Genomic DNA, 127,945 nt, shown 5'->3' on the forward strand with positions numbered 1-127,945 from the left:
TTGTGAAACAGGTTTTATAAATTTATGTTTGAATTGATGTCTTTCTTCAACTGTTTACTACAGTCTATATTCTAGTAATCTAGCTAGGATACGCTTTAATTTTATTTCGCTAAAAATTGCGTTTGCCGAGCAAGATAAAATATTTCAAAATTTTGTATACACGTTAAAATTAAAATAAATACGATTTATGTTAAATTATGTATTCCAGACGCTTTTTAAGTAAAGATTTACAAAATAACTCGATTACCGCTCGCAAACACCAAATAACCTGTTTTATAATAATATGCAAATTTACCCGGCATATCCTTACCTAAAACTTTTTTATCCAAAGAACATTTGCTAACTAAAGGGGAGTAGGGGTTACAAAGGCTGTCCGTTGGTCCATTTCCGTCTTGAATATAATTGAGGACGCCACGTGGTGGTATGTTTAACTTTTGAAATAAAATGGTATAATTCCTTGCTACACTTGATCGACAGATGTGTTTTTAGTTGTGCCAATGCGCGGGGAATTGAGACAGAGGTTAATTTGACTGTGCTTTATCGAATAAAAAGCTAAAGTAAATTAATAATATAAATGAAATTCTACTGCGTGACTGAGAAAATGATTCTGGCTCATTATTTTTTTTTCATGAAATGGGCCCTTTTTTCATTCATTTATGTGTAGTCATTATGTGTAGTTGTCATCAATACAAACAGGTATATACCTATACCTGTTTGTATTCTATGTATGTACTTGTTATGGATAATACTTGTTCTTATTGAAACATACTGACAATCAGCTACGCTACGTGCATCTAATTAAAAATGTGCTCATTAAAAAAATAAGATATGTATGTACCTACTGTGGTTAGGTACCTATCTTATTATTGTAGGCATTAACTTGTTATTATTGACATTTAGGTACTATCTGAGTATTCAGTTTCTATAGTCATTTTCTAGCCACTCTGAAACGTTACATATTCTTATACGTACCTATTATGTAATTAATACACAAATAATAAATCTAATCTGACGCTGTTAAACAGCCAATGATATGTGGTTTTCATATTTGCAATAAAACATATTTATCTAAACATATTAGGTACTTATTTAGAATCTTTTAAACTTTTCCGAGACATTGGTCGTGAACTAATATATGTAGCTTGTTATATATTTTTAGATAAAGTTATTAGTCACTAATGACGAGAGGTGTAAGTGTGTAATAATGTATGGGAATCTATTAGTGAGAGAAATTAGTTTCCTCTTATTTGGCTCACTTATATTTATGAATTTTTTGAATTGAATTTACCTACAGACTATAAAAAATCATATTGACCTATTTCCAGTATTTAGTAGACAAATCGTTTGAAATTGTAAGAACGAAATACAAAAATCCGTTGAAAGGGCTAATACAGTATACATTTAATAATTTTTCAGTAAATACTGAAATAATTATGAACTGTTATTAGTTAACATACCTAATTATCTATTAAATATTATAAATACCATACCTACTGGAATAAAAATATTGTTTTTTCCATTTAAATTCAATTACATCGTTCTAAATACAACAACTAAACCGCAAATTATATTTCTCCTTCATAACATTAAACCCAACTTACCACTGCACCAAAATTAACACGCAAATGCTACCGTGATTGCCAAGACTTCATTAGTTTGGTCCATTCACCGGTAGGCGGTATGTAATATTTCTAATTATTAACGACTGCTCCACATTCGTATGGAGTACAAAAAACCTTAAGGCGTGCAGGTAAGTAGATAAAACAACAGCAGCCGTCAAATTTCCTCTTGACATTAATCACACTAGTATGTTCGTCATTTCTGCGGGTAACCAGGAATTGTGTGTTAGAAAGGACTTTTTAGTGGTTGTCATCGAATACTGGTTTATTATATTAGTTACGATTGTCTATAACTGTGAAATGAACTGCAAAAAAACTGATTGTGATTTTATTATAGAAAGCTTTAATATATATATATCAGTGATATTTTGTGAGAAAGAGAAGTGAGAGGCTTTTTCCATCGTGTGCACTGAATGTAAAATACTTAAATTTACTACATACCACCACCTTACTTCAGCCTATGTTCTGCAACTTCTGCAATAGATACTTGCTTCAGAAAAACTAGGTAATTAAGGAAGCACAAAACGCGGAAACTGCAATGGGCAGGCATCAGCATTATCGAGATAAACTTTGATAATAAGAGTAGGTCCAGAACGGGACCAACCGTAAATACAGGCAAAAGTTCTTTGGAAAATAAAGATGTAAATAATATTATAAATGATAAGTTTGATAAGTACCCATTCTTTATTATATTTTCTTCAATGTGCTTAGGAAGTACATATGTACTTTTTTCAGATATAGTAGGCACTTATGGGCACCCTATTCGCGTGCCGGCGCGGTCGCGCACTTTCTACCGCTAACGGTCGGCGCGTGCGCCGAGCACCTGTCCCGCGACCCTAGCATTGCTGCTTCATTACATTTCTGAAATGTTAATGAGAGTCTATGGGGAAGAGGTATTCTAGGCCGATAAGGATCTAGATCTAATGTGATGAAGGTCAGAGCGTTATGTTGAAATAGATAACTTAGCGGGACTACGAATAGTGGGAGTACCTGTTTACAAATAAACGTACCCGTCCAAATTCTTTCATACATAGATTTTGTAAAATAGCTTACCTTTTCTACGTAGTACTTACTGAAAAAAAAAAGTTTCTAAGTTATCGCACAATTCTGTTTGTTATTAACAAGGTATTTATAACAAAATATATTCACTATTAAGTACCCTATTCTTGATTTGTCTATCTCTGTTATCAAATTAAGCACTCATGTACTGTTACCTAATGTAAGGTTATGGTTAGTATCTACCTATATTGACCACGTACATGATAACAGACTCACAAATATAAATAATTAAAACTAAAGATATCAGATTTTTTGCAATGGTAACAAATTAAAACACCTTTTACGTAACAACCTTCGAAATCAAATTACGTCATACGTTAACGGTCGGCGGGGGTGCTAGCACGCGCACAATATAAAAAGTCATAAGTCTGTTGTCTGGCGTATGCTGTTGTGATACTTTTGTCATGCGTGCGCGCAACAGGTGAAGCGGCACCTGCGTCAACGGTCGCTTCCTTTGTGCATTTGACATTACGATGGTTAGATTAGATGTGTGGGGTGCTATTGATTTGCGTCCCGACACTTGCTATAGTTTTATTTTGTTTGGTTATCTTGTAGAAGTTGGTTAGGTCTGTTTTTAATGGAATTTTCTTAATTTCTCTTGACGGAAGTACATGGATACGCACTACGATAATTACCTTTTTGTTATTTATAAATGATTTAGACCTATTTTATTACATATTTTTATTCATTCAGACTTATTTTTAAAACTTAAGGATGGCGTTTATTTTCGCGTGAAAGATAGGTATATTACTATAGCTACTTGTGTCTAAATAGGAACATAAAATACTTGAGTGACTTGCTTTTAATGTATTTACGAGTAACATGATGAAAGTTTGGTTATCAAAACTTTTTATACGTAAGTTCATATTATTAAAATGTTTCATAGATCATTGAATGATTAGCGATATACGTATTTAAGTATCAGAAAAAACATACGACCGTAAAAAATATATGCTTTTAACACTATTAGAGTCTGTTCGAAAAGAGACTCTTCTCTTTCCGCACAGACTTCTGCAAATGCATTCAGCGAAGATGTCGCCGCTGTAACTACCTATCAATTTCGTAGATAAACGATACAATGAGTGACGTTCAATCCGTCACTCATTTTATCAAAATTGACAAATATAGCCACAGCATCAACGCCGCCGCAGATATGTTGCAACAGTATTGCAGCAGCGGTATCATTGTTGCATTTTTATCACCTGTCATGCCATGCGCCACTTTCGCACTTACATATTTGGTAGAACGTGACAGGCATGGTGACAAATGATAAAGAGCCGACCATCTTAGCCCTACAGCTGCAGTTCACATCCGTATGTTAGGTATGTTTATTACTATAGAGTGTTTTCAGGTAAGTACTTCTAGATTTGAAATAATGTCAGTGGAACAATAGCGAAACATCGAGCTATATAAGCTTCAAACAGTGATATTTATGGTACTAAGAAACCTGTTTGTAAGTTATTGGATAGGCAGACTGCACAGACTACTAACGCTTATTGTTTTAAGAACAGTTCGACAGACTACTATTTATAGAAGCCCTCTCTCTCTTCTGCCTCTTCTTCCTCGCGTTATCCCGGCATTTTGCCACGGCCTGGGAGCCTGGGGTCCGCTTGACAACTAATCCCATGATTTGACGTAGGCACTAGTTTTTACGAAAGCGACTGCCATCTGACCTTCCAACCCAGAGTCCAGAGATTAGTCCGGTTTCCTCACGATGTTTTCCTTCACCGAAAAGCGACTGGCAAATATCAAATGACATTTCGTACATAAGTTCCGAAAAACTCATTGGTACGAGCCGGGGTTCGAACCCGCGACCTCCGGATTGAAAGTCGCACGCTCTTACCGCTAGGCCACCAGCGCTTATTGAAGCCCATTTGGTATTAATTCCTACATTATGCAATTGCATTATTAGCAATATTATTTCATTAATCAATAGTAATTTAGTTTTGTACCTAATATTGGCTATTAATTGGCCCTAGTAAAGAACCAAAAAATATAACGAAATGTTTAGACATTTTAGGGTAAATGAAAACATTACACGACAAACGAAATAACTTTAAGCCAAAACCATAAGGGATAGTTGTTCCAGGCAGTTTTTTTATTTGGTTGGTTAACTAGGAATGAAGAGAGGGCGAAGTTAAATAACATTCACCTATTTTAAACAAGCACCCAATTATCATTGAAATAAAGTTTGGTTAAGATGTATCGATGTAACAAAAACGTTACATTTTAAATTTGAAACCAATACCTAGGTTCTACCTACCTTTAAAATATATTTACACATTTAAGGATGACTCACGTTAGACCGGGCCGTGTCTGCGCCGGAGCTTCCGGCGCTTACCTTTTCTATGACATGACAGGTGATCACGTGATGCTTTCAATAGAAAACGATGCGCCGGAAGCTCCGGCCCGGACACGGCCCGGTCTAACGTGAGTCATCCTTTAACCGCGACTCTGTGTACGACACGAACGATTTCTAGAACAATAATCAGCACTACAAACAAATAACAATAATATCCGATCGTGAGCGCCCTATCTCTAACTTGCACTTCCTTTTACATTTAAATAAAAGAATTTTTAACTTTATACCGATTGTAATAAGGGTATTGAAGGTGCAGTTGAAAGTTAGTAATATTTTATAGAGAAATTGTTTTTGCGGCACGCGCCTATACCCTAGTTCAAAGTGATTTGTTGTTAGGGCTGCTACAATGTTAAGGGTAATTTAGTTGTGAATTTATCAGGCATGCAAGCAACATGTTTATTGAGTTTTACTTTGTTTATTCAATACATCTTGCTTATAACCTGTTTGTGTGTGTAAATGATTATCTAGCAGCAAACTCATTTTAATTAATGTGGGTACTTACGTATAAAAACTATACCTACTCATGTCGATTCCTCTTCAAAGATTCTCCCCACTCCCCACCAACCTTATTCTAGGGTAGCAATGGTAAAACAGCGTCCAATGATAATTATTTTAATGGGCAAATTATTGGGTAGTTTTTCCCTACTTGGAGCAGGTTTAGGATTTTTGTAGAATTTCAATAGGTACATAAGTAATAATTAATTTTATTATTAGTAAAAACGAAGCTTATAGTATTCTTCAAGCAGCCTTGGGGCGGTAACAGATGTCATCTCAATACTATTTTGTGAGATTTACTTGTTAAGGTTATAATAATCTTTGAAAAAAACTATATTCTTGTATTTATCAAGTTTATTTAAATAAGAGAACAAGTTCCGTTTAAATTTAAATAGTGTGTAAAATAATAATAACCAACATACTGTCGGCGTTGCACAACCCTATCAAGGTATCAGCTAGATAATATCGAACGGTGTGGTGATAAAACAATCAACCTTGTTTTTGCGGCATTAGATAAAATTGTAGCCAATATTATTTGTATCTGATATTTGCACTATTTGCAGAGAGCAAATTTCAATTGGTACGTATATCATTTCTTCATGCAAAATTATAGCGTCAGAAAGTAAGTCAAATTATGCATTAGGACTTGCTGATTTTATTAAATACTTATTAAATAAATGCAACCAAATAACCTTATTCATTGTAAAGGGATGACGGTAAGTACTTTGAATAATAAGTAAAACTTTTCAAATTCATAATGGTACAGTCAGATTTTAATAAAAACCTACTCTAACTAGTATAACTAGGCTACAATAATATAACCAAATAGTACTACACAGACAGTCATGTGAGAGTTCTCCAAAGCGTACACGCTTAGGTCGTTATCATACTTACTCATTCGTATTCCGGATGCGGCGCCAGTGGCAAAACCTTAACGAACTTAAGTCAAATTCTTCACGTAATAAATATAACAAAATTACAAAATGCTTTAACTCACCAAACTCCATAAAATAGCTATCCACAAATAAGTCACACAATTACACCTCGACTCCCGCGTCATAAACAGCCGGATTGCTCATTCCCGACTTATGTGCCTTTCGCACGCCATCCCGCGTACGCGCAGCACTCCGATAAATTAACTGTTCGCACCCCGATAGCGCTTTGTGCGAACATCGATGATTTACCGACAATTATCGATTAATTCAAGCAGCGATCGTAAGTTTAATCGATATTATTAAGGAGACGATTTGAATGCGCGAACCACGGATTATAAATCACTAGCTAACGTGGCAATTAGTGGGAGATAATGTACTTTAAGATGAGCTAGAAACAGTAATAGTTTTAAACATCGCAACTATGGGGAATGGAAAGTAATTTTTGTTTTGCCTGTAACTGTGTAAACTTATATTTATTTGTGTGTTCTCATACCATCTTAATTATCATTTCAGAGTTTCTCGGTTATTCCAAAGAAAAATCTAGCAATAGCGTAATAGTTGTAAATTAGTACATAAAAAGGAATAGGTAATACCTTTGGTAATACGTAGGTACATACAAAATCAACTGCATTACTAAACGCGGTAGCAAGCCAACCCAAGTTCAAGAAAAAGGAAGTCAAGTGTTGAGCTTCAATTCGTGTGTTCAACAGACGACTGATAAGTGATAACTGATAACCCTAAAACAATATGGGATCCTTTGACTGTCACTAGGCGCTTGAACTTCATCACGTCTGAAGGGCAGCTATCCGAACTCGAAGCATCACACTCTGTCCAATAAGTTTTTTGTCGGCCAAATGGGAGCGATACTCATCAGTTAACAAAAACCGTCGACGACCGCGCCACAAAGAGCCACCGTCCCGTCGATTATGCCCTATGACAAGGCGTTTTGCCTCGAACAACACTCCATATTGATCCAAACTACTTCTCTATTTTGTTTGAACCTTATTAGATTTTTTGTGATGCGATATTCCCTGGTGTAAATGTAGAGCAAAAGCGTGATGAAGAATGAATAAATAATGGCAAGTGAGTAGTTATGAAAAAATAAGAAATTACTTTGATTAAGTCTGGTTAGATTTTTTGAATCGATTTCCATAAGATCTGATATATAGCTGTATCTGGCCAAAATGTAAAGTTAGCAGAACAGAATATACCTAGTAAATAGCGCCTTCTATTTCTAATAAGCTAAACGTCGAGGGTATTGCAATTCGTTTTGAAAAAAAAATCTTTCTCTTTATTTGCATTTTGTTTTTTTTCTCCTGAAAATTTTACTTTTTCAAATCCGAGCACATGGAACTAAAAGCCTGAATTAAATATTTGGTATTGTTCGCAAATTCGGCTAATGATTTGGTATCACCAGTGCAAAAAACGGCTAGAAAAAAAAACAATATTAGTAATAGTTAAGAAAAATGATAAGTAAGTAAATGAGATGCAGTCGTATCTACAATTTATAACAATCTTTATTTCATAAATGTGAGAATCATAGCGACGTAAACCCGCTCACGCTTCTACTCTCACGCCAAAATCCAAGTCTGATAGTCTTGTACCATTAACCAATCAACTAAGGCCTCTCTCTATTCCCACAATCACGCAATCATAGTTTATAGTAAGATGGTGACCGAATAGTCCGTAAGCTCCCGTGGCGCGATCTATGGCCTTTTGCGCCTTGCGAGCTAAATTGTTGGTTTAATAGGTCTTTTTCAAGCACCGTTTGAAATCAGAAAGCCTGTGCTTTCTACCTAAATAATAATATGTACGTACCGTATATGGTACATTTTGTTACTGTTTTGAAGCATTAATGCATCAAACACTTTTTTTATTTAAATGCCTGCTCTACAAATCGCATAAGATAGCGAAGGATTTCTTGCCATACATTTATTTGCCTAGGTTTACATAATCTTTATTTGTTTTTGACAACGTTGTTATGACTGTTGGGCAGTAACTTAAAGGCTTTGTTAACGATATTTGTGATTGAGACAACACATTATATTTTTACTTTAAGTACTTCCGCAACTTTTTTCTTACCCTTACAGTTGGTGGACTCACTTCATGATTATAATAATTATGTATGTAAAGAAGTTGAATCTTGATTGGCCTTACCATTTATAAACTTGGACTGTTTTCACGTAATTAAAACCAAACATAATAATAATAATACAAAGTAAGTAGTACATTATCAGTTACCTATTAGAACAATCGGTGGTCCAATTTTGGCCATCTGGGTGGTCGAGTGCGGACGGTCTTTATAATTGATTTCGAGTAAAGATTTATAATGTTCGAGATGAATACCGGCCGTTACGTGCCGCTTTCTTAGAGGAGATCAAATTTGTATAGCGTGTTTGTATTTAAACTATTACTTAAAGAATGAAAACAAAACTTGTTAATAAATGCAATAATATACTCATGTTAGATACTCAAGAAAGTGATAATTTCTATATAATGAACTGTTTTATAAAAATAACTTTAAGTTAATGATGTATCATCTTTCTTGAAATTGATTTTGGCCATCTTTATAATTCAGCTACGCTGCACCGATTTGCTACACACTCCAAACTGTAATGACCTAAGAAAAAGTAAATCTTTAAGTAATATATCAACAACAAATAGACATTTCATGTAGTATTGTAAAGAATCATCCTACTCGTAACATCATATCATGTAAACATTTTTAGTACCTATAGAGATCATATAAGTTTGTGTGTGGTATTAGTACATACTGCATAATTACATGCCTATTAATATTTTTTTTCATCAACTAAAATTAAACACCATGTGAATCACTCGGAAAAAGTTAAAGACTGTTTAAGTGAATTGTATCAATCATCAATATGTGGTCTACATTAATTATGATCTAATAAGATTAATTTGTTTAACTACAACATTTTGTAAGTGAAAGTCACTACGATTATACTAATTCAATAACTTTTGATGGCAATACACAATTAGTAGGTATAAACCTCTTATTCTCGCGATCACGACTTTATTCGTCATGTAGTTGGTTAATTTGATTATAACCATTTCTAGGTTCACAATTTCATCTTTAGCGTGGGTGTTAAAAATGTATGCTTGTATAATTTTCATATTGATTCTTTCAAAACAATACCTAGTCATTTAAGAATGACTCACGTTTGACCGGGCCGTATCCGGGCCGGAGCTTCCGGCGCATCGTTTTCTATGGAAAGCATCACGTGACCACCTGTCATGTCATAGAAAAGTAAGCGTCGGAAGCTCCGGCCCGGACACGGCCCGGTCTAACGTGAGTCATCCTTTAAACCGTACTGTACTTACCTACTTTAATACATTACTGGCATAGGTATGATTTAAACGAAAAACTATTTTTTTATTGTATCAGTACGAGTTCGGTATCTGGTAAAAAATATTTGGTATTTAAACCTACATTTAAACATGTAAAATGCTTTACAGTACATTTTGTGCTCCATTATGACACCTTGTGTATAATAAGCACATTACGTAAAAACGTCGAAAATATAAAGGGCCATACTTAATGGAAACCGTTGTACCATACACGTGCGTATACGTTATTCGCAAATCGTGTCAATTTAAAACACTCCCTTCAGTCGTGTTTTAAAGTCGCCACTCGTTGCGAATTTCCAATTTTTCGCACTTGTATCAACTATTATGAATACCGTAAAACGGGGTGAGTTAGGTTTCGCGGGGAGAGGTGGGTTATGAATGGGGAGAGAAGGTTTGAGAGCGGGGTGAGAAGGGATTTTAAGGCTTCAGCTACAAAAATAATGTATTCGAATTTAAAATGGAGCTATAGTAATACGCATAATAAAATAAAATCGATCCAACAATCTTCCAAAATCACCTTTGTATGAAAACCCCTCTCACCCCAAATACGAGGCACTACGAGGTGAGGTGGGTTTTCCTCTTTATCGTCAAAGTTATGAAATAAAATAAAAACTAAAATACAAACGTCCGGAACACTTATTATATATGTTGCAGTCAAAAGTGTAAACTGGTCAAAAGAACTTTTAAGCGACAAAAACAGGCAAAACTGCTTTTGACTGAGCATGTTGGTCAAAAGTAGTTTTACCTGAAAATCAGCCTATTTCTGGCAGCAGTTTCGTTTTTAGGGCGTAGCAAAAAAAAAATAACCCTAACCTACCTATCTCTGGGAACAGTTTCGTTTTTTGGGCGTAGCAAAAAAAAAACCCTAACCTACCTATCTCTGGGAACAGTTTTGACTGATAGTAAAAGTCACAATTACTATTAACCAATGATTTTCAGGTAAAACTACTTTTGACCAACATGCTCAGTAGGGTGTTTCATTTTTCCGGATTTTCGATTTTCATCTGACTTTGCTCGAATTCTTGTTCTAACTGATAAAAAAATATTATACGTTAAAAAAAAATAAAATCGGTCGACATTTAGAGGTTGCACAACATCAACAAAGATTTTTAAAATAACCAACGACTCTACATCGGAGGGCAGAAAATGGTTTAAGCGGCTACCATCAAAGCGGAGAGTAGTGTGATACTGAACCTTCTACATATAAATAAATTTTAAAATTAGTAGTAAGCTTGGATTTTGGTTACTCGATAAATGTTCTAATTAATATTTTTCAGTTTTTCCACCTGTTTCCAAAGGAAAAGTGGTTTTATCGTGTTTTAGACGCAAAATTCAGTTTTCTCATTCGATTTTAGTATCAGTTCATTATATTTTGTCATTTTAGAACATAGTTCATTTTCACGCAAAATGTATGGGGTTCTTACTCTACCTTTTCAACTTGTGCAACCTCTAAACGTTATGCGATTCTTTTGAAAATTGAAATAGATAGTTTTTAGTGTGGGGAGACTGGTGAGCAAAGTCAGGAAAAATATTACAACTTTTTTTTCTCCATACAAAAGTGAATCACCCTAATGCTCAGTCAAAAGCAGTTTTGCCTGTTTTTGACGGTTAAAAGTTCTTTTGACCAGTTCACACTTTTGACTGCGACATATACACCATTCAGTTTTCATATGTAAAAATAAAATGTTAGCGTGGTTTGAATTTCAGTTTTGACCGTACTCACCTCATTTTACGGTACAATTTTAATGTTGATGGTACGATTTAACCAACTCGTCTGACATCTCGATGACAGTCCGAAGAAATAAATCTTGACTTACCCCCTTATTTATAAAACCTTGCGGGCCTGATTTAGTTAAATTATGTTTTATCCCTTTCTTACAAATACATAAGCCAAAATAACAGATAAGGACAAACGATTGACGATGAACGAAACGATGACAGAAGAACTCCTGAACAAGTTAGAGCGCTTACAGAATGTCTGTATAAGATTCATTTTCGGCCTACGGAAGTACGATCATGACTACCGTCAAAAACTCAATTGGCTTCCAATCCGCCGCCGTAGAGATCTTCACACTCTTTCTCTTCTCTTTAATGTTCTTTTTACACCTTCTTCTCCTTTATACCTCTCTCAAAAATTTCAATTTCTGGCTGAAGGCAGTGGCCACCGTCTGCGTTCGAGCGCGAATTTATCACTTGCCATCCCTCCTCACAAATCTCGAGGATACAACAAGTCCTTCGCAGTGCGTCCAGTGAAGCTGTGGAATGAGCTGCCTGTTTCGCTCAGGCAGGCACAATCGGTTGCGTCGTTCAAGGAGAGGTTAAAGAAACTATGGTTATCTGATGATCTGACTGATTAATTTGTCTATATTTCTATTGTATAGTTGCTTTATATCGTTCTAATTCTTTCCAATTTTTAGTGTATTTTCCCCATTCCGTTTTGTGTAATATATGTATGTTTATCCTATAAATTTTGTATGTATTTATATCCTTTATCTTTCTGGTACTTTGTTGTACATTTTGCTGCATTTGTCACCCTCTTTTCACTTTCTCCTCTCATCTACTCAAAGGTTAACTGGAAGAGATCCCTCAAAGGGATAAGTTCGCCTTTGTACTTCTTACTAATTGTATGTTATTTTTAATATGTCTCTTTGTACAATAAAGAGTTTACTACTACTACTACTACTACTACGATTATTAGCTAATTGTGGTTTGTAGCGCGTTTATGAATAAGAGGGCGCGTTTATGGGTAAGTTTATAAATAATCTCAGTATGCTCATACTTAAGGCCCCGTGGGTTCAGATTTTTCTCTCACTCTCACTGAGCATAAGCGTGAGCGAGACGGCTGTGGTTGCCTGGGAACGCGGGTATTATGTTTTTGAATTGTTATTATTAGTAAGTTATATTAAAAAAAAGTTATCTACTTATATAAGTTCAGGCCGGAAGAGGCTAAACTAAGGCCTCAGGCCTAAATCCTTCTTCTTTGTCTGTGGACTTGTAGAGGAGAACAGCCGGACATACTAAAGCATTTTAGCCCAAACTGAAGCGGATACCTACGCTTTCGCTCGGTCAATTTTATTGTATATTTGGTCATCTAATCGACCATCCGAGCGCCGATTTATCGGCTAGTCGGCCAAATACATAGTCGGTATATCACTAATATTTACCTCCTCCTACACAAAGCACGGGCTATACTTACAACAAAAGTAAGGTGACTGTAAACGCAAATTAGATTAATATTAATATGAGAAGTGAGATCTAACAATTATCTCAATAGTAAGCTTTTTGATAAATAATGAGAAGGATTGTGTCCAACAATAAAGTACAGTCAACTGTAAACATATGGGTGTAGACAACCTACTCAAAAATATGTCCCATAGTTATGGGACATATTTTTGAGATGATTTGTACATCCATTTTTTTACAGTCGACTGTACAAACGTTTATTAATAATATACAATATTTCTTCCAGCACATTATCAAGCAAACGGGTTATCCCGAACTAAAAACAAATAATCTATTTAATTCAACTTTGGAATAGACCAGTAAATCTTCCAGCAATGAAATGTTAGAATAGCTTTTATCGTTCAGGAGCATGTAGCGTCCCACAGGACGGTACACAATTAAGACTGAATACTGCAACTAAAGTTGTATTATGCAAATGTTGCGGGGTTTGCGTGTTGCGACGCCTACTCCGCCGTCTATATTTAAAACGGACGATAAATTGGAATTGGTGGACTTTTTCTCGTTGATTTCTAATGGCATTATGCATATTGTCTGATCGAGCAGTTTCTTGGACATATTTTTTTTCTTTTTGTTTCATTTTTCAGTTCAAAATTCCAATTCAAGAATTTATTCTGTAAGTAGGCCTCAAGAGCTCTTTCACACGTCAATAAAGGAATATTATTAGGCAATATTCGAACCTACTTTTTAGAAAAATAAAAAATGAATTTTGAGTTCTGGTAAGTACTGATATGAACTATCATCAGGAAGTAAGTATCTCTAGTACGGTTGTGGTAATATTTATTAGTACCTAGTAAGTATCCCTGTAATACTTGATGACTTGCCTCAGTATGACTATACTTCAGTATCGTCTATAAAGTGACCAGACGCCTGCATTTTCCTTGATTTCCTGTTATATCTTAGAATTTGTTTTTAAAATAATGTATAGGTATTCTTTGATCTTTATTCACGTAATATAAAAAAAAATGATTTCTGGCAACTAGCAATTAAAAACTAAATAATTATTAGGTACTAGTAGCGAATTTATAATTTCGTATCTCGAATTTGAATATAGCTTCGAAAGGAAAAACGGATGGAATGAAAATTAAAGTGGTGCAGGGTATTTGACTGTAGGTATTTAAAATAATTTTTCACTTCTCATTCTCAAAAAGTGCACCTTTATGTCGTGCGTAGACGACATAAAATCGCATTTTATGCTCTAGACTCTCTAGAGCATAAAAGTAAAATTTTATTCTAAGACTGAGGTAATCGGTCTCAACAGCCAAACAGTTAAAACATATTGCACAATTTTACTGAGCAATAAAATTGTGTAGATGACAAAACTTGTTATATTATTTTATTTTTGCTACAATTTATTACAAATCCGTATTTTCTGTCATTAAATTTAGTAAATCACATAAAATAAGAGTCGATTATCGTTCAAAATTGCTTCGAAATGTTTGACTTGGCAGAAAAACAAGCGTCTGAAACTCTGATCACATGTTGAAAATTTAAAAAAAAAATTAAAAAGTTAGTTGGCGGGAATTGGTTATGTAAATAAATAATAAATAAATATTAGGGGACATCTTACACAGATCAACCTAGCCCCAAACTAAGCAAAGCTTGTACTATGGGTGCTAGGCAACGATATACATACTTATATAGATAAATACATACTTATATACATAGAAAACACCCATGACTCAGGAACAAATATTAGTGTTCATCACACAAAGAAATGCCCTTACTGGGATTCGAACCCAGGACCATCGGCTTCGCAGGCAGGGTCACTATCCACTAGGCCAGACCGGTCGTCCAATGTATTATGTTTTTTCGCTTTACGACAATTTCGTGGTGTAAATTCCCGTGAAAAATATAATTTTATTTTCCTCGCAATCGAAGTGAAAAGCAGAGTGTACAACAAGGGCATAAATGTCCATGTTTACCCTCGTCTACTATTTTGCCTCGGGTAAAAATGGGTCACTTTATGCCCTTTTTGTACAATCTACTATATTTTACACCATGCATGAAATAAAGCAGAAGATGTAGCTGTCCTTGTCATATAATATAATATTCCGATTTGGTTTGGTTGGCGGTGGTTGGTTTGATTTGGGTACAACAACAAGTGCATTCCCTGCACGAAAAAAAATAGGATAGCTACCCCTTATTTCGTCACCGGTCACATATATGTGACTTGTCACTGAAGCTGTATACATAGCTATGTGACTCAGGCGTCGTTTTTCATATTTTTGTATGTGTTTATTGTTTAATACCCGATAAAAAAAGCGCTGGTGGCCTAGCGGTAAGAGCGTGCGACTTTCAATCCGGAGGTCGCGGGTTCAAACCCCAGCTCGTACCAATGAGTATTTCGGAACTTATGTACGAAATATCATTTGATATTTACCAGTTGCTTCTCGGTGAAGGAAAACATCGTGAGGAAACCGGACTAATCCCAATAAGGCCTAGTTTCCCCTCTGGGTTGGAAGGTCAGATGGCAGTCGCTTTCGTAAAAACTAGTGCCTACGTCAAATCATGGGATTAGTTGTCAAGCGGACCCCAGGCTCCCATGAGCCGTGGCAAAATGCCGGGATAACGCGAGGAAGAAGAAGAGACCTACGGTTCACGATGTACTGGTCAATGTAGAGGCCTATTGTGTTTTAACGATTAGATATGGTTTAAATATTACTTTCGAAATGCAATCAGTAGAGAGAGAGAGTGAGTGAGTGAGATGCCTGATAACACCACTCGTATCGTAAGATTTCGGTAAGTCGTATCAAAATAAGATGATAACCATATCAAATTGAACAGAGTAAATCTCCTGGTTCTGTTTTCGACAAGATGCGTACGCAAGCATGACTGTATTGTTCAGATTGCGAGCAAATCACGCAAGATTAAAAAAAACTGTTAAATCAGCGAGGAAATCGATAGTGACGAACAGCAATGCTGAAGTAATCGATATCCAATGAAACCTTTACTCAAGACACCATATCGTCAGTCAAATGTTCAATATATTGAAAAAAAAAACTAGATTATAATTTAATAATATTTTATTACTCGAATACTTATTTCACCAAAATATAAATAAAGGTTTTTCTTAAATATACTATTATATATTTACAAGGTGGACGGATTTTAAAATCACAATAAACTTACTCAATGTAAGTATATTATAAGTGCAGTCTACATAACACTATGTAGTTTTTTTTATATATATCCTAAGATGAACTATTAGGTACATACCAGTCAGTAAATATAGTTGCTAACATTATACATATAAAACCACCAAACAACTAAATAAAAAAAATCATCTGATACTTAAATCCGGTTGATTGAAATTTTGACAAACATCACTGTAATCATCCTTATTATAATATAAATAAATAACAGTCGCATAATATGTATCGTAATATGTACTATTGGCATTTTAACAGTCAATTGTAATCTGTATTATCAATAAATACTTACCTAATTATTTGAAAACTGAATTGATTATTTGATCCCACTTGTCAATTACTTAACATTTTTTATAAGTACCTTTGACTAATACATAAAAATAATAAATTATCACTTAAAACGAAATATAAAATAATATCACAATTGTAGCTATATTTATGTACAAACTTAACCTAATTGAAACACTTAACTTAATAATTGTCTGGTACACTGTACAATAAATAAGTCACTTAAAGAAAATGTGTACCTAATTCTTAAAGTCCATTTTAGGGACCTTTAGCCCAAATTCAAAAATGACTCAATAATAAAAAAAAATCCTAGAAAATTCCCTGGAAATAATTTAATTTGTTCAAATACTTCATAGGACTCAATAATAGATCCCTAAATAAATAGTAGTGCCTTTAAGTGTGTAGTTTATCCACCTGTCCGTTTGTAAGTCATAGTTTACTCGGAATTTCCACGGAATCTATATACTCGTATGTATTTTCATGAAACGATTACGATACGATTACATTTTCACAAATACGATGCTTACTACATACGATCAATGGAAATTGTTTTAATGGTAATCTGTCGCATAGTATTTGAGCTATCTTCGAATAATGATTTTTTTTTTTATATTAATCAAGGTACAGAGCTAATTCTTCATTGTGCGTGGTTTAATACTTATTTGAGCGGATTTAATTTCCTCTATAGTCTTCATGTGATAAGTCCGTGTTCACAAACTTCACATAGTTACCTTACATATTATACATTATGAGTGTATATTGTAATGTTTAGGCATATCTAGAGTGTAACTATTTTTATTAATAAAATTTCGGTAAGCGTTCAAGTTGCTTCTCTAGTGCCGCTTCTCTGGTGTTTTGCTGAAACAAAAAAGAAAGTTGTTTGGTAAACAAAGACAATATTTGAAAACAAAACATTATGGGTGTGAATTGTAATAATTTTACTGGCACAACATTCTTATTTGTAGTTTTATTTTAAGTCCAAAATTAAGAACAGGTTGCATTAGTTAGACACTGCTACTATAAATAATAAAATTATATCTAAAGTAGAGAACCCTTGAAGTGATAGTTAGAAACCTTAAGGCTGTCGGAAAGGGGTCGCTATTTAGCGATAAGACCTCTTGTTGTTTACCCTCTACTTGTGTTACTGTTTTGTTTTTATATTATTGCCTTCTCTCTATTGAGGTGTGCTGTTTGCTATAGGTGAAGAGTATTTGCATTGTATTTATTTGTTTTAGGTATTTAGGTGAAATTTCCTCAGGTGCCGTAACATAATGTTAAAATTAAATTTTTAATACATACCAGTATGCAAAAAAAGATGGTTCTTGAGATTTGTATGTTTGGAGAACCCTCTAGAGCATATGTGGCACTTGTAAGGCCAAGAGCCGCTGTGCACATACATGTGGGACTTAAGGTCTCCAGGCGTAGGGAAGGACTTGGAACAGAGGCTGCATTTGTGTGGCTTCTCCTGTGAAAGAAAGAGAGACATTTATGAGAAAAACTCAAATATAATATGTACCGCCTTTGTTTCGGAATTCATTAAATTGATACCCCGGACAGTCGGGGGAAAAGGCAAATGAAAGTTGAAAATCAAGTAGTTAGTCAGATCGAGATAAGTCTGCAACGATTTTGACAGCATACGCCATGAAAGTGTTTTTTTTTTTTCACGTCAAACTTCTATGAAATTATGACGTTTAAATAACACTTGCACTGCGTGTGCTATCAAAATCGTTGCAGACTTACCGCGGTCCAACTATATTTCTGCAGTATTATTTAACTTATTATAATTTATTCAATTTGCAGACATATCTGCTTGATTTTCAACTTTCATTTGCACTATTGTCAAACCTAAATTGCTTCCGTCTGTCCGGGTGTGTCATTAACTTCGCATACATTTGAAAAACCATAAAACAATGAATCAAATTTCTGGACTACATATCTAACAATACAATTTAGATCGTCTCTGTATAGTATTCGTTTATTCTTTACATTGTTCTGCCAAACCTACGTACCACTGCCCTAAATATCCACATTGAACAAATCAACACCGCCAAAGAAAACAATAATGACCATTATGATCGTTGTTAGTTTGAGAGATATTGATTGCATGACGCCGCAGCTCGTGCAAATGAATCTGTGGAACGTGCTTCCGACACGTGTACAAACGTTCGTTTCTTTTTACAATAGTAGGTTTTAAATGGTACCTGTCTACCAACTTTTTTGTAACTATTTAATCTGTAAGGTTTATTTTACATATTGATATGATATATACATACTGATTTTTATAAGGTACAGTCAGCATCAGCTGTAACGGATAAGATTACCTATGCATCAAAAGTATCTACATAGTACCTACTTAGTAGTAGTAAAAAGTAGTAGTGTTACAAAAATGTGTCTGTTTGTAAATAAAATAAATAAATAAAATAAATAATAAATATTATAGTACAATTTTACACAGATCAACCTAGTCCCACGGTAAGCTCAATAAGGCTTGTGTTGTGGGTACAAGACGACGATATATATAATATACACATATATATAAATACTTATATACGTGGAAAACATCCATAACTCAGGAACAACTATTTGTGATAAACACACAAATAAATGCCCTTACCAGGATTCGAACCCGAGACCTCCTGCTTCGTAATTAATCATTGTTTCAGATACTTTTAGCGTATTTTCAATCCAGTTCAATCGATGCTAACTTTACCTACGTAAATAGATCATTCGTAAATATTTTATATGGATAATAGCATTATTTTCAACATAAAGTGGCAAACATAATTACATCGTGCCTACTGTCATCGTAAATGTCTCGTCATAATCACTCTTCCTCGACATAAACGCGTGCAGGGAGCCTTATTCGTTCCGGTATGAGAGTCGGCGTAAAGGAAGCTTAATTGTTCACGTTACATTCTAAGACCATAGAGAAATATAGTAAGACAAGAGTGCTCACAAGTCTTATGTTGTTGAGATTAGAGTTTCCGGTCGGTGCTACATCTATTGTCACTTGACAGTACTACTACTGCTACTTAAAGTACTGATAATTCCGCTACTCGATGCTAGATGTCGACTATGAAAATACTAATATTTTTGGTACCAAAACTGATGTATGGAGTGAGCACTCTTGTCTTACTATATTTCTCTATGCAAAGACTAACTTAGTTCGCTTTTTAATAGTAGGAATGACTAAATTAGTACCTTTTCTGAACTAAAGGGGCCCACTGATTACCAGTCCGCCGGACAGTATCGGCCTGTCAGTTAGAACAAAATGTTGACAGTTCCGAACAACTGACAGGCCGATACCGTCCGGCGGACTGTTAATCAGTGGGCCCCTTTATGTTTAACATTTGACATAATCTCAACAACTCAACTCAATTGAGAGTGGTAAAGGGTAGCATGTTCCTTCTAACTCTCAATTTATTAATTTTCATAAGTAACAAAACAAAAATAATTTATTTTATCGACTTAATTAATTTGTCCAGTTTATCCCATCCCTACGGAGCAACTGCATGGCGGTATATTTCGACGACTTATATAAAACACACCGCTGATGACTTTAATTTAAGACAAATTGAATAAACCATATCGTCGTTCCGCTGTGGTTTTCGTGGACTCAATTATTATAGTGGCGATAAACGTGTTAATGGAGCACTTTGATGGTATACTAGTTGGACGCTCCACTTTAAAGCATTAAGGCTTGTCGCGACTTAACTTGATGTAAAAAAGGGTGTATATAACCATAGCGAACAATCTCATTTTGTATTTCATCAAGATAAAAATATGACGGTTAGTGTGTAAAATAATAATAATAAACGAAATTTCAATTTCAATTATGGCTCTTAGTGTTCCAAGAACTGTTTGTTTAATAAAGCAAAAATCTCAAAATTTAATAAAATAGGTATTCTAACAGCGGATATCAAAGTTTTTTTGTTTCCTTTCCTACAACATTAAAATATCATTAAAATGAGTTCATAATCAAACCTCCGACAAAAATCCAATTTGATATCCTAGGACCGGCCCTCCCATTCATTTTCGCTCACCGCCCACTGCCATGAATGAAATATAATAAAGGTTTTACGGCAAAATCAAGAAGCCCACTTTTAGCGTACCACCTCGATACAACTGGAAAGGTGAACTTGATTGGTCCGGACTGCTATCCGCGGTAGCTCAATCAAGGCGGCAAAAAAACGACACCCGATATTATTTCGACCTTTCCCGCTACCGAATATTGCATATACGAGTATAAATCAATAAACAAAGAGCCATTAGTTGTCAGACAATTTCCGCTGGATAAATCACAACAGGTAAAAACGAGTTTTCATGTACTACGCAGACAATGAAGGGTAATATAAAGGTAGACAAGGTAAGAAACAAAATTATTGCTAGATTCTTTCACTTATGTTTTTCGGATCTTGTGGCCATGGATTTACGTGTAATATACTAAGAAATAAATTCCCGATTTAGTAGTCATCCTAGAATTAAATTAGAATTACCTATTAGAGTTTTCGGTTCAAGAAAAAAATATAATAATTTTAACTTTTCATACAAAGAGAAGCCTAAATAAACTGATGCTACTAATCACGAGGGCTTTAGTGCACTAAATCGAAGCAATATCGTCAGAATAATCGTTTTGATCTCCACTCGACTGTTTACTTTCATAACCTCTTATTTTCACGATGTTAAATACCAAAGTTAACTTTATTTGGTATTATATAAAGTTCATTTTTTTAAATCAACCTTACAAAGTTACTATGTTGTGAATATAGCAGTGGCAATCCTGCAGCAGTGACGTATGGGCGAGCGATACGCCTCGTCCGCGTTATGGAAATCCAATGCAAATGCAGTGCTTCGGTTAATTTAACTAAATAAATTGATGCGCCAGTAACGTGCGAGTACCCTTATTCTGGTTTTGTAATCATAAAGAAGCTTAAATAAATTTCAATCGTTTTACATCTCAAAGAACAAACCTAACAAAGCGTCGTTACTAAATATTACCCAAAGAACAGCGAACCTCAGAAAAGGTACCTATGGTTTATGGAAAACTGAATAAACATATATTTAACTTGATCTTAAATAAATAGCTCGATAGAAAGCAGAACTGAATTAGACTTAGACCTATCATTCCTTCGCAAAAAATATACTGAATTATTTTCTGATATTTGAAGAAAGAATAGTATAGACTACTGTTTCTTTGATTAAACCTGCATTTGACTCAAACGAATACCTACTCGTATAAAAATAATTCATAAGTCACTATAAAAAGGTATACAAAACAAGAACAAATTGAAAATATGCAGATCAGAATAAGGCCGAGAAAGGCCTAATAGGTATTGGTATTTTACTCCTTAGTTCCACAGTCTCGTTTCACGGTATATCAGTACGAGATATGGGTTGCGTGTTTATTTGAGATAAGTGAATTTTAATTAGTTCTAAAGGATGGACTTTCATGGTTAATAACACTCTAGTCAGTGAATTGAAAGCATTAAATTTGTATTCATATTCAACATACCTACTGAAAATCTTGGCTCGCTGATTTTTTTTTTCATTAATTGCGCACAGTTTGATCCTTTAGTCATTTCTGGTAAATTTATTATATGCTTGGGAATAACGAACAGGTTTTTAAAATGATACTACTATCAAATATGAGGTATTAAAACTGAGTTAATGTATACCTACTATTAATATTCCTGGCCTAAACACGACTAGATAATAAAGAGGTTTATGTCTAGGTTACAAAGAGCGTTGGAGATTCTTCCGTATTATTATGAAATAAACCTAATTAAGATTAAGTTAGGTAAGAAAAATCACGGTGTTAATGTATTTTAATTCGCTCACTAAAAAAAAGTCTCGTAGGTGCCTTAGGTCAAATTATGTATTTACGGCTCTCTAAACGAATACTTAGTTCGATTTCTAACTCAATTAGAGTAATAAAATGATGCATACATAACTTACATTAATATATTCAAAGAATAGAAGCTGCAATTAATAACCGTGGCCCAATTATTGATTCCGGACAGTAATCAATATTGTGGGCTCAATCTGGATCCAAGACAAGGAGCATATTAATTGGTCCCTCATATAACGACGGGTCCGCTGCGACGTGATTACAACTGGTTCGAAATAAGAGACGGTGCACACTGACATTTTATAATTTTTATCATCATCATCATCATATCAGCCCCACTGCTGAGCGTAGGCCTCTCTTCTAGTAGGTACGCCACTTGTCCCGGTCATGAGCTAATCTCATCCAGAAGTAACCCGCAATTTTCCGGATGTCATCCACCCAACGAGCCAACGGACGCCAGGCGCTTCTTTCCGATAATTTTTATACCAATGATTATTTGGCGATTATGTACAAAATGTTAAAAAAAGAGTTGAGACACTTTAACAACTACATATTTTGCTTTTGCCAGTTCTTTGGTATTATTACTAAGCTAGTATTAAAAGAGGGCAGTTGTTAATTTCATAAAAAATATGATTTTAACATTAAAAAATTATATTCATTCTATTTACTTTATTTGTACGAGTTCACACGATGTTAAACTTATCTCCTAAAGCGATTTAGCATAAAATCAAGTCTAGACGCTTTTTTAAGTGCCGTTTTGGTGGAATCTAGTTTAATTAATGTTTGTCTCGGAGCTTTTGATCACCAACATTCAAATGTTAATCGATATTAAATCATTAACGCTTACTCCAAATGGTCCAAATGTTGACTGTAGTAGACATAGCATTTTTGGTTTCAGGTTTTTTGAACTGATGTCAATGAACTTTAAATGACACAAACTTTTCACTTTACTTAACATTTTATTTTAGCACATAGAAATTAATTTCTATACATACACAGAAATTAATCTTAATAATTTGTAAGCTGGTTACAAAATCATGAACTTACCCTTACCTACCTATTTCATTAAGTCACCTCTCGGGAATAATTTAATCAGTACGGTCAGCAAAAGAACGATAAAGCATGATTGATAGTGCTGCCGACGGTACAGATGCAATCGGCCGGGCTGTATATGCACGTAATTTTTGTTCGTGATTATATTTACGCATACAGTTGAGGCAAAAAGTACTGAGATATTTATAACTTCTCATTTCATGATGACTGATATGGAATAAGCAAATAAAAGAAGGTTAATTTATACATTTTTTGCTACTAGTTTTAAGCTAGCACCAAAGCAAACTTTTTTTTTAAGTAGGCACTTGTTACAGTTAATGGTATTATTTTGTGTTGTAATGAATCACCAGTCACAGTAAAATGTACTAAAAACAAAACACCTTAGGTAAGACCTTAATAAAAAAATAAAAAAATAGCTTTTACTTTATTTTAACACATTCATAACATATGTAAAAGTTATATTTTTTATGTAGTTCGTTGAGCGCCGTATTAATTTTATCGTGTTATTATTGAGTGACATATCTGAAAGGCCGGTACTTAGCAGCCGAGCAATATATTTTAATATTCGTTTGATGGAGTCGTGAGTGCGAGATAACGTCGAGGCGGTATCGTCTATTTGTTACATAGTGTGTTATTATATTCATAATCGTTTGTTTTTTGGTAGGTAAGTATTCAGTGAGCGTTGAAAGTTTCACTTTCTTTCTTTCTTTCTTTCTTTGGAATCGATTTTTTTTTGTATCCAGTTAGATACATTTTTGAATATAGTTTAAGTAATAGTTAGGTACTAACTATGGTGTAATTATAGTAATTGATTTAATTATTAATATGAATTTAAGTAATGCAAAAAGTAAAAGTCGAGGAGTAGTGAGAAACTCTCTTAGTTGGCTCACTTTTAAGAATTGTGTTAATTTTATAAACAATATGGACATATTTGGATCAAAAATTCAGATAAGTTTATGCCCAGTTTTCTAAAGAAATTCTAGAGCTAGAATTTGTTGATAAATAAAACGTAGATCATTGCGGACACGTCCCTTAAGTACAAGTATTGCTACGTGTGAAGACTCGAGCACAACACAATGGGCTCATGCCATGTCATTAGAAGTTTCATAAAATCACTGGCACAATAATTATTGACACATCTGTTTTTTGCCGTCACCATCGTCATTATGCTATACTTACTGAGGCGGAAAATAGCATTAACTGCACGCATTTCTTTGTACAGTATAAAAAAACCTTCGTTAAAATGGCTTCTCGCACGCGCTGCTTGATTAAATTATGATTGTGAGTACTCCATTGGTCATTATTTGTAAATCAAGTGTATTGTTTTTTTTTAACGGCATCCGGATCAGTTGCAGATGTCGAAGACACGCGATCTTTATTATACGCTCTGCCATATGTTGTATATGATTAAGTAACTGATTATGCACGGATATTGTGTCAGAATGGTTTAGATTTCGGTGTTATCGCCAAAATATAGATGGCGATAAGGCGATAACACTTTTCACTCTATACCTACAAAACAAAAGTGCCTTCCCTTATTCAGGCACTAGCTTTTGCCCGCGACTTCGTCTACGTGCAATCAATAACGGTAGCTAGAGTAAGTATAGCGCCTGGATAAAGTGTAAAGCAATCATTCAATTTGATAAGCTTAATTGCCTACATCAATTATCAGGCAATTTATTAACTCTCTCAATTCCACCCCCCTTTTCACTCTCTTTAGGGATGATTTCCGACATGAAAACTATCCTATGTCCTTCCCCGGGACTAAAGCTATCTCTATGCCAAATTTAAACTAAATCCGTTCAGCGGTTTAAGCGTGAAGAGGTAACAGACAGACAGATAGACAGACACACTATTAGTATGGATTAATATATATTACTTTTGCCCGCGACTTCGTCTGCGTGGAATTAGTGACAGCAGCTAAAGTAGGTATAGCGCCTGGATAGGATAATGCTAACTAATAGCAATCATTCAGTTTGCGCATTGATTACTTCAATTATTAAGTAATTCATTAACTGTTTCAATTCCTCCCCACTTTGCACTCTCTTCAGGGATGATTTCCGACATAAAAACTATCCTATGTCCTTCCCCGGGACTCAAGCTATCTCTATGCCAAATTTAAACTAAATCCGTTCAGCGGTTTAAGCGTGAAGAGGTAAAGACAGACAGACAGACAGACAGACACACTACTAGTATGGATTAATATATTAATATACTAGCTTTTGCCCGCGACTTCGTCTGCGTGGAATTAGTGACAGCAGCTAAAGTAGGTATAGCGCCTGGATAGGATAATGCTAACTAATAGCAATCATTCAGTTTGCGCATTGATTACTTCAATTATTAAGTAATTCATTAACTGTTTCAATTCCTCCCCACTTTGCACTCTCTTCAGGGATGATTTCCGACATAAAAACTTTCCTATGTCCTTCCCCGGGACTCAAGCTATCTCTATGCCAAATTTAAACTAAATCCGTTCAGCGGTTTAAGCGTGAAGAGGTAAAGACAGACAGACAGACAGACAGACACACTACTAGTATGGATTAATATATTAATATACTAGCTTTTGCCCGCGACTTCGTCTGCGTGGAATTAGTGACAGCAGCTAAAGTAGGTATAGCGCCTGGATAGGATAATGCTAACTAATAGCAATCATTCAGTTTGCGCATTGATTACTTCAATTATTAAGTAATTCATTAACTGTTTCAATTCCTCCCCACTTTGCACTCTCTTCAGGGATGATTTCCGACATAAAAACTTTCCTATGTCCTTCCCCGGGACTCAAGCTATCTCTATGCCAAATTTAAACTAAATCCGTTCAGCGGTTTAAGCGTGAAGAGGTAAAGACAGACAGACAGACAGACAGACACACTACTAGTATGGATTAATATATTAATATACTAGCTTTTGCCCGCGACTTCGTCTGCGTGGAATTAGTGACAGCAGCTAAAGTAGGTATAGCGCCTGGATAGGATAATGCTAACTAATAGCAATCATTCAGTTTGCGCATTGATTACTTCAATTATTAAGTAATTCATTAACTGTTTCAATTCCTCCCCACTTTGCACTCTCTTCAGGGATGATTTCCGACATAAAAACTATCCTATGTCCTTCCCCGGGACTCAAACTATCTCTATACCAAATTTCAACTAAATCGGTTCATTGGCTTAAGCGTGAAGAGGTAACAGACAGACAGACAGACACACTTTCGCCTTTATAATATTATTAGTATGGAAGTATGGATTAATGTATTAATATTAATATAGTATGGATTTGAGTAGTGTCTACGTAGTTTTCAACTAGGTAGTAATATAAAATTAACTTCTCGCTTCGGGGCGCTAGCAATAGATATACCAAAATTGCATTACTAATTTTCCTACTATGTGTAATGTGTTATTATCATGTGCCAAACATTTCCCAAACACGTAAGTACTATAATATTACATTCCAAATACATCAATAAATGAACCCATTTATTTAAGCAGTCAATCACAAATCCGAACAATCCACATGCTTTCATATCCGTGCTTATTTTATTTCATACGAAACTTATGAGGCGATCGTGAAAGCAGTCTTTAATCATATCAAACAATACACGATACATATATCTTTAATGTGGACCAAATGAAAGGCCCACAAAGCTATAGTGAATTGTTTATGGTTCGAGATTCGATGGAAAATGTATGAGAAAGCATATGAATTTATGGTACTAAATATACTGTAGGGCTAGATTCGCATGAATTGTTATTCAAGTTACGTTTTTTTTGAAATTCAAAGACTACGTAAAAGAGTCTATTATATAGCTCTATATATCATTTGTACGTATATAACACGAGTATAACTTATCGTTACCTCTATCAGAACTGTTAATACTTATTTATGGGTTCTCTGTTTTATTCGTAATGATTTTATTGGTCAAACAGCATTTCAAAACCACCAAATAACCGATAAACCCCAAAATAAACTAATTAAGCACAGACAAATGTCGACTTCATTTCCTCATCACGCCAATTAGTCGATGGAAATGGCCAAAATATATTGCCTTATCTGTAAAGACAGTAAATGTCAGGCAATCAGTAAACTAGTTGCACTGTACAGGTTACATTGATCCACATAGAATGGAAAGTGGGCAATAAAATACATTAATGGTGTCTACTTCCTGCTGATCGAAATTGCCAGACGCTTACAAGTTTGTCGAAACGATAGTTCAGGAATATCACCTCAGGAAATTACTCGTTTAGAACAAGGTACTTAAATATGCCAATCCAAGACAATAACTATTTATTCGTTTTAGACAATATATGGAGGGATTTTATCAAATAAAAACATTTCTAATTATATTTTTTTTTGTTATTGAAAACCAATTTATACCATACATTTCATACAAAATCTCTGTTTCCGGTTATTGCATCCTAACATTAAGATCTTTTACCAGTAAGACAATTTAAGCACATTCATGATGTCACAACGTTAGAAATTTATAATGCAGTAGGTACCCTGTAATCTCAAAACTTTGTCACCTGTCACAAAGTGATACTTCTAATTCATAAAAAAATTCCATTCAGCAGCGGCTAGCAATCTAAAAAGCCGTTGCGGCGATTCCATTTTTTAACCCCCATACAAGGCAGGTGCATGGGAACATGCCCAGGCGCCGCTGCACCGGTCCCATATACCGCCGACCCAGCCCTAAAACGGCACAAGTATACCTACAAATTGCCTTATAATACAACCCTTCTCTTCACGGCAATACACTTTTAATGAGATTATGGAGGCAATATGGCTATAAACCTGGGACTTTTATATTGTACAAAAAATAATCCTTTGAATATGACGTACGTCGTAAAGGGTCATTTTGGAAGAGACGGCCTCACTCGTAAGTATATGTTTATGCTTACGAAAATTTTATTTTAATAGGTCGACGTCAAATGAGATTGGAGATAATTTACTTATTTTTATTTAATTTTGTTGCATTTAACCCTTGATACCCCTAACGTAAAACGCCTTGTACTTAATAATTAGAGGGTATTAAGATATCATGTTAATAAAATACCTACGATTCTAATAAAGCCTTGTATTTAGTTTAATACAGCATTATTCACAGCATTTCGTTACCTCCTTGCAAGTTAAACAACTGAAGGCGGAAGCATATATTTTCCTGAACAAATCTCGTGCAATTTATCCAATGAAAAGTGCCAACCACCAAACACGTTGACAAACGCAAATCGGATTCTGATTCGAAACAACTACCAATCTCCGTAGCTCCTCGTTACTTTACTGAGCGGTCTAAGCACAGTGCGAGTAGCGGTTTAGAATCTACAGGTGTACAGAAAATATCATGGATTGTAAAATTCCTATCGACATTGCAAAACATTAACTTGTCAAATAAATATATTTGGAAGGATAATAAGTATACATATTTATAAACAAAACATTAAGGCTGGCAGCTGATCTAATAACATATATGGTGCGGTAACTATCACTACCTATACGTGCGTATGTCGAAAATTTAAAGGGCCATATGTAGTTAGTAGGTACTTACTGTAAAACGTTGTACAATACACGTGCGAAAAGGTAATTTGCAACTCGTGTCGATTTAAGTTTATCGCCACTCGTTGCGAATATCCTACTTTTCGCACTTGTATCCTAATGTAATATTTAACAACACTATTATGCCACAATAGTTTTATTCACTTTGGTACCTACCTACTTTTACTGATCATAATAATACGTTATTGTAATATACAGTACTCTTTAGCAAAAATACTCATCCACCGAGTTTCCGCCATTAGCTTGCAATTTAAGTCCTTTCCGTAACGCTTTGTGTGATCAGCAATTGTGGCTACCAAGTGCTGAGACAGACAGACAGACGGACAGTGACAACAAACAAACTAACGAGTAGAAAAGTGTCAAGTGAGTGAGGGAAGATAGACAGAGTTCTTGGACATTTGCAACTGACCCAAGATATACAGAATTCTAACACTAAAACTTAATGAACGGTCAGATAATATTGACTTAGCAAATAAGAAATATTTAAGTAATTATTAGAGTCTGGTAAATTTAATTTCTTAGCAAAAAAGGCAAGTCGCCACCTAAAAGAAAAAATGTAACTGTAAATTCAATAAGATATTAGGCAGGTAAGTACTTAAGAAAAAGTAGGTACGCGTACTAAAGAAACTATGGTTACGTACTGTAAATAAATAATTATTAATTTAAAACTACATTAGGTACCTATCCGTGAAAATTACAGAAACCAGCCATATTAAATTCATCTTTTTGAGAAAGTTCCATAGACAAAGCTTGATAGAGAAACAATGCTCATTCGCGTCAAGATATAGGGAGCCTTAACGAGCTATCACTAAGCTGTGAGTAGGGTTATCTAGCAGAACAAGCCGGCATTGACTTTGGAAATTTAGATTAAAGCATTATCCTTTTTTCTAGCTATAAGTTTTGTAGAATTGAAACTTTAAATTAAAAGAAAAACTATAATGAGGCTTGACAATAATTTTAAACCAAATCTGACTGATTCTGTCACTAATATTTTTTAAGATTTCTGCAAGTGAATAATTTGACTTAAATGACTACCAGTATAGAAGTAAACACACGTTTAATTAGAAGATTTTTACAACATTTTTGCAATAATATGGTGCTAACCCTACTTGACCAGTAATGTCTATTGTGAGCCTTGCACACATATCAGGCTATCGCACAATGATAGTGCCCTAGCGGGCAACGTAATTCGCGGACAGCTCAAAAGAACCTTAAGCGCGGAGGCCTATCAATCAGCTAGCCTATTGTATGCACCCTCTTATTGTAATGCTGAGTAGGGACAGAATGGGACGATAACATTACAATGACAAGACAAGCAAGGTAAGTAATATATTTAGGCTTCGCTTCGAATGTATACTCTATAAAGGAGTCAAAATTACCTAATAATCTGAACCCAATTAAACTCTTATCCTGTAGGATAAAAAATTAAAATATGGCTATAACTATAATGAAATATCGATTGGCATACAATATTTTTTATTAACACTACGAATTTTACAGTAAAGAGATCATTCATTAATAATATAAAATATGTACATGATTTAAAAACAAGTTTGTTCATATGAATCACCGAACGTTTGCTAACACAGGTACAGCGGCCAAATTCACGTTCCCACGACTGGCCAAGGAACCGTATCGGCCAAGACGATACCGAAGACGAGGCCAGCAGACCGTGGCTTCACACGACCGTGTGTGAACTGCTATATGAGATGCTACCGTTTTTTAATGCTGTATGGAATTATTACTCTAAATAGGTACAATAGGAATACTCTGAAAACTGCTCCCTGATTTACAAAAGGCCAAAATATGGCCCTCACGTGTGTTTTGAGATATTAATATATATATATATTTAAGTATGCTCATGAGCAAATAAAATGGGGCACATTGTATGGAAACGTCTAAAAAAACTTAACAAAGGGAGTCTAAACATAGGTCAAATAATGACCTTTTTTAACATAGAAAACATGAATTGATTTCGTAAATATACCGTTAAATAATGGAAAGAAACAGGGTTCGCAAAAGTAAATAAAGCACGGTGTTACAATAAGCAATAAACGTATCCAAATTCTAGTAAAATAAAACGAACAACTCGTAACACGTGAAACCAAACGTGTAACACGCTTGAACAACCCGATCCATGATAACTAAAGCATACAAAATCAAATTAACCTATTACGAACAATGTCGCCACGGTCTCCTGCGCAGGGGTGTTCCCACGATGACCTGACCCGGTAATTTATTGGCCCTTGAACGCCTTAACTATAACTGCCTGTGACCACAGGTGCGTCTTAAGGGTTGGCGAGGTAGGGTTTTCAAGATGTTACCAAATATTTAAAGCCTTAATTCTAGCTTAAATTTTAATGAATTGACCATTGTTTGGGATGTGGTAAAATATTTATGGTGTGGTACCTATGGTAAGTGGTTTATAAGTAGAAATTATATTTTCATATACACATAAAATAACATAAATATATAAATACAGTGAAAAACAGTTACGGTGCCTTTTAATATTAGGGATCCCAAGTAATAAAGTTCGCCTTTGTACGAATGTGATATTTATTGTGTTACACTGAATTTCACACAGGTATATGCATACACTTATGTTGGAAAAATCTCAAAAGTAAGTGAAGGGAAGTTTTACATATACACATACATATATACATGACATATAAAGCAAAATTAAGTAAACGGCTCACTAACATTCATAACATTATTACACTTACTAATGATAGTTATGCATGTCAATTTCACAATATAAAAAAAAGGTTTCAAGCCAAAGAAAAGCGTCGTGACAGCCCTGTGCTCATTGACCGTGTGCACTTGTGTGATTTTCTTAAGTCGCCTCAACATGAGGTCATAGTTAAAGTAAAAACTCAGGTGGGGCGTTATGGGAAGCGAGCACGGTAACATCACCGTATAATGTGCATCAAGCTTTGCCGGCCAGTAATATAGCACTTTAGGATAAATCATCGTTACTAATTTTACATTATTGTACAAGATTTTATAAAAATAGGAATAAACTTAAGTTGAGTAACTTTAAGAAGGGTGGGTGTCACACGTAAAAATATAGATTTATACTAGTTTTTCACTTACATACCACTCTGCGCAAACCTAAGTTTACTTACCTGCCTAGATGTAGATTATTTAAAGATCTTTGGGGTTGTTTATAGTATTACAATAGAATGTAAGCCGGATCTGAGTAATTTGAATAGAATTACCAAAGAATCCCAGTACGTAAACAATCCCAGTTTCCTCTAAATAAATTAATAATTTAATATTCAATCGACCAGCCATTATCATCAATAAACAATCGAGCAACTGATTAGTAACTACATGTTGTCGCATAAAAAAACAATTGCAGTATCTTACAGTGACATGAAAAAGGATACGCTTAGTATGTGAATTATCAGAAGAAAAAACTTTAATGGTAGTCTATTGTCTTTGCATCAAGGATAACCCGTTTTTTATATCGTTCTGTAAAGTGTGGATAATTTCCGCGATGAAGCAAGACAGTACCTACTAGGATATGATTGAAAAGGACATTATATCGGTAGATACACAGTAATTACGCGATGATGTACATTCTGTAAGTACTTTAATTACTCTTATTAGCTTTACTCCTTTTTAATTCCTTATCTTTCTAAGCACACATCTCGAAGAATGTGAAAAAACGCTTAGTTAAGGTGCATGTCTGGAGCATTGTTTTATATGCGTGTGAGACGTGGACACTGACACAACGGGACAGAGAGCGATTGGAGGCCTTTGAAATGTGGTGTTGGCGGAGGATGCTAAGGATTAGCTGGACAGAAAGGAAGACGAACGAAGAGGTCCTGAGCATGGCAGGAGAAAAGAGATGCCTGTTAGACACAATAGCTATCAGAAGGGGCAAGATGGTTGGCCACCTGATACGGCACGACAGATTCTTTTTAAACATCGTGGAAGAGGAAGGCCCAGGCTCACATTATCTCAGCCAAATAAAAGATAGAGTTTCTGTCGTGTCGTACAAGGGAGTTAAAAGGCTGGCCCAGCAAAAAGAAGAGTGGCGATAACTCCACCGACAAGAGCATAGCTCTTAAATACTGATGATGATGATCTTTCTACAATTTTTCATCTTTACAAGCGAAGCAATAAGTATTTATTTATTATGGCCTTTATTAAACTTACTCTTGTTACAAGCTGTTTAACTTCACACTTGTAGGACGTGTAACAGTAAATCAAATGAAACAAATTTACGAGTAAATACATGTTGTTTACACCAATCGATATATCAATAAGACTTATAGCGTGAAAACTTTTATAATTGTTTTCAAAACGTATCCCTCCCCGCAGCTCGCTCCCACGACGGTCTAAGACACATGACTTTTCCGCCTCGCCGCACTCGACTACGCAAGCCTTTGTGGTCTTCTTGATATGATATTCAAGTGAGAAAAATACTCGAAATGTTGTGTCACATACTTCTGACACTAAAAATCGGTTAAATCAACCAACTATAATTGAAGAACAAGAATTTGTAATAATTTTCATATAATTTTGTAGTATCATACCTTTATGTGTGTCATTCGATGATAATACAAGTTTGAACTAGCTGTGAATCTCTTCCCACAATGCTGGCACTGATGTGGCTTTTCCCCGGAATGTATTCTTCTATGAGTGTTAAGACTGCTTGAAGTGCTGAATCCTTTATTGCATACCATACATACATGTGGTTTTTCACCTGAAAATGGACAAATCTGAATGAACAAATTTGAATCTTAGTCTGGTCCTACACATCGTAGTAGGTACTTATGTATATTATAGGACAAATAGAACAGCTCTGGAGCTGAATTAAAATTTGTTAAAGTTTTATTATTGTTATAATCGACTCACAGTGCAGTCCATGCGTAATACCAATAAGAACGAAAGAGATGCCAGATGATGGGGCTCATAGTGTATTTTGCGCACACTAATCAGAGCGCGAGCGATCATATCATATCAATATCTAAACCTTAACAGATTTGAGAATTAGAATACCGCTCCCCGAGGTTAATAAAATTTAGCCTAGCGAGGAATACATACCTGTATGTGTTCTCATATGTCTTTTTAATAATGAAGGTCTATCGAATGCTTTCCCGCACACTTCACAAGGCAGTAATGCTCTTTCAGACTTCGCTGGTTTTCTTTGGACTTTCGGTGTCATGTCTAGTAGCTCACTTGATGAGCCGGCGGATGATGATGCAAGGGAATCACCAGAAACTGACTTGTGCTCATCATCGGGACCCGAGGGTGGTGATATTGGTAATAGTACTCTCGATAGAAGCGACGTTGAGAGGTCTAATGGTGAATCTGAAAGAAATAAAGTTAGATAAGGTTAGGTTTCAACCCATACAGTAAGTAAAATATTTATGTGGGTAAAACTGAAAGGAATATGAGACAGTTAAGGGTTTGTCTATTTATTATATTATATGATACAACAAACACTATTTAAGATTACTTTGGAGATAGCATAATTCAAAAGTTATTATAGATTCTACTATTTCAACATGCACCTAATATAGAGATATTTTATTTAGAAAATTGTATGATTTGAAACATTCATTTGAATACGGTATTGATTTTAAAATAAATCTGCAGATAGCAGGCGAAATGTATTGACGGGCAACTAGAGATGTTATCATTGCCATCTGTCTGTTAGCCGCTGCAACTGCTATCCGTGATCTTAAAATACATATAGAAAACAGAGTACGTGCAGCAAATGTTAAAGATATAAATGTAGATTTCAAGTAGAACGCGGCGACTAATTAATCCACAGCATCTGCGACACTGTATTAAAGCTATGAAGATTTATAGGCAATCTCACAAGATAACTTTGTACGAAGGCCGCGGATTATAAATGCAGACTTTAGGAACAAAAGTTCTGAACCAACACTTTTTCACGTCAGAGTCAAAACTGGTTTAATTTTAAGACGGGCAATAAACATAAATTGTCTAGACTTCCTTGGATACGTTACGGTTGTTCGTGAAATTGGTTAATTAAAATTTCGCTTGATTGGATCAATATTCTAATGAAAGTTTTTATATAATTATAATTAATGTTCAACAATCAATTTGATCCCATACATGTGAGAGCATTATTATTTGTATCAGCCTCTTACCGATTCCTGGCGGTTGTGATTGTGTTGAGTAAATGCTATGCGAAATATATGCGTTAAAATCTTAGTCTTCAAGTTATGATAAGTGATGGTTATTTACTTGCAGAATATTTTACCAATTGGTTTTAAATAGTTCTTATCGATTCATATCAAGGACTTTTCGAGTATGAAATCAAAGGTTTCAGGAATTCGTTGCGACCATATTACAAAAGCTTTTTTCCGCTTTTCGTTTTATTATGAATAAAAAACCTGTATTACTGAGATAGTGAGTAGGTACGTAGCCATCCTCAAACGGATACAAAGTGCAGATTTTCTGAGAGGATCTAGCTAGGATTGTATCTCAACTCAACAAGAGATGTAAAGCAGCGTCTACTAATAAGCGTGAGAATAAGCGAAGCGGTTTGTTAATCAATCCGGGTCTTGAAAATAACAAATTAAGTTTTCCATTATTGTCGTTTGTCATGTATACTGCGTATCCTCCTAAGGCGGGGCCTTACAAATAAATAAAAAACAAAATTTGCTAGTGAAATGTTTATACCTAGGTAGTCGTATTTTGTAGGAAAGAGAGTTGTTTTTGTTTTGTTTGAAACCAACAAATGTTCCAATTGAAATTTATTTAAATTATATCAGACTGAATAAGTACTCTACTATAGCTAGGACCATGCGCCAGAAGGGTATTTATTTAGCATTAGTGTCTTATTACAGTCACTTATGGATACGGATCCCAAAATAAAGTATTATTTAATTATATAAATGACAACGTTTGATCTCTTCTTATGTGTAATTATTACATACCGGGTGTGGCCTGTAATATAAGCAAAAAATTTAACTGTAGGCTGTTCTCCTCATACTGACCAACATTTGTTCAGCAACTTTTAAAAATAACTTGTGGTTTGATTTTTAATACACTTTAAAGTTTATTCTAAGACGCAATGTATTGCGAATTTTGTTATGTTGAAGACGTGACAAGCAACGTCAATCACAATGATATGGCGTGGTGATGGCATCCATTGAAGATAATATTTATTTTGTATGAAAAATAGGGACTCTAAATAGTTCATAATTTTTAGAAGTTTTTGAACAAAAGTGTCATCGTTTGAAGAGTACAATCTATGTTTTAATTATTTGCTCCTGTTACAGGCCACACCCGGCATATTATGAGTTTAAACATTGAGCTAATTGTATATTTTTCAAGTCGTTGTTGACCTGAGCTCCGCTCCGCTTCTGTTGAAGCCCGTCCTAACACCGGCACATCAAAGGACATTCCGCAGCGCCCGCGCCGGTTCGGTAGTCGACGGTCGTGATTGCTTTTTTATCGCACTTAAGCAGCCAGTGAAATGGCGATATCTGTGTGTCAACGTGATTTATGTGTTTTTACTTAATTTAGTAGGCAGCGGTTTCTTAGCTTGATTAGATTCATGCCTTTTCAGTAGATTTTCGTGGTCGTAATTCGAAGCACTTTAACCTTATTTTGGAAATAAATTTTTTAGAAACATCATACCTAAATGACAATAAAAATAGCGCGTTGCGATATGACAATTAAATAAACCTATATAGGTTTTTTATTTTTTAGAAAAAAAAACATTTATTTATATTCAAGATATATACAGTGGTTACCTACATTACGTTTTTTAAATAGAGAACTTTATGCTTTATGCTTTGGGCGCTTGCGGTATAAAATACTACAACTTATAATAAAAAGTAAAAGACAATTCAAAGTGCACCGAACAATTCCAAATCTAGGTATCTCACGAAATAAAAACCGAATCTTTATAGCTTTATACTCCTTAAGACCAGTTAAGTTACATATGAATCGATAACGCATTGCGGCGTCGTTTGCCGATCGGATCGCAAGACCATATTGATAACTCTGCAGCTGTCGGCATGAACGGATGTTCCTACATATAAAAAGCATTCAATGAGTATATATCGATTGCAATTAAATGAAAGTCATGCGTTCAAATATTTGTGGAACGTAAGTCATTATTTAACGTAAACAATTTACTGAGCATTCCAACAGGGTGTCGCTTACCCAATACTTTTGTTTTAATCGTTATGAAAATACTTAATAGAAACTGATTTCTGACCTGAGAATAAATATCTGTATTCATGCATTTTGAGATCCTTTCTTTGTTCGTCTAAACCCCTATAGAGGTTTTTACAGCAGTTTTACAAGATTTTTTAGTGTCTTTTAATATATAATATTTATTACAAAAAAAAAGAAAACATTGAACCCTGCTTTTTAAGTGCCATCTTATATGAAAAAGTTAGGCTGTATCAATCTTATTATAACATTAAGTTTAATTGCTTATGGCATTAAGTCCGCCTTTTGTACTTTGGTTTTATTTTTTTGCAATAAGAGTTAAATAAATAAATAAATAATTGTTTTTAAGACTGCCCAAATGATAGCTCATTTACTTTATTATATACCTTCTAGAATGGAATCCATCGTTTGTCTGTAAAGGTTATTCCTCATCCTCACAAAGAATAGCTCCTCAGGTCTTTCTGGTAGATAATAGACCACCAGTTCTGTGTGGGCTGATATTGGCTTCACTGCTTCGTAGACAGGTTCACCCTTAACTTTTGTGCAGACTAGGTTTACCTGAGTAAAAATGCTTTGTTAAACCAATTTTTTAACAAACAGCAGGACAGAACAAAATCGTTTAATAAAAACATGTATATATTTTTTAAAGATCTTGATATGAACAACTTTCTCATATCATATTCTGGTAATATACTGGTAATGTTATAGTGATATACATGAAACAATAAAAGTTTTACTAAAAGACACAATTTTTACTTACTTGTGGGCCATAATTCTCAGAAACTCGTAGAAATCGAACCCAATTGCAATGCCGGACTTGTACGCCTCCCGAAGTACATACTTCGTCAAATAAACCAAATCGGTGGCGGACCTGAGAACAATGAAAACGGTATTAAGTAAAACTCAGGTTTATAACCCATCCACTCCTGTAATGGCTATTATTTTACTACATATAAGTGTTTATTTGAGTTATAAAACTATAAACCTAATAGTACCTAAAACTATACATTATACTTATTTAAAACTTATTTATTTGGTTCGTTATATTTTTACAGCCTTCTTATCACAGTTTTAATATTTTTAACTTAGAGATTCGATTATATTATCAGCTACAAAGTAACCTAGTATTTCCTATGCCACGATTCTATCACACATGAATATGCACAGCTTACGAGATAAACATGAGAACTAATTTTTCGCTCATATCTATAGCACTTCAGAGCCTTTATCAGTCTACGTTCTATGAAATATACATCCTTTTCGAACTTAAGCGCTATCAGCTAGATCTTAAGCGATAATAATTCGCGTTTCTATTAAGCGTAATGGTTTTAGTATCACAGTGCATTAATGGTGAAATTGCTTCAGTGCAATATGCATAACTACATTATCATAACACGATGTAAATTGCATTCATTTGCTTAATACGAGTAGGTTAAGAATACATTTTTAAGCACAGAAGCGGATGGAAGTAGGTGTATCTTGAAAATAAAACATCGTATGTGGTTTTTTTTTAATTAGTAAAAATGTGTAATAATTTAAATTAGTTGTAGTAACTAAAGGTAAAGGCAAGTTATTGCGTAAAACATACTTTAATGTTAAAATTACGAAAACATCCAGTTTGGTGTTAGAGAACGTTACTTGTTGACGTGGTTATAAAATATAACGTGTCCATGTTTTTCGCTACAAATTTAAGATATTGCTCCATAATATAAATAAGTATATTCAGGATTTAGGCATTCGAGTCAAGTAGTATTAATGTTATTGGAAATTCTCTTGGCATGTCTACGCCATTTTGAATATTATTCTATGGCGTCAGCTACCTTTAAAGTAACCGCCGGGCTGGGGTTATACGTAATGACGTGAAAATTGCAACAAGTATGAGTAAGTTTGTATGCGCCAGCGCCCGATGTACAAATTAACTAATAGTTCTAGAATTAGTTATAAAAATTTTATTGTACCTACGTTTATAAAAAATATAAGTAAATTAAGTACTTTATAAGTACAAGTATTGGTTTCTAAAGCATTTTATGTATTACCCCGATGCACATACGTATTATATTTTTTCTTAATTTAAACTATGCTTTACAACTTAGTTACTACATATTCAGTCACTCACTTACTTAAGTAAGTACCTATATAATATATTTATCTGCCTATGTACTTATCTATTACTTCCATTAGAAATTTATTTATTCTTAATAGTACGAGCAAAACTAAATATTATAGACGTTTGTTTATTTCTATTTGACACTCGGTTTTAACAATAATAGTTTGTCATGAATATGTAGACTACATATTATATTGAAAGATTTATTTGTTAAAGAGAAAACTTCCCTGCAACGCTACGATAAAGAAAACTTTGAAAACATTTTAGTGTGCTGTAGAATCGTGGGAACCGTATTTGGTAAGCAATAAAAATATAAACGATATGATTGCCAAATCGTAAAAGATATTTAATTTAATTAATTTAGCCGTTTGCTTTAAAAGCGATTAATTATTTTATTACTTCAAAAGCAACGATAACATAACTGTACCTTACAACATATATTATTATTGTTTACTAATATGTTAACATAAAATGACAATATTAATCTTTTAAACACATATTCATTAAACATTATTCAGAATTGATACGAGAATGGTGTATTAAACATAATCAGTTATTGCTACCATGTAGTTAAATATGTTAAAAAGTTATAAAAATGTAAATCTACACTAATACTTAACACGTCAGTAGATTTGTAATATATTAGATGGCTGTTAGCATCAAATTAGAATAAAGAACTCACATAATTAAAGTCAGGACATGATTATATTATGTCTCATGATTAATATTAGAGTTTATCTTATTTTCTTTATTCATGTTAATTTTATTACTTATTATTTGCATTGCACTAACCACTTCTCTTAATAACATCAAATATGTAGGTAAAAGGAGACCATATACATCTCTAAGTAATTGTAATACGTTAGTTAGTTTGAATTGGTAGTTGCAGTAAAAATTAAAGTCAAGGAATTTATGTACCACTAGTTTCTTCCCGCGGCTTCGTCTGTATGAAAGAATGAGGATGATGTTTGATAAAAACAACATTTTTATGTTACAATTAAATTTGGTATAATTAGATTTACCAAATTTCATTTAAATCGGTTCAGCGGTTTAAGCGTGAAGAGTTTCACGCTTATGGTAACATTCCATTTCTAACCGCAGCTGCACTACCGGTACTGAACACGTCGCAGTCATTGTCAATTTCCATAGTAAAATTGACAGTAATGCAGCTGTCGTTGGAAATGGACTGTCACCTTTACACCGTTTGTTGGTAGCCGCATTCTTAATTTGGTGCTAGCTCCAATTCATAGGCAAAGGTTGCTAGTGGTTGCTAAGTAGACCCCGGCTTCGAGTAGAGTCGACGTCAAAGATATGTTTACACTTTTGCACCTTACCCCTTTGTAATAAGGCGAAAAATGTAAACATATCTTTGTCGCCGACTGTACAAGAAATTCACACAGCACAAACATTCATACAAAATTGTAAATTGTATGCATAAAAAATTAAAAATAGATTTTGGTAGGTAATTTTACTGTCAGTATTTCAATAGCTTCCTATCTATTAGGTTATTTTAAGATATCTGATTTTTTTAGTTCGTAATTTTGATTTACTAAAACAAGCAAACAACCAAAAATTCATCAAAAATGGATAAAATTTTTTTAACAAAGGCACATAATTACCTAGGGTAAAATTTAATAAATTCAATTTTCACATAAATATGTTAGTTTTAGTTTAGTAATAAACATTAGGTACATTATAAAAAATATATTTATAAGCTGGTTATTGTACTTTTGTAATAAACCTTGAAAGTGAAATGGAAATTTATTCAGAGCAAAAACCCTTTCTAAACCAGTATTGGTATTTTCGAAGACGCGCTCTCATAAATCTCGGTACCGTTAGTCGGGCGGATGCGCAGGAGTCTGGGACATGTCAGCTTTTTGTTCCAATGACTCAGACGGAGGGTTATGTCCTAATGTTAAGTAAAAAATACCGTTTTGCTAAAATGTAGGGTAGCATTATGTATTTATACAGGCAGAAATAACTAAAATAAATGACCAGCTTTTGGTGTGGTTCCTAACTACACCGTAAGTATTATGTAGTAACTAAAAAAAATGTAAGTACAGGAGTAAAAAACATAGGACTTTCTGCCGCAATTCTTGTAAGTAATTATAATAGTTTTATATTTTTACTCTTATATAGGTAGATGGTTAAATTAGGCTTAGTTTTGATTCGATATTAGTTTTAAAAACGGTACCATATCCTCTAATTACTGTACCTGATAACCATATCCATAACCATCAGGATAAATTTAATTTTGCGGTTTTGATAAAAACGAGCTTCTTGACTAAAATCGTAATTACATTTATTCCGGCACGTAACAAACGTCTTTGGTGGTCCTATACTGGTAATTTCGCTTTTCCTTATGGGGACCGATTGCTTACAGAACAACAAGCAATAATCGGTTCTTCTGAATTATTTTCTTGGATTTCTTTTGCCAATAAATTTATTAAGGGAGCTATCCTACAATTTCTATATGTATGACTTTGGGTTTCATTGTTTTTTAATGTTATCTATCAATATTTATAATGTTATTTTTTGTTCTGATTTATTCTTATCTTAAGAAGTTAAATTTTGGTTCTAAGACAATTTTATAAAAGTAATTAACGCAAAAACGCCATTTGAAAAAAGTAGCTCAGTAGTCCACTTTCGACTGAAGTACAATGCGAACAATCGATACGAATTCAACGAGCAATCGACTTTTAATCAATCTCCCAAATGGGCCTATCACAGTTAATTGACGTCAATCGTGAATCGAGACCTAAAAAACCTTCTTGTTTTGGATCGAGCGGTTATTGAGACGTACTGCCGTATAACGAGTATCTTACCAATTAAATGTTTTTGGGGCCTCTCAGAAAGAAGACCTTTGAAAGGAATTGCAGGCAAAATGAGGTAATAATTTTGTAATAGGTATTATTTTAAGAAGTCATGTCATACACACAGACAAGGTAGACTATCTTGCTTGTTTTAAAACATGAAATACCTACTTTTAAAAGCTTCGTATAATAATACAAAATAATTTAAATGAAAACACCAATAACGACAATACTCGTACTCGTTTTTATAAAAAAAAACTCTTAAATATCCCAGCAATCTACGCTCTTTTTGCGTTCAACGTCAACGGAACCAAATGGAGTTAAACGATTCCTTCTTATCTGATTTTTAACCGATATTGTAAATCAATAAGGTAAATTCATTTACCGCAACTGACAGATACTATGATTAATTGAACCAAATTGGACTATAGGTACTGATCATATTGGGCTCTAACGTGATTGGATAATAGGTAAATTTCAAAAATATTTGGGTTAAAGATTTGTGTACAATCAAAATAGTTTGATTAATAGCCGTTGTTGATAAAAATACAACTATATAAATATTTCAAAGAAAGCAACTCAAATGTATAATAATATCTTCATCATCATCTTCCTAGAGTTGTCCCGGCATTTAATTCCCAAAAATTGGTACAAAGTTTACAAGACATTAATTTAAAAAAATTGCTTAATATTTTTTAAGGTTAATTTACATTTTCGATTATTTATTCGCATATCAATTAGTATTGCATTTTCTCAAGTAAGTAGTTAGTTAAACGATGACCAGATGAATCCACTCATCTCGTATTGAGTCTACCACCATCTCTTGGTTTAGGTGCCGAAGAAAAGACCCTTTAAATAACCTCCAAGCCTGCGCGTGCGGCTGCCTGGTCACGATCTACAGAAGCGCGCCTGAGGCGTCAAATCGCTCACCGCGCACGCTCTATAGAAAGGTACTTGCACATTGACCGATTCGAAATACAGGCAGTGGTACCTACACACTTAGTAAGTAGTATAATTATTATTTTTCGATCACTCCGATACTACTGGGTCTAAAATTTTGAAAAAAATACAAAAAATAGTTCTTCACCTCTAGATAACAGGAAAACCTATAAGAAATCTACAGACGGACTTAAGAAAAAAACGCAGTTGGGCTGTTTTAGGGACACACACAATGGTTTACGTGAAACGTGGTGTGGACAGCTATTATTGCGAAGGCCGAAGGCCGGACTACGCGTAGGGCCGAAGGCCCGAAGCAACCCGCAGAGGCTTTTAAAACGCGCGGCCGAAGGCTAACTTGCGGGAGATTAGTGTTCAAACACAGAACAATTAATAGTACAAGTGTCTGAATGCGAAGGTCGAAGGCCCTGAAGGCCCGGAGCCTCCGACATGTGTATGCTTCCTCGATTTTGTTCTATCTATCTATCTTTTGCTAAGCCCACTCCATGAAATCGGATGGATACTTGCATTACATGTAATATAATTATTATTTATGAAAGGAATCGTTATAATTTATAGAACAGAATCACTATAATTTTTTATAAATCCTGCGATGAAAACTAGAAATCGAGAAAAAGGTTTTCATAATTTCATATTAAGTGTATGATGCTGTCTTAGATAAAGTATTGTACATACTTGTATGCAACGGCACCTATGTACATATCAGTAACTACGTTTTTAAATAAAAACTAGTAATTGTTTAGGTACTCTCGTAACTTTCCAGAGAACAGTATAGACAACAGTCATTAGTATCTAACCAGTTATCGACTCTACCTTAATCCCTAGGCTTACAATTCGTTCCACTCATTCTACACACTCCTTTAGACACATAAACAGATGTGAAATACTGACAGGCGAGTCAGTGACTAGCTTCCCGTCCTGGCTTCGCTCGAGTGAATAATCTTGATAACGAGTTTCATTGACAAGTACCCACCTACTACTAATCTTTTAACTAGTATTTAATGCCTTGTGGCATTACATATGTTGCATTCGATATTCATCGCTATCACAGAATGATAAAGATGAGTACGTAAGTAATTACCTAAACGTGTTAGAACTTCACGTTGTTAAATAAGATTGACAAAATTATCGTTGCATATTAAGAAAAATGTCGCATTCTTTATTATTTAACGGGAGAGCTAAATTACCCAACCGTATTTCGGTGTGACCAGCGATTATAATTGGTATAATGGCATAACTTTGTATGGTACAATTTTTGTGATTTTTTGTCGCTAGGGCATTAGATTTCTGATTGTTTAGATTCTTGCATCAAACCTACATGTTTTGGTTTGATTTTTCAACTGTTTAATTTCGTGATGCTATTATCGAAAACAAATCATTGAGACAAACAATGTGTTAATAATTCTGATTTCTCGTATACGAAAACAATAGTCTGTTTTACAGAGAAGTTCTGCTTGCTTGCGTGACTTTCAGTAGTAGGTAGGACCCCAACGAATTACCAATCAGTAAAGGCCTGTATTAAACGCTTTTCCAGTACGTGCATTCTTTAGTGATGCATTCATTTCGCCGCAAACAGAAGCCGAAACGAACGTCCGGGCCTCGGGCGACTCTTTTAAAGGATGCCACTAATTTATGCACCAAATGCAGTATTCACTGCACGCTGCTACTAAGGGATTATTTTGTAAGGAATTTTTTGAATATAATTATTAGCGTACTTTTGTTAAGTTGAAAAAGTGCCAAGGTAAAAAAAACACTCTGTAAAGGGACAGAGAGAGATTAATTTTGCATTGGGAATAGAATACTTAGGCAAAATTTTGCAGTTTTTACGATCACAAAAAGTAGTAGCAAAAAATAGATATTTTTCCCATTAAATAAGAATATTTATATCAAATTATTATACCTAAATAAAACGTACCTAAAATATTACAACTCTATTACAAAAGTACTGCAATTGCAATAAAACATTTACACAAATCTGTGTTCATTTTACGTCCAGTACTTTCGCGTCTGTCCGACCTTACTCTTACGTGAAAATGTTGATTGCACCAAGCCCGGAGGCGATTATTTGCCGCACTTCCACCAAATTGAGCACCCGTGCGCCTGCGAGTTGCGTTCATACCGACGAATAATGTCTGCAATATATGCCAACAACCAATTAGACAGTTTGGCTTGATTAGACGTGGTCGTGTTTAATGGCACCAAATTATTTTCCGATTTCAAATAATGGCACGGTTAATTAAATTATACATTCTTGAAGAACTTTATTACCGCATCAGAAATTTTAGGTCAGCATCATCAACATCATATTAATTGCACGGCTAAGTACAGTGGTATAATTAAAAGCAACATCATTTTATGTGTTAACATTTATACGTACACATGACATGTACCTATTGTATAAAATTTGTATAAATATACATATGTATTATTGTAATCTGATTGTAATATAGCTCTTGAGAAATTTCTCAGACGACAGACAAACGTTTGCCATACTGAAATTAATATGTTCATAGTATAGTACATACGTAATATACGTAGATTTGATTAAACTATTACAGCAAGCAAATAATGTTATCATCAGATATATGGAGCGGTAGGTAACCGCACCCAATACCGCACGTGCTGGCGGTCAAGTAGAAACAATTTCTAAAACGGCGCGAGTTCGTGAAGGCCGGGGGTAGGTAATAACTGGGAATTACGGAACTGGACACATTGCCTGCTATTGCAATTTTATTGTTCAAAGTGTAGGAGAAAGCGGGACATGGACGGAAAATAACTACTTGTTGTCTTCTTAGATATATGTATAAGTGTAAACTATATACTTTAAATAATTTCGTTGATAATGATAATGGCTTGCTTACTATGGTCCATCATAGACAAAGAAAATGAAGTAGGTGTATCTCAAATGTAGACTAAACAAGTTGAGGTTGCAAAATTCTATTTTGCTTCTGTTACTCTCTTATAAGTGAAAGAAATCGATCCATTATAAAATAAATTATAATTTTCCAAACGTAGTTACTTACTGATCCGAGCCTGTAGTTTTTCCCGCTAACACCATTCGTATGTACCAAGCCTATCCCTCCGGCTCGCGCGGTCACAAATGGTACAGTCATGATCTAAAATTGCATCTCATTACTCCGCCTGCATAGCCGCGGTGCACTGATTGTGTACCAATTTGACAGCTACTATAGGTCCAGACAGGTTGCAGAGTGAATGGAACACTTGTGAGCAGGTTCTGGGATCATTTTTGTTTTAAATGGCAATCGTGGCATAATTATACGAGTATTTTTGCAGTTTTCAGTCAGAGGTAATATCTTGGTAATTAAAAATAGTCTACAAACTAGGAAAATAATAATTTTGTTTACATGAAAAAATACGTTACGATTTTCATTAGTCTCAAACATGTCGTAAGTACATTTATATGAATTTGTTTTGAAGCAATATGTCCGTCACTGAACTAAGGTAGCATTTGCATGCTAAACAGACAACCAATCGGTCAAATATGTCGGAGATTGGGTATTATCCCTAATGAATGATATGTATCAACAACCATTAGCAATAATGGGGTGTTATCGTCACGCTTTGCCACCCACCCCACTCAAACCGTGCCATACCGTCACGGTCGGTATTGCACGCAAATACCGTGTAATCGATGTTCTGTTCACGGTGGGCGTACGTTACTGTGCTATTATGTGCCAAGTGATAAGTGGGCATGATCTATAGCTTGCATTTACATTAAGCAAAGAAGTTGCAAATTAAATTAAATACCTTATTACTAAAATAACGATTCTTTCGAAACTGTTCTTCCACGCCGAAATATTTAATTGAAGACTAAAAACAAAGTCTAAATAATTAGGATATTGTTTATTTAAATATAAAATTTATAAAATTTAGGGCCGAACCGTTATAGGCATGTTCAAACAACCTAACTTCTACTTCAAACTTCGGTTCAAAGTTCTACTCCTTAAAAGCTGTATGATTACTTAAAGCCTCAGTAAAGTCTAGTCTACCCAAATCCTAAACTTAGGTCCGTATTACCCAAGGAATGACGTCAGTTTTCCTGATCGTTTTTAACCAAACCATTTAAGAGCGCTCTTACAAGAAAAGTCGAAATAACGCAAAATTGATGATACTAGTCGACGAAATTCAGGACTTTGTGCTCATTATTAGAAACAATGAGTACTTGTTCCAGTAAAAGCGTCTTCTTATCTTTTTAAATATCGTTGTAAATATTAGAAAAAGGACTTATTAAATTAGTAATGATTTTTTTTCTGATGGTCGTTTCCGAAAAACCCCGTGAAGCACTGAATGGCAAGCTCTTATTTGGAAATGTTGAGAAGTTTACTCTGCTAAACCTGGCTATTTTGTATTACTAATACCCTGTACTTTAGGCATATCAAACGATATTTTTCCTACACACCTTTGAGAAAGAGAAAATCAAAGTAAAACGAACTCAATTTTCTCTCCGAAACAAGTGTCAATTCCTACGAAAATCTACTTAATATCGAAGTCATTTTCATACTCAAGCAATCTGCAACGTTTGCTTATACTGTTGGTATACATTAGTGTTTATGAAATTCTACTATAATTTTTTGGCAATTTTTTGAAAACTACTCTATATTACCGATGACGCGCGCTGCGCCAGCTCAGTGCCGCGGCAGAGCTTGTAGAGGTAGGACGTGTGTCGGTCGGCTCCGCACATTTTCAACGGCGACAACGAGATTTTTTATCATTGTGTGCGGCGGGCGCCGTGTAAAACGCTATACTGTGTGCGTGTAAACCGCAACGAGAGACTTTGATCCTAGCACTGTTTTTTATAGTATTATAATTTATAATGGTACAGTTTAATAAACTACCGGACAGGATAAAAAATATTTGAAACGACCTGACATTCTATATGTATTAATTTTGACTCAAGATAGTACTCAGGGTCTGATGATGGAGCCGGAAGGTGGTCACCGGTACCAATCAACCATGCAACTAAACCACTTCGTGTTTAGGCTCGTTTTATTCATCTCAACAAGATCTTTGACACAAGATAGTACTCATGGTCTGATGATGGAGCCGGAAGGTGGTCACCGGTACCAATCAACCATGCAACTAAACCACTTCGTGTTTGGGCTCGTTTGATTCGTCTCAACAAGATCTTTGACACAAGGTAGTACTCAGGGTCTGATGATGGAGCCGGAAGGTGGTCACCGGTACCAATCAACCATGCAACTAAACCACTTCGTGTTTGGGCTCGTTTGATTCGTCTCAACAAGATCTTTGACACAAGATAGTACTCAGGGTCTGATGATGGAGCCGGAAAGTGGTCACCGGTACCAATCAACCATGCAACTAAACCACTTCGTGCTTGGGCTCGTTCGATTCGTCGCAACAAGATCTTTGACAAAAGTTAGTACTCAGAGTCTGATGATGGAGCTGGACTGTGGCCACGGGTACCAGTCTACCATGTAACTGAACCACTTCGTGTTTGGGCTCGTTTGATTCGTCGCAACAAGATCTTTGACACAAGATACTACTCAGGGTCTGATGATGGAGCTCGAAGGTGGCGACGGGTACCAGTCTATCACGTAACTAAACAACTTCGTGTTTGGGCTCGTTTGATTCATCTCAACAAGATCTTTGACACAAGATAGTACTCAGGGTCTGATGATGGAGCCGGAAGGTGGTCACCGGTACCAATCAACCATGCAACTAAACCACTTCGTGTTTGGGCTCGTTTGATTCGTCTCAACAAGATCTTTGACACAAGATAGTACTCAAGGTCTAATGATGGAGCCGGAATGTGGTCACCGGTACCAATCAACCATGCAACTAAACCACTTCGTGTTTGGGCTCGTTTGATTCGTCTCAACAAGATCTTTGACACAAGATAGTACTCAGGGTCTGATGATGGAGCCGGAAAGTGGTCACCGGTACCAATCAACCATGCAACTAAACCACTTCGTGCTTGGGCTCGTTCGATTCGTCGCAACAAGATCTTTGACAAAAGTCAGTACTCAGAGTCTGATGATGGAGCTGGACTGTGGCCACGGGTACCAGTCTACCATGTAACTGAACCACTTCGTGTTTGGGCTCGTTTGATTCGTCGCAACAAGATCTTTGACACAAGATACTACTCAGGGTCTGATGATGGAGCTCGAAGGTGGCGACGGGTACCAGTCTATCACGTAACTGAACCACTTCGTGTTTGGGCTACGTGTTTGGGCTTCGTGTTTGGGCATCGTGTTTTGGCTTCGTGTTTGGTGTATCACCTAGTGTCAAAGATCTTGTTGAGACGAATCAAACGAGCCTAAACACGATGTGGTTTAGTTGCATGGTTGATTGGTAATGGTGACCACCTTCCAGCTCCATCATCAGACCCTGAGTACTGTCTTGTGTCAAAGATCTTGTTGAGACGAATCAAACGAGCCCAAACACGAAGTTGTTTAGTTACACGATAGACTGGTACCCGTGGCCACCTTCCAGCTCCATCATCAGACCCTGTGTATCTTCAGTGTCAAAGATCTTGTTGAGACGAATCAAACGAGCCCAAACACGAAGTGGTTTAGTTACATGATAGACTGGTACCCGTGGCCACCTTCCAGCTCCATCATCAGACCCTGTGTATCTTCAGTGTCAAAGATCTTGTTGAGACGAATCAAACGAGCCTAATCATGTTACTACATGGTTGATTGGTATCCGTGACCACCTTAATCATCATCATTATCATCAGATCCTCAACACTAGTTCGTTTTTAAACCCTCGTTGATACAAACTTTACAACCTATAGGTACCAAATGCTATGACGAAACATGTAAATAAGCGAGTACCTATAATTTATTTCGAGTAATACTTATACCTTCATAAGTACGAGTATGGGGCTATTCATAAATTACGTCGTTTCAAATGGAAGGAGGGGGGGATCTGGACATCGGATGATGGTAGTATGACGTAGGAGGAAACAGAGTCATCCGAAGTATGATTTTTGGATGATTTGAGGGGTGGGGGGGTCAAAAGTCGTCAAAAATAGATGAAAAATTAATTTATGAACACTGCACACACTTACATTTGCACTGCATTTAGTATTTTCGTACTTACCAAATAACAGTTTTAGGACTTTAAAAGTTAAGCACAGTTAGTGTTGTTATGGTTGATTTCAATATGCTTCGCGAAGGATCAAGAATGTTTAATCCATCATTGTAGTGCGAGTGTGGTAGAAGGGATCGGCATACTGAGCTCGCACGGCCTGCCGCAGCGCGTAAAATACCTAAACTCGCTCAACGCCGAAATGTAATAGCGCTCTTAATAAATAATTTTCATATAGGTATGTACCTACTACATATGTAATTGATTGCAGAAATGGTGACAATGAGCAAAATAGTTTAAAATATAATACCCACAAGCGTTTTCTAGGTTCAGAAATACTTCATTACCTATACCTATTATTTTATGTCGGCATGCTTATGCAATCAACAACTGCATGTTATCCTAAAATGACTTATTTTTTCATAATTAAACCTAAGCAAGTATAAATAGCGAACTACAAAGTACAATGACGTTGCCAGGCGGTTTCAATTGTAGTATTATTGGCGGTCCGTCAATAATACTACAATTGAAAAAAAAGAACATTATTCTCTGTTCGCCCACGTAAAATAACCGTGGAGCCATTTTCCCAACAATCTTCTACTTTCCAGCATCACCATCAACTATCATCTTAACTAATATGGTGTATTTTCCTAATCGGTTTTAAAAAATCAAGTGGGTGCCCCAGCGTTAAATGCTCTTCAAGTCCATGACATATTTTTTATCAAAACATCGTGTTTGACAACGAACAGTTGATACGACACGTTTATCATCCTATCAAAACATCAAAAGGCGTGCTATACCATTAATTGGCTCTAACCATAGGTGTTGACAGCAATGTCACGGTCTGCCTCCCACCCTGAACACGTGGTATACCGAAGCGCGAAGTGCAACACTGTGCCACCCCTCCGTCACGGTATGGTACGTAGTTACACGTACAATACCGTCTTGTTTATGTTAAGCAGGTGAATACATGCTCACACCTGTTTTCAACCTCTCGTATTATGTCTTCTTCCTTGTGGCTTTGTTAATATTGACTTGAATTTTGATACGTGTAGCGTACTCAAAAACTAAATTATAATTAGAGATTACTCAAAACTCCTTTTAAATGTATTATGACATACTAAAAACTTACTGCAAAATTATTATTTTTCCCGTGATCTGTTTTGTAGTATTGTACCCGTGTTTACGGTTAAGTACGTACTTCTTGCTCTTTCGCTCACATAAGCTTACTATAAACAACTTTCTTATTACGTAACTTTTACTTTGAATATACAATAATAATTTCACAGTTAACGCTACAGTTTGGTCTTTAATATTAGATTAAGCACAAAATATAAGTACCTATAAATACAATTATATTCGGTTTGTTGTACAAGCACGCGCCTTTCCGCTCGTGATCAGTGTTAAGAAAAAAAATCTATAAAGAAAACGGTCCTTTACGAAAAAAATCTTTAAAAAAGTGATTCCATGAAGAATGTAGGTAATGTAGGATCCACTGTTTTTTATCCGATTAATTGGAAAATTTGAAAAGAAGAAGTCCCTATACATTAATCTTATTAAATGCTGTTATATGAGTAGGTATTCGGTACAATTGTACTAAAATAAATAAAGAGGAAATTAGAAGGTATAAAGAAATGCTTAAAACACAACACAAAATAATTATTTATCACCTTATTTTATATTTTTTGGGTTTAAGAATGTATACATATTTGCTTACCGTATCTTATACATCTTGATGCCACCAGTATAGTGCGACATAACATAACCTTAAAGTATAAACATGGATCCAATTCCGACGTTTAAATTACTTCCGAAACCAGGCATTACACCCACAAAAACCGTAATCAAGCTTCTGAAATAATCAAACAAAAAGGCAAAGGCAGTATGCGTTGCTAACAATCATCCCGTCACAATTTTAATCAAGGGCCCTGCAAATTCTATCGCTTTTTTTGCCCTTACATTCTTCCACGACGTTATAATTGCGCCAAATAACAGAGGGACGTTCCACGGTTCGGGTGTATTATGGTTTCGGAGGAAAGATGGCTCGAATGTTTCAGATTCAGATTATTTTTGCCTCCCGGTTTTGCCACTTGTGCACCTGTCTGATGGAAAGTACCTATAGTTGATATTTAAACATACTTACATATTGACCTAATAGAATTAAGCTTTCATGGTAGGCAAAGTACCTACTTACTACCTCTGTAATTTCTACTATCCACAAACTACCTAACTTATTACTAAAAATGTGCTAACGTTTGCATATTAATTTCCATTTACAGCGCGCGAGCCGTACATTATCGGCATATTCGCTAGATCTGGACGAACCTAAACTTTAATTATCTTATAATTTGAAGACATTACATGTTAGTAACGGAAATGAACAAGAGCATTCAATCCTTTAACAACCTCTAGTTACACATAATATTTTTTTGTTATCATAATTACCAGATTGAACTGAGTTGAGAGAGCTTATTTTAATTCCTTTTATCAACTGCGTGAGTCGAAAGGTCATAAGAGTGAAATGTTGTTATATTGTTAGGATGTTTTAGTATCTACGTAAGGCTTTGTAATTATTTAGTAATTGGTGGGCAGGTATTGCTTCGGTAGCCGATATATCACGGGTTCTGATTAAGGTTTAGAATTGGAAATGTAAAGATGCGTTTACTGTACTGTTGTAGTGTATGGAAGCGATATAGTTAGTTTTTTAGATATAACGGAATTGTAGGAAGGGTTTGAAATATTAAAAGAATAATTTTAAAATGAGACTAAGAGGTATCTTTCGATGCCTTTCACAGTAAACTGTATACTAGGTATCTATGAAGTTTGTTACGTACAAAATTACGAATTATTTAACCTTTTTTTAGTAGGTATCAATTAGACGTAGATACAAATTAGAATAACTTTTAACAATACGTATGCATTGCGAACTTCTGTTTAGTATAGTAATAAAGGGGCCCACTGATTAACAGTCCGCCGGACCGGTATCGGCCTGTCAGCTGTTCGGAACTGTCAAAATTTTGTTCTAACTGACAGGCCGCTACCGTCCGGCAGACTATTAATCAGTGGGCCCCTTAAGTAGGGGTGTGAATAGAGCTTAGGGCTTGATTGGACGTGGTTGCCATGGCATAAAGGCGAGAACGCCGTAAGCTTCGACGTCGATATAATTTGTGCCGCTGTTTGCCTTAAATCAACTTTGGAATATACTTTTAGAAAAGCAAGTTCGGACTTGACTTCGGAAAGATTGGCCTAATATTGCCATAGGACGAGACGCGTGGAAGAAAGAGAGGGAGGCCTTTGCCCAGCAGTGGGACACAACAGGCTAACAAATAAATCAAAATAAAGTTCGGACTTGAAATACATGTGTACGTATATTTAGCGAAAATAGGTGAGTATGTGGTTTCGAAGTAATCATCGAAATTTTGCTCCTTACATCAACATTAGTTGTCAATGTATTTTAGATACACTCAGCATAATATTAATTTGTAATAGTTACTAGTCTCCTGACTATTAACTCGAAACGGTATACAACGACTTGCATTCATAGTTTTTGAAATAATCAAAATGCAAAATAATCAAAATCAAAATGCAAAAGTGCAAACTAATGGTAGCAGAGGAAATACTCGGTTATGTTCTAGATTAGGCATACTAACGTAACTTTAGACTCTCATAAACTTTCTTTTTCCGCACTGAAAAAGATACCTTTAAAAATATATTCTAACAAATAAAAATTATGTATTAACGAGCAAACATCTAATATGTAATTCGCTGTAATCACGACATGTCGCAATCGCTCTTCGAACTTTAAAACTTCCAAGAAGGGGATTTACTTAATTGGAGGTCTTGGAATAAGGCACTGCTTAACTTAAACTCAATTTCAAAGCTTTCAAACTTACATTAAAGATTTCCTAGAATGTTTTCTTTTAACTGGGTATTTTACTGTACTCGTAGGTTAAGATTTTATATTCTATTACTTAGAACGCACATGTACAAAACTGTTGAATGATTTGTTTTTAAGTACCTACTTAATGTTTAAGATTAAATTCATAATTAAAATTTCTTAGAAAAATCTAATCGATAAATTTAATGTGAAGAAACAGCACTATACTTTTGAATTGTCAACTATAACACGAATCTATTTTATCTGCGAATGAACAATATTCACCGATACAAAGGTCGTTACGTAGTGTAAAGGACGGCTAACACAGCTTTAGTCTGATTCCAGAGCCGAACAAGAAAATAAAATACTTATTTCATAGCGACATTTTGTTTCAGATAGCGGGAGGGTACTAAGACTAATACAGGATTGTCAGTATTTATCTACATATATGTCCCTATATTGGAAATTATATACATATCTACCTATTTTTCTTTTATTATTTTTTTTAGACCTGATTCATGACATTAACCGATCGATAGATTATTGGCCATCTGCTAATGTTCGACTGTATTGAAAAGGCCCATATTTATTTCCTATGTCACACATACACTTACAATTTAGTTAGATAGAAAATAAATTACCCATTTCCGTTTTCAAACTATTTTTCATTGAAACGTGACGTCCGATGTTTATGGGTTCCAACCAAAGTGATCGAAGAATTACGACGCAAGGTTTAATCATGATTAGTTTTGGTTCACTATCGTGTGTCTACTCTGGCCAGCTGTCAAGCGATTATGGAATCATTTATAATTTCATAGAGTCTTGTATTTGATGGCAAGTGGTTTGGATTTTATTGGCTTCAAATTAAAGCGTACACTAGTTACGAAGCGCCTCAACCCACAAGCACATAGCGTTTTGGGGACCTTATATACCTAAATACAAATTATTTGATTGGTTGAAGTTTTGTAAAATGACGTGAACGCTTCCTAACTCTCAAGCCGTTTGTCTAGTTGTTTGCTTTCTATCACATAAATAAAAAATTATAAGCTATAATTTATTGTTACACCAAACAAGAGCAGCAGCAGCGAGGCAGAGGCAGACCAAAAAAGAGCTGGCGGGATGACCTCGACGCTTTTCGCAGCGACTGGCGGCTTGCACCAAACCATGATGAGTGGCGGAAGAAAGGGGAGGCCTTTGTCCAGCACTGGGACACAATATAGGCTATTAAAAAAATTTATTGTTACCTATCTTAAAAATCTGGTAACTTACTGATAATAGTTTAATAATAGGTGTTACTCATTTTCTACTATATTGTGTGAGACGAAAACTTTTGTTGATTTACATCAGTTACTTATTTATCTTGTCTTAAAGTAAAATAAAATCAATCGCTTGCCGTTATTAACTTAAACCCCCAAGTCATGTTTAGCGAAGCGTCTAGTTGAGATAAGTGAGTATTAGGTCCGAACTCGTTACCAAACGAATTAGCATTCTGGATTGTACCGTTATCCGATACAGATTCTTTGTCGGGATTGTTAATACATACACTACTTTTTAATGGCAATTTGGAAAGTATTAACCGGAATCAAAAATAAAATATGAAAAATGGATACTACTTATTTTTAATATTGTGTTTATTATGTAGGTATCATTATTTATTACTGAGCTCACTCGTTTAGTTTTTTTTTTAATAATATTTACAAAAAATATATTATATTCTGATTGAAATTTGCTTAATACATAATATAATTACCATAAGTATAAAATTCCCTCACCTCATAGGAAGTGAGAAGTAAGAAATAATTATCATCAAACAATTTTGAAACGGTCGTTATTGATACTTAAAATACCAATAAAATAAAGTCGACGGCTATTTCAAAAGTGTCAATGAAAAAACGTGGTAGAGTAAACATAGCGAGATAAAGTCATAAATTTTGAAAGGCGGCACTTTTGGGCTCAGCTCTAACAAATTAACAGGCGATTAAGCTACCGATTCTGGATGGAAATGCTCTCAACGAAACATTAATGTGAACTAACAAATAAAATTAAGAGGGCGCGGACAGTCAATAATACAAGTCTATAAGTATTTTATTGAAATTTGTCGTCTTTTTAAATAAAGCAGTAAGTAATTTAATATGTATGATTAAAACAAGGTGAATTGAAGTATCAATTACCTAACCTAAACATAAATTACAACTGGACACAAAATAACTGATTTGACACGCCACAGTGTTTCAAAACGTTATAATTATTTGACTAATCCTATTTTAGAAGTAGTAAAAAGTTACGAGCTTGCAGATATTTATTTACAAAAAAATATTTTTTTATTACGTCTTTAAAGTTACCTATCTTGTATAAACAAAGAAAGTTAACAAATAAAATCGACAAAGGTACCGTATTGCTAATAAAAATCATCTAAAACACTTGTTTCTTCAACAGTACCCAATAAATAAGCCCCCTAATGCCAGCGGTCTCTCAGATCTCACCGATAGTGACATTCTGAATCCAAAAATCAACCTAACAACGATTTGTCACGGCAAATATTGTGATAAAACTAGATTTATTCGACTAAAATATGGCTATCGATTTTAAAAGCCTGTCTGTTTCAAGTAAATTGGGCGATAACTGTTATTTTATGGGAATGGTTGAAGGCAAATGTGACATTAATTAAATCTATATTGCCACAACTGGTAGATAGATGTAGGTTGCAGCTTGTAGCTTATATTAATTTTTTTAAGGAACTTTTTATCATGACCCTAAAAGTAAATTTGAAAACTGACAAATGATACATGTAACAAGAACATAAAAATATGAAGTTACTTGATCTTTATTATATAATATACATTAAAATTTATTTTTCACGCCACTGTTCGGAAATGTGGCAATAGATGGTCTAAAACCAAGCTGGCAAGTAGGCAATTAGCTGTAGCACCTGAATCACCACTACTACAATATTTCATTGTTATCATCATCTGTCATTGGTGATGGTTCGCTACAGCAATGAGTATCATTTAAAACATAAAAATCAATAAAAGGTCCTTATTGGCGCAACTTTTCCTTCAAAAATTAAATTAGGTTATTTATAGGACCAATTTCTTGTTAAAAAAAATGTCAAAACCATTTAGTTCATTTTTTTTAACAACTATCCATTCAGTTCACGCTTAAGGCGTTTTCTACTTTTGTAACTGTTTGTGTTTTTCGGTCGGTCGGTTTGAAGCAAATAACATTACTCCGAGCAAATAACAGAAAAACGCCTCTTAAAAGTGATAAAAACAGTAAAAAAGGCGGGATCTGAAAATACTTACTGAATTGGATAGTGTAAATTGTGTTTGACTAACAAATACAAGAAACACGTATCTACGCTCGCTATAAAAATGAGTTCTTCTAGTGAAGAAAATGATATTCTTACGCTGACACCTACCGAAATTCAAGAGACAGCACAGACAGTGGCTAGTAATTTGCTACCAGATAAATCGCGGGCTAGTAGTTATAGTTATGCAAATGTTTTCTTATTTCCTCGCAGTAGTCGTGAAAAGCACTATGTAATGCCTCGGCCGGAAACGCTAAAGATAGACTCGTATTATTTGAGCAAACGCACTCGTCCATCTTTTAGCGGTTTTCCGTCCTCTCCTACAATGTACTATTATTTAACTTTATTCTCTAGGAACTATTTGTGCCCGTCTGTTTGACCTTACTTGGCAGATAAGCGATTTAGCATAGTCTAACGTAGTATACCTAGCAAAGTCAAATACGTTTTACGAGTTTAAATAACAGTTTATAATATAGACTACATACGAGAAGATTATTTTTAACAAACACATTTGTATTAGTTGCACATGCCCCTTAAATTTTGAAGTTCATTTTTTATTGTGCTAAAACTATTGGTTGAGATTAATGAGCATTAATTTAACCACCTTTTATCATAAGTCAATAAAAAAATCCCTTTCGTATCACATAATTAATTACATACTAAGAGTTCATCATTAGTTATATGGTAATTGTTGTCTCTAGCCATTACTTTCAAATTTTATATATTAGCGGAACCAGTAAACACCGGAAGTTAGTATAATTAGAATGCTTAAATGTTGCTAAACTTGATATGTATAAAAAGCATGATATGTATAAAAATGTGAATGTGTTTAGAAATGCAACATTTTACTCTAACACTAGAAAATAAGTGGAAAAAAAATTTGACCGGATATCTGGAGAAATTTCACAAATACCTGCATATTTTATAACATTATAAATCAAGCGAATATTACTCATTACTTGTTTTACGTAGGTATCTATTCCTAATCAGAATAAGAAATTAACTAAAAAGTTATTATTGTGATTGGCTACTTATTGGACTGAAAGAGATTACGTACACGTATGTTAAAGTGAAAACATTGTTTAATAATCCTGAAATCGTAATACCTGATATAAGACACCTAGGTAAGACACTATAATGAAGAGCATAACTCATTGCACCTACACTGTGGCAGCGGTCTCGTTTATTGGACAAGATTCCCGCAGGACAGGTCCGGTATTTGCAAGTAATCCTTAGTTTATGAATAAGTATGACGCTGCGTGATCGAGTAGCACTGTGATCTTGCACAGTCATACAGAAGGATCATTATAAAACCAACATTGTCCAACATATTTAAAACGGACATACCAACATTGAAACGTAAAATGAAATTTGACAATCGTAACTTTATAGATTAAGGTACATAACTATTTATTCATAGGTACGCAAGCCTTAACTAATATTATTAAGAAATGTCGTGACATTAACTAATGAAATTCAACCTCCAACAACTTTATTAAAAGTAATTTGAGTAAAATAAGATAAGCTTTAAAACGTGCGCACTGTAAGCGTCCTTTCTACTACTTAGGTTCAGAGGAAATCCTAAACAAGTTCCATTCACGACACTCCACCCATAATATATGCACGTGGTTTAAAACCCTATTCAAACAGCAATTAACCTCAGAAAATAAAGCAAAATGGCTACAAACTAACTGAAGTACTGAACTTGTACTGGTGCGTACTTTATAACCGACTTCAAAAAAGAAAGAGGTTATCAATTCGACTGTTTCTTTCGTTTATATGTCACCTCAGAAATCCGACATTTCTGAACCGATTTGGGAAAAAAAGGATTTTGTTTAAAAGTACATGGTTCCAGATTGGTCTCTCGTCATAATTAACTACTTCTGACGATGGAATCCATGAAAAATTTTGAGAAATCCTCAAATCTTATGGGCATATATTTATATAGCGATTTTTGTATTTTCATCAACAAATCAAGCATTTGCATTTTCAGAACAGTGTCCTTTTATGTAATGGAACTGCTGATGAAGACCAGAACGGAACTCTTCAACTATGCGTAATTGCGTATTTCACGTTTGGCGATTTGTTTTCGTCGTTAAGTTTATTAATGGGTATATTATATTATTTATCTACACACATATCATAAACCCTCTATGATGCCTTCAAAATCCGTAAATAATGGCCCACATTACGATAAACTGTTTAGTTACAGCAAATTTCTTATCTGTGAAAATGTTGTAATAGCTTCATTACTATATCAAAATCGATTTGGTAATCCATTCAAATTTCGAACAACTCTGAAAAAAAAAACAATTTGATTTGACCCCTATTCTAATATCAGTCTAGATGACGTTTTATTCGAAATTAAATGACAATTGCATAATTACATACAATATTGACAAATCTCGCATGTTAAAGTTGGTCAAGCAGATCTTGTCAGTAGAAAAAGGCGGGAAATTTGAAAAATATAGGCGCGAAAGGATACCGTCCCATAGAAAATTTGAATTTCGCGCCTTTTTCTACTGACAAGATTTGCTTGACCATCTTATAGTTGGTACCGAACGATAGAGCATTCGACCCCGACTCTTATATTCGTTCACTGAGTTTGTCTCTGAATTAAAAAAAAAACTGCGAATGCGTGACGTGCGTGAAAAAAGTTTTCATTTGCCGCCATTTGACTTTATCTTTTAATTAGTTTAAGTAAAAAATAATTTGTATTGTTGTTTTTAAAGTAACTATAATAAAAGTTTCGTGTAAAATGTGTGATAAAGATATTTCGGAGACGTAGACGCCATTCAAACCCGCGAGTTCCGCCAGAGAACAAAGTGCCCCAATGTCGGCTATAATATGAGGTTAGTGAATATATCATAGAAAGTTTATAATATGTGTGTAGATAAAGCAGTGTATGTAACTGTACATAATTAGGCATTAAAATACTCGTGTGATCCTTTTATGAAACTCATTTCATTCGTTTCATAAACCCACACTCGTATTTTAAGGCCTTTCATTATGTAGCAGTCACATAAACTACTATTATACCCACAAATTTATATTAAAAGCCTCAAACTAAAATATTTAGAGTCACTCAAATGCATAAACTTCTCACTAAATTCATGTTTACCTACAAAATTTACAATAATAATAAAAATTTAATTAAATGCAATTAGTGTAGGTACACAATGAAATTACAACAGAAAATTAATTAAGAGCAATCGAAACAAAGATTATTTCAGCATTATACTTAATCGTAGCTTGTTGTTTTTTTAGAGTAGGTAAGAAACTAATTTTGGAAATCACTAACAAAACGCGATTTTTAAATATGCCACGCCATTAATGGAATAAGTAGCCACGATTAATAATGTAAACAAATGCGATAATTATTTATATTGAAAAAGCCAACTAAAACTATATATCTCACTAATGTTACTCTTTAGCTTACCGCGCACCGCTTTACTTCAAAGATTTTACTGCCTGGTTAGTATTCAAATGATTCGTTTGATTTATAACAAAATTTATGAGATCGACTTTTCATGTGGGAAACAGGCGATGCCAAAATCTACCGGTTACCGGTTTGTATGGGAACCTGATTGTATAAAGTAAAGGTAACGTTCGGATGGCAACTGCAGCTGCATTACTGTCGACATTAGTGCTGTGGCTTGACGCAGACACTGTATCTGTCATTTTTTTATCAAAATTATGCCGCGACTTATTATGGCGTTCAATTATTCACTCATTTTGACACATCAGCGGCATCAACGCCGCAGAAGTAATGTCGCAATACAGTTAATGCAGCTTTGCTGCAGTTGACTTCCGAATTGTTTCTTTTACAGAACATTATTATAAAAGAAAAAAAGTCTAAAATATGCTTTGATTAAATTTATTAAAGAAAGGTAAAGGGTTCGTCCTGTTCGCTTACCAGACAATGTTTAGGACTCAACTCGTCACGATACGATTTCGATTAAATTAGTGGGTCTATTGCTATGTAGGTACATTGAATTGGTAAAAAAATACTTACTTATACATATTTTTAACTTGCAAGTACAATACTCTGACGAGGTCGTGATCATATGTCAATAATCACGATGCGGTGAAATATGAGTGAATGTTTGTGGTGTGAAACGAGAAGTCTGCGGGTACGAGCTCATCTCGATGTTTTATTTTTAATTGTATTAAGTAACAAATACATGGTAAGATTGGTACGTTATGAACATTTTCTATTACAAAATAGGATATCGCGTCAAGATAGAAATCTTTAAATGAACCCTTAATTAGTACGAAATCAATACTCAAACAAATGAGCTGTCAGAGTCAGTTTGATTTATGCAATTGTAGCTGCACATTAACATAAGAAACATATCAAAATTATGAGACAAAAGGTAGACGACCGAAATAAGTAACGTACTTACTACGAACAGTAATCACTTTCCTATGTCATTTCGATGTAAATAGTTTAACCGTCGGAAGGAAACGGAGATGGCGGGTTCGATTCCAAATGTATCGATAATGTATTTGAACTTTATGATACCGTTAAAATTTGCTAAAGATACGATATGGATCGGATATGCCATTGACGTTTTGTATGAAGAAACGTCACTTTTGACACTGACATATCCGAGCCATGTGGTATCTTTAGCAAATATTTGACGTATATTAAAGTTCGAATCAGGCCGGACATACATATACTTACTTAAACTGATTAGTTTGAACCATTCAAGAGTGTAAGTAAGTAAAGATTTTTTTTTTTTGTGTTTAACAAAACCGTTTATAAAAGTGAATTGAGACATTTTTAGGGCTCCGTAACTAAAGGGTAAAAACGGGACCTTATTACTTACACTCCACTGTCCGTCTATCTGTCTGTCTGTCACCAGCAGGCTGTATCTCATGACCAGCTAGACAGTTGAAATTTTCACAGATGATGCATTTCTGGTGCCGCTATACTAAATTACAAATACTAAAAAGTACGGAACCCTCGGTGGGCGAGTCCGACTCTGATTATATGCAAGGGTCTCCCCTTGTGCCGAATAATTATTTTGAAATATATATTTAAAAATATATGTATTGTTTTAGTACAAATCCTACTACAACAAGGTATGGAACTTGCTAACTATGTAAACAAAAGTCACTAGTAAATTCATCATTCTTTGACAATTTCAATATGGCGGTTTGTTTAAATAGTTAGCAAGTTCCATAGAATGACACTTTACTAATATTATAAAGAAATCAGTAGGTAAATATATAGAATACCGCTTACTAAAATAATTTTACCAACTATTTCGTATAGACTGGCAACTAGAGCACTTCCGTTCCGATAAGTGCCGTTCACACGCAGCCCAATATCCGGCCATACGTAAAAGTAATGTAGCTATGTGTAAACTTGTTGTAATTAATTTCACTAAGTTGCTTATGCTTATTGATCGCGGTAGGAAAGTGAATGAAATCCATTGTGCGCTATTTCAATAGAATAATCACTGTTTCTTAATGAACAATTTTACTTAAATTTGATTTAATTGTCAAAATTTATAATATATAACATTAACACGGTGATAATATGTGTAACAAATAGGTTCTAGATTTGCATTTATAACAAAGAAACTTGCCTACACTTATTATGGAATAGCAATTTCTTACTTTTGATTTATCTATATCCAAAATATGTAAATTGTGATTTGTGTAAATGTATTTTTAACATTTTTGCAAAATTATAAGGTAAATAAATACTTACGTTTGGGTCTACTGGCTCTGTAAAACTCAGCCACTCTGTGTAACAATTACCCACCACACTCGAGGTCGCGATAGGTTAATGGAATTTCTTACATTTTAAAATAATAATACTAATAGCCGTTTATGTTTGCTAACTTGGTATCTAAGCAAATGAGTAATGTCCAATGTTAATCTATAAGTGACGTCCGTTACTTTATGATATTAGATCGTGGTATCTCTAATAGTATATTACGGTAAATAACAAAATCTCACGTTTGTTGAACACTTCCGATAATAAACTGAAACAAGCCGGTTTTAATTGGCATTTTATTGGTTTCGGCAACAATTTTGGATGTTTGGTGTGACATTTTTATTTAATGATCATGGGAGGAAACGTTGATTAGATATTTTGGCTTCTTCAAGATGGACCGGAACATGGAATCACTGATGTACCGAACTGGTCATTCAGGTAGACCACTTTCACGTGCCAGTAACCTATCATTAGTAATGTTTTATATTTAACTCGACTAATTTCGTCGTCTAGGTTTAAAGTGCCGTAAAATCAGATAACTATAGTCCTTAAGTACAACTATGGTCCAGATTTTAACGTTGATTCTTAACGAGCCTTTACGATTTGTTACATTTATTTTGGAGCTTAGATACACTTTTATTGCACATAAAGCATAAGGACCCTTCTCTAATGGAAAGCCACATTTTATGATCTACTTAGATACCTACCTAACACATTACTCACTTAATTAAAGCAAAATCGTTTGCTCGATAAAATATTTTTTTTTTTGCAATATCATTTAAAGTTCATTAGGATTTACAAAAATGGCTTGCTCTACATATATAAATTTTCTCATAACTTTAACGGTTGGTGACAAAGTGTAGATGATAACATCGCGATGTTCACTGCTTCCGTTGCTTAAAGGAAATATTAATAAAGTTAGATGCTTTTAATAATATATAATGGGTCTAATGGGCCAAGACGATCGGGTTTTACACGATTTGTCAACAACTCTTTCCTTTCTTAAGCAACTTTCAATAACGATTGTTGGCTGGTTGCATGTTTGTGATAGGAACATATCAACGGTATTTCGATTTTTTTACTGTTTGAAATTATTTTGTTTTATTAGGTATGCCTAATGCCTACAGCATCAATAAAATTTTCAGGTACGAAAAACCAATGAAAACCTATTTCAACTGTAAAATTTAGGACTAAATATTATCAATTAAATTGCCTTTGGAAATAATAATAGTATTTAAATACCTAAATTTCCCACCTACCTACATTAAAGTTCTCAGGCTCAATATCCATGTCTCATAACCTTAAAGCCAGCTTTATTGTTTATAGACATTAAACTTACAACCACTTGGTTTTGAGAAAGAAAATGTTGGTCAACCAAAAAAAAGCCTAAGTAAGTTTGATTAATAAACGTTTGCATACGCATACCCGCTAGGTGGCTAATGCATTTGACCTCCCATCCACGGGTGTTAGCGCTTGAACTATGCTCCTAATACTCACTCACAAATCACCCGCCAAACGTTTCCCATCATCCGTCGCGATGTGGTCACGAAAATTAATCATAACTGATGTTACCATAATGTTTGATCACCATTTCTCAGCTACACGGAAGTTAGTAATGTCAATGGTGTTTAAAAGAAGCAATGAATGATGTACATTTCTAGTGATAATTGATTGAGCGTATTATTAGTAAGGGGAGGAGTGTGATGTATAGACATGCGTCAGCCATCAAATCAGTATAACTATAAACACTAGTTTCGCAATTAACAGACTATATTTGAATAAATTTATGTCAAATTTCAATAGCAACACCATAAATCTAATTATCAAATGGATTATTATGTGAATACATCACATGATACAGCGCCAATAAAATAAATAACTTTTCAAATGATGAATCAAAATAATATGAAAGTTAATAATGGGAATTTCGTTAATGCTAATTTGGTTTTTATGACGTGTAATGTGTTTTCTCTGACAGATGACGAGATAAGATATATAATAACCATTAACTGTTAAAATAAAAACCAAGTGCATGTCGGGAGATGCATAATAAAAGGTTCCGTAACTTCATGCGATATACAAAATTTTCGCGGCACTCGCGTCCTATTAATGCAAAGATAACTTTTTTGAAAAAATCCTCATTCATTCATGGCTCACCAGTCATGTTCTAAAGAATTTTCTTGGAAAGTGTTTATTAAAATATATTATAATATGTACTTTTTTTAATGTAGGTACTTATTAAAATTTATTTAACGTTCGCTTGAATAGTTAGAGGAGCTAGGGGGATACATTTCTTTGGACTTAAAAGCAATTATTCATTTATTCTAAAACTTTTTAAATTTTGTATTTAAAAACCTATAGAATGATGTGCCACACGCTGTTTATCACTGAAAAAAAATGTTTTCACTTATTAATGGACATACAGAAATGACGAAACTAATTATAAGGGGTCCATTTTCCCTATGTTGGCTACGAAACCCTAAAAATACTTGAGCATGAAATGGATATCGTTGTGTGTAAATAAATCTAACAAATAAAGAAAATAAGCGTGTTTTCTGAACAAAACACCACACATTAATTTCCGTCATTTAAGGATAGTGCCCCTATTAGCGTAAAATAATAATTCTATTTTCGTAAACTGGTGATGTTATAGAGATAGGTATCAGCAATAAAAACTAAATAAAACGTGAATTAAAACCAGCGCACCGGTAGCAAAACCACTGAACAACTATAAAATTTGTCAATCGCGACAGAATCGATTTGATTAAAGAATACTAGACGTATGAACTTATGCCGGTTTCCCATGACATTATTATATTTATGGTGTGAACCAGATCTACGGAAGTCCAGGGTCTTTCTAAACTAATTAGCATATATTACTGAATGGTAATTTATTAGTCCAGTTTTGCACTTTGTGTTTTTTGTGATGCGGTCAAAATATTGGTTTGGACCCATATGTCTTGACTGTCTAGGTTAATGACCTAAAAATTACTTCCGTTGACTGTGAGAACTAACTTTGCGCTTATGTTTTAGTCCATCGTCCACACTACCATACATATAGAATGCGATATAAAATAGTAAAAATTAAATAAAATGGATCTAAAAATTTTCCATACTAAATTGTAGCCATTTTTAAGCATTTTAGAGGTGGCACCTTCATTTATTTTCTACAATTTCTTGTCTGACTATAATATGGACTTAACAGGTCATCATCTTCTTAGCGTTGTCTCGGCATTTTGCCACTTCGAAATTTTCGAGTCTGGAGCTCTGTAACTTGATCCCAAGAATAATTGACATAAACACTATTTACCTACCTAAATATATTATGGTATACTACCTATAGAGCAGCGCTGAAATTTGAGCAGAGCGTAACTAAAGTCGTCACGGTCAACTTCGCGACGCTTTCTCATTCCCATTCCCATCTCTCGTGTGACATGCCTGTAGCGACGCGCTTTAGTGATTAGAGAAAATTAAAAAAAACACTATAATATATATACGGCACGTATAGGTCTATTTAATTCTCAGCTTAAGTTAACATCAACATATTATCTGTTTACGATCAAAGAAAGAATTGCATTAACGAACACAAAATTTACTCTTGCAATTGTATCACTTATTTAATTTTGTTTAATATGAGGATGTAAAAAAAACTTGTTCATTCATAGCCAGGCGCCATTTTTTTCCCCAAAAAAGCTTTCGTCCCATTCACAACCCATATTATAACGCATTAGCGCAACCTTTTTTGAGTTACCGCATGTCAATTTATATCCCTTTGAAACAGGTAAGATAAAAACTTTTCAAATTTGCACCAAAGCATAATGTTCCTTTTTATAGCTTTATTGTAATTTTGCTAACGATGTGTGTTATTTTATGTTTCCGGTCTTTTTTGATCATTTTATATGGGTAATATGGGTATCGACAATTCGACATTTCTAGGGTTTTAGTGGATTTTAACGGAAATTTCATCCATATGGTACATTGGATGGGATGATTAACGATAGTGTAGTTACTTTATTAATGTTATGAATATATTGTTTCTTTAACATGAAGTCTTGGATTTATAAAATTGTAGGGTAAGGTGGACAGACGATCTTGTTAAGTTCGCCGGAAGACGCTGGATGCGGGTCGCTTCCAACCGGCGCGTATGGAGGTCCAAGGGGGAGGCCTATGTTCAGCAGTGGACGTCTTATGGCTGAGATGATGATGATGATGAGGGTAAGGTGCTTAAAGTCTCTCTGAATAAATGCAAAACGTCATTTTTTTAAGCCAAATAAGACGGTAACATACTTGTGCTATTATGAATTTTACAATTAAATGGACTTCGAGCGTCTATTATATTGGGCAATTCAGACGAAATTTGAAGACATGTATTTTTTTTTTCTTTTCTGGAAAGGACGTTTTGTATTATGGCCACTTAGAAAAGGGTAGTTTTGCAAAAGTAACACAAGAATATTTTACAAGTGGGTTATTTTGTGCCCTAATCGGCTTGTAAATATGAAGTGAAGTTAAAAAACTCCACGATCGAACGGTGTAAAATTATGTATCTTATAAGATACATTGCCAAGGATTATAAAAGCGAGTGTTTTTAGTGATAGTAAGCAAATGTGGGTTTTTTAATGCCATGGCAAAAGTTGTTAGCATGTTCTTAGTCTGTATTTTAGTAATAAGGAAACAACTGTACCTACACTGCAAGCAAACCAATAATTCATATAAATAAACCATACAACCATACTGTGACAACCAGACCCTTATTGACTTGTCAAAATAACCACTACTCGCATATTTTAGCAAAGTCTAACAATGAATCTAAATTAGAAACATCATAACTTAATCAAGTCTCTGTACAATAGTGGTTTACTTGGACAGAGAAGTAAAACATAAATAAATCTTAACTCATAAATCACAATTTCAATAGTGAAGAAACAAATTGGTTTTCCTACAAATAATATTTTATGGCAAAGCTTGAGATAAGGCAACGCACATAATTTTGCGGAACTCTAACTAACTGGTCTAACCGGTCGAGATTTGTGTTAAGTTTAATTATAACAATGGTTTCAGAACGTCTGGATGTATTGATATAATATGGATTTGTAGTTTTATTGGTTTTTTATTAGCTACATTAGTTAATAAACACATTAATATAAAGTAGCGATCAATTCATTATAAACATGTTTATATTTGTTTGCAATTTTAATTATTTATCGTTTACCCTTTCTCTACAAAAAGGTTTACTATTCTAAATATTATTAAGTAAGCTTAAAACTTATTTTATCTTTTAAAAATGTATACATTCGATAAAATGATGTCTACCTTTGATCACTCTATCGATCATTTTGAACAGATTAGAATTTCATTACCATCCATTACGGGTATAAGCCGTAATAATGACGAATTAAATGGTTAGGTACATTTTATGTCATATATTTTTATATCTCCTTTTCAAACAAAAATCAATATTTCCTGGTTAAAAATAAACACACTATTTAAATTTGAATAAATTAAGTAGTTTAACAAATTTATTCTCAAAATAAGATTTTTCAATAATAGTACCTAGGTAATATTAGGCAGTAACAGCAAATACAAATGATCATGAGGAAATTGCAATAGCTAGTTATACTTGTACAGAGTTAGCTAATACTTACATCTTGTCAAGCTGCCTTGATGCGGGCGCTGTATCTGCCAATTTCCTTCGTAAAATGAGTGACGGATTGAACGCCATAATCACGGTAGTAATGTGGCGGCAAACGCCTCATAGTTGTCATCCGAATGTCACCTTTATTATTTAATTGTGTGCAACCTTCACCCGCGCTTTTAAGGTTACAGTCCATTTCCATCGACATCGGCACTTCCCATCATTTTTCTATGGAAATTGACAATGACACCGACGCGTTCGTACTAGTAGTGCCACAGATTAATAAATAGTTACTACGTAACAGATACTTCATTCCCAAACAAAAGCAAAAATACCTACGCTATAATAGCCTACAGAACCTTAATAATAATACCTGCTGCTCAGGACAAGAAGAAATGTACCATAATTACGCGCACAAAGAGTCGAGACTGTGTTGCCCGCCGTTCGAGTCACGTGCCAACGCGTCATCGTAAGAATGCGCTAGGGTTGTAGCTACCCTACCTATGATGATTATTGTAATAAAACCAATGTTGCGAATCAAATATGTTTTAGTTTTAATATAATGATTTATAATTTTTTCACTTCTCGGAATTCTCTGTTATTACAATTTTATAAGTAGTTGATTAATAAATATTCAGGAGCAAAGCAACGGACAATCAACGGTTTTTATAAAAGTTGTAATACGGTGCTACCACAGGCCGATTAATTATTACGTCGTCAAAGTTATTTAATAATACTTTTTCTAACCCTTCAATATAATTATTAAACTTTCAGGTGGGACCTTTAGCCCGCCATAAAAAGATGAATTTTTATTATAGGCTTTTTCCTTTGTTTTTTTTACTTTTTCACCCATCTACTGCACAATAATTACGTGGTTTCGGCATTTCGAAGCATAAGCGCGGGAAACGCGCGGTGCAATGCGGTGCGAGCGCTGAGGCGGGCGTTCGGCGGCCCTCTGTCGGTTGTATCGTCGACGATACGCCGAGCGGTAGGCATATAGCGCGTGGCCTTGAGCGTGTGACGGAGGCCTGGTAGTGCAGCTGCGGTCAGAAATGGAACATTAGCTTTATTATTTAATTGTGCGCAAGGCTTTTACCACACCTTCACCCGCGCTTTTACGCTAATTTAGGCCGCTGATCAATTTGAATACTAATTGCTAATAACTGAATTAGGGAACAATATCAAACTGCCCGGAAGCTCTAAAATTACGATATCCTTCGCTCTGGGCGCTGAATGGATACAAAATCCAAACCAGCAGCCGTGGGAATCCAAAGTCACGCTAACTACAAAACTATATGTAAATTTTGGAAACCGGGCACATTATAAAAATGCTCTAAGCGTTAACATTGTATTATAGTTTATTTATGGTGTTATTTGTTGCCATTGCAAATTAGGTTATATTTAGATTTACACCAATAGGATTTAAAATAGCCTAAACAACGGGTAGTGTAATACTTAGTATTTTTAATAAAAGTGCCTCTTCTTGCATTAGGTATAGTTGTGGTATGTTTACGAAAACACATTAAGATAATGGATTACCTAATACTATTAAAATGTATAATATATGTAGGTACCTAGTTTGCTTATATTTAAAAAAATCCCTAGATTTCAATAATCAGGTTCTGATGCGATTATGAAAACTATGAACCACCCCTTAAAAAAATACAAATCGGACTAACCGTCTTCGAGAAATCTTGTATGACCATACAAAACAAAACACTTAAAAATTAGCAGTTGCTTCAAATAAAATAGGCACACCTATAGTGATTAGGGTAATTCTTTATTGTAATTCGTGCATTTGTTATCGTAAATCGACATTTATTGAACCACTGAACCGATGAAGACCACAGAGTATCAAACAGCATTCCATCATTTAAAGCTGTATTCTTACTGTGTTTAGGCTCATTGTAATCGTCTTGAAACGCAGTATGGTCATAAATGATTTTTTGGCATTACGAGCCAATTTGTGAACTTTTTTAACATTACTATATATTGGAATCAATAAGACTAACGATTTTTAACCCAACCTCGATATCAAACTACATTCTTACATTTACGTGGCTATATGAACTTTATGAACAATAGGTGATTATCGTCCTTCATAGAAAGTCAATGGCGCAGCGTGTGCGCATTGTATTTGCGCGATCTTTCAAAAGATCATGAATCGCCTATCGATTTTTCAATTAAGAACCGAATCCGAATAATACCGTCGGTTAACAAGGTACCATCTGTTTTCGATTAATTAAATTTCTAGAAATAAAAAGACGAGTCGCTCAAGTGAAATGTTTAATATGATTTGTGAGTGAAATAAGTGTGTAATTGATTGCGCCTGTTTCAAATTGATAGTCCGTATGAACTTGTAAGAATAATTTAATTGATTAATATTATTACGACGGTATTCACGGTATATTTTTGGTTAAAAGATGCTACACACAAATCGCGGGAATTAACCATTATACTTACTTACATTTTAAAAATATATGCAATGGCTTAGAATCGGTCTTTTGTGAGTTTACAAAGGCTTCCTTGTAATATAACTTATGTAACTAATGTAAGATAGGAATGTGACGTGATAATATTATGCAACATCTAGTCCTACTACTCAATAAACTCAGGTCTTATGGTTTTGCAAATAAACAAGCAAAGATATTGGTTCAATCGTAAACTCGGGTATGGAATCGAATAACGGGGCACACAGTTTATGCCCTTGGACTATTACAGATGGCTTGTCTACTTTTAATAACAATATATTAGTTATTGAATATCAACTTTTATTTAATCTAGAAAATATGTTTTATTGTAGCTTAATTTATATTGTAAATTGTACCGTGAATTCTGAAGAATCGCGGATTGGGGATAAAATTTTTTTTAAGAATTATATATTAAGGTTACGCGTCTTTCCTGTGGAGTTCATACAGTAAGTGGAATATAAAACTGATATTCTTGCTGGACCCTTATAGGTATGTTCAAACGTGTTAACATTTAAAACTTTGCATGATTAAATCCTTATAAAAATATATCAAAATTATTAACTTTCATAATATACCTGAAAATATTAAGACTCGTGCCATAATAAATAAATATGTATATATAGGTACGCAAACCGTAACTTATGGGTCTGCTTCGGAGCGCCGATTGGTTATTCAAATCTTTTGTCCTCCGGCTAGGCGAAACTAAGTTGGTCCGCGGTAAACGCTATAAACCAAGAAGAATCAGAACGAGATCATGAATTAATTGTACGAGTATTACTTGATAATTGTGAAATATATAATATTATACTTCTAATATTCTTGTTTATTTTAGATGTTGTGGATAGCTAATGTTATTTTCATTAAGATTTCAAGTTGCAAAATTCACATCTAAATTTAGTAATAAACTAGTGATATTCTAGATAAAAAATGATTAAAAGCAAAATATAATTATCAAAATTCAATATATCTGTTACTCGGGTTTTACATAATTAATGACTTTAAATCTTTCTAGTCCTAACACTCATTGAGCTCGAAGCAGACTATCAGACTGGTGAAACAAAATTAGTTCCTTGTTTATGTTTATCTATTTGAGATTTGAAAAATACAAAAAATATTTTTAAGATTATGTAAAAATTAGGTAAAGATGTACGGACAAACCTTAAAAGTACTAAATTTGTACTAAGTGTCTAATTATTTTTTTATTTGGAATCGTGTAGGATATGTGTAGGATAATAAACGGTAACTATTCAATAGAATGTCTTGAAAAATAAGGCAAATTGTAATTGTTATTTTTGTTCTCTTAGAGTTAAGTCCTCTCAGTGGTTACTTCTTACATGACTCTATTCACATGAATATTAAGTGCTGGCCACTTGCACCGCATCTGGGTCTTTTTCGCATGTAACGCTTTCCATTTTGAAAGCACTCGCCATAAACTAGTAATGATGTGTTTTGTATTATGTTAATATTGACTTGTTTATATCGCCAGTGCGATGCGACATTGTTGGTTGTTTAAATAAATAATGTTTACTGACAACAAAGTTGTTTACTTACAACAAAAAGTGAGACCTTAGATGGGAACAAGTAGTTGTGCAGTTCTTTGGTACACTTTTTCCGGTTTTTGTTCATCTTCGCTATTGATGAAGTGGTTGATGGCCGTTACAGTAATAGTTTTTTTTTTCACTTTTTAATAAATGTTTTACTATCATTAAATTGTAAAGAACTATTGATCCAGATCCAGATCCATGATCCAAAACTTGTTAAAGAACTTCTGATCCCTAAATTGTTGTACGTAGGTAAATAACGTAGGTACTTACAGCCCCAAAAAATAACTTTTGGCTAATGCCTTGCCCAGCTCATGGTTAATCCGTAGATATATATAAATAATATGCAAATATTTTTTTATCTTAGTTTAAATATCTGTAGCATTATATGTATCTATGTTATATAAACATAGGTATCTAATACTAAACAAAAATATTCATATTCGTTTTATAATAAATCACTTTTGAGCGTTTCGTGATTCATCAATTAAACGGTTGCGGGCAATTACTGGGAAGATTATGAATGATTTTAATTATAGACCGATAAGAATTTTAAATGAGAATTTGTTACAAGGTATATTTGTATTACTTAAATGCGAAGCGAGGTTGCGTGAGAGTTAAAGACTTGTTATAAATATGTACCTATGTAACATTATACCCACACCTCAAAGATTCGTCAAACGACACCTAAGTATAATCGGAACCTAGTATACCTAATATCAGTATCGTAAGATTGACACCTAATGTAAGTGTTATACATAAAATACCTAACCCTCATAATATCAGAACCCGATCGATCTAATGGGTTTTTAATAAACTGTATAAAAATAAAATATGAAATAACTCTGAAATAGAATAATAGAGGCCTCTTGTTAGGTACAATAATTATTTTAATTTAAATGATATATTATTCACTATTTAAATGATATTCACTAGACCTATGAAAGTGTCTAAACAATGTAATATTTTACATCGTCTAGTCTTACTTCTTAATTACTGGTATCGTCACAATTTCAACAATTTTAAGGAAATGACTACTACTCGTATAATTCTTTGTGATAAAAAAACAAAAGGCGTGCGAAGTCTTCATAAATTCTTTGTAATATGGGCGAGAAAAATGAAGCTATTATGTAGGAACGTTGACATGCTCTTGCTCTTTGAACTCAGATAATCTAGATTAAGATGACATGTTTTAATATTATAAAATTGTTAGGGCGGCGGTGTCATCAACGTAATTTGTATCTCTGTCATTAGGTATAATTATGTTATAATGTAGTATTACGATAAGGTACATTGGGATAATTTAGTGAATGGATAAATTCATAGGTACTTTACAGTTGCAGGGCAAACGTAAAACTATTCCATCGGTTTAGCTAATTTGAACAATTGAGCACCTTTTCCTATGTCTTAAAGATAACGCAGGCTAATTTACTCTTGTTTTCCCAATAGGTATACTGTGTTCAATAAAGTGCCACTTGCACTCTAGCAATACCTACCAATATTAAATAAAATTCCGTCACAACTGACAGGAATAAAATACCCTCATAACCCATTTAGCTATTATAAAGGTTTAGCTATTATAAAGGAAAATTAGTATTGTATATAGCTTAATACATAATTATATAGGCACATCTTAAATATCTATAAAAGTTATCCAAATATCAGATAAATATTTAAATGCTTTCAAAAGAATTAATTAGTAACAAACTGTCTCTGCAATAAAGTTCACTTCATAGTCTTCATACGCCCCGCGTAATAAATTAACCTGAATAGCTTCCGACACGTCAACAATATGGCTATAAAAACTCTTTCCATACAAGTTCACTGTCCAATACAATTGAGGAAAAACCTCATGTGACGCAATCCATGCAACAGGTGAAACACCTAATTATCTCATAGTGAAGAATGAACTTTCGCTTTTGTGTTAAAACAATGAGATTTGCACTCTCTACTGTGGTAACTTATACGTTTTTTACACTTATTATGCGTAGGTTAGCTTTGATTATTTTATTATGGAGATATGATTATCAAAATAATTTTTATGTTATTTTTAAAGGCCGTCATATTTAGATTGTTACTTATGTATTTTCATCATATTTTATACAGCTTGCAATTACCCATTGCTAAGCATAGGCTTCACTTCTTCACCTATCACTAGTTGTACCTATAATTAACTTACTTTTGAGTGTTGTTAGCTCTGTTTGATACCTATTGCTTGACCAGGAATATATGATCACGCGCCATGTTGCGGAATTTCACTGGAACTATTTTTTTCATACTGTACTGAACTGTCACCCTATACATGAGAATAACAGCGCCCTCTTGACAATGATCACATGTTCCTGGTCAGGCTTTACCTATAGTAAGCTTTTGAGATAACTCACAAATGTAATTTACTATTAAATGTAATACATAACTAATATATTAATCATTTCTTTTAAAAATGGATCCGCACCAGGCCTAGACGGAATCTCACCCCAACATCTGAAAGACCTCATTTCATATTCAACAGGCGATGCTGGCGAACAGCTACTAAATTCCATAACAAAATTAATCAATAAAATGTATACAGGAAACATTAACCCTGATATAGTCCCCATTCTTTTCGGCGCCAACCTAATCGCTCTAAACAAGAAAGACGGAGGGGTGAGACCAATAGCCGTTGGTACAACACTTCGGCGTCTCGCATCCAAATTAGCAGTCCGGCACATAATATCTAAATTAAAACCTCATTTCGAACCAATACAACTAGGATTTGGCACCAAAGGGGGGTGCGAAGCAGCCGTACACTCCCTGCGCACTTACCTCTCTAACACGACGTCCGAGGTGTTGATCAAAATTGATGTTAAAAATGCCTTCAATTCAGTAAACAGAGACACCCTGCTGACAGAAACAAAACATAACATACCCGAAATTTACAACTATCTCCTTCTATCCTACGCAGATCCTACAAAATTATTATATCGCCAAAACGTGCTTTCTTCAGAAGTTGGCTGTCAGCAGGGTGACCCGCTCGGGCCGGCAATATTCTCTTTGGCAATTAACCCTATCATCAAAAAACTAAATTCTAAATTTAACGTGTGGTACCTAGATGATGGAACCCTAGGAGGTGACGTAGATATTGTCACTTCCGACCTGTCCACAATCAAGACCGAATTTAGCAACATCGGCCTTGAAATAAACTTTAGCAAATGCGAACTGTACATTCCAAATTCCATCCCTAATCACAACAATATTGAACAAAACTTCAACACCCTAACTCCAAACATAAAAACAGTTAACAACGAGTCACTTTGCCTCCTAGGGTCTCCTATTTTCGAAGAGTCTTTTCCAAACTATATACAAAATTCAATTTCCAAATTCAAAATCTTTTCAACCCGCCTTCTTGAAATAAGTCCTCACTACGCAATTACAATTCTTAAATTCTGCCTTTTTGTCCCTAAATTGACATACGCCATTCGCTGCAGCCCTATTTGGAAATTCGAAAATATTATTTTACCTTTAGATGACCTTATTAAGTCAAGTTTGGAATCCATTCTCAATATTCAGCTCAGCGACGATTCCTGGACCCAAGCATCCCTACCCATCCGTCATGGTGGGCTAGGGATCAGAAAAATTTCTAGTGTATCCTTGCCAGCTTTTTTGTCTACAGTCCACAGCTCCGCAAATCTCATAGGTAAAATCCTACGGGGACTTCCCTCAAACTATGAGACTGCGGGCTTGGACGAAGCTAAGAAAGCTTGGTCAAGTGCTTGCCCGAACAAGGATTTCCCAACCCATCCAAATTGTCAAAGGAGCTGGGATGACATCATGTGCCAAATTTCAGTGAATTCCCTCCTAAGCCGTAGTACAGGCCGCGAACGGGCCAGACTACTGGCTTCGGCGTCGAGGGAGTCCGGTGATTGGCTCCGGGCTTATCCTTCACCGAACACCGGAACCTTCCTCACGCCGGACACTCTCCGCATCGCGACCTGTCTTCGGCTTGGAGTCCGCGTCTGTGCTCCACACAGGTGCCCCTGCGGCAGTGAAGTCGATGAATTAGGACACCACGGGCTATCCTGTCAAAAAAGTGCTGGCCGCTTTTCAAGACACGCCGCACTGAATGACATAATCCGGCGGTCTCTTGCATCCGTCAACGTGCCAGCTCTACTGGAGCCAACTGGCATGGCTAGAGACGACGGCAAGAGACCGGACGGTATGTCCCTGGTTCCTTGGAGTTTGGGAAGGGTGCTAGTGTGGGACGCTACCTGCGTTGACACTCTGGCCCCTTCCCACCTCACGGGAACCAGTCACCAAGCAGGTGCGGCGGCTAAAGCGGCCGAAAAGCTCAAATTCCATAAGTACAGGGGTCTCGGCCCCGAGTATATTTTTATGCCATTTGGGGTTGAGACCCTTGGCCCGTGGGGTCCTAATGCCCTACAACTTTTTAAAGATCTTTCAAAAAGGCTTATCGATTTCACTGGTGACCGAAGAGCTGGCAGCTTTCTCGCTCAACGTATTAGCTTCGCAATACAGCGGGGAAATGCTGCCAGCGTCCTCGGCACCATGCCAAAGGGGCCCAATTTCTTAGACGTATTTTAATTTTATTTAGTTTTATTTTATTTAGTACTTATTAGTTTTAGTTTTAATTTAGTTTTATTTTATAGATAAGTTAGTTTATTTTATTACGATTGTATTTGCAATATTTTTAATCATAATTTAATAAAATATTTTAAAATAAAAATCTTAAGTTTATTTATATTATAATTGTGTATAAAAATGTGTAAATATATAAATAATATTGCAAAAAAAATGCAATCGTTGTGTCCAACAAACTTTAATGCATGAATCTCAACCAAAACTTCAGTTAGTTATTAACGAGTGAAATGGACCAATTATTAAATTTCAACACCGCTAATACATTCCGGTCCAATAAAGACTGTATAAAGAATTATAAATGGCCGTTGTCAAAATATTCAGTACAATAGTAATTAGCTTCTTGTGAGGAACAAAGTAGTGGTTATGAAGAGGCGCGTGCGTTGGATCAGTTGGATGTATAAAAATGCTACTAGATTGTGTGGCTCAATTTAAAAGAAATCTGCGGGTATTTTTAATCGAGGTGCGATTTCAAATGTTAGTACATTTTTTGTTTAGGGTTTACAGATGACATTCGACTTGTCTTGTTAATTTGTAGTACTGCATACTTACATAGTTATGAAAGCGTACCGATATTGCTTACTCTGCTCGCTGCCAATGCTCAAATAAAATATAAAATCAATTCAAGTACGTATTTATTACCCAAGCACTTATAGTTAAAAAAAAACATCACAGCTTCAAACATTTATTAACTTATAAGCATTGTATTATGATACCCTACCCTAACCTACCGTAAACGCCCGAAAATAAAACGAGTTTTTTGTATTAAAACAAGTTCGTATACTACTAATTAGAGATGTTTTCAGGGACTAAAATGGATCCAAAAGGCAGTTTACTGTTGTCCGTTTCGAGCTTTATCTGGTTTATAAAATAAAATAAATAAAGATTTATTTCCAGGCATCACGTACAGTAAATAGTACACCCATTTCAAACTAAATATAAAATCTTAAAACTAAAATAAAAGCAAAGTAAAAAGTATTATGAACAAGCGTAGTAAGAAAGGGTGTTAATATTCAAACATGTATTCCGTACATCTATTTTTTAAAGAGTTTTGTGTCCCACTCGCACTTGACTATATCCTCTGAAGCTGATAACTTGCGTCACGCATAAAGAGATGCATTTAGATTCCTTGATATAAATTATCGGATAGAAATCAAAGTTTTTTTGTGGCTCCGGCTTTATGCTGCAGCCCACGCCCAGTGAAATTCTGGATTTTTGAATTATATGAATTGTATTGTTCTAACTAAAATACCTTATACTTAGGTACCTACTGACAACAAAAATATATGCAATGTGGGGGCCATGGGATAAACAAAATTAAACATTTGTATCTTGGTGGGTTAAGGCTTTTTTTTTCATTAAGACTTTGAGTATCACTTTGTTTTATATGGGTGCGGGCCTGAAATAAAATATTTTTTTTTTATTAACCATATAGGTTTTATAAAATAATGAAGGTCTCTAAAGTTATGTACTGGTAGTACAAGTACCCATTTAAAAGTGCTTACAGAGTTCGTACAATAACAATAACGACAAATGAGACGAATTCACATTTTTTTTTTACTTAATCGATACCAACGTCAACTTGTCGTACCTACTTTGTATTTCCAGCATACTAACAGTTCTGTTATTTAGTAATTATACCAAATTTAATTAAAAATCTACCAAACCCATGGAAACTAAGAAGTTTATAAGTACTAAACTCTGTAAAAAAACTTTAGACAGGCCAAATAAAACAGCATTTGACTAAAAAACGCATTTACGGCAAAGTTCTGTGATGCAAGTTTGTGGCTCGAGCTTATTTAGAAAACCAACGGCTGGCCGCGAAAAGCACAATCATGCGGTTGCTTATGATCTGGTTTTTGTCCATCCGTCCGTTTTAAACTCTCATCTCGTTGGTAACCGAGGACGGACGTGAGGAGTCGAGCACCACAGACTAGAAATAAATGGAGTTGACTTTTATCCCCGAGCCCAAGTATCGACATTAAAGATCACTCACGTTAGACCGGGTCCGGGCCGGAGATTCCGGCGCTTCGTTTTCTATGGAAAGCATCACGTGATCACCCGATCACCGGTCATCTGTCATAGAAAAGTAAGCGCCGGAAGCTCCGGCCCGAATCCGACCCGATCTAACGTGAGTCATCCTTTATGAAGCTTCCACTGGTCAAAAATCTGAAATGGCTTGACGCACTTTGGACAAATCAAGTGTTGTTAAAGTGTCTTTATTTGTAAAAGTGATATAAGTTATAGGTAATATTTTTGTAACAAGACAGGTGTTTAAAATTTGCTTCTTTTTACCAAAATGTCATTACCTACATCTTTTAATTTTAAAGCACTATTTAAAAATCAAGTTATTATGATTCTTACTATTTCTTAATTATTGTAGTATGTACCTATGTATAAATATATGTATATTTATGGGTGTATGCTGTATACAACCAATTCTTTACCAACTTTGTACATCTCCGACGATTTCAAGGCTGCACTCACGTTTTCGAAACCATTGTGGTTTCCTATAAGTTTTCTGTTTGTATTCATTTGAACAGGTATAACGAGCAAGCCAAATAACATAGGAAGGGAGTCATTACTTTCAAATAACGATGTTTACTCACGCCCTAAGTACGGATTATCTGTAATGAATGGGAAAGTTGAAGACATTTTATTTTCAATGCTACCAGATTGTTTCGTTAACATTTCTGTCTAATACTGTCTATTTGACGAGTGTTAGTAGTAATAGGTTACTACTTTGTAAAGACGGGTAGATTCCTTACGGAAAAAAGTGATTATATTATATAATCTTAAAACTTAAGTCTGTACTATTTGCAAATACATCCTGTATACAAAAGTAACTGATCAATTCTTATATTTCCTGATCATAGATCACGGTTAGAATTCAAGAAAAACTGGGCCCGATTCGGATTTTGAAATAGACATCTATTAGACATCTTTTAGACATCACCAAGATACGATAATGATATGTTTAAGATCTAACCTGTCAAATTTGACATTTGCGCGATTCTGGAGATACTGTTGAACGATTTCCACAGGATTCAATTCACATCTAATAGATATCTTACTCGATCTAACGTAAAACTGACATTGGTTGCCCTAACTGCGCTGCAAAAGAGAACTAGTTGATATCTAAACTATAACGTTTCTAGAATACTAGATCCTAGTACGTGTCGTCTCTTGTGAATATCTTGAAGTTCGAATACGGCAGACTTTTTTTATATTGTTAAATTAAAAAGATCTACAAAACCTTCAGTCTGCATCTATTGTTGAATTTGTCAATACAAGTAATTGAATTAATTTATCTACTTCCTGCTCATAGATCACAATCCTCATTTTATAATTACCTGTCTGTAACCTTGTACCTTGTAAGCTGGCCGTCATCGTCACGGGAAGTTGCGCTATATGTCTCAACGTCCAATAGTTCTCCGACATGAAAAGTTGGTTCATATTTATTGTTATTTGGATTCTAATACTTTTCTTCATTTAATTCAAAATGATAAGGACGCTTTTGATATTATCTCTCCCATCAGTACACAACATGGGACTCCTCATATTTAATATATATTATGTTTCATTTATTTTGCAGTAGGTAGGTACAGAAACTAACCAATGGGAAAGCATAACAATGAGTAAGCCAAGATATATTTCTTATGCAATAACTTGTACCTTGAAAAGTCAAAGAAAGAGATAATGTTGTTTATTTCCTTGTAACTAGGAGGCTTATGTAATAGAATAAATAAGAATTATGTTGCAATACATTTCCTCTTTCGCCACTGGCTGGTAAATTAAAAATAAATCTATGATTTATAATGTACGTATATGTATGTAGTTTAACATAAAATGTGGAGTAAACATTTTGTGTAGGAGTACTCACAGAGTGGCAGTTTAACACGTCTATGCGGGCGTGACTTTGGTCATAGACAAGGAAGAGGTTAATAAATAATATTACCTTTTGAATCTTTTTAGGTACGTATAAGAAGTCTTTTTATACTTACATTTTATAGTTACCTCCCAAGCCACTACACGCGTGTATATACAAATTGTTTCAAAATCCGTGCAGTTATTAAATTGAAGTATTATGTGTCGTTTCCTTATTTACCAAGGACGCCCATATCCATTAAACATGACAAAATAAAATGTTAATGTTGTACCAATTTTTAATAATTTATTCTAATGTGGTAAGCGTAATTACTGTCATTTAATATGTGGTTCTTAAAGTCTGATTAGAATCTTTACTGATAGAAGGAAGTCTCGCAATTTTTTTATTAGGTTACTAATAAAGTAGCAATTCTGTGTAGGCTGTATCTTCAGTATTGTTTCATAGTTACGTAACTTCGTTAGCGTAGATTTTTAATTTTATTTTAGGGGTTGTATTTATGTTGTAAAACCCCTTCTTAGTGGATTATTCAATTCAATTCAATGTATTTATTTCAGACTCTGGGTCCATAAAACCTTGGTGTTATTACTTTACGTAAATAGCCTACTGTAATAATCAAGTTTCTAGATGCAGTTACTTTTGCTCTGCGTTAATTATACTTAATTCAGTTAGGACCCAGTTAGAAGGTGAAACACGGTATATGTTTAAAAAAATTGTATGGAACTTGCACCATTTTTCAACAGTCATAAACAAACAAATTACCTATGGAAGTATCGGCAAATGGGCGGTAGGTAAAGAGCATACTTAAGTATATTTTATCTGGCAATCCTTGATACAATCTATGACAAAATACATATTTTACTAACATATTACTAATTGAGACGTTGTCATGTCATATGCATATATCACAAAGAGTATTGAAAGATGGTTGAAAGTCTTCAAATGATAATCACAATTCTAAATTAGAACAGATCATAGTTAGGTATATTCAATAAATGTGAATAAAGTAGGTACCTACTGTCAGTATTTATAAGTTTAATTAAATCTACAAATTCAAATTTCTGTCATGAATTCATAGATAGTTTAATTTAATAAGGTCATTGAATATAATATTTTCCTAAATAAAAACGTAACTAATAAACAAACAGTCGGTTACTCACGTCGTGATCAGGAACATAGGAGTAGACGTGAAGCTTGTCGATTCTTATAGTTCCTTGAAAAGGGTATAAAAGGGATCCCTTCGGCAGCTCTTGTGATGTCCAAACATTCACTGATGCCTCCCTTCCTCTAGCACCACCAGGCCTCAAAGCCAAGCTCAGTTCTTGGGGTATTAACACCAAAGTCTCCATCTTTGCACGCACTTTCAGTCAAAACTGATTAATTAATTAGGATTAAATTTGTCCTCCCACAGTCATGCCACAAATGAGTAATCCCCGAGAATGTGACTGAACTCGTCCATCACAGTTAATGAGTATAAATAATTTATTACAAGAAAAAAGGGACGTCTCTCCGATTATCAGTCGCTGATGTCGCCGACAAAATATCGGTTGGATGCGTGATCGATCGTCCAGTGAAACGTCAGTGTAAATTAATCACTGCATATACTCATATGAGTCAGGCACGGCTGTTCTCAAAGTTAAAGTAAACGAAATATTAGATGGTAATTTTTATCAAAGTTCGTTCAACCCGTCACAATATTGTCCGTTTAGGGTACAATATCAGCACAGTACGGGAGTACCGGTAAGCGCATACGCAAGATGCGCGCGCCGTCTCTGAACGTAGACTGAAGGAAGCGCTAACATTGACCTTAGTAGCGGCCGTGATCGCGTTTACAGTTCATTTTTTGCTCGATAAAAAGGAGAGGAGTAAAGCCCTGCAAGAGTTTGTCATAGTCATTTTCGAAATATAGGTCTTATATCGCTACTAATAAGTTCCATATCAAACGTATGGATATGTTTGTAAGATGTAGTAAGGTGCGCTCCCCTCCAAAGGCGGCACCTGCCAGGTTCGTGCGCCGCCCGTCAGAGCGGCGTAGAACCTCGCTCGGCGCACGCGGACCTACCTGCTATAGAGCTTTTTTCGACTTCTTACGACAGGTGTTTTTTTTAACGTTCCGTTTTTTAATTAGGTGGTTTATTGACGTAAGGTGTTTTTGTCTGAAGTCTTGCGCAATAATAAAATAAAGATACCTACTCAAAACATATGTTGACGTACATTTCCCTACTTATTTGAATTGAATTTTTAATTTTACTTTGGGCTTGAAATTAATGTTTTTGTTAGTGTTATGTAATAACTTGCAAAAATTATATCTAAGGTTGAAATAAAAAAAATCACATTAGATGTAACACATAACATCGCACTTGATAATATTTTGATGCCTATCGCGCATACCAGCTTTTATGTACCTACTACTTACCTTGTTTTACGAATATCTGCGATTTCTGCGTAGTTATCTAAATAAAATTCATCTGTACTTTTTGGGGGTGTGGGTTCGTGATGAATGTTTTAGGTCTAGAAAGAAGCAATTAAAATAAATATTGAATTAACATCCTCAATAATATAAATACCTAAAATACAAATTACAATAGAAAACTTTAAAAAAATATTTACACTATTTATTTTTATTTTTACGATACTAGAACTAAGTAGAAGGGCCAATTTCCGTTAACATTCTACTATAAGTAAGCCTATAATTATTAGGAATATACTTTATGCCCCAAGGTATTTCTAAGAAACTTAGTAGCTGCTTTCCGTTTCTACTTATATGTCTAAGAGATAAAGGACCCTTGTTCATAATTAGAGCTTCCATTAGATAAAACACCTGCCAGTCCTTTTGTGATCTCACTCATTAACCGCTGCACCAATTTGCACTTAATGCATCTGCAGGGTCATTATGACAACTTTCTTGCAGAAGTTTGTAACTGGAATCATGTTTCTATGACGGGACGAGGTTTTGTGCATACTATAATATAAAGAATAAGGTAAGTACCCCTATTAACGAGGGGGTTAAGCAAGTTTTCGAAAAAGAGCCAAAAATTAAGCATAAACCGACGGTGTATGAACCAAGACATATTTTTTTATGTTAGTTTGTTAATTAAAGTTTATATTATTTTAGTTTCTGGCCTTGTTTTAGAAAAATATAAAGGAAAAAATAATTATCAAAACCAAAATGTCGAAATCGCCTATTACCGTGGTAATGGACCACTGTTACCCAAATACCGCGGATGTGGGTTCCTTTTTACGAGGGTGGATAACCCGTCGCATTTTTAGTTCCATAATTATGATAAATATTATTTATTTGACAATAATGGATAAAAAATGGTATAGGTAATCAGTACAGTACGCTTTTCATATTATAAGACTTAATTAATGAATTTAAAATAAAAATAGTTGGTTCCTTTAACGCTAAAAACATCGTGGGTTACCCTTTACGAGCAAGTGTGATGCTGTCGAAATTCTTGTTTAATTTATTACCTATCTACGTTAAATAAATAGGTACTTAATTATTTCAACCGGACGTGAAGGGCAAGTTGCTCCAAAAAGTTTAAGCTACCTAAAGTAAAAGTAAAGTAAAAAAGCCTATCATAAAACACATTACAATTTAAAATATTACATTAAACTTAAAAATATTGTACTGTAATTTTTGGAGTATAAAACTTTTTTAAAATATAACTAAAATCTAAAACACGTACTATATTATTTAAAGTGTTTCACTATATAATGTTTATTTACAAATTCTACTTCTATTAAACACGTTTGCTTATGAAAGTCGCCTGAGCGGCGTAGGCCTCCCCCGTATCTCTCCAATCCTCTCTGTCCATAGCCCGTCTCCTCCATGTTGGTCCACATACTCCGCGGAACACGTCTTCCCAACGTTTCCTGGGTCTACCTCTTTTCCTGTGGCCGTTACGAGGTGTCCAGTCTGTCACTGTTTTAGTCCACCTGCCATCATTTATGCAACAGATAGATAGTTAATTTAAGCTACCTATCACAGTTATATTCTACACAATATATACAAGATCTGTGTAAGTTAATGTTAATGTTGTATGTTTGTGTGTCTATTATGTTATTAAAATAACATAAAATATATTTTTCTACTATCTTCTCTATCTATATTTATTTTATGTTTGCTGCCTTAGAAAAAATATTGTGTGCAACGGTACATAATTAGGTTTTAAGAACAATTATTATGTACCTGGTATACAAAAGACTATCAAAAGTATTAGGTATTTTAAGAACCTATTAATTTCGAAGTCATGAAAGTTTTGGGTGGGTCTGTATTAGGTTCTCATACTTACAGCTTATTACCGAGTGATGTCTTTTCTAACCATCGTTAAACGGTTCAATTCAAATAATTTTAAAACTCATTTACGACTAATAAAAATGAATAGTTATCTTGTATTTTTTTAATACAATAAATATGGATGGTTCCAAATATTACAAAACAATGGTAAAAATAAATTTTATAACCATACTTATGTTTTTATATCAATACTTGAACGAGTTTCTCATATAAGGGTTTCTAAGAAAACGTCTGAGAAGGTGTCTAAAATTGTCATCAAAATTAAGAGTTATTGAATAGATTTCATACCACGTTAATAGCTCTTTAGCTTTATAGGTGGTTGAATATTTCAATAACATCAAAAGTCAAGTAAATGTGCATTTATATATGAATATAAGATCGCCCGAATCTAAAATGCCGTTTCCGTTATTACCGAGGTATACCTCGAAATTAGGTATCACACAAAGAAAATGGAACCTAACACCGAGGTTTTTAATTTCCTATTTTTTTCCAATTGCCGAGCAAATATCACAAATAAAGTATTTGGGAACCATAAAGATAATAACTAAGAATCAATCTCAAGTCTTAGTCTTTCCATAATATTTACCATTATTACGCTAATCACTAAATATAATACGCGTTTACTTACTTGAGGTGTTGCGTGTTAGTATAAAGCAACCAAATCTTGCGCTCCTGATGCGTTAGTTTAGTATTTTCGACTTTTTTGCGTGATGTTTTCGTAGCAATGTTATACTTATTCGATAGTCAAACGATAAGGCTTTATTTCTGTGTTCTTAGATTCTAAGAAAGTTAATAAGCTTTCTTATTAAACGCTATTTTGTATATACCGCGGTAATGAATGCCAATTTTAATGGGGTCGTTAATAGGGGTACTTACTTACTTTTTTTAACTCACGTTTGATTTTTTCAACTGGTAATTTTGGTCAAAAGCGGAAAAAGAGAAGCTTTTAAAAGCTCATAGGTAAAATAGGTAGGTAGAGTTAGACCAAGAAAAGTCTGCAGCGCTTTTGATAGCCCACGCAGTGCAGCTGTTATTTTAAACGTCAAACTTCTATGAAATTATGACGTATAAATAATACTTGCACTGCGTGGCCTATCAAAATCGCTGCAGACTTTTCTTGGTCTAACTCTATGATTTCAATACAATCATTAAATAATTAAAACCTCCGCCATCAAGCTGACATACTATAAAATAAACCTTAGGCGGTGTAGGTCTGTCATAATAGACGGTTTACGAAGGGGCTTTTGTACGTAAGTAGAAACTATTCCCCGATTCTGGCCCCACCTCTCAGTGGTCACCGATCCTGACCCCAGGGCCGATCCACCGCCCCCGCTGAACCTAAAAAAAAAAAAAAAAAAAATAGCCCCCCATTTGAATTGATTGCGCTAGGTCTCAGCAGTGCCCGGCACCTCCTTCAGGTACTTACGAAATACGCTCATTAAACAATACACCTTGCTCACCACGGTAACAATAGGCTTATCGACCCTTTTCTATTGTTCGATCTCGACTCGGGCGCGTTATTGTGTTACCGAGCATACTACCTGGATGGACCCTTCACCCACCGACGTCTTCATTCATGCCTTCTTTATGTGTGTATTATACTGTAGGTGTTTGTGATAGGTATTAGCGATAGGTATTTGCAATAGGTATTATCGATAGGTATTTGCAAAAGGTACTTATTTGCGATTCATTATTATCTTACAACCTCTTGGAGCTATTTCGATTTATAAGGAATACAGTTCTAACCTAACCTAACCTAATTAGAATTTACACAAGTAATCCGTCGGTAGCCTAAACTAAAATCAACCTAACTTCTCATTTCAAACTAACCTGCTTTCACCTAGTCTTCGTTCAAGTTATGTTTTAACCTAAATACCTAAACTTCTTACCTATCCAAACTAAAGCATCCTACATATCGTATACATACTTACCTATATTGTGCATATTGTATTGTGTTATTTTATTTAGTTTTACCTATTTCTAACTCATTATTTTTGTCTGCGATAAATGCAATTCTACCTAATGTAGCCTTTTTTATTCTTAAACTTAGTATGTAAGTATGTCTCATTATCTAATACTATATGTTTATTTTCACATACATTTTTATGTTCTTTGTAACACGATAGAAAGTAAACTCGTAGCTACTTGTTTCTTTGTATTATTAAAATAATAACTAGGCGTGTGAGGCATTTCTTGTGCACTTGTTTTCATTGTTATAACAGCTTAATTGCTTTATTGATAGACGTCTATTATATTTTCTGCTGACAATGGATTATTATGTGGATATAATTTGGGTTTGAGTACAGGGAGCGTCTGTTTAGTTGAACTTGTTGAGACATGTTACTTTGTATGATTTTAAAAAAATAACGAGACGTGTCAACTGGTTTCAACATGATTTAGCCTAATACGTCGGCATTTCTTGTGTGTTGGTATTCATTGTTATAACAGCATAATTGCTTTATTGGTAGACATCTATTATATTTTATACTGACAATGGATTTATTGTTTCCTATTATGCTTTTGAATTTGGGTTTTAGTAAAGAGAGCGTCTGTATTAGATGAACCTGTTGAGACATGATTTGAACGATACTGTATCCTGCTCACTATCACAGTATAAAAGCCGAAGAGAAATGGCTTTGAGTAAGTATTACTGTCGTGGCAGTCCTCTGTATCAGAGCTCCTTGTATCTACTGCAGTATATAGAAATATAGTGTTAATTCAACAGTGAAGTGTTTATAGAAAGACCCAACAATGGATGTAAGTATGTCTTTTATTACCGTAACTTACTTTGTTTTGTTTTCACTTGTGTTCTTTGTGTTTTAATTATCAAGATTGTAGACAGTGTGTAAATTATTGTTTTATATTGTTTCAGTTCACTGAAAATACTTTCAAGAACTATTACTACCCGGATGATAATAAAGACGAATCAAGCGATGAAGAGGGTACGCTTGGTCTCAAAGTTAAACAAGCCATCGCAAAGAAACGTTCAGGAAACAATATCGATAGCTTCTTTGAACGACCTAAAAAGCAGTCTAAAGTTGTGAAACGGTCTTCAAATGTGAGCAAAAGTTCACCAGACGGTGTTGCAAACTTGTCATCCGGACAAGACGACGGGGCCTATGCATCACATTTGATTAAAATCGAGATATATGATATGCATAAAATCAAAAACGTCCCACCCATGGAACACTGGAAGCATGCGGACTTCAGATTGAAATATTTTGCGTTGGAAGACGATTTGGAGCTACAAAATACGCGAAATATTATTTATAACATAACAAAGCAATTAGCTTCTAAGGACAGTAGTGTGAAATATTTTATAGATAATAAGAAACAGTGATAGTTATAATTATTAATGATAGTAGTAGCTTAATGATTGTGTTAACGTATTTCTCATTTTTTACCTCTCCTTAAGTACATTTTCCATGTAACAGATTTTTTTGTGTCGTCTCGTTTTTTAAGTAACAAAGAATGTTAAGAAATATTTTGTAAATAATAAAATTAAAAAAAAAAAAATGTGTGGTTTAAAAGGTCTTTGTATTATATGAAAAAATAAAAAATCTTATTCAAGTACACGTATTATTTTATTTCACAAAAAATGTTTTAAACATATTCCTTAATATAAGGTCATTACATACAGAATTATCAGAAAACAAACTTAGCATATCTGTCATAGTTTTTCCATGATATTTAAAATACAAATAAACTAGACAATATTCACCACAAACTGAAGTAAAATGGTTTTGAAGAGGTTTATTGTTATAAAACCACTGTCTGGTGTTTCTTTTTAAAAATAAGTTATGGTAACCTGAAGGTTTCCGTCCGAAGGAATCAAAATATTCTCCTATACCAGTAACATCAATGTGTATGGCAACCCAGTGGGAGCCTGGTTTCGTGTCAGGGTCCAAATTACTAACAATAAAGACAGGTAGATCGAACCAAATAGGTATTTTGTTAGCAGCAAAAACATTTGATTCAAAAAGTGGGTTTAATTTCTTCATACAAAATTGAATCTCATTAGTATCCATAATTACTTAATTAATAACAATTTATGTCTTGATGGTGCTGCAAACAATGACTACAACAAAATAAAGTAAACGAAAGAAAACATTGTATTTATATAATTATGTTATTCAACTATTATAATCTACAGATACATCACGGTTTTTGTTTCTTTCAATAATGTTGTCAAATTCTGCATACACGATACAATTAATGGTGCTAGTTAGAGCCGAATCAAAGCGTACTTCTATCCGAACACTTCCATGTCTAACAAGATTCCAGTGTGAAGTTGAACTAGCAGATAAATCAGGGGTTAAATCAAAACATAACAAACAATATCCTCCACCATAATCTGTTCTACTTATTCCATTACCTTCGTTGTGAAAATGAATACCAGTTCCAGAAAATAAGGTGTGATATGCCGCCGCTATTAAACCAGAACTAAATGACGGTTGTAATGTTTTAGAAGGAATTTCATGACCATCTACAAACAAACTAAATGAATTCATATTATAATTTTGAAAATTAAATGGATTCAAAGCTAAATTTCCATTAAAACCTGAATTTGATACAAATCCAATAATACAGCGTTTAGGAATTTGTCCGAGAAATATATTATCCAATGTTTTACCCTGGACCCCTGTTGGTATTGTGAGAACCTTAACTTCTGCTCTCGTAATGGGGTACTTCGCAGTCGTTGTTGCCAATACTTTTTGATGGGCTAACAAAACGCTAGGATTGATTTTTGTTCTTCTAACAATGAGACTAGCATCTGTTATTTGTACTTTAAGTTTTTTATCTTGATGACAAATTAAATTAAATGATTCTTTTGATCGGACTAACTTAATACGCAATTCAACACCATTTATCAAGAATTTCTCTTGGTTAAATATATCGCCATGCAAATGTCCAATCATTTCCACTTCCTTACTCTCTTTGATAAATTCTAGTCTTTTCTGAAATCCTTTGTTGTTGGCGTCAACGGTATCCATAAAACCTGGGGTATCCTCATACCATAACCCACAAGTAAGATGGGTTTTTTTGGCTGCCGGTCCATAGTTGAGAAGATTTTCCATATAAGCACGGTAAGCATATGTATTGTTTGGGGGTGATATGAGTTTTTGATTTAAATATACATCAAGTTGGTTGAAAAGGGAATGTAGCCAGTTATTGGTGGGTCCAACTCCGGCATCTGCTTTTAATTTTGTCCCATCTTGATTCAATACTTTAGCAGTAATATGTAACATTGTGTGTGATAGATCAATGTAGTCATCTCCTGATCCAGGTACTTGAAATTCAATGGGGCCATCATCACTTAAAGATGAAATTGGTTTGTAATGAATCCAATGTCCGCTTTCAATACTTGTTTGAGTTGATGGAAGGGCAAATATATCTAATTCAGATTTTGCACATTCACATGAATGACTGTGTAGAAATGACATTATTTAACTTGAAAATATATCGTTATTTTTATTATTATTTCTACTTCCTCTTCGTCGCGATGCTTTTCGAGTAATGAGTGGTTCTCTTCTTTTATTCGACATTTTATACCCAGATCCTGACATGAGAGAATCAATTTTTTCATCAGCCTTTCTTTTTAGGTTAGCGCTCGCTTCCTTAAATCGTGATCGAATGGAACTATCCATAGGACGAGAATTTACCATATCAGTTAACAAACCAACCCCTGCCCCTAAGGTTTCTTTTCCAATGGTTTTTAAACCGCTAGATAACAAAGGGAGCACTGATCTAAATAGTCCACCCAAAAAACTGCCTATACCATGTCCTCGTTGATATGGAACTCCCTTATAGACAATACCTATCCCAGAGCCGGCTTGGTGTGAATAATAATGTTCGTAAGGACAAGAGACTGACGATCTGTTGTAAATCATTTTACTCGTTGAAAGTGTAGCTTCACGCAAGAAGATCCAAATTGAAATGGTACTCTGACACCAGTCGTTGTTCTTATATCTATTTCAATGGTATCGAACTCTCTTCGTAAAACTGGTACATAATGAGCGGGTGAGAAGATGTGAGTTTTATAAGCTCCATAAATGAACTTAGTTGGATCTAAAGGTATTATTCTGAGTAATGAAGTAATAACATCTCCGACTACTTGTGGGTGTATTATATCAGTATAAACAAATATTTGAGATGGTAAACCTAAATATAAATTTGCAGGGCTTTTTCCTAATGTATTTTGTTTTAAATTTGTTTTCGGTTTAAAACCCAATTGCAGACTTAGTATCGGAGTTGTAATGATAGATGTTATTTCTTTATTTGTTGTTGCTATTCCAACCAGTTTTGTTAATCCATCATATCGAAATTTTACGTTATTTTTTAACTGTGGGTTTTCATTAAACGCTTGAAGAAAATGATCTATATTATCATATGTAGTGGCTGGTATATGAGTTTTTATATCTACTATTTTTGTAGTTTTATCGGTGGGTGATAACACCTTTTTCTTTAAATAAATGATGTTTTCGTGCTCTTGAACATTATACATGGAACAAGGATATTGAAATTCCACCAACCCAACTACCCATTCTCCTTCCAATTTAATGGTCTTTGGTAATTTAGTTAAGAAATGTGCAGTCGTGTTATCCGTGTAGTAATCTGATGAACTATTACTTAACAAAGTTAGATAAAAACTATTTTCACTCATATTTTCTTTAAGTTTGATTCAGGTATCCAAGAATTAAATTTATTAGGATAACCTTGCCACTTAACTAGTATTTCCTTTCTGCCAGCAACTCGACGCGAGCGTATTATTTTATCAATTTTATACTCGTTGGAGGGGAGGTAAGTTACCTTTTGTAATTCTTTAAAATAAAATGTACCAATGATGGGTTCACCTTCTAAATCCTTTATTGTATAAACAACTCGTGACGATCTGTTAATAATCGAATCAATAATAAATATTTCATCACTCCAATTACTTTCATAACCTTTTTGAAACACATGCTTATATTTAGTGATTCTAACATGATCACCTACATTTAGTTTTTTAGTTTCTAATGAAATTTGCCTATCTTTTTTGCGATCATATAAATTACACCAAACAGTCATAATATTATTAGAGCTAACATCAACTGGGCGCATTTTAATGCTAGAATGATAGCTATGGTTGTAAGAATGTAGAAGATCTTGTAATATATTTGTGTAGTTATATGTATTCTTATGAGTGAAGTAACGCCACATTTTCATTTTAAGTGTTCTTTGAAACCTTTCTACTATACTTGCTTTAATGTCGGGGTTATTAGTGGTATAATAATTAATATTTTTGCTCTTAAAGTAATCTCTAACCGCCTTTGAAACAAATTCTGTACCTTTATCAGATTGGATGTGACGGGGAACAGAGTTGGCTTCAGTAAATATGCTTTCAAAACATTGTTTAACAGTTGCTGAATCCTTCTTCTTCATGGCTCTTGCAAAAGCATATTTACTGAACACATCAATAACACAAAGAATATATTTATACCCATCATTATATTGACTATAAGTACTCATATCACTTAAATCAGCTTGCCAAAGTTCATTAAAGTTCGAGAGAATGTATTTATTTCTAGTAAATCGTCTATGAATAGGTTTATGCAGCGTGTGCGTATCTTGAGATTGTAACCATTTTTTCACTTCCTCTTTGTTCATTTGACCTTTCATTTCCTTTGATAAATTATTTAAACTGCTATAGCCAGCTGGATTAGAGACGTCATAATAGATTCTGTTAATATCTAATAAGGAGTCCATCTTTCCCACTCTATTTTCTTTCCGGATCGCTTTTGCTCCCGTGTAGCAAGAGGCGTAGAAGTATTATTATCTTTATCTGTTGAGGCTCTCGTCTTCACAGATGTGGAGGGGGTAAAGGGTTCAATCAAAGGAGTACCATTAATAAATGCTAAATTTGTAGGATTACCTATGCATGACCTAGGAACTTCGATATCTTTTAAAAGTAAAGCAAACACTTCCCATCCAATTGGCTTAGGACGTTTAAGACATCTAACGGTGTCGCTTACCAAATCAGTAATATTACTATTTTGAATGGTTTGGTTATTTATAACAACTTCACCAGTCTGTTTCCACCAAATTTTCGGTTTACTTGAAACAATGTAATCTAACAACGTTCGAGCTTTTTTTTCATAAGATTTAGGTAATATGTTTATAATTTTTGACGGACTAATTGGCATTAGTTCTTGATTTATTTCGCCAGGTGGTGTATTAAACGATGACGGTGTGGCTGCTTCAGTTACATTATCTGTAACTGACTCATTATTTTCAATCTCCTCCTTTTTGTTCACTTTTGTTTTTATAATATCATTACTTTCGTTGATGACTTGATCTACCCCCTCCATCACGATGGGTATTCTAAACGGTTTTCGATCTGTTTCAATAAAATGTAGAAATCTTTGTAATGCTTGAGAATATAACGTCCACTTTTCGCGATCATTCATTTTACTTTTAAGGATTTTTTGCATCTCTCCATCTAGCCGAGATGAGGAATTTTCGGGTGGACTCTCATTCCTTTTCAGCCTTTCAATAAAATCTGATTCAACTAATAACATTTTTTTTGTGTTTTCCATTTTGTTTATGATAAAGAGTTCACTAAAGCACTTAAAACTGCACCTAAAATAATAGGTAGAAATGCACCTCCTTTTTGAACTATAACAGTTTTTCTTATTTTATGTTTCCCTTTCGAAACTAATTTTCTTAAAATATCTTTATATTTTTTTAGTTTCGTCTTTTCTTTTTTTTCTAATGGAATTTTCCCATTTAGGACATTATAAATGCACTCACAAATAATGTTGATCTCTTCATCGTCACAAGATTTAAGTAATGCAGTACGATATTTGGGTTTAAGCAACTGCAATGCTTCAAGTAAATGTTTATATGTGTTTACTCTTGCATGCATCATGTAGAACTGACTAAAATATGGTGATTTTTATCATATTTAAACCCCTTTTTAGGTACATACACTGTGCAATGCCCATCAAACGGAAATATTTTTGTTTTAAAACGGCATATGTCATTTGTATTTTGTTTCAGGTCAATCATGAGGTAACCATGAGCCTCCTTTGTAGCATCTTTGTAGGCTTCGTCCACAAACTTTGAGTTTTCTGGGTAAACTTGTCGTGACAGGTAGCGTATTTGAGTTTTATCCCTGGGATTTTTAAAAAATACAATGTAGCTTGTATTCAATGAAATATCACGTTGACCTCTACCTTGATGAAATACGTTTTGTGTAATATAAAAAACACTTAAGTTTCTATGATGACTACCTTTCGTAAAAATGTCAACGATTCGTCCATCTGATTCTCTCATCAAATCATCTATAATAAGAAGTTTAGGTTTCTTCCCATCAAACATTGAAAAATCTGGTATTCCTTGACTATAATTTACATTTTCCAGATTGTAGAGAGGTTGCATTTCATCATAACACCAAATAATTTCATCAAATTCAACATTACATATCTCTTTGGAGTTATTCAAAAAGTTTGTAACAAATTGCGTTTTACCACACCCACTAGGACCTGCGACAATGGTGGTGAAAGGATGATAAAAGTGAATCATTATTAAATATCGTAATCTATGTGTATGTGTGTATGTGTGTGGGTGAGTGTTGATATGTTAACGGATGGACTTTAAATGGTAATATTCAGAAAGATGATTACTATTTAAACAACTCAGATATAGTAGACAAAAAAACAAAACAAAATGATTACGTAAATTTTTTTTTATTATTTATGATCACACTTTTAACATTATTTTTTTTGTTTCATATTTACAAAAATACCTTAAAAGATACAATAAAATAAAATTCATACATTTTTTTACATGTTTACAAGTAATACCTTAAAAAATATACAATGTACAAACAATAATTTGGAATTCGAATGTTCTGTGTGATTATATTACAACTTTGAAACTTTTTCATTATTGCGGTATTTTATAATGACCCCACGCTAGAGTGTCAGAAGAGTTTTCTAATAAGTACCGTTTTGTATCTTCATGCGATAATGATATTTTAACGGATGGACTTTAAATGGTAATATTCAGAAAGATGAATTACTATTTAAACAACTCAGATATAGTAGACAAAAAAACAAAACAAAATGATTACGTAAATTTTTTTTTATTATTTATGATCACACTTTTAACATTATTTTTTTTGTTTCATATTTACAAAAATACCTTAAAAGATACAATAAAATAAAATTCATACATTTTTTTACATGTTTACAAGTAATACCTTAAAAAATATACAATGTACAAACAATAATTTGGAATTCGAATGTTCTGTGTGATTATATTACAACTTTGAAACTTTTTCATTATTGCGGTATTTTATAATGACCCCACGCTAGAGTGTCAGAAGAGTTTTCTAATAAGTACCGTTTTGTATCTTCATGCGATAATGATATTTTAACGGATGGACTTTAAATGGTAATATTCAGAAAGATGAATTACTATTTAAACAACTCAGATATAGTAGACAAAAAAACAAAACAAAATGATTACGTAAATTTTTTATTATTATTTATGATCACACTTTTAACATTATTTTTTTTGTTTCATATTTACAAAAATACCTTAAAAGATACAATAAAATAAAATTCATACATTTTTTTACATGTTTACAAGTAATACCTTAAAAAATATACAATGTACAAACAATAATTTGGAATTCGAATGTTCTGTGTGATTATATTACAACTTTGAAACTTTTTCATTATTGCGGTATTTTATAATGACCCCACGCTAGAGTGTCAGAAGAGTTTTCTAATAAGTACCGTTTTGTATCTTCATGCGATAATGATATTTTATTTATTTTTTGAGTGAATATTATATGTTTTATAGACTTAAATCTTAGCATTTGAGCGCGTTGCAAATTTTTATTAAATAAACACGTTTTGTAATTGTCAAGAGTAAATTTTTTTGTAACACATTTATTGACTCCTTTGGCTTTTGATAAAACACCGTATTTTTCGGTTTTCTCATCATTCTCGTCATATTTTTCAACATCTAAGGTATACATTTTAGATCTCAGACCTACAAACTCTTTTAAAATTCTACCATTATTTTCATCTTTGAAAAACCCTAATCGCTTTTTATTTATTAACGGCAAACCATATTTATTGTTAGGAGGATAGTCAGATGTATCAAAATATAAATTAAGATCTGATTTTATATCTGCGTAATAATTTTCCGTGAAAATTTGATATACTAAGCTATCAGTATCTGTATAAAGAAGCTTAAGATTGTCTGGATATTTGGTTTTCATGTAGCTGTAGTGAAAGTCATACATCAAAGTTTTCGATATATCTAATACGCAAAATCCCAGATAAATCGGTTTATTATAAAATATTTTAGTTTTATTCAATTGAACGGCCACTAAATTCTCAGAGAATATGGATAAACTATGGAACTCAGGTTTCGCTATCAAAGATTGAACCCCCTGCGTTTTTCCTCGATTTTCCCAGTGATTTAATAATTTGACATTTACGCGTTTTGCAACATTTTCCATGGTTTTACCGAACACTGAATTATTCATTAGTTTAAAGAAATCTTTTTCAAAATCGGATGATGCCTGTGATCGCATGTGGGTGTTCAAATCTATGTAACTTTTTAACCACATAGACTGCTGAAATTTAAGAATGCGATGGATTTTACTCAATTTCAAACCATTCTTCAAACACTGTTTTAGATTTCTATAATGAATGACATAATTCGTTTTTTTATTTAAATTAGGAATTAATTTTTTTTCTTTGGAATTACCCAAACAAACGTTTTCAGGACAAAATGGCAAATCTGAATGAGAGTCATGCAACTCGTTAGGGTATTCGAGATCAACTTCTAAAATTAAACCATGATCAGCGTCATCAGATATATTAAAGTCAGTATCTGTATTTACCCATTCAAATTTACCGGTAGGAAGACATTGAGACATAGCCCACCCGTAAAGGTTATTTGCATCAAAGTACATAAGAAATGACGATGGGATATTTTGATTATAATCTTCCAAAAAAATATTATTAGCCTTCGCGTATCTATTACTACATTGTGATATGCCACCTCGAATATTTTTTGATATAAAAGCTATTTTATCGATATCAGTTAGGAGTTCTAGTTTTATTTTTGTAGTTCTTAACATTGCATCCCAACTTAATCCCGGAGCAGTATAATAATGAGCGGGGTCTAATCCATACGTCTTAAGACAAAGGTTTCTAAAATTTTCAAATATATCAGTTAGTAATAGAACATCAGTTTTTAAATATAAATCAGAATAATCACCCATATTTTTGCATTGAAAATGAGACCAAACATCTTTTGCGTGATCATAATCCTCTTCTGAGATGTGACTATCAGACAAGGAACTAAAGAAATCATCTTTAGAGGGAAGAGCTGTTAAGTTTAAAGAATCGTATGATGACATGTGTTCATAGGGATAGACACCCTTTCGTAATAAGCGTTTAAAATCCTCCTCGCATGAAAAATTCAATTTTAATTCATGAAATTGTTCAGGCAACAAGTTTTTTGCCAATTTGTCAAGACTACTGGACATAAATTTAAGTGAATCGACAAATCTCAATTTAATTGTGCGATTATTTATTTGTAAGCGCTTAGAAAATGAAATGTATTTCTCTTTGTTCTCTGGAATCAGTTCAATGTCGCCTTCCGCCAAACCAAGCCCATGCACTATAAAATGACTATCATAGTTACACAAATTATGGAAAAATACAGGTACAAAATTAGGTGCCCTGTATTTTTCAGAACAAAATGTATGTGCCACTCCTTCATAAAGACCAGTATGGTAATTATAGGAAATGACTGAATCCTCGTTTAAATTTTTATCACAAATATAACATGTACTACTCTGAGCAATATGCACATTATTTGCATTAGATAAAGGCAATGGAGTTCTTACAAAAGTATTTCTCCTACAAATGGCCTTTAAGTCTTGTTCCATATACTTCATAAATTCCTGGGTGCAATTTTTGCCTTTATATGTTCTGTACACTGACAATTTATCATTATAAGAACATTTAATGTAGTATCCAAAACTATATACCTCATGTTTTTGTACATTTGTTGTTGAGGATGTAGTAGGATTAATTGTACCTGTTTGAATCGGGTTTAGAAAGGCCTCGAAATCAGCATAAATAACAAAAGGTACCCTTAATTTACGTTCATAATTATCGAAAGTAAGTATATTGGAGGAAACGTTTTCATTGAACCAGTTTTTCTTTTTATCCTGTTCTGAAGGTAAATGTGTACAAACATGGAAACAATCGTTTCTTTGATGATTCATTAAATTGTTGCGAGTTGTAAAGTTCGACAAACAACCATCACAAATATGTGCAGCATGCTGTGTATTTGATAATTGTTTAGATACTAACCTAGATAAATTTTTGATATAGCAATAATGCCCCTTACTGTCTTTGGATATGTACAATAAATTCAAGTGGGTAGCTTTTTTGCACTTTGTTAAGTGTAATGGGCCTACTACGTCATGTTTTTTACTTTTCGAATTGTATTCAAGACCAAAAACGTTTATACTTATATCATTCATTTTTTCAAATTTTTGAATATCTCCAACCTTAAGTGGGAAAGTTAAATTTCTAAAATTTAATTTATTTTTATGCGCTATATACGATTTCGCAGTGTTTGAACGATGACTTGTAGGTGGATACAAGCCTGACAATACAGCCCATCTAAAACATTCATGATCATTATTTTTTACATTAATAACTGCTTTTCTGTTCTGAATATCACGTGGTAATTCGATATAGGAAGAACCACGCAATGGATTAAATTTGTTTACATTGACATCTAGATAGTTAAATTTTACTAAACTCCATCCACTGTCTTTTCTCTCAAAGTTAAATAATTTTGTTAATATATCTTTAACAACTGACTCGAAAATATCATCTTTGTCGCTGCTAACATCAACTACATTGTTACATAATTGGAAATCAAATGTATTATTTACTTGTTTGCTCTCTTGAGTAAAATCCGCATTCAAAATAAAGTTTACTTTTAAAGCATGGTGATCAGCGAGGGAACGATCCAATAATGCAAAGATTTTCTCTTTATTTCCTAGTAAAATGGATTCGGGAGTAAATGGTTGGTGAACATTTTCATTTAATAGTATTCTGTAAGTGGCCACCCTATTCTTAAAAGCATTTTCAATTAACTGAACATTAACCCATTCAATGTCAGCCCTTAAAACATTATTTTTGTGAAGATTACTATTTAAATGATTTTTAAAATATCTTTTAGAAACAAACTTATTACACACAGAACATTCAATTTCATGATTATTATTTGTACTCACAATGACATCGGGAACTGGTTCGGATGATGTTGATGCTACAGGTTCAGCAGCTGCTGAACGGTTTTTCTTCACCAAGAATTCTTCGGTCTCCAAAACTGCAGCTGTCCTTTTTACTCCCCGTCCTATTTGAGAAGATCTATAACAATACATAATAAACATAAATATCTTAGTGTCAGATAAAATAAAAATAATTACTAAAACGGTTGGTTGTATATACTAACGTAAGTCTTTTCGACACTGCTGGCAATAGGCCCGCATCATCAAAACTCCATCAATCACATCTGATGACTGAGTATTCCCCTTGGAATTTTTGATATGCCCATCACATGGTGTATAATACGGTATAATATCAGAATCTTCCAGTAACGATTTGTTTGATATATACCACATTCTTATATTTCTATGAAAATATGCTAAAATAAATTCTTTACTTAATTCCTCAATCTTATTACGAGGCAAAGTGAGACCAATATGATAGTAAGTAAACCAGAGTTGGGCAAAAATTAACTGGAATAAGAATAAGAATAAAAACAGAAATTTTATTCTTATTCAAATCGATTTGAATTAGAATAATTCTTGCACTAGTTATTTTAGAATAAAATTAAGGTGAATAATTCATGTGACTTTTATTTTAAATGCGGAATAAAAAACAGAATAATTATTCTAGAAGTGGGGCTATTCTAACTAAGGTTTTATTCAATTAAAATGTTATTTAGAATTAAGTTAATTTTTGTAGTACAATTGGTTATATTTTGTAAGTTGATTTTCACCCTTCTATTTAAAACTCGGATTGATTTGATATTTGTTACTTTAGTTTAGGTATAGTACACATTGAAGAGTTCCGCTATACACTATCTAGTTCTATCATCCGATCAGGGTGCTTAGCCAACATGCTAAACGTTGACGCTCCGTAGAGTTGCGCATAGTCTCTCTCTATCACTCTTACATATTAGTGCGATAGAGAGACAGATAGCGTTTCGGTGTCGTAGCACTCGTGCCGCAAACGATTGGGTGCCTAGCTAAGATGCCAATTTTTGTTTTTAATTTAATAACCAAATCATTAGGTACAATTTAGCTGTTTTTAGCACTTTCTGTCTCTATCACTCTTACATATTAGTGCGATAGAGAGACAGAGATAGCGTTTCGTTGTCGTAACGCAAACGATTGGCATGTTGGCTACGCACCGAGGGTGCCTAGCCAAGATGACAATTTTTGTTTTTAATTTAATAACCAAATCATTAAGTAAATTTAGCTGTTCTGGGGGCCTAGCCAAGATGCCAATCGCTTGTGCTCCGACAACGAAGCACTTTCTGTCTCTATCACTCTTACATATTAGTGCGATAGAGAGACAGAGATGCCGTTTCGTTCTCGTAGCGCAAACGATTGGCATATTGGCTACGCACCCAAGGTGCTTAGCCAAGATGTCAATTTTTTTTATAACCATCAAATCTTTGTGTATAATTTAGCTGTTCAAGGGGCCTAGCCAATATGCCAATGGCTTGCGCTCCGACAACGAAGCGCTTTCTGTCTCTATCACTCTTACATATTAGTGCGATAGAGAGACAGAAATAGCGTTTTGTTGTCGTGGCGCAAACGTTTGGCATGTTGGCTACGCTTCCAAAGTGCCTAGCCAAGATGCTAATTTTTGTTTTTAATTTAATAACCAAATCATTAGGTAAATTTAGCTGTTCTGGGGGCCTAGCCAACATGCCAATCGCTTGCGCTCCAACAACGAAGCGCTTTCTGTCTCTATCATTCTTACATATTAGTGCGATAGAGAGACAGAGAGAGCGCTTCGTTGTCGGAGCGCAAACGATTGGCATAATGTCTAGGCCCCTAGAACAGCTAAATTGTACCCAAAGATTTGGTTATTAACTTAAAAACAAAAATTGTCACCTGCTAGGCACCTTGGGTGCATAGCCAACATGCCAATCGTTTGCAGTACGACAACGAAACGCTATCTCTATCGCACTAATATGTAAAAGTGATAGAGACAGAGAGCGCTTCGTTGTTGGAGCGCAAGCGATTGGCTAGCCCCCAGAACAGCAAAATTTACCTAATGATTTGGTTATTAAAATACAAACAAAAATTGGCAACTTGGCTAGGCACATTGGGAGCGTAGCCAACATGCCAGTCGTTTGCGCTACGACAACGAAACGCTATCTCTGTCTCTCTATCGCACTAATATGTAAGAGTGATAGAGACAAAGCGCTTCGTTGTCGGAGCGGAAACGATTGGCATCTTGGCTAGGCCCCTAGACCAGCTAAATTGAACCTAATGATTTGGTTAGTAAATTAAAAATAATACGGTTACTGAAACTATGCGTTATGCGACTGTCAATTTGTAAGATTTTATTCCATAAAATAGGTATAAATTAGACAAGAGACTAACTACTATTACATCTGCCTAACTATACGTAATTAGTACCTATACACCCGGACTACATTTTTATTCGTGGAATATTATTTCCATTAAAAATCATGATTATATTTATTTGATTAAGAATAAGTTATTCTCATTCAATTTTTTCTCATACGAATTATTCCCGACCAAAATTATTTGAATATTTTTGACGGGAATAAAATCGAGGTGATTTTATTCCTACGAATTCTTATTCAAATAATGATTTTATTCTTGAATGCCCAACACTGAAGTAAACACCATTATGGAAAAGGATATCACAGTACAAGCACGGCACCAAAACACTGAATGATATGAACTCGAGATACCCCGCTTATATAACCAGCACTCTCCCACCCCACGTTTATCCTAGCAATAAGTTCTGGTCACAACAAGTTAGGAGGAACCCATCCTTTGTTAAACAGGTACTGGTTAAGAGTTATAAACATGTATGAACAGGAATACTTTTACTTACGCCTCTCGATGTAGTTGGCTCACAAGACGGGCAGCCTCGCATAGATCTTCATTTTCTTCTATTTCTTCACAGAGTCTGATAAGTTCAAGATCGTAGACATCACAACTCAAAGAGTCCATTATGAAATGAGAAATCATACAGTGCTTTCTTTCATTTAAATAGTTGACTACAGGTATAAGATTTCTAAGAGTGGGGACTGTAATCTTTACAAATGAGAAGTATTAAATTAAAACTTGTTGTAATGTGATACAATAAAAATAATCTGTTACATGGAAAATGTACTTAAGGAGAGGTAAAAAATGAGAAATACGTTAACACAATCATTAAGCTACTACTATCATTAATAATTATAACTATCACTGTTTCTTATTATCTATAAAATATTTCACACTACTGTCCTTAGAAGCTAATTGCTTTGTTATGTTATAAATAATATTTCGCGTATTTTGTAGCTCCAAATCGTCTTCCAACGCAAAATATTTCAATCTGAAGTCCGCATGCTTCCAGTGTTCCATGGGTGGGACGTTTTTGATTTTATGCATATCATATATCTCGATTTTAATCAAATGTGATGCATAGGCCCCGTCGTCTTGTCCGGATGACAAGTTTGCAACACCGTCTGGTGAACTTTTGCTCACATTTGAAGACCGTTTCACAACTTTAGACTGCTTTTTAGGTCGTTCAAAGAAGCTATCGATATTGTTTCCTGAACGTTTCTTTGCGATGGCTTGTTTAACTTTGAGACCAAGCGTACCCTCTTCATCGCTTGATTCGTCTTTATTATCATCCGGGTAGTAATAGTTCTTGAAAGTATTTTCAGTGAACTGAAACAATATACAGTGGAAACTGGATAAGTGGAATCGCAAGGGACTGGCTGTTTAGTTCCGCTTATCCAGGTTTTCCATTTATCCAGTTTTCCACTAAACCAGGTTCAAATAAAACATTTTCTCACTTACAGAGGCTCTCGCTAACAGAGGTTGTGGATGCTAGTAATGTCGCTTATAGAGGTCACGTATGGTATGATCAAGACTTAAATAATCATCTTTTATTAAATATGTATGTAGATATGTATGTATTAACAAAAATAGGTATGTAATCCTGACTTTAAAAAAAGCAATACTGTAAATAATCCACAGTACCTACTCGTATACAATTTTCAAATCAATCATCAATTTACAAAAACAAAATCACTCCTAATATTTATTTATGCAAGAGAAACCAGTATGGTTAAATAAATCAATGTACCGATTGTACTTTAATGCAAAAAAAACTGAACGATGTGTGATCTCATACAAAATACGTAGTTAAAACACGAACCATAATGTTAACGAAACAAACTACCCTCCTTGTGACGGTTTATTAAAAATACAAATTTTATAACGCCGAGCTATTCCACTCATAGAGGTTTCGGAGACGGCTGCTTCCAGTTACAGAGGTAAAAATAAGAAATTTTCGAAAAAATGGATTCCGCTTATAGAGGTCCCAAAATTCCACTTATAGAGGTAATTCGTTGCCAAGGGACTGGAACCGAGAACTTGGGTCCACTTAAAGAGGTTTTCCACTAACCCAGGTTCCACTTATCCAGTTTCCACTGTAAAACAATAATTTACACACTGTCTACAATCTTGATAATTAAAACACAAAGAACACAAGTGAAAACAAAACAAAGTAAGTTACGGTAATAAAAGACATACTTACATCCATTGTTGGGTCTTTCTATAAACACTTCACTGTTGAATTAACACTATATTTCTATATACTGCAGTAGATACAAGGAGCTCTGATACAGAGGACTGCCACGACAGTAATACTTACTCAAAGCCATTTCTCTTCGGCTTTTATACTGTGATAGTGAGCAGGATACAGTATCGTTCAAATCATGTCTCAACAGGTTCATCTAATACAGACGCTCTCTTTACTAAAACCCAAATTCAAAAGCATAATAGGAAACAATAAATCCATTGTCAGTATAAAATATAATAGATGTCTACCAATAAAGCAATTATGCTGTTATAACAATGAATACCAACACACAAGAAATGCCGACGTATTAGACTAAATCATGTTGAAACCAGTTGACACGTCTCGTTATTTTTTTAAAATCATACAAAGTAACATGTCTCAACAAGTTCAACTAAACAGACGCTCCCTGTACTCAAACCCAAATTATATCCACATAATAATCCATTGTCAGCATAAAATATAATATACGTCTATCAATAAAGCAATTAAGCTGTTATAACAATGAAAACAAGTGCACAAGAAATGCCTCACACGCCTAGTTATTATTTTAATAATACAAAGAAACAAGTAGCTACGAGTTTACTTTCTATCGTGTTACAAAGAACATAAAAATGTATGTGAAAATAAACATATAGTATTAGATAATGAGACATACTTACATACTAAGTTTAAGAATAAAAAAGGCTACATTAGGTAGAATTGCATTTATCGCAGACAAAAATAATGAGTTAGAAATAGGTAAAACTAAATAAAATAACACAATACAATATGCACAATATAGGTAAGTATGTATACGATATGTAGGATGCTTTAGTTTGGATAGGTAAGAAGTTTAGGTATTTAGGTTAAAACATAACTTGAACGAAGACTAGGTGAAAGCAGGTTAGTTTGAAATGAGAAGTTAGGTTGATTTTAGTTAGGTTTGGTCAAGTTAGGTTTGGTAAAAGAAGGTTTAGGTTAGTTTAGGCTACCGACGGATTACTTGTGTAAATTCTAATTAGGTTAGGTTAGGTTAGAACTGTATTCCTTATAAATCGAAATAGCTCCAAGAGGTTGTAAGATAATAATGAATCGCAAATAAGTACCTTTTGCAAATACCTATCGGTAATACCTATTGCAAATACCTATCGCTAATACCTATCACAAACACCTACAGTATAATACACACATAAAGAAGGCATGAATGAAGACGTCGGTGGGTGAAGGGTCCATCCAGGTAGTATGCTCGGTAACACAATAACGCGCCCGAGTCGAGATCGAACAATAGAAAAGGGTCGATAAGCCTATTGTTACCGTGGTGAGCAAGGTGTATTGTTTAATTAGCGTATTTCGTAAGTACCTGAAGGAGGCGCCGGGCACTGCTGAGACCTAGCGCAATCAATTCAAATGGGGGGCTATTTTTTTTTTTTTTTTTTTTTGTTTTTTTTTTTTTTTTTTTTTTTTTTTTAGGTTTAGCGGGGGCGGTGGATCGGCCCTGGGGTCAGGATCGGTGACCACTGAGAGGTGGGGCCAGAATCGGGGAATAGTTTCTACTTACGTATTAGGTACTCAACTATGGATACCACTTCGTTCATACGTTTTTGTGAAAACTAAAAAATGGCTAACTGATCAGGTCCAACCCAACATCTTTTCCACTGAAAGACTCTATTAATCTTCATGTACTTACAGTAAAATCTAGTAGGCTGTAGAACATTTTTTTTGGACTAATAGAGCGATTATTGTTGTAAATATACGTAGATAACTACGTATCAAAGTACGTGTTTTAAGCAGTGGTGTAGCCGAAGATTTGATATAACATCTTCTTCACACCATCCATAAATTCTTTCACACCATGCATGTTATAAAGCACCAGAACATTAATAGAAAATCTTAGACAGCAGTTATTTTTAAACACGATTTTTTTGTACGTATAATCGTATCGTTTTGTATGTATAAAGAGTAGGTAACTTGACACTGACGTCATTTGGTAGTGTTTTATATAAATTCCATTGTGTCAGTTCAAAAAAAGAACCTGATTTGACTAGGTATGTAATTAGAAGTCAACTGCCCTATTAGGTAAATGTAATCAACCAACCAAACGCATAAACGGAAAGTATACGAGTAGGTATATACCTACTCAAGTTACCCTTAACATTGGTTTCTAAACTACTTCTTATAATCATTACACACAGTTCATTTTCGCTTGTACTTACTTCTTAACCAATATGTTACAGATAACGCCAACGACCTGCATGCACCTGCCGTCACCGCAATCCTACTATGTCACGAACGTACAGTCACATGCAATAATATGTTACACAACGAAGGCCGCAAAAATATCTGATACAATCTTATTTGTAGAGCCATAACTTATGGAGTTATGGCCCATAAGATTGTGTCACATATTTTGGCGGCCTTCAAAGAGTTAATATATTATTGCAGCTAGGTGACAGCAACAGGTACTTACTATAAACACTGGAATGATCGTGAGGTATTTAGTTCAATAATATCATTTAATATACATAGTTACTTAACAAAACTGATAGCTTAACTCAAGTAAAGAAATAAATAGTTAGCTCCTTCATCGTAACTGTCCTGGGACCTGGACAGGACCCGTAGGTAGCTGTGACCATTTACAGGAACCATACTCCGAATTTTGTCCTGTAGGTAGTCGCGTAGAGGCTGTGTCTTGGTGAACCTTTGCTGTTTTCTCTTCCCATGATAAATGTTAGCATAGGCATTCGCGGCTTCGCGACCCTGAACTTCAGACTTCAATTTAATTTGCTTAAATACATTTGTGCGGCGATTAGGTATATGGTTGTAGTTACTTATCTTGCTGGTGTCATGACTTGATTTAATGAATTTAAAATTAATTGAAATATGGGGACTATTTCCTTGAATACGCTCCTGATGTCATTGTATTGTGACAGTCTTTCCCGTTACATTATTTCCCCGAACGTCTTGTTTTTGAGAGAAACAAAGACGTGTCGGATATCTTCTTCATTTGGGAGGCCATAATATGAAGAGTGCATCTAGGAAGTGCTTAGTGGCGAGCGGAGATGCTCGAGTCAGGGTGGCAAGCGGAGAGAGTCGAGCCATTGTGGCGAGCGGAGATGCTCAGAGCTGACAAGGCGAGCGTATAGGGCGACGACTAGTAGAAGAGTATAGAGTAGAGTAGTCGAGTCGCTAGCGACTTGGCTAGGCCTCGCTGCAGACTGCATCAGGTTCTTCTGGCCATGAAGAATTGGTATATGTTTGGTGTCACGGTGACATCATGCTATGATCTTCTTTCTTCTGATGATGTGTGGTGGTGCACCAAAATCCGAAAACTAAAATATAATGGAGATTTCCGCGGTGCATAATATTTTGCATAATATTTATATTTAACCTTTATATTATTTTTATATATTAATATAATTATTTCCATACCTTTGGGCTGGAGAGTAAATATCACATTTGATATATAATTATACATTTGATACGTAAGTTCCACACAGTTCATTGGCATGAGTCTGGGTCCAAACCCACGACTTTTGGTTTAAAAGTCGTACATCTTACCACTAGGCCGCAACCACTTCACTTGCATCAATTCACATGCTTATTCCAGTGCTGAGCTACGGTTATTTCAAAGTTTCATCGCAGTTTACTTACATGTCAATATTATGGTCATATTTTTTACGCTCATATTTTTTTTGTTGAAGAACATGTATAATAAAATATATTTTATGAATTATGATACAATGAAAAAGTGAGCAATAAAGGTACTCCCTCCCACATTGGTGTTACAAAGTGTTATATAGAACGTTATATAACACTATAACATTCACTAATATTTTATAATATTTGTTACAACTTGTTAGATGTTTGAAATGCTTCCCACACTGGTAGAAATGCATAACATGTTGTACAAAAAAAATAGATGTTGTATAACAATTGTTTTGTAAATTTATCACAAATTGTAACCAAATTTATAAGTTGTTACCATGTTATAGGTACATCAATTTGCAACAATTTTTTACAAGTGTTCAATGTGAAACATCTAACATGTTATAAAACATTTTACCACAAAAGTTAAGTACAATTTGTTACAGTGTTGCAATTTGCTGTATAACATTAAAAGTTATACAACATTACATAACATGATAACAATGCTCAACTTTTGTTATAATATGTGATAAAATGTTATACAACAGATGTTTCATACCGTTATATAACACTTTATAACACTAAGTGGAAACAGCTTTACAAAGTAGTATCTAAATTGTAAAACACAAACGAATGCGACTGTTTAGAACAACAAGATTAGGGGAAGTCCGTGTATAGTAAACACCTTTACCTTTGACTTGACATAACAGAAAAATTTAACACGGTAGAAATTAAAAAAGTGTATACCTAATGAGTCTTTATTTAATAATCTTTTAATTTAAACAACATTAGCCTCCAATGTTTAAAAATTTCTGTAATTTTAACATAACGTAAAAAAATAAATTTTATTCGCTTTGCCCAGGGAGCCGGGCAAAGTGAAACAGGCCCCCGGGCAGTGCAAATATCAGTCATAAAATCTTAGTAAACTCAATAACTATGGGAATTTTAATAAACATAAGATCATTTCAATAACATTTAAAAAAAAAAGTTATCACAAGTAACTTTTGGTATAGATTCCACAGACCGACAGTTGCAAACCTCACTTTCAGAAACTTCAAATATTGACTCTCCCCTCTCTGTATATCCTGGAAATAACTTCATTTGTCAAAAATAATCTTCACCTATTTGAATTCAATAAGAGTGCGCGTCGCAAAAATAATCTCATTCTTCCAGAACCAATCTTAGATATTTATAAAAAAGGACCTTACTACCGAGCAATAAAAATATATAATAAGTTACCTACTGAAATAAAAAATGCAGAAAAAAATCATTTATTTACAAATAAACTCAAGTCCATTCTATACCATCGAAGAATTTATGCAGGATGATCTATGATTGAAAACAAAGTTCCTATACTTAGATAGTAATAAATATGTAGTAATAATATAAGTTAACTTTAAGTAAGGCTATTTTTCTGTACTAAATATTATATTTAGTTAATGTATTTAGTTATAAGGATAATTGCCATACCCTGGTGCCATGCGATCCATTTCCATTGTGACATCTATTGTATTATACCATGGTTTGCAATAAATGATACTATACTATACTATACTATATTTTTCACTGATTGCATAAGCATAAGTCTTCATGGCATTTTTAAGGATTTTTTTACAACGAATCCTCGTTATTTCTATGACGTCTGTTAGCCAAGAGCCCTCATCGATATTTTTTTAGGGTTCCGTACCCAAAGGGTAAAAACGGGACCCTATTGCTAAGACTCCGCTGTCCGTCCGTCCGTCCGTCTGTCTGTCACCAGGCTGTATCTCATGAACCGTGATAGCTAGGCAGTTGAAATTTTCACAGATGATGTATTTCTGTTGCCGCTATAACAACAGATACTAAAAACAGAATAAAATAAAGATTTAAGTGGGGCTTCCATACAACAAACGTGATTTTTGACCGAAGTTAAGCAACGTCGGGTGGGGTCAGTACTTGGATGGGTGACCGTTTTTATAGATAATGCTACGGAACCCTTCGTTTGCTAGTCCGACTCGCACTTGGCCGGTTTTTGATATTTATATACCATCTGTAACAAAATATTATCATAAAAAAAATTTACCTCATAAATTCAACGTGAACACGCTATCCGCTTTGCCCGATCCACTTTGCCCAATCAGTCAGGTTACGAAATTAAGAATGTATAAAAAAAACCAGTGCTTTGTTTTAAAAGAAATGCATTGTAAAAGGAAGATATTTGATTAAGCAATAGAAGCATCTTGCATTAAAATTCGAGATCATTACTATCACAACATGACAGACAATGTACTTACCTTTCAAAATCGAATATTTTACACTAAAAACACGTTTTGTTTTGAATCGTCACCACAGACGCTCGCAGCGACCGCTCCTTATGACGTTTGCCGCTCACAGAGTGAAGGATCCTGAACATCATATAGCCGCGTGGTGTGACAAAGACGAATAGTTTAGGATTGGGAGGCCGAATTCGCTTTGCCTGGGGTGTTCTTTACCCGACCTTCCCCTAGGGATTCTTTTTGTATATTATGCATTAGCAATTACATGAGGTACCTTCAAAAGAAATAAACTTCCTCAAGGAAGTTGATGGTACCCTTCTGAAGAACTATAGACCAATCTGACTCCTGAGCCATAAGCTGTTTTGGTCTAATTTTGAAAAAGAAAATTTTAAGCCTTTCTATCTAAAATCGTTTTGATTTACAACATGATCCAAATACATATTTTACTATTACCTTAGGACAAAACTATTACAATAAAAGTATAACATACATACTAACTATAGGTAAGTATAAAAAATAAACCGAATAACCCGTAGCCGTGTTTTATAATCGTACAAAATTAAATATTAATGTAAGTATTCAATTATTAAATCATATGGATCAATTGGCCAATCTAGGTATCCAATCTGCCCAATCCAACTGTCATTCTTTACTGTCTTAGAGCATTTAGTAACTGGAGATGTCATCGCTGTCATTTTCATTACGAAACAGTCTGCCGATTTTTGCGGGGGAGGGGACGTCAAATGTATCAAGTTTTTCGGCAGAGGGGTAAGCTCTTAATGGCCACTCCAGTTATTAAATGCTCTAAGTTTACTGTGCAAAACCAGACAGATCAAGTAGTAAATTGGCATCTAACTGCAATTTTAGTGAAAAAAAAATTATTACCTATGGAGTAACTAAACAAGTCTCACCTACATATTATATAAAACAATAATAATAAGTACAACGCATACTAACGTAAATACACCATTCAAAATATCAAAATTGCAGTTACATTTCTACTAAATTCGATCGTTACAGAATACGTCCGCAGGGCGTGGTTTCGGCAAAGGCGTGGCCTCGATCGGCCCTCCCTTGCGCCGGCGTGCTATACCGGCGCGCACTATTGTTTGACAACTCCGCTATTGGTCCTACCAGCGTGTCATATCATATTCGTTATTATTTTTGGTGCTCCTTTTATTGCGTGTTTGTGCGTGAAATAAAGACGACCTTTCATGTGTTTAATAGTTTGAAGTTGTTCTATGGATTTGGTTATATGCGTGCATATAAATGCATACCCTGATGTAAGTACAGCTAATACTGAATAACATTTCAAAACTTTTAGAAATCGACATCCCGTCTATTCCCGGCTAAGTGAAATATGAAAAGGAAAAACTTACAAGGTTTACTTACTACCCTAAGGAGTAAGGGCTACCCACAACACCTTCACTGTAAGAAAAATACATTCACCAAAGTGAAATGTACCTACTGAAAACCTACAAAGTAAAAATCGGCTTCAAAAATAGACATTCAATTGGAATAAGTATCATCATCATCATCATCATCTCAGCCATAAGACGTCCACTGCTGAACATAGGCCTCCCCCTTGGACCTCCATTCGTACCGGTTGGAAGCGACCCGCATCCAGCGTCCTCCGGCGACCTTAACAAGGTCGTCTGTCCATCTTGTGGGTGGACGTCCTACGCTGCGCTTGCTAGTCCGTGGTCTCCACTCGAGCACTTTTCGACCCCATCAACCATCTTCTCTGCGTGCAATGTGGCCCGCCCATTGCCACTTCAGCTTGCTGGGCATCCGGCGGGCTATGTCGGTGACTTTCGTCTACGGATCTCCTCATTTCTGATTCGATCACGCAGAGAAACTCCGAGTATAGCCCTCTCCATAGCTCGTTGGGCGACTTTGAGTTTTGAGATGAGGCCGATAGTGAAAGACCACGTTTCGGAGCCGTAAGTCATCACTGGTAACACACATTGATTAAAGACTTTCGTCTTGAGGCACTGAGGTATTTTATTTATTTTTACTTATTTATTTATTTATTTATTGAGGAGATAACACAGAAATACATAGATGTGATGAACATAAAACTTAAAATAACATAAATGGCCTTAAATACAGATGCTTCCATAAACGTATCTCACAGAGAACATATTATTATGAATATTATACCACTTACCTAATACTAATACTTAACTAACATGCGGTTCACAATATTTCAAGTGTTGAGAGACACTGTACCTATATAATAATATACTATGTATGTACTTATGTAATAGGAAGGAAAAAGTTACCTAGGTATTATTTATTTCTATATAAATTTGTGACTGCTGTCTTAAACTGGGCGCGGGATTTTGAGAAGAGATCAATCTCGAGAAGAGACTTATTGTAGTGGTCGCACAGTCTGTATATAGGTGCACGTTTTCCGTATTTAGTCTTTGTCTTCGGAAGACTGAAGAGGTGTGTGGACCGCGTTAGTTTAGGAGGAGCTCGAAAGTATATTTTAGATAGGAGACTTGGACAGTCCAAATCGCCTGCACATACGTCACGCAGCATTACTGCGTCGGCGATGCAACGTCGGTCCCGTAGTGATAGCATGTTGTATTTAATTAAGAGCTCATCATAAGAGAATGTCGGACGAAAAGACATTACGTAGTTTCCCGAACGCTGCCCAACCGAGTTGGATTCGGCGGTTGACCTCTTTCTCGAAGTTGGACCTACCTAATTGGACTACTTGTCCTAGGTAGATGTACGAGTCAACAACTTCGAGTACCGAGTTCCCAACAGAGACTGGGATGGGCACAACATTGGCATTTGACATAAGTTTCGTCTTGTCCATGTTCATTTTCAAGCCCACCCGTTGTGAAACTCGGTTGAGGTCATCGAGCATCATGCTGAGTTCCTCCATCGACTTTGCCATGACTACGATATCGTCGGCAAACCGAAGGTGAGTGATGTATTCGCCGTTGATATTGATGCCAAGTCCTTGCCATTCCAGGAGCTTGAAGGCGTCTTCCATTACGGCAGTAAACAGTTTCGGAGAGATAACGTCTCCCTGCCTTACGCCTCTTCGCAATGGAATTACCTTCGTGCCCTGCTCCTGTACTCGGACCGACATGGTGGCGTTACTATACAAACACTTCAACACTTCGATGTACCGATAGTCAATATGGCATCGCTGAAGAGACTCAAGCACCGCCCATGTTTCCACCGAATCGAAGGCTTTCTCATAGCCCACAAACGCTAAGCATAATGGCAAGTTATACTCTTCGGTCTTCTGTATAACTTGCCGCAGTGTATGGATGTGGTCTATGGTACTATATAGCCTTTTCGGAAACTGGCTTGTTCGGGAGGCTGGAAGTCATCAAGTCTGTGTTCGAGACGGTTCGCGATGACCCTTGAAAACAGCTTATAGACATGGCTCATGGATCTGTAGTTCTTCAATAGGCTGATATCACCTTTTTTTAAAAACAGCACCACCTCGCCTCTATTCCATGTTTCAGGCGTTTTGCCCTCGGACAAGATGGAATTAAAGATCTTCTGGAGGACTTTAAGTACCGGTGTTCCCACCCGCTCTCAGAAGCTCTGAAGTGTTTCCGTCTTTGCCCGACGCCTTGTTGTTCTTAAACTGCTTCAGGGCCATCCTAATCTCGTACAAAGTGATGTCCGGGATATCTTCGGTATAATGTCGGGACAGCTTGGCTCTTGGATCTCCTACCAAGCTGTCAACGGGCTTTGCGATCGAAGTGTATAACTGTCCATAGAACCTCTCGATCTGGCCTAAAACCTCCGCTTTGCTCGACGCTATGCTGCCATCTTCCCGTTTCAGCTTTGTCAGCTGGCTTTGCCCAATAGACTTGTCCTTTGCGAACACTTTGGAGCCTTGGTTTGGCTCAATAGTCTCTTTAATACGGTTAGTATTAAAGAGACGCAGATCATGTCGCAAGGACTTAGATATACGTCTATTTCTTAGCTTAGCTGCCTATATGACTTCGCGTCATCGGGAGACTGCAACTGTAGCGAGCGTCGTTCAGCCATGAGGTTTAAGGTTTGCTCGGTCAATTTCTGAGGTCTATCTTTACGGCGGGGTCTAAAATACTTAGACCCTACTGTGTGGACAGTCTCCACTAGCCCGTCGTTGATTTCGTCCACTGAAGCCAAGTTCTCTAGGCAAGCAAAGCAGTTAGAGAGCTCGAGTTGAAAGCTTTCGGGGTTTTGAACATGGGCTCGAGTAGGTCGGAGCGTAGACTTAGGAATAACTATATAAATAATTTATTTATTTGTGGATTACAATGTTACTTAATTAAAATCATATACTTTTTTTATTTATTATTGTGTATTGAAGTCAATACAAACAATAAAAACACCTCATTTTATTCTTAGCATGTTGCGACCAGTGCCTCAGTCGGTTTAAACTAAAAAAAGTCAAAATGAACCCTGAACCGTTGTCATGCCGTCAGCCCTTATCCGCTCCGGGATGGACGTAAGCGGATCCCGTCACGCGCGAGTCCGTTTAGGCAAGGATTAATTGATATTAATTTCAACTCGATTTGGTTTGGCGGTATAACACGTCAATATTGTACGGTTTGTAAGTCGTGGTCGATGTGGATTACGTTAGATAGATCTATCTATGCGTTTTAGCATTGGTATTTGTATACAATAATCTCTCTCTCTTCCTAGCTATCCCGCATGGTGGTGGGTCAGCTTTCCTGCTTAACCTTCTCCACTTTGCCCTGTCTACGACATCGTCCTCGGATAACTTGCACTCACTCATGTCCTTTAGCACAACATTCTTCCATTTTGTTCTGGGTCTGCCCCAGGATCTTCGACCTGGGATGGAAAGATGTAGTGCCAAATTTCCCACGTATATAGTCAGAAGGCCTTTAGTAGATACAATAATGAATTAATAATATTATATTGAACTAGACGTAGTGACGCTCCTGTTTCATGCGTCAGATGTTTGTTTGTTGCACCGTTTACAGTATATATTAAAAATAATAATTAAAGAGGTACCTAGGTAATAAAACTTTATTTTCCGGTTACTTACTATAAACAGTAACTATTTAACACACACGTATTGTACGTAGGTGTTTTATAAAATAAACTATTTAACAAATAAAATCAGTACCTAACTAAAGAAAGATAAAGTAAAGTTATGTAAGTATTTATTAAATTAACAACTAAATCCCCACAAGCTGCGCCGACATCCATAAGTTCTAATCTACAAAAAAACGCAGGCCGACATCATTTCTTATTTCAATCGAGATAAATCTATATTTTGTGACATATTCATTGGGCAGACGACATGTGACCGCGTTGGACATGTTAAATTAATGAGTAAGTGTATTGAACTCAATTTTATTTTGAATCGACGTGCCTAATTGTATTATTTAGTGGTAATACATCGCACATAACTTTCTGTTCTAATATTATGTAAAGGAATAAAAGGCCGTAATACCACGCTAATAATACAAATCAATAAAGAGGCTTGATGTAAATAAATTGTGAAAGCTATATTTGTGTCTAGTTAAGTACAGTCACCACACGGGATTGTTATACCATTTAGGGTTTTTGCTGAATTGGAAATTCTATAGCGAAAGTATTGAACAACCAATTTAGCTAAGACTCTACATGGCGCAACAATCGGGGAGCGTGATGGTACAAAGGTACAAATTATGTCGATTCTAGTTTCCAAGTTACGGACAGTTTAGTGAAAACGGGCAAAACTTACCGAAAATCGGGTTTTGATAAAATCTGATATTTGAAATATTTACGCTTAGACTATTTAATTTTCTAAAGTTTAAGTGCATGCGTGTGACGACTTCTGGTATTACTCGATCATTTTGCATAGGGAATACCGGGGTGAAATTAACAAGATAATACACATCAAATCTTCAAAACATTTTGACATCATATTTGCGTTAAATGATGCCGAAACTCTTTCAAAACTAGGTAGGTATATTATCATGAATGAGCTTTAATTGACAGCAAAAGTCGCATACCCGTGGTTTTCAAACAACAAAACGTCAGACCAAACATCACTACCTATATATATGGCTAGGAATGCTGGGCTTCGAGGAAAACTAATATAATTAGCATATAGGTACTTCACAATTCGAGATGAAGATGCTTCGCTACCGCTAGGCAGGCAGCGCAACATAGGTAATATCAAAAACACAAGTCATGCGGAGATCTTTAAAGATCGCTAGCGTTAGCGACTAAATGATGGCAGGCCGCCCTGGCTGGTTTGGGCACGTTATGAGTTGAAAGGAGAACCTCAATTAGGTACTATAAGCTGTTAGCGAGTTATACAGCTTTTAATTATACCGTGGCAGACCATTAATTAACTACTTAGAACTACTATGTATGTATATGAATGTGCAATCTTATCTCTATTCTCAAATTCGACATTTTTATTAAATCTTATCCTAAATAAATACAAAAATATGATAACCTTGATATATACAGTAAAACCTGGTTAAGTGGGACCTGGATAAGTGAGAAACCTCTATAGCTGGGACTCATGGTGCGGTCCCGACACTTTAGCACTGAATTACCTCTGTTAGTGAGATAAAACGGACCTCTATAACTGGGATTAGTTGTTGTGATTTTATAGTCACATTTACCTCTATAATTGAGACAGAGAGTGTGTTTTACCTCTTTTACTGAGACTGTATTTATAAGATTGTTTTTTTACAATTTTATACGAATTACCTCTGTATCTGATATAACGTCAATCTATGACCTCTCTAACTTGGACTTTATTGATCTATTTCCGTATTCTTACTAACTCTTAGTCTATCCACAAATTCCGCATTTGCTTAATTGTGTCTAAACGACTTCAAGTTTCATTTAGTTACTTTATGTAGTTAAAACTATCGAAACGAAAGCTGACATTTTGATAAGTAACAAGAATAAACAAATTTTCATTTAATTAATTTCTAAGACGCAATGAATTCCGTATCAAATTTAATTGAAAAAATCTATCCTTTGGAAAATCATTCATAATAAATTCAAAGAAATATTTAAACAGACTTATAAAATATTTAGGGACAAGGATTATTTTACCTAAACATTTAAAGATAATTACAAAATACCTTAATAACCACCTCTATAACTGAGATATATCCTCTATTATCACCTCTATTAATGGGACCCTCTGTAAATGAGACAGAAATGTATTTGTACCTGGCTAACTGAGAGCCTGGGTAAGTGGAATACCTCTTTAAGTGAGACAAATCTGCTCGTCCCTTGAAGTCTCACTTATCCAGGTTTCACTGTATATTTTTACTTTTATCGTGCCTTACCCTTATGCCCTCTTTGTATTGATTGGCGCATTTAGGAAAAACTTTATAATAACACGCGCCATTTGATACCTTTATCTTTACTATCTCTATATCAGACCTTGACTTTAGAAGTCAACGACTATTAAATTACAGTGCCTAATTATGAATTCCGTCGATATATTATGACGGTTTATTAAATTTGTTTAATGAAGACTCACGCTACAACGGTACGGATTCGAGCCGAGACATCCGACGCTTGAGTTTCAGAAAGCATCACGTGATCACCTGTGCCCGGACCCGGACCGTTCTAACGCGAGTCATCCTTAGTAGTATATCTTTTTCATTACCTTCACCAGAGCTCACGAAACTGAACAAAAGACTATAAGTAGTACCTAACATTCATCGTCATCAACTAACAACAAAACCTGCTGCTCTTGAAAAATCTCCCTAGCCCGGGGTCTGTGCTTTAAATGAATTTATAATTTGCGCCGGCCGCAGCAATTAGAGTGCTCCCGCATCGCCTCGGGAACGAATTTAAATGTTAAATCAGAAGTCGTTTACGGGAACAGCCCACGAACCCACGCGTTATGGTTTCTATTATTATGTATAGGGACTGCACGACTGCTGTTTAAAAAAATTAGGCCGTTAATTTATAAAATAAGCGGTCAATTAAGGGACCAAGGTCACATTTTGTGACTGCAGCAGTAACCTTGCAACAGAAACGCTGCTGCAGACGCTATCTGAATGTCAGCACCATTTTACAGTTGCAGCTCCTTGATAAAATGAGTGACGGTTTGAGCATTCTAATTGCGACAGTTACCTATGCGACAATGACAGTAACACAACTTTTCAAGGAAATTGACAGTGGCATCGCCTGCGTCAGTGCTTCAGCAGGAACGGTGCAACATGCTGCTGCAGTCGCTATCCTAATGTAGGTAACTTTTTACACGAGGAGGTGTGTACTAGCTAAGTAAGTATTGGTACCTATAAAACTTTGTGTCATGGATGATATTACCGCGGAACCTGTACGAAAACCGAAGGAAGGGCTTGAACCCCGGTGGGTAACAGTTTCTTGTTTTTACGATTTAATATTTACCAATCGCATTTCGGTAAAACAAATATTGTGAGGAAACGGTCTTACCCTAGTTTACTGGTTTAACGTAAACTAACGTTTGCAGTCGCTTTCGTAAATCGAAATGATTATTTATTTATTAGGTATATTTGATTATTGTAAAATAAGTGTTATAAAATGAATACAAAACTAAAATTAAGTACAACTAAAAACTAAAGCTAAAAACTAAAAATATTTATCAAAACTTTGCGCCCTTGGTAAGGTGCCCATCACGCAGGCAGCGTTCCCGCGCTGGATTGCTATGGCCAATCTTTGCGCGAGAAAGCTGCCCGCGCGAGGGTCACCTGTGGCCTGCCTTAGGCGTTTGCTGAGCTCCTTGTGGAGCCCCCGAGCCCCCCTACCCCACGGACCTAGAGTCTCGACGCCGAAGGCTACAAATTCGTAGTGTGCGCCGAGACAACTATATTTATTAACCTTGGAACGTTCTCGGACGTCAGCCGCCGCCCCGGCCTGTTTACTGGTGGCTGAAATGTAGGACGCCGCCAGCGTGTCTGCGCAGGTGGCGTCCCACACCAGCGCGCGGCCCAACCGCCAGGGGATCAACGACATCCCGTCGGGGCGCTTGCCGTCATCCCTTGCGATCTGGGGCTCCAGAGCCGCAGGGACGTCGGCGCTGACGAGCGCTCTCCTCAGGATGTCGTTAAGCGCGGCATGACGGGATAGGCGGTCGGCGCCCGAGGAGCAGGCGAGTCCGTGGTGGCCATGGCGATTAACAGGGGCCCCACAAGAGGCGCAGCTATGGTCTACACATACATCGGCCCCGACCCGGAGTCTGATGGCAATTCTAAATACTATTTATTGTCTGTTTCATTTGGAACAAAATTAAACTGAACCAAAGCAAAATGCCAAAACAACGCTACGAAGATAATGTTGATAACATAGGTAAATAGTATGGTGATAAGATTCATACCTACATTGCATTAACAGTTTCATGTCAATAATAAACGGTTTCTGTGAGTGGGGCCTAGCCAAGATGACAATCTACAAATGCCAAATGAAAAGGAGAAAAAAAGTATCGAGATGACTTGTGCTACGAAAAGTCCTGTGGCAACTTCCTTATATCATTTAAGTTTCGATTGGCGTTTTTATCAACGATTGTCACTTTTATTGTCATTGTTACCCCAGTGTGTCATGTCATATCTATACCGAGTAATACCTATTTTATCGGTTGTATACAAAAAATACAGAAACTTACACTTATAATTTTATTATCAAAAGCACAAGCAGACAAAGTAAGCGCTGCAATATTAATTACCTTCGGTCACCGAATGTCTTAAGGCAACTTGCCGGTAATTATACAATGCTGTTAAAAGCTATTCATAATAACATAGCGTCTTATTAAAATCTCATTGCATAGACGAGAATATAACAATACAGTGCGTGATATACCATTTATTATTTACCTACTAGAACATTTAATATTACTAATATTAGGTACCTATTGCCGATCAAGTAGGTAATAATTAATAATGCTGCTTGAATACGATACTGACAAACCCTATTTCGTAGCGATATTTTTTTCCAAATATACGTATTGTTTTTATAAACAAATTCAAGGAAAAAACTTATACAATAATTAACTAGATACTTATACATAATATGTATTTTCAATGAATCTCAGGTTTTTCACTCGCATGATTTTTGGTGAACTACATCATTACTTGTAACTTTTCGAATAAATTTCCTTGTTCTTGATTCTTGTTAGTCAACTCGTGGATGGCAACAACGGCCCCAAGTATTCCAAATTATCAATCGGATGTAAATTAGAATAAATGTAAATTAAAATAGGAATTTCATATGCAAAGTTTGAAACGTTCATGGCCGAAATTAGGTGTTCTAAATTGATACAGAATATTTTTGAAATTGGAAGGAATCGTGACTTCAACCTTTTTTATTTTTAGGGATCCGTGATCTAAAACTTCGTGTTCATAACGTGTGTAACAAATATAGAAAGTTACTTTAGGCCGTAAGTAGGCTATTATAAGCTAAATATTTTAGATTTTTTTTTTCATTAAAAATTTTGAACGCCCCGAAGAACACAAATCACGAAATGTAAATGTAAACAGCTACACCTAGTCTCGTGCAGTGTTGGGCATTCAAGAATTAAATCATTATTTGAATAAGAATTCGTAGGAATAAAATCATCTCGATTTTATTCCCGTCAAAAATATTCAAATAATTTTGGTCGGGAATAATTCGTATGAGAAAAAATTGAATGAGAATAACTTATTCTTAATCAAATAAATATAATCATGATTTTTAATTGAAATAATATTCCACGAATAAAAATGTAGTTCGGGTACCGTATAGGTACTAATTACGTATAGTTAGGTATATGTAATAGTAGTTAATCTCTTGTCTAATTTATACCTATTTTATGGAATAAAATCTTACAAATTGACTGTCGCATAACGCATAGTTTCAGTAACCGTATTATTTTTAATTTACTAATCAAATCATTAAGTTCAATAGTTAAATTGACTGTCGCATAACGCATAGTTTCAGTAACCGTATTATTTTTAATTTACTAATCAAATCATTAGGTTCAATTTAACTGGTCTAGGGGCCTAGCCAAGATGCCAATCGTTTGCGCTCCGACAACGAAGCGCTTTGTCTCTATCACTCTTACATATTAGTGCGATAGAGAGACGGAGGTAGCGTTTCGTTGAAGTAGCGCAACCCATTGGCATGTTGGCTAGGCACCTTGAGTATAGGTACTAATTACGTATAGTTAGGTAGATGTAATAGTAGTTAGTCTCTTGTCTAATTTATACCTATTTTATGGAATAAAATCTTACAGATTGACTGTTGCATAACGCATAGTTTCAGTAACCGTATTATTTTTAATTTACTAATCAAATCATTAGGTTCAATAGTTAAATTGACTGTCGCATAACGCATAGTTTCAGTAACCGTATTATTTTTAATTTACTAATCAAATCATCAGGTAAATTTAACCGTTCTGGGGGCCTAGTCAACATGCCAATCGCTTGCGCTCCAACAACAAAGCGCTTTCTGTTTCTATCACTCTTACATATTAGTGCGATAGAGAGACAGAGATAGAGTTTTGTTGTCGTAGCGCAAACGATTGACATATTGGCTACGAACCCAAGGAACCTGCCAAGATGACAATTTTTGTTTTTAATTTAATAACCAAATCATTAGGTAAATTTAGCTGTTCTGGAGACCTAGCCAATATGCCAATCGCTTGCGCTCCAACAACGAAGCGCTTTCTGTCTCTATCACTCTTACATATTAGTGCGATAGAGCGACAAAGATATCATTTGTTGTCGTAGCGCAAACGTTTGGCATGTTGGCTACGCTCCCAATGTGCCTAGCCAAGATGCCAATTTTTTGTTTTTATTTTAATAACCATACATTAGGTATAGCTGTTTTGGGGGCCTAGCCAACATGCCAATCGCTTGCGCTCCAACAACGAAGCGCTTTCTGTCTCTATCACTCTTACATATTAGTGCGATAGAGAGACAGAGATAGCGTTTCGTTGTCGTAGCGCAAAAGATTGGCATGTTGGCTATGCACCCAAGATGCCTAGCCAAGATGACAATTTTTGTTTTTAATTTAATAATCAAATCATCAGGTAAACTTAACCGTTCTGGGGGCCTAGTCAACATGCCAATCGCTTGCGCTCCAACAACGAAGCGCTTTCTGTCTATCACTCCTACATATTAGTGCGATAGAGAGACAGAGATAGCGTTTAGTTGTCGTAGCGCAAACGATTGGCATACTGGCTACGAACCCAAAGTGCCTAGCCAAGATGACAATTTTTGTTTTTAATTTAATATTAATCTTTGGATACAATTTAGCTGTTCTGGGGGCCTAGCCATTGCCGCCGTGATAGAGACAGAAAGCGCTTCGTTGTTGGAGCGCAAGCGATTGGCATGTTGGCTAGGCCGCCAGAACAGCTAAATTTACCTAATTTGGTTATTAAATTAAAAATTGGCATCTTGGCAAGGCACATGGAAGCGTAGCCAACATGCCAAACGTTTGCGCCACGACAACAAAACGCTATATGTCTCTCTATGGCACTAATATGTAAGAGTGATAGAGACAGAAAGCGTTTCGTTGGCGGAGCGAGAGCGATTGGCATATTGGCTAGGCCCCCTGAACAGCTAAATTGTACCCAAAGATTTGGTTATTAAATTAAAAACAAAAATTGACATCTTGGCTAGGCACCTTGGGTGCGTAGCCAATATGCCAATCGTTTGCGCTACGAGAACGAAACGGTATCTCTGTCCCTCTATCGCACTAATATGTAAGAGAGATAGAGACAGAAAGTGCTTCGTTGTCGGAGCACAAGCGATTGGCATCTTGGCTAGGCCCCCAGAAAAGCTAAATTTACTTAATGATTTGGTTATGAAATTAAAAACAAAAATTGTCATCTTTGCTTAGCACCTTGGGTGCGTAGCCAACATGCCAACCGTTTGCGCTACGACAACGAAACGCTATCTCTGTCTCTCTATTGCACTAATATGTAAGAGTGATAGAGACAGAAAGCGCTAAAAACAGCTAAATTATACCTAATGATTTGGTTATTAAATTAAAAACAAAAATTGGCATCTTATATATAAGTGCGATAGAGAGACAGAGAGAGCGCTTCGTTGTCGGAGTGCAAACTATTGGCATAATGGCTAGGCCCCCAGAACAGCTAAATTGTATCCAAAGATTTGGTTATTAAATTAAAAACAAAAATTGTCATCTTTGCTTAGCACCTTGGGTGCGTAGCCAACATGCCAATCGTTTGCGCTACGACAACGAAACGCTATCTCTGTCTCTCTATTGCACTAATATGTAAGAGTGATAGAGACAGAAAGCGATAAAAACAGCTAAATTGTACCTAATGATTTGGTTATTAAATTAAAAACAAAAATTGGCATCTTAGCTAGGCACCCAATCGTTTGCGCTACGATTGCTACGACAACGAAACGCTATCTGTCTCTGTATCGCACTAATATGTAAGAGTGATAGAGAGAGACTAAGCGCAACTCTACAGAGCGTCAACGTTTGGCATGTTGGCTAAGCACCCTGATCGGATGATAGAACTAGATAGCGTATAGCGGAACTCTTCAATGTGTACTATACCTTAACTAAAGTAACAAATATCAAATCAATCCGACTTTTAAATAGAAGGGTGAAAATTAACTTACAAAATTTAACCAATTGTACTACAAAAATTAACTTAATTCTACATAACATTTTAATTGAATAAAACCTTAGTTAGAATAGCCTCACTTTTAGAATAATTATTCTGTTTTTTATTCCGCCTTTAAAATAAAAGTCACATGATTTATTCACCTTAATTTTATTCTAAAATAACTAGTGCAAGAATTATTCTAATTCAAATTGATTTGAATAAGAATAAAATTTCTGTTTTTATTCTTATTCTTATTCAAGTAAATTTTTGCCCAACTCTGGTCTCGTGTATAAAGCACATTGACACATATTTTGCGAATAACATTTGCGAGAGAAGGAAATAGTATGGAACACATTTAAAAAAAAAATCAACATGCGTAGGTACCTATTGATCTAAATAAGAGTCCAAATACAAGAACGTTACCAATTGAACCACCAATATTAGTCGATAACACGTTCGACTTTTTGTTAATATGGTTTTCGTTGGAATCCTCACGTGTATTTTAATGTCTGTAGCTTTGGGCTATTGCTACTGAACGGATTCTCATACTGCATCAATCGTGCTCAAATTATCAAATTTAAATATTTCTTCACTAAACTGCGATGGAAAAACTCTCTGTTAAGCGTTATTTAGGACCGCGTGTATTTGGTGTTTGTGCATGTTTCTTCATGCAGCTCTATTTCTCAAGAGGAAAAAGAACGGTCGAAAGTTTTATCGGGTACTAATAGGTACTTTTTGGAGTGCGAGACTTGATACTTCTTCAGCGTTTCAAAAAATTCATGCCTCAAGGACTCCCTTAACTCTAAAATGGGTTTGAATTTTTTTTTTCAAAAGTGATACTTTTTACTTTGTATAGAATATAAAAAATAAATACAATTTCAGCGGTTTGTAATTTTTTCTAAGGTGGTTCAGGAGGGACTACAATATCATCGAGATTATTTTTTTCAGTTAGGGGTGTATGTTGGACAAATGTCTTATTATTAACTTATTAACAAATTGTAAACCCTAGTGCTATATTTTGCTGCTCAATGTTCTATGTTTAAGTAGAATATAATTATAAGTAACAACATACAAACCCATGCGTAATACGAAGGCGCTACGCTAGTATATACATACATACATACAATGACATACATACATACATACGAGCAAACACATCAAAGGCAACAAATGGGGAGCATTTTTAAATTATAAGTTTTTTGAAAGTTTTATTTAAGTAATTTAGTCTTAATATACATATTAATTAAGTGTACCGTATATATTTATTTAATTGTTACTAATATGTTGTGTTTTGTTCCTCAAATAAATAAAAGAATACAATACATCCTTAGGTAATTTGTGGTAAGCACACAAATATATGCACTCACTGGGATTCGACTCAGGACCTCCAGCTTCGTAAGGGTCACTACCGACTTGTCTTGTCTGTGAAAATCTAAGAGCCATAATTTAAGATGGAGTGCTTATTCTTCAAGTTGTATTTAACAATCATAAACATAATGTATGTTATTTAATTAGATAAGTGCTAAGTAAGGTGAAAATAGGTAGGTACTTACTCATCATATAGGATAAGATGAATAAAGTCTAAGAAAAAAACGTGCCCCGGAAATCAAGACAAAGTCATTCTCGGATAGATGGCGCACACACCTTTGGCCTATGGTCGGCTAGATGGCGTTGACGACACCGTTTCATATTTAACAATTTTAACACATAGGTATCAGTGAATGAACATGGGTCAAAATTATATAAAAATAATAAAATCTCTTATCCATATATATATATTTTTTCGATAGTTTTAGACGTTTTCATTTTGAGTTTTAGTCGTATGTCGATAGATGGCAGTAAATTTACTGTGACTACAAAATTTACTATGACAGGACCCCTCTATTGATATAGGCAAAGACATATGTAACTTCGTATAAGATGAATAAAGTCTAAGGAAAAAACGTGCCTTGGAAATCAAGAAAAAGTCATTCTCGGATAGATGGCGCACACACCTTTAGCCTATGCTCGGCTAGATGGCGTGACGACACCGTTTCATATTTAACAATTTTAACACATAGATATCAGTGAATGAACATGGGTCAAAATGATATAAAAATAATAAAATCATTTATCCATATATATACATACATTTTTTTGATAATTTTATACGTTTTCATTTTGAGTTTTAGTCGTGTATCGATAGATGGCAGTAAATTTACTGTGACTACAAAATTTACGATGACAGGACCCCTCTATACTATCTATTCTCTTTGATATAGGTAACATTATTTTATAGAATACTTAATCAAAGTTATAGGTATGGATGAAGTTAAGATTTGCTTTGCTTTTTATTGTCAGAATTCTAGCTAGTAGAAAAAAAGAGTTTGAAATAAATTATATTAAAATGGTTTATTAAATAATTATATAACATGTACACAATAATAAAAATATCGTCAAGTTAGCTACATAGGTATTTATTTTAAATGTAATATATTAAGTTCACTATCAAATACTATTGTAACTTATAACTGTTCTAACATTTTAATTTTATTATAACATTTGAATGCAGAATATACTGATATTAAACCCGTACTTTAGCTTTTAGTAGCTTCAGGTCACATCCCATTGTAGCGTTCTCATTCAACTGACTTGATGAATACATCGATATATTTCCTAGGCAATTACTAGAATTATTCACTGAGCAATTATTTAGAAATATAAGGATACCATCGCCTTATTTGTAATTTTGAGCCTGATTTGGTCTAATTGAGCAAGTAGTTTAAATAAATGATATCCTTTTTCACTAACGAAAGGTAGATTGAAACTAGGTTTGATAAAGCACCCACAGAACTTATTTCTGTAATTTGTGAGTGCTTTTATGATTTTGATATTGATATTCTTTTACCATTACTGGCAATGCGGTAATAAGTTCGAGCGATATCTTTCCCATCACGGAAGAATGGTGTTCCGGACCTTTGGGATGCGTACGCGGAGCCGAAACCAACTCGTAGAGGCCCTTTTGACGATTTAATTAAATGTAAGGGGTACAGCGAGCGGACGCTGCCCTTGCCCGTGTCATGGGACGCACGCAGAGGCTGCCCTTGCCCGTGTCATGGGACGCACGCAGAGGCTGCCCTTGCCCGTGTCATGGGACGCACGCAGAGGCTGCCCTTGCCCGTGTCATGGGACGCACGCAGAGGCAGCACCCGCCAGGGTGTAAGGACTATTGAGGGTTGAAGGGATCTAATATGAACTAAGGTTATTGGGTGAAGAGATGGACTAAGTACTGTACTGAGCTATGGGATAAAAAAGAGCGATATTATTATTAATATAGTTGAGATTTTCCGATCCCGCGCACGCACGACGGTCCACTCAGTGCTGCATTCGGAGAAGAACCTAAACTCACTGCACCTTAATAAATATCTAAACATTAACCATAGTCATATATGGAAGCAGGCATCAGATCTTCGATAGCAAGTGATAATGAGGACATAGATCTTTATCATGATGCCTGATTCCAAGATACAACTTCAATAAGCTGGAGAACACACATCAAGACGTTTGAATATACAATGTGCTTTTTACTTACTCTATACAGTAACACCACATACAGGTTACTTTAAACATAAATGTGTTGATAAGAGTACTCCAATAGTAGATCTTGACGTCTTTCGGAAAGACTGGCCTAATATTGCCATTGTAGAACGAGACGCGTGGAAGAAAGAGAGGGAGGCTTGCCCAGCAGTGGGACACAACAGGCTAATAAATAAATAAATAAATAAGAGTACTCCAACTAATCTTAACGCTTTGCCGGTTGCGTCTAAAGAAACCGAAGGTCTGCTTTTGGCAGCCTAATTAATTTAAAATGAGTGCAGACACTATTTTTTACGAAACCAACTACACTCTAAATGTATAATTATTGGTGCAATAGGTAATAGTTATTTGTACAACAAGAGATCAAAGTTTGATATTTCTTCGAGTGCTTATTTTGAGTCCCGTGCAAGCGAAAGATTCTATAATAGATTCACAAGCGTAGCGAGTGAATCTAATTTAGAATCTTGAGCGTAGTAAGGGATTCAAAAGCGCACGAGATGTAAATAACT

The 127,945-nt window shown here is 34.8% G+C and overlaps 1 protein-coding gene across 1 annotated transcript; it reads right to left on the bottom strand.

Annotated features, from left to right (window-relative positions):
- Window positions 1–17,236: 17,236 nt before the first annotated feature.
- LOC134791894 (zinc finger protein 177-like) lies at window positions 17,237–82,969 on the bottom strand. Its single transcript, XM_063763016.1, has 7 exons — window positions 82,331–82,969; window positions 37,900–38,010; window positions 37,526–37,697; window positions 34,023–34,289; window positions 33,512–33,681; window positions 17,822–17,987; window positions 17,237–17,380 (listed from the first exon to the last, which is right to left on the bottom strand). The coding sequence occupies exons 1-7, from the start codon at window positions 82,517–82,519 to the stop codon at window positions 17,343–17,345; spliced, it is 1,113 nt and encodes a 370-aa protein (XP_063619086.1). The 5' UTR covers window positions 82,520–82,969; the 3' UTR covers window positions 17,237–17,342.
- Between the last annotated feature and the right edge of the window lie 44,976 nt (window positions 82,970–127,945).

The sequence above is a fragment of the Cydia splendana genome, chromosome 1, assembly GCF_910591565.1.
Source record: "Cydia splendana chromosome 1, ilCydSple1.2, whole genome shotgun sequence".
NCBI classification, from domain to species: domain Eukaryota; kingdom Metazoa; phylum Arthropoda; class Insecta; order Lepidoptera; family Tortricidae; genus Cydia; species Cydia splendana.

Excerpts from the sequence above, each read along its gene's own strand:
- LOC134791894 (XM_063763016.1), bottom strand. The coding sequence starts at position 82,519 with ATGGAGACTTTGGTGTTAATACCCCAAGAACTGAGCTTGGCTTTGAGG. Across the intron at positions 37,698-37,899 it reads CTGAGAATTATGGCCCACAA|GTAAACCTAGTCTGCACAAA; the intron begins GTAAGTAAAAAT and ends ATTTTTACTCAG. Across the intron at positions 17,381-17,821 it reads CCATCTTTTTTTGCATACTG|CAAAACACCAGAGAAGCGGC; the intron begins GTATGTATTAAA and ends TTTTTGTTTCAG.